The 130,869-nt window shown below is 36.5% G+C and overlaps 3 protein-coding genes and 1 long non-coding RNA gene across 4 annotated transcripts; 1 reads left to right on the forward strand and 3 right to left on the reverse strand.

Moving 5' to 3' along the window:
- The first annotated feature begins 29,383 nt into the window (after positions 1-29,383).
- ctr9 (CTR9 homolog, Paf1/RNA polymerase II complex component) lies at positions 29,384-50,031 on the forward strand. Its single transcript, XM_073836838.1, has 23 exons — positions 29,384-29,525; positions 30,136-30,234; positions 30,313-30,552; positions 31,765-31,882; positions 33,936-34,025; positions 34,550-34,806; positions 34,884-34,991; positions 35,532-35,768; positions 35,858-35,947; positions 36,034-36,162; positions 36,241-36,424; positions 36,508-36,596; positions 39,292-39,477; positions 40,539-40,626; positions 40,745-40,893; positions 40,979-41,095; positions 44,216-44,361; positions 44,450-44,521; positions 46,234-46,516; positions 46,609-46,763; positions 48,749-48,845; positions 48,933-49,045; positions 49,305-50,031. The coding sequence occupies exons 1-23, from the start codon at positions 29,481-29,483 to the stop codon at positions 49,708-49,710; spliced, it is 3,498 nt and encodes a 1,165-aa protein (XP_073692939.1). The 5' UTR covers positions 29,384-29,480; the 3' UTR covers positions 49,711-50,031.
- A 5,153-nt stretch (positions 50,032-55,184) lies between these two features.
- On the reverse strand, positions 55,185-71,713 carry LOC141331804 (eukaryotic translation initiation factor 4 gamma 2-like). The gene is made up of 18 exons (XM_073836839.1): positions 71,595-71,713; positions 71,384-71,486; positions 68,825-68,956; positions 68,666-68,732; positions 68,418-68,569; positions 68,215-68,325; positions 67,956-68,138; positions 66,793-66,931; positions 66,555-66,691; positions 66,363-66,470; positions 66,100-66,228; positions 65,910-66,014; positions 64,350-64,565; positions 64,008-64,266; positions 62,274-62,478; positions 61,982-62,190; positions 55,815-55,936; positions 55,185-55,735 (listed from the first exon to the last, which is right to left on the reverse strand). The coding sequence occupies exons 5-18, from the start codon at positions 68,499-68,501 to the stop codon at positions 55,670-55,672; spliced, it is 2,073 nt and encodes a 690-aa protein (XP_073692940.1). The 5' UTR covers positions 68,502-68,569; positions 68,666-68,732; positions 68,825-68,956; positions 71,384-71,486; positions 71,595-71,713; the 3' UTR covers positions 55,185-55,669.
- A 1,800-nt stretch (positions 71,714-73,513) lies between these two features.
- On the reverse strand, positions 73,514-74,910 carry LOC141331805 (uncharacterized). The gene is made up of 3 exons (XR_012355275.1): positions 74,764-74,910; positions 73,814-73,924; positions 73,514-73,579 (listed from the first exon to the last, which is right to left on the reverse strand). It is a non-coding gene; the product is annotated as an uncharacterized lncRNA (long non-coding RNA).
- A 19,360-nt stretch (positions 74,911-94,270) lies between these two features.
- LOC141330914 (paraneoplastic antigen Ma1 homolog) lies at positions 94,271-95,680 on the reverse strand. The gene has a single exon (XM_073835715.1). The coding sequence runs from the start codon at positions 95,678-95,680 to the stop codon at positions 94,271-94,273; it is 1,410 nt and encodes a 469-aa protein (XP_073691816.1).
- Between the last annotated feature and the right edge of the window lie 35,189 nt (positions 95,681-130,869).

Here is a 130,869-nt window from a genome sequence, read left to right on the forward strand (position 1 = left end):
CAACATTTGTAAGCTCTTTCAGTAGCTGCGCTCCGCTAAAAGCCTCAAAGGCTTCAGGGGTAAGCAGAGAGAACACAGATGTGGGTCTTTAGGAAGTTTTATTTGTCCACAGGCATCCTCCTATCCTTTTCTCCTCTTCTTATCGATAGGAAAGCAGTGAAGTCTTAAATCGCTTCTCTTGTTGAAGCTATCTTTTGTTAATTTACACAAATACACAACTTGGAAAAAATACAGATACGATTCCACGTTTTGTGGCATTTGGTTCTAATTTTCAGTCAAAGGGCAGCAAGAGAAGTGATGCAAGTCTTAACAGCTTTCCTTTTAGTGGAGCACAGCTACTGAAAGAGCTTTCTGTCAGGATTTGAGCCTCCGTCGTCCTGTCATCACAAACTCTTGCACTACACATCATGGACTTCATCCCCCACAAGCCACTGCACCAATCACTGCTCACACCTGCTCCTCGTGACCCACTGCACTGATTGCTGCACGCATCTGTTTCTCATCACACTGACTGTTCATAAACCACTCACACACACAGCTTCTTCGCGAAGTCTTGTATTGCCCCGACTGCATTTCTGTGCGTTTCTTTCCGTGTTTGTTTTCCCGTGTTTTGATTCCTGGACTCCTTCCCGTGTTTGATTCTCGCTGCCTGCCCCGACCATTCTGCCTGTGTTTGACTACGATTTCTGCCTGCCCCTTTGTGTTTGTTTGCCTGTACAATTAAATGCTGCATATGGATCCGCTCGTCTCAGACCATCCTTGTGACACTTACAAACAACATAAATATGCCGACTCCTGTCATGTAGTATCCGTAACGTTACCTATAGGTTTCTGAAGAGCGTTTTTGAAGCCTATAGTGTGCGGGAGTTGGCCGTTGCCATCTTGGATTCGCATCACCACGCGTCACTCCTGGATAATCAAAAATGGCCAAAAAGGGCGGGACGTGGGTGCAGCTGGTTGCCGCCCACCTAGCACGACAGTGGCGACAGCAGCGGCAATCAACCTGTCACTCAAGTGGCCACGCCCCTAATTATGCAGAACTTAAAGGCTTAATATAACTCAAACGAATGAGTTATAAAAAAAAAAATCACCCCCCTCACAGTTGACATGAAGGGCAAAATTAGCTATTTAGACCAAAATCACTTTTTGTACCAGGCTGTAAATTTTTTTTTTTTTGCTGTAAAATTGGGCATTTTAACATGGGGACAGTCTCTAGCGGCCAGTCGATGAATTGCAGTTTAAGTCACTTCCATGTTGGTTTCAATAGAGAGCGGGAGGTTGCCGCTTGATTAAGACTCTTTGTGGGAAAAATCGATGGTACAGATTGATGTAATTAAAATAATGGTGCCCTCCAAAGTCCAAAATATGTATATAATGATGTGGATTTTTTAAACAATGTTAATCTTCCATGAGTTTTTTTACTACATATTTCATTAAGAGACATCATTTATGTTATATTAAACCACACAAGTCTGAATACCCAGAGTTTCCTTTAAAGTGTTAGGGGTGGGGCCATGCTCAGAGTGGCTTCAGTGCATCATTGAGACATGATTTCAGACCCATCCAAAAAATCCTCAACACAAAAATGGTAAAAACTATTCAACGGTCCAACTCCACAATTGAGTACTACATAGTTCAGTCTTTGTAATGTGTTTTCAGAAATACATTTATAATGTGTTTACAAATAATGTGTTGATTTTGTTTGCAAAATCAAAACAGGCCCATTTAATATTCTGGTTACTATATATAGCTTGGATATTTCCTACAATGTCTTAGCACACCTATTCTTAACAAGCTGCATGATTTCAGGTAGAATTTGTCCATTTCAGAAATGTGAAAAAGAGTTATATGCAAAGTTTAACAAACAACCCCTTAGCCCAAGTATTAGCAATAGAACAGTTTGTTTTAGCAATGACACAAAAAGATGCTATGGAATATTTCAACATATTACAGATTCATCATAAAACACCAAGGTCAAAATTAAAATTACAATAATGAAAAAATATATATATATATGTGACCTTGGACCACAAAACCAGTCTTAAGTCGCTGGGGTATATTTGTAGCAATAGCCAAAAATACATTGTTTGGGTCAAAATTATTGATTTTTCTTTTATGCCAAAAATCATTAGGAAATTAAGTAAAGATCATGTTCCATGAAGATTTTTTGTAAAATTCATACTATAAATATATCAAAATGTAATTTTTGATTAGTAATATGCATTGTTAAGAACTTAATTTGGAGAACTTTAAAGGTGATTTTCTCAGTATTTTGATTTTTTTGCACCCTTAGATTCCAGATTTTCAAATAGATGTATCTATTTGTCCTATCCTAACAAACAATACATTGTTATGTTATGTTTACATTGTAAAATATACATACATATACATATATATATATATATACATATATATATATATATATATATATATATATATATATATATATATATATATATATATAATTATTAGAATTCATATAAAGATCTTTTTACCTTGCTGCTGTGGTCCTCTGCTCGCGTGCACAGAAGTGAGCCACCTGTTTGAAAGCAGCAAGAGAGATCCAGGCTTATTTGCAAGTCACGGGTCTGTCATGCAAATGCACAAGTGTTAAAATGCACATTAAACAGTCGGCCATCTAACAGCATGACGCACCAAAAGGAGGCGTAGCGCTTGATTGACAGCAGAGTTTTCAATACTTCTTTCAGACTCTCTCTCTCTCCCTCCCACCCTGCCTCCATATCTAAGGGCAACAATAACCTGGCAACCATTTACATGAGGAGAGCTTGATCCTCTGGTTGAAAGCACTTGGCAAAGCACAGCCTCATTGTTTCACTTCCTTTCAAAGCATGTATCAATTGGACAGTGGTTATAAAACGTTCAGCGATGCTCTACAAACAGCAATAATCGTTATGCTCAGAATTTAGTAAGGTTTGTATCTTAAAACTACTCAATCCATCAATGCCGTAACTCTCATAATTCTGGGTTAAATGCAGGTCATGGTAAAAGCAAGCCATTCGACATTAATCACTGACATGTTCAGGCGGAGAAAACAAGCGGAAGGATTTATAGCAGCTGTTATTTATTCAGAGTGTTGCGAGGAGAGTGTTTTTGGACGATAAACACCGACTGTCATTCAGCTCACTGCTTGGATCTTCATAATGTACAGCAATGAGATCGAGATGAGCAGCTCAAAATGAGAACCAGACACAAATGATATGCTAACATTTCCTGTTACAGAGACTACAGCCGGTGCACGATGGCTTAAATTGATTTGCAAAGTGTCTAGTAAATGGATAAATGTCAATGTGTAATTATATTTTATCTAAAGTAAACTTGCAAAAAGAAAAACTAAGATCAAAAACTTTGTAATTAGACCACAACAGCTAAACGCTAACCCCAATGCAAATGTCCTCCCAGAAGAACAGGCTTTTCTGTAGGGTGAAATAATCTGGTAAATGCTTTGCATTAATCCTCTCACCCATAAAACTTCTTTAGAAACTCGTTCAGTTCTGTATACGGGTGTCATGCTGCAACATTTGCATGTTAAAAAAACACACAAACAACCTTTGGCATTATCATTATTTAATGTGTTTATTTATACAATGCTTAAGAAAAATCAATAGTCAGTCATTTACTTACCTTCATTTTGTTCCAAACCTGCATTATCTTTTTTCTTGTGTGGAGCTATCTAGAGTCTAGACAAATGTCAAGTCATACATGTTTGGAATTTCATTTCTGGGTAACCTAAGGCTTTACTTTAAATTAGATAAAATTCCTCACAGGAGTTAATCTGAGGTGAATGAGGAAACAAATACAACTGTTTAAAATATTGGGGCAGGAATATGAAAAGAATTGTTATTTTATTCAACTAAGATGCATTAAAATGATCAAAACTGACTGTAGGAGTGATCATACAAAATGCATGTTATTGTTTATTTAGTACTGACCTGAATAAGATATTTCACATAAAAGATGTTAACACATAGTCCACAAGAGAAAATAATAGTTGAATTTATAAAAATGATTTCAAAAGTTTACATCGCCTTGATTCTTAAAACTGTATATTAAAATGAATCATGTGACAAAAAAGACTTGAGTAATGACTGCTGAAAATTCAGCTTTGCAACATTTTAAAATATATTACAATACAATCCAGTTATTTTACATTGTAAATTGTAATAATATTAATAATATCGTAACAAATTTTGAATGGCAGTGTACACTTTAACTGTCAAGTATTTACAATAACTCTTGACTTGAAATGTAGATAATGTCTAATTGTGCTCTTTTGCTGAGAGAGTGTGATTAAACTTTTTTTAAAATGTTATACCTCTACACAATGCACATAATGTTATCTCTATAAAACAGCTACAGTACAGACATCAGTCATAAAATACAAAGCAACTGAGAGACAGGCTGCACAGTCAGTCGTGTTATTGCATGTCTGTTTCACTTCACTTTGGACGACTCATTTGATAAGCAAATGCATGACTTTTTGTCATACATGAAATAAGCAGAGTGAAAAGGTTGCTAAAACCTTTAGTGGCAGGTATACACACATCTGCTGTTGTTTAGTGAGCAAGGAGACAAAGCAATTTACGCTTTTACAAAACAGTCTACACTTATAACGGGATTCAACACGATTAAGACCCTATACTCTATAAACAGCATAAGGCAGCTGCACTTGGGCAAAAGCCACAGAGCTCCCTATAGACACAGCAGGAAGAAGGTTACGCCATGAGAGAACACACAAACACACACATTATAAGGAAACACTCATTCACTGTTACATTAAAAAAGCAGGTAACACTTTACACTTCATATAATGATAAATAAAAGTAATAATACAATTTGCAAACTGTTTAATTTTAGGATTATTTACATACTACAATATTTAATAATAGTTTGATTTAGCTCTTATTACAATTTTATTTGACATTTTATTTACATTTAAGTCATTTTGTTATGTGCTCATCATTTTATTAGTAGTTTTTAGATGTTTTTATTTAACTTTCATTTATATTTATTTCGGTGTTAGTTTTAGTTATTTTAGAACTTTAACAGTTCACCCAAAGATATAATTCTGTCATTTATTCACCAACATAACGAACATACAGTACAGACCAAAAGTTTGGACACACCTTCTCATTCAAATGGATATTTTTCTGTTTATTACAGTTTTCACTCTACATTTGTGCAGTTTTCAGTGGGTTAGTGATATTTTTTAAATATATATAAATGAATAAATAAATATTTTTTGAATGGGTTTTTATACAAAAACTGCTTTTTTATGTAAAATTCACCCACATTTCTAACTTTAATTCATGGGGATAACATGGATAATTTCACATGGTTTAATGTAAGATTTTTGCCCATCTTTTGGAAAATCCAGTTTTAAAAGTAAAAAAAAAAAAAACTACAAATAACTTTTACCAGTAGGTGGCTGCAGAGCTCCACTATTTGCTATTTGCTATTTGACCACCTGAAAGATATTTTCTCACAAGTTTTTTCAGTTGAATTCATATCTACAGTACAGACCAAACGTTTGGACACACCTGAATGAGAAGGTGTATCCAAACTTTTGGTCTGTACTGTAAATGAAAAATGTTGGTAACCAGTGTTTGGGGGTTATGTATTACAAGTAATGCGAGTTATGTAATCAGATTGCTTTTTTCAAGTAACTAGTAAAGTAACGCATTACTTTTTAATTTACAAGGAAATATCTGAGTTTCTTTTTCAAAAAAAGAAATGGCAGTTGAGAGAAATCAGAAAAAATTTAAACAGTGAAATGCAAACTCAGAATATGATGCAAACTTGCAATAATTAAATGTTTAATAGCGCAAATATCTTTTATATATTTTGAATCCCATTTTATTATACCAATGTCTCTGCTGCTTACCTTTGATGCTTCAGCACTTTAGATAAACTAAATTTGAGCTTCATTGTTTTTCTTTTTTATTGCTTTTTTCTTCTCCTGTGTTCTACTCTACAGATGTGAATACACTTTTCCTTTAGCCTGAGGTTTTTGGTGTAAAAGGGCTTTTATATTTGCCAAAAATCGTTTTTTAATACTTTTCACATTAAAAACAAACAAGCCAGCCCTGTCCAGATTTTAAAAGTAATGCAAAAGTAACAAAAGTAATGTAACATATTACTTTCCATAAAAAGTAACTAAGTAATGTAATTAGTTTCATTTTTAGGGAGTAACTTAATATTGTAATGCGTTACTTTTAAAAGTAACTTTCCCCAACACTGTTGGTTACCAAACATTTGATGGCAGCCATTGACTTTCATAGCATTTTTTTTCCAGCCTATGGAAATCATTGGCTACCCTCAAGTTCAAAAATCTTCTTTTGTGCTCAACAAAAGAAAGAAACTCATACAGGTTTGGAACAACTTGTGAGTGATTAAATGACAGAAATGTTATTTTTGCGTTAATTGTCTGTCACACCTCTATGGACTTTTCTCACCCCCGTTGGACTGTGTTATTTGGTTTCTCCCTCTGTTGCCCATATTTGGTTCTTCCTGTTCCTGTCTATTTAAGTTGACTTCAGCTCAGCGTTTGTTGTGCAATCTTAACGTTGGGTTGGATGTGTGTTCACCTGCTTACCTGTCTGAATTACCCTGTTTGGATTACCTTTTGTGGATTTTATTAAAGAACTTGTTTAATTCTCGTCTCTGTGTGTTTCATACACCCGACCTCGACACCGTCCCTTTAAATTTATTTCATTGCAGTTAGGCAAGTTGATCTTCGGTATTGCTATTATGCAACAGACAAACAACAAACAAACTTTGCTCAAAGACAGCTAAAGACCCCAACCTCTGAATGAACGACACTAGTGGATTTAAAAAAAAAAATCATTTGACTAAATTATTCAGTGCCACTCATAACAACATTAAACGCTGCCATCATACAACTGGTTGAGAGTCATCTGAAATATTTTTAGTAACTTTAAAGGGAAACAATACCATATTCAGATGAAGGTGTAGTGATGACGGCCTCATGGGTGACAGGCTCGGGTGTGGAAAAGGCCGTAAAAGCAGCTGAGCTACAATCCACCAGGATGCCAGGAGCCTTGGATTGAGACATACATAATGACTAGAACAATACAAACAACATGTTAGATCAATTATAACATGTGGCATAATTAGGTCACATTTTATATACACACTAGTGGTCAAACGTTCGGAATAAATATGATTGAACAAATCTTTTATGGTCACCAAGGCTGTATACAGTAACAGTAATATTGACTCTTTAAAAGAACTGTTTTCTATTTAAATGTATTATAAAATGCAATTTAGCTGAAATTTCTACAGCTATTACTCACGTTTCAGTGCTGATTCGCACAAAAAGACTTATTATCAATGTTGAAAACCATTTTTGCTCCTTAACATTTTTGTTTAAACCATGATACACTACCATTTAGAAGTTAAAAAATACTTTTATTCAGCAAGGATGCATTAAACTGGTAAAAAGTGACAAAAAAGACATTTATAACATCAGAAAATATCTCAGAGAAATAATGCAAGATAAAATGTATCACAGTTTCTACAAAAATCTTAAGTAGGAAAAACTGTTTTCAACTTTAATAATAATAAGAACCTTTATTTATTAATAACGAAGCACTAATAAAAATGATTGAGCACCAAATCGAATGATTTCTGATGGATCATGTGACACTGTTGCCTGAAGTAAAGATACTAAAAATTCAGCTTTGCCTTAACAGAAATAACTGTACTTTAACTGTACTCTACTGCATTGCTGTATTATTGATTGCATAAATACACCCTCAGCATAATAAACTTTATTTATTTACCTATAGATGATTAAAACAAAAAATCTTAATATTTCTAAACTTACACTACCGGTCAAACCTTTCAAAAGATTTTTATTTTTTTAAAGACTCACCAAGCCTGCATTTGTTTTTATCCAACGTATTTTGAAATATTTATATTGTTTAAAATAACAGTTTTCTATTTGAACATATTTAAATTGTGATTTATTCCTGTTTTTCAAAGCTGAATTTTCAGCATCATTACTCAGTCACATAATCCTTCAGAAATCATTCTAATATTCTGATTTGCTGTTAATAAAACATTTATTATCAAGTTTAAAACAGCCGAGTAGATTTTTTTTCTGGTTTCTTTGATGCATAGAAAGTTCAGAAGAACAGCATTTATATGAAATATAAATTTAATATAATATAAAATTTTGTCACATTGAAAATGTCTTTATCATCCCTTTTGATCAATTTTAAAGCATTCTTACTAAATAAAAGTATTCATTTCTATAATTTCTTTCCAAAAATTAAGATTTTGAATGGTATAGTGTAAAATGTTACAAAAGCTTTTTATTTTAGATAAATGCTGATCTTTGGATCTTTCTATTCATCAAAGAATCCTGAAACAATGTTCTCAACTATTTTAAATACTGATAATAATAATAAAAAAAAATTACATTTTAAAATATATTCAAATATAAAACAGTTACTTTATTTTACTGTTTTTGCTATACTTTGGATCAAATAAATTCCAAAAACAAAAAAAATACTACTGTTAAAATACTTTTGACTGGCAGTAGTGTAAATGCATGTGGTGCCAGTCCATACCTGTGTGTTAGCAGAGATAGTGGCCTCCAGGGCATTGAGTTGACTCTCAGTGGTTTCAGATCTGCTCAGTGCTCTCTCCACCCTCATGCCGATGGCCTCCATCCTCTCCTTCATTCTCCTCTCGCTGCCCATGACCACCTGAGCCGCCTTTAAGGCACGCACCACCATGTCCTCCACTTTCCTCAGGGACTTCAGCAGGTCTTCTGCAGCCAAACGCTCTGCTGATGAATCAGTGACCACAGCCACATCCCTAAATTGAATCTGAGTATTGTCACAGGTGCTTGTTCCCTGGTCTTTGAGAAGCACCCTCATGCCAGACTTAGTCTCTTCCAACTGGGTTGTAATGTGATTGACTTCTAAGCTTTGGATCTGTTTCTGAATGTCCATCATCACAGTTTCTTGTGGAACTTGGGGAGCCTGGTTTTTCTTGCCTTCCTTAGTCTGGCCTCTCCACCAGGTGATGGCGGCCGCAATGTGGGCTTCCTTGGACTTTTGCTGTCCCATTGCTGCCAGTGGAGATTCAAGAAGCTCCAGCTCTTTCAGACTGGAAAGCAGATGGGTAACATGCATCATGCAATGGAGAGAAAAGGTAAAAAGACAGCACAAGATATCAGAAAAGATTCCTTACAGGGTGAACAGCTGATGCCTAGAACTTCCATGTTGTTGTTGTTTTTGCAGATGGAGTCTCTGTAACTTCTCACTTGCACTGTTGCCAACTTTGTCCTGAATAGCAGATATTTAGCAGATAATACGAAAAAACAAAACAAAAACAAAGCACTACAGGTTTGGAATGACGTGAGGGTAAAATTAATGTTCAAAATCTAATTCATAAGGGTACATTTATTGAAATTGAGATAATTAATAATTGAGACATTTTTAGGATATGACAATATTTGGCCGAGATACAATTATTTTAAAATCTGGAATCTGAGGGTGCAAAAATATCAAGATATTGTGAAAAACAGCTTGAAAGTTTGTCCTAATGAAGTTTTGAGCAATGCATATTACTAACCAAAAATCAAAAAAAAAAGTTTTGATATATTTACAGTAAGAAATTTACAAAATATTTCCCTGGAACATGATCTTTACCTAATATCCTAATGACTTTTGGCAGTTAAAAAACGATATAATAATAATATTTTTTAAATAATTTTAACTCATACAATGTATTTTTGGCTATTGCTTCAAATATACCTGTGCTACTTAGAACTGGTTTTGTGGGCCGGGGTCACATTTTAATTTTTATACACACATGCTTGTATATATTTAAGAAAAATATGTTGTTTATATATTACATTTATTTACATGGGTCAAAGACGACATCGAAAGAAATTTACAAAAGTGATTATCCATAGAACGCACATTAAATGTAAGTAAAGTGTTCACTTTTAAGGTTTTGAATAAGTTTTTGGAGAATAAAATGCCAAAATTTGGTTGAAATAATGTAACATTGTCATTCAGTGCAACACAACATTTATGTAAAAATTCAAACAACATGCTTATTCTGACTTGTGCATATTAATTTTTTTTTTTATAAATGAACAAGGGAGCTTTTTAACTTAAATTGACTTTTGTTGTAAATATGCCGGTCAAGACTGTTACACTGAATGATATTTTTGTATGTGTCTGTAAATTAGGGAAAAAATGTATGATATTTATTTTTTGCTCAGAAAACAAAACAAAACAAAAATGCACAAAAATTAGACAGAAAACTTTATTTTTTTTATTTTTTTTTAAAGCAGTATTACACTTTTACGTCTTTGACACATATATACTAAATTACATGAACATAAATATGTAATCTAAATTATGCTTCTAAATAATATATAATAGTGTATATGTGTGTATTTATATATACACATAATGTACACAGTACACTCACATATCTAAAAAAAAAACTTTATTCTGGATGTGATTAACCCTGATTAATCATTTGATAGCATTAGTTGAATTGGTTATTTTTTAAAGTTTAGTTAAAGTTTTAATAATTTAGTTTTAGTTGTGTTTTGTCATTTTATTATACTTTTTAATATGTCTATATAGTTTTTGTTCATTTTATTTCAGTTTTAGTTATTTTATTACATCAAGTTAACATAAACAATGCCAATCTTCCCTAGAAACTGGCTGAAATAAGTTTATTTATTTTATATCATTTAACATTTATTGTTATTTAAAGTAATGAAAATGGTGTTTATGGTCTTAGTTTAGGTTAACTTTAATAACCCTGTCTAACTAATTTAACAAACTTGATGAAAAGTAATAAATAAATAAATAACAAGACAACAACAAAACCATAATAAAATTGATAATAATAATAACTCAGTACCTCCAGGATTTTGTGTTGATAGATATGCACTTTTAAATACTTAAATGAATGAGATCACTGATAATACTATAAAAAGAAAATGTAAAAATATTACAATTAATAAATTGTAAAAACACATTTACGTGTATAAATGTGAAGTGACACTGATTAGATATTGTACTAATACTGTAAAGTCACTAACACTAATTACATCATGATTATTAATGTTTTTTTTACTGTAAACCAACACAAAAATTGCTGCAAATATAGCTGCAATTTTAAGGAGCAGTCATTTTGCATCCCCAAAATGAGAGAAAGTTGTACAAACTTCTGACAGAACTGAGCATTACTATTATTATTACTATTATTAATGCACATATGTGACTCTGGAACACAAAACTAGTCTTAAGAAGCACGGGTGTATTTGTAGCAATAGTCAAAAATAGACTGTATGGGCTAAAATGATTTTTCTTTCATGCCAAAAATCAATACAATATTAAACAAAGATCACATTTCCTTAATATATTTTGTACATTTCCTACCATAAATATATCAAAACTTAATTTTTAATTAGTAATATGCATTGCAAAGAACTTCATTTGGACAACTTTAAAGGCAATTTTTTTTAACATCTAGATTTTTTTGTAGTTATATCTGTCAAATATTATCCTATCCTAGCAAACCAAACCATACCAAACCATCAATGGAAAGCTAATTTATACTCAATTAAAAAAGAAAAACCCTTATGACTGGAATTGTGGACCAAGGTCACTGTAAAATAACTTTCATTTCACTGTAATTGTTTTAGTAACTTTAGACAAAGCCCCCAGTATATCATGTGGATGTTGTCTGAATGTTTCTCACAGTTTCTGAGAGTTGTGCGTGGAGTAAATGGGATATCTCCACAGGCTTGGTCTTCTGGAGGTTTTGATCGTCTTCTCTCTGAGGGACGCTGGGTAAGATCTGGCTGAGTGAACCACTAATCAACTCCATAGCCACATTCTGGGACAGAAAGAAAAGTAGAGGAGAACATATAATGTACAGCCACTAAGTTTCTCTTCTACATGTACAATTTTATGTCCCTGAAGTATGATCTTTAATTCAAAGTGCGACTGCGTTTAAAAACCAACACGAGCAATTATGTTTGATCGTTCAGTATTTCTGACTATGTAATGAGATTAACGGCGATTATGAGAATATGTTTTCAAACAAGAGTTCAATACATAATTAGGCAAGTAACTTACATTGTAAAGACATATTGCCGGTTTCTTCTTATTTTGGGGCCGCCATTAAGAATTAGGCAAAACAGAATCAATACGATACTGATGATTCGGTTCAGAAGGAATCGGTTGTTTTGAACCGAATGATTCAATGATTCACTTAAAAAGACAATTACTTGACGCCACCTACTGGCCTAAACAAAAACAAGTTTTGAAGTTTTGGGTAATATGTTGATAGTAGCCAAGTTGATTCATTAGCCTTTTTGTTAAAGTTTTTTGATATGGGGTTCCATTTGTGCCGAAAAGAGTCGACTGACGTGTGCTTTGTCCTATTAACATTTACTATAACCATCATTCCGCTAATAAACATCTTCTAAATAAATATAACTAGAAATTGAATGCGCTTTGTCAGCAGGCATTTCATAATCTAATCATTAATCTTTTTTTCAAAAACGTAATTGTGATATAACATATCAGAAATGCAATAAAAACGATGTTTTGTTTGTTATATTTCAATAGTTCAGAATATTACTCAGTAAATTAACATTATCCGTCTTCAGTCATTGCCTAACGTTAACGTTACTTGTTCAGGTAAATCAGTAAGTTATATGTTGACGTGCATGTTGTTCGTTGACTTTCGTCTTAATCTGTCGTCGTGCTTTCCTTTTCTCTGTTGTCCTAACTGTCATCCTGTTCTGTCTGGCATCCTATTCTGTCCCTGTTCTGTCATCTTGTTCTGTCGTCCTATTCTGTCCCTGTTCTGTCGTCCTGTTCTGTCGTCCTAATGTTGTGTTGTTCTGTCATTTTTAAGTGCGGTAAAGTTAGTTTTACATTTGATATTCGCTGCATATTCGACTAAGATGCATTAGGGATCATCTGCAAATTTAACTCACAGTACAAAACGAAGTCTAATATTTTATTCAAATTAATGTTTACAGGACTATCGTAAATGCCTAGTGGGTAACTTGACTAAATAAATGTTGTCAATTGGAACTATTGTGTAAAGCCAGATATTGGGAAAATATATTAAGTCAGTTTGCTCACCGTTTGCTCGTTTTGTACTGTGAGGTAAATTTGCAGATGATCCCTAAACCATCCTAGTCGAATATGTAGCAAATATCAAATCTAAAACTAATGCTGCATCCCAATTCGCCTACTTATACTACGCCCTAAAAGTATGTACTCTTTTTGTGAAGAAAAAGTACATACTTTTGAGTATGTAGCAGAATAGTAGGCGAGCTTTGGGACATACTACTTCGTCATAACTGCTTCTTTAACGGACGCTCTGTTGCTTACCTGAATCCTGTCACTGTTTAAACTGCCCTGTCAATCATCACAGTTAACATTATCTACATTTCGTTTAATTTAATTTCCTGAGAGGCACGTTCTTTCAGGAGTCTTTCATGCCGAGAACTCTGCTCGTGTTTGCATAATTATGCATTTAAACGTTAATGACCAAACCTATCATTAAAAAAGTTCATAATGTTGTTGCACATGAAATATAACGAGGATAACATTTAAAATATATTTTTTTTATCAGGTTACACACTGATTATTTATCACTCAAACCCCTTTCTCTACCTGTCCGTTGTTCGCACATATCCTCCATTTTTGTAGTTTTTTTAACACTTTTTATGCGTGTTTGTAGTTCTAATCGAATCCTCCTTCACCGCGCAATGTGTTGTGGGCAATATTAGCCGTTAGAGTATGCATTGATCCGCACTTCGAATTCTGAAGTGAAGTAGTAGACCATCCGGGAATCTTTGGAATACTTTTTTGAACATACTACGATTTGGGACATACTAATTCTATTTTCGAATACTATTTAGGACGGATAGTATGCGAATTGGGACGCAGCATAACTTTACTGCACTTAAAGATGACAGAACAACAAGACATTATGACGACAGAATAAGATGACATAACAAGATGACAGAACAGGATGACAGAATAAGACGACAGAACAGAACGACAGAACAAAATGACAGTTAGGACAACAGTAAAAACAACAGAGACAAGGAAAGCAGGACGACAGATTAAGACGAAGTCAACATACAACATGCACGTCAACATATACTGATTTTATGTTTTATTTTTAATCCTTAAATCTCTAGATTATTGGCAACATACATGGATTAACACCCCTGAAATGTAATGTATAATTTATATATATATATATATATATATATATATATATATATATATATATATGTGTGTGTGTGTGTGTGTGTGTGTGTGTGTTTTGACATTATTCTCACTTTCATTTTTTATTATTTTATTATGTATTATTGTATTGTTGTATTAACAATGGAAAGGTTTATGTTTGTTATTTGAAAGGTTTAATAAAGTAGTGGGGGAAAACCTACTGTACACATGTAACTTGCTGAAAAAGAGATAAACAGACTTGAAGACTGGAACTTATTGTTGTAGTGTTAACTTAAAGCAATTGTATGTGAGCTTTTTAGTTTTTACCTTGGAATATCAGTTTCAAAATCCCTGACGGTACACTGATTTCTTCTCACATTGAGAGCAATATTAACTGTTTGAGTGTTCATTGATGTCGGAATTTAACAGGGATTTTGGGGGGGAAATGTCACAAAAAATGAACAAATGTAAATGTAAAAGGTAAAATAAGCTTGATCTAGAGCCTAATAATCAACGAAAATGATTTTGTGGTTATATTGCAGCTTCACCCTCATATGTGACCCTGGACCACAAAAACAGTTTTAAGTAGCATGGATATATTTGTACTATAGCCAGTAATACATTGTATGGGTCAAAATTATAAATTTTTCTTTAATGCTAAAAAATATTAGGATAAAGATCATGTTTCATGAAGATATTTAGTACATTTCCTACAATAAATATATCAAAACTTAATTTTTAATTAGTAATATGCATTGCTAAGAACTTCATTTGGACAACTTTAAAGGCGATTTTCTCTATATTTAGATTTTTTGCACCCTTAGATTCCAGATTTTCAAATAGTTGTATCTTGGCCATTTATACAGCATATTTATTCAGCATTCAGTTGATCTCAAGTTAAAAAAAAATGGACCCTTATGGCTGGTTTTGTGGTCCAGGGTCACATATGAGTTCCTGTTTTATTTTTAAACACAAATCCCATGTCAGATGCAGCTTATTTAATGGCAAACATGCAAACAAGTTCAGCTTGTCAATTCAATAATGTTATCCAAGTTATTTTTTATCTACAAAAACAATATGAACTTTTATAAAATAAGCATTTGGCCATTAACTTTTAAATAATTCATGCATCAGAGAGGTTATCTACTGTTTAAGCATACACTCATTTAAAAAAAGGTGCTTTATGGTGCCATTGAAGAACCTTTTATGTCTAAATGGTTCCATAAAGAACCTTTAACATCTGAAGAACCTTTCTGTTTCACAAAAGGTTGTTTGTGGCAAATAAGGTTCTTCAGATTATAAAAAAAGGTAAGCAAGAAATGGCAAGACCTTTGACTGAATGGTTCTTTGTGGAACCAAAAAAGGCTCTTCTATGGCATTGCTTAAAGAACCTTTTGAAGCACCTTTATTTTTAAGAGTGTATGGCCAAGCAGTATATGTGAAATGGACTGTTACCGGTTGAGCTTCCTGAATCTCATGGTGCAAAGATTGATGGTTTGTCACACCTGTCCTCTGTAGACCACGAGAACTGATGTGGTGTTTATTTAACCTGCCAAAAAATGATTAAGAAATTAATTTAAGCAAAAAAGAGCACGCAGCTAAGCCTAAGCCATGAAATAAAACTTATGTATGGTGATTTAGTTACTTTATTATCTCACAATTAAATAAATATTCAAAGTTCTATAATCTTGATGATTATCACAGAAAAACTACTTTCCATGGTGTTTTGGTCTATCTAAAAAGCAATTTTGATTGCATATGCAATAATTTAGAGGATACAGTGGTGTGAAAAAGTGTTGACCCCCTTCCTGATTTTAATTTTTTTTTGCATGTTTGTCACGCTTTAATGTTTCAGATCATCAAACAAATTTAAATATTAATCAAAGATAACACAAGTAAACACCACATGCAGTTTTTGAATGAAGTTTTTTTTATTATAAAGGGAAGACAAAATCCAAACCCACATGGCCCTGTGTGAAAAAGTGTTTGCCCCCTAAACTTAATAACTGGTTGGGCCACCCTTAGCAGCAACAACTGCAATCAAGCGTTTGCGATAACTTGCAATGAGTCTGTTACAGCGCTGTGCAGGAATTTTGGCCCACTCATCTTGGCAGAATTGTTGTAATTCAGCCACATTGGAGGGTTTTCTAGCATGAACCGCCTTTTTAAGATCATCCCACAGCATCTCAATAGGATTTAGGTCAGGACTTTGACTAGGCCACTCCAAAGTCTTCATTTTGTTTTTCTTCAGCCATTCAGAGGTGGATTTGCTGGTGTGTTTTGGATCATTGTCCTGCTGCAGAACCCAAGTTCGCTTCAGCTTGAGGTTACGAACAGATGGCCGGACATTGTCCTTCAGGATTTTTTGGTAGACAGCAGAATTCATGGTTGCATTTATCGCAGCAAGTCTTCCAGGTCCAGAAGCAGCAAAACAGCCCCAGACCATCACACTACCACCACCATATTTTACTGTTGGTATGATGTTCTTTTTCTGAAATTCTGTTACTTTTACGCTATATGCAATGGGACACACACCTTCCAAAAAGTTAAACTTTTGTCTCATCAGTCTACAGAGTATTTTCCCAAAAGTCTTGGGGATCATCAAGATGTTTTCTGGCAAAACTGAGACGAGCCTTTATGTTCTTTTTGCTCAGCAGCGGTTTTCGTCTTGGAACTCTGCCATGCAGGCCATTTTTGCCCAGTCTCTTTCTTATGGTGGAGTCATGAACACTGTCCTCAACTGAGGCAAGAGAGGCCTGCAGTTCTTTAGATGTTGTTGTGGGGTCTTTTTTGACCACTTGGATGAGTCGTCGCTGCGCTCTTGGGGTAATTTTGGTCGGCCGGACACTCCTGGGAAGGTTCACCACTGTTCCATGTTTTCGCCATTTGTGGATAATGGCTCTCACTGTGATTCGCTGGAGTCCCAAAGCTTTAGAAATGGCTTTATAACCTTTTCCAGACTGATAGATCTCAGTTACTTTCCTTCTTATTTGTTCCTGAATTTCCTTGGATCTCAACATGATGTGTAGCTTTTGAGTATCTTTTAGTCTACTTCACTTTGTCAGGCAGGTCCTATTTAAGCGATTTCTTGATTGCGAACAGGTGTGGCAGGAATCAGGCCTGTCTGTGGCTAAAGAAACCGAACTCAGGTGTGATAAAACACAGTTATGTTTTAATAGAGGGGGACACTTTTTCACACAAGGCCATGAGGGATTGGATTTTTTTTCCTTGATAAAAAAAACATAATTTAAAAACTGCATGTTGTGTTTACTTGTGTTATCTTTGATTACTATTTGAATTTGTTTGATGATCTGAAACATTAAAGTGTGACAAACATGCAAAAAAAAATAAAAAAATAATTAAGGGGGGCAACACTTTTTCGACACTTTTTTGTTGCTTTTCACAACTATGAAAGACCAGACTGACAGAGAAGTGCATCGGTGGTGTTTACCTGAAGAGTGCTTGCTGTGAGTGCTCTTGTAGCCTCATCAATTCTGACTGCAGGCCCTTCAGATGCATTAGCAGACAACAGAACACTATTACTGAACAGTCAAACTACTTTCACACGGTCACAAGCATATTCTCAACAAAGGAATACCTCGATAATTTTGTGACTTTCAAAATGAGTGTCCTTAAGCTTTTCCAGCAGGATGTTTTTCTACAGTATGTGGAATAAAAGTGCCACAAAGAAAGTCAAATATGCACTCAAAACAGTAAAAAAGAATCATCAAAAAGTTTAATATCACCTTTGTAAGGTCCCTGTCTTTCACAGCCAGGACCATATGAGATTCTTCTAATTCTCCCTGTGAACATCATCAGAGAGTATTAATACACTGTAGCTCACTCTGTGACTAGTAAATGCACACTTAAGCATTTTCTCACCCTTAATTCAGAGTGTTCTCTCCTCAGTTTGTTCATTCGATCTTCAGCAAGATTCCTCTCAAGGGTTAATTTTTCATTCTGTGGAAGATATTGGGATTCAACACATAACAGAACTATTTCGAAATAGTAGTGTATAATTTATGAAAGTCAGTACCTTTTCTTCAGTTATTTTGATTAGGGCTTTCAAGCGTTCACTTTCCTTTAACTAAACGACAAATTGTGCAAGAATAGTCATTTGTCAAACCAGTTTTATAAGTATTAATAACTATATGAGCATGAATGATTCATACTAATGAACAGTTGCTGGCCTGTGCTCTTGCGGCTCTGTCCTGGCTCTCTCTCAGCGCACATCTGGTTTCATCAAGTTCTTCTGAAAGGGACCGGGCTCTTACTACATACAGCTGTGCGCTGGTGACATTTGCAAGGAAAAAATATAAACATCTTTATTATATTATGATTATTTATTATAGCTATTATAATGAATATACATTGTTCCAAGTTTAAAAATATTTTATTAGGTACAAATAGTGAGTAAACCTTACAAATGGTGAGCAAAATTCACCCACAAAACATCACAATAATCCACAAGTAATCCACACCACTCTAGTCCATCAATTAACATCTTGTGAAGGGATAAGTTGCATCTATGTAAGACACAAATCAATCATTAAAGCATTTTAACTTTAAACTGTCACTTCTGGCCAAAATACGAGTCATAATCTATAATAATGCTTCCTCCAGTGAAAGGGTGCATCCCCTATTGCCCTCTCACATCAGAATGTTTAGAACCTCTTGTGGGCTGTTTTTGCTTTGTAAATGGTATTTGATCTGCACATATTTCTCTACTGATTCAGACAAGACAAAAAAATCACTGCAGAAAGCAATATTATGGATAGAGGACTCCAATTATGGATAGAGAATTTTAACCAAAAACAATGGTTTGAAATTCAGTTATCTTAATTGTTTTTTTTAAAAACAAACATTCAGGTTTTCACTTCACAAGACGTCAACTGATAGACTGAAGAGGTGTGGTTTACTTGTGGATTATTGTGATGTTTTTATCAGCTGTTTGGACTCTCATTCTGACGGCACCCATTCACTACACAGGATCCATTGATGAGTGAGTGATGTAATGCTACATTTTTCCAAATCTAAAGAAGAAAAAAACTCATCTACGCAATATTAATATAAGGGTAATTCCTAGGATTCGGCAATATTTCAGTCCCTCAGAGTTTCTAAAGTGGTGGTTTACCAAAATTAATTGTTCAAAGCTTTTTTTTCATCAGGATGAACCTCGTAGGGCCGCTGCCTAAGTCTGCCCGGGGGCATGAGCACATCCTGGTTATTGTCGACTATGCCACCCGGTATCCAGAAGCAGTCCCCCTCAGGAAGACTACTGCCAAGGGTATCGCCCAGGAGCTGTTCCTGCTGTCCAGCCGAGTCGGCATCCAAGCGGAGATCTTGACCGATCAGGGTACTCCCTTCATGTCCCGGCTAATGACTGACCTCTGCAGGCTGTTGCGGATGAAGCATTTGTGGACAACCATGTACCATCCGCAGACGGACCGCCTGGTCAAGCGAAGACAAGCGCGACTGGGACCTCATGTTGCCCTACATCCTCTTCGGCATCCGGGAAGTTCCACAAGCCTCAACTGGCTTCACCCCCTTCGAGCTGCTTTTCAACTGCAGCCCATCGCTCCGTTGTGGAACACGTGAGGCAGATGAGGGAGAAGAACGACCGCGTCATGCCGTTAGTCCAGAAACACCTGGTAAAAGTGCAGCAGGCCCAGCAATGCCACTACAACCGAGCAGCCCAACCATGGGAGTTCCAGCCCGGAGACCGAGTCATGGTCCTAGTCCCCAACGTCGCTTGCAAGTTCCTGGCCACCTGGCAAAGCCCCTATAAAGTGTTGGTTGACCAGTTACTTACCGTCTGTGACAGCCGGGACAAAAAAGGGTGGACCAGCTGTACCACATTAATCTCCTAAAGAAGTCGATAGGGACTAGAAACCAGCTCGCGGCTCTAGCCATCTCTGACCCCATGGTTGTTGACGTCAACCCACACCTGTCGGCTGCCCAGAAGGGAGAACTGCAGCACCTGATCGGTCAGTTCTCTGATGTGCTCTCACCCTGGCCTGTGCAGACCTCCGTGATCCAGCATGACATCCGGACACCACCAGGAGTCATCCGGCAGCGGCCCTACGGCGTCCCTGAGGCTCGTCGGCAGGCTATTGAGGAGGAAGTTCAACAGATGCTAAAGTTAGGGGTGATCGAACCATCACACAGCCCATGGTCCAGCTCGATCGTGATGGTCCCAAAACCAGATGGCACCCTCCGCTTCTGCAACGACTTCCGCCGCCTCAACGAAGTGTCGGAGTTCGACGGCTACCCCATGCCTCGGGTGGACGAGTTGCTGGACCGTTTAGGAAGGGCCCGGTATATCTTGACACTGGACCTCATCAAAGGATATTGGCAGGTACCCCTCTCTGAAACTGCTATCAGAACTCCAAAGGCCTGGGCTCACTGCCAACCCTCGCAAATGCCACCTTGCGCTCCACGAGGTTTTCAGGTGGGACAAGGTCTCATCTGCCCCTAGAACAAAAAGGTGGAGGCCGTAAGGACCACACTGAGACCAGAGACGAAGACCCAGGTATGAGCCTTTTTAGGGTTGGCGGGACACTATCGCTGCTTCCCTAACTTTTCCTCTTTAGCCGCCCCCTGACAGATCTGACCAGGAAGGGGCAGCCGGAAAAGATATTGTGGACACCAGCAGCAGAGGAAGCCTTCCGCCGGGTGAAAACGGCCCTCACCTCGGAGCTCATACTCCGAGCCCAGGAATTCGGCTGCCCCTTATTGCTGCAGATGGATGCCTCCGATATGGGACTGGGAGCTGTACTGTCCCAGATCCAGGGAGGTCTGGAGCATCCGGTTCTGTACATCAGCAGGAAGCTGATCCCAGCCGAGAGTAACTACGCCGCAGTGGAGAAGGAGGCACTGGCCATCAAGTGGGCAGTCCTGGAGCTGCGGTATTACCTCCTCGGCTGTTAGTTCACCCTGGTGACCGACCATGCGCCCCTTCAGTGGATTTCCCCCGCGCTAAGAACACCAACACCAGGGTGACTCGATGGTTCCTCGCGCTCCAGGACTTCAACTTCATTGTGATGGCCTCTCTCGGATCTGGGCAGCTTTTGCAGGTATGTCGAGGTCACTCCCCACCCACGTCCTCATCATGGGCTGATCGGCTGCAGCTCATATGCCACGTGCACGCCGTCAGTATGGAGATTGCTCTCCATGAGATTGCACACTAACGTTCTCTCTCTTCCTCTACAGACAGCAGCTGAGGTCCGATCAGCCCTCCCTCACAGCACTCGGCACGGATTCACAGCCACACAGAAGGAAGAGCATGCCATTCTGGAGCACCTTACTTTTTGACTGTTTGTTTCACTTTTATTTAATAAAATCCACACTCCTCGGGTATCAACTGAGCTCTCCTTCCTTGTCGTGTGGTTCTTCACCCTGTGACTATATGTAGTTCAAAAAAAATGTATATTCCAAGTTTAAATGTTACAGAATCCTAGGAATGACCCATAATTAATTCAGTAGAGAACATTCCAGTGATATCTGTCACCTCATATTTAATGCATACACACACACACACACACACACACACACACACATTCATAAATACATACATACATACATATAGTGAATACCTGGCCAGTTTGGTGTGCAGCTCTGACACCTCCAGACTGAGCTGCAGGATGGTGTCCTCACATTGAGAAACGCTCCACAGTAGGCTGCTGTTCTGCTCACTCAACCTGTGCTGGGTATGTTTGAGCTCAGCCACTAAACCTGACAAATCTCCAGACTCACTGAAACCACACACAATCATCAGAGACTACTGCTGATATCACAGATGCTCTTAAAGACCAGATAAAATCAAAACAAGAGTGGCTTGTACACTCTTAAAAATAAAGGTGCTTAAAAGGTTCTTTACAGCGAAGCCATAGAAGAACCATTTTTGGTTCCACAAAGAACAGTTCAGTCAATGGTTCTTTAAAGAACCATCTCTTTCTTACCTTTTTATAATGTTTTGCCACAAAGAAGCTTTTGTGAAACAGAAAGGTTCTTCAGATGTTAAAGGTCCTTTATGGAACCATTTAGACAAAAAAGGTTCTTCTATGGCATTGTGAAGCCCCTTTATTTTTAAGAGTGTAGTCCATCTATAAATATGCCAACACAAGCAAGAAAACCACACTTGTCAAGCCATTTCTGGCGTCTTTATAATAATAAAAAGACAATGAAAATCACTTAACTAACCAATGGCATTCAGCTCCATCTGTAAATGTGGTCTCATTTAAAGGAAGATGATATTCAGTGCCTATTAGAACAATGTGAGACTGGTTTAAAAGGAAAGTTTAAAATGTCACAGTTACAAAGAAATTAATACATAGAGACATTCATAATCATTCAAAGATTTCAATTTCAAATAAATGCTGTGCTTTTGAACTTTGTATTCACAAAGGAACCCTGAAACAAAAGCATGACCGTTCCCACGAAAGAAGAACAACTGTTTTCAACAGCTATCAAAAATATTTATTGAGCACAAAATTATATTAGAATTATTTCTGAAGCATCATGTGACACTGAAGACTGGAGTAATGATGCTGAAAATTCAGTTTTTTGACACAGAAATAAATTACATTTTAAAATATATTGATATAGAATACAGTTATTTTAAATTCTATTAATATTTCACAATATTACTAGTTCTACTGTATTTTTGATCAAATAATTGCTGCTTTGGTAAGCATAAGAGATGTCTCTCAAAAAAACATAAAAAAAACTTCTTGACTCAAATCTTCTAAATGATATACTTCCACTATAATTCACTTACCAATTATAGACAGTTTTCTTAAGGTTGATCCTGTTTCCTGGTTTTTATCCTCAGGAGCTCTGTGCACAAATCAATGTTTAGCACACTTTATAATAATGTCTCTTCTTAAAATTAGACACATCACGTGTAAAGCCACAACCCTGACAGTTTTTGACAGTATTTCTCACCCATCATTGCAGCACTGGGCGATCCACTCTCTCATGGTGGCATGAAATGTTTCTCTACTAACAGGTGGGTCCTGGTTCTCTGGGTCCAACATATGTTGTAAATTGGTCAGCTTGTCCTGGCCAGAGCTTTGGAGTGTCATGGACTGAAGATACTGAACCACTGTAGAGGCCTGAACCTCTCCTGTAGGTAACAAAGAGAGATATTGTTCACCTGAGTCAGTAAAAAATAAAGATTCTTCAGTGTTCTTAAGTGTCACATGATCTTTTAGAAATCATACTAATATGCTGATCTGTTTGGTGCTTAATATTTTTGTGGAACATGATTTTTATCTGGATTGACGAATGGAAATGGACACACACACACACACACACACACACACACACACACACACACACTGTCATTCAAAAGTTTGGGATCAGTAAGATTTTTTTTTTTAAGAAAGTATTTTCTGCTCATCAAGGCTGTGTTTATTTGATTAAAAATACAGAAAAAAACTGTAATATTGTGAAATATTATTTCAATTTATACTAGTGTTTTTTTATACTTTAAAATAGAATAAAATTTATTCCTGTGATGCAGAGATGTCTTCAGTGTCACATGATCCTTCGGAAATCACTCTAATATGCTGATTTGGTTGGTGATTAATATTTTTGTGGAACATGATTTTTATCTGGATTGACGAATGGAAAGTTAATTTATGCGTACACACACACACTGTCATTCAAAAGTTTGGAATCAGTAAGATTTTTAATGTTTTTTTAAAAAAAAGTATTTTCTGCTCATCAAGGAAACGTTTATTTAATTAAAAATTTAGAAAAAACAATAATATTGTGAAAAATTATTGCAATTTAAACTAGTGGTTTTTTATTTTAATTTACTTTAAAATAGAATTTATTCCTGTGATGCAAAGCTGAATTTTTAGCATCATTACTCCAGTCTTCAGTGTCACAATCATTCTAATTTGCTGATTTGGTTTCTGCTTAATATTTTTGTGGAACGTGATTTTTATCTGGATTGATGAATGGAAAGTTAATTTATGTGTACACACACACACACACACACACACACACACACACACACATACACTGTCCTTCAAAAGTTTGGACTCAGTAAGATTTTTAATGTTTAAAAAAAAAAGTATTTTCTGCTCATCAAGGCTGTGTTTATTTGATTAAAAATCCAGAAAAAACAGTAATATTGTGAAATATTATTGCAATTTAAAATAGTGTTTTTCTGTTTTAATATACTTTAAAATGTATTCATGTGATGCAAAGCAGAATTTTCAGCACCATTACTCCAATCTTCAGTGTCACATGATCCTTCAGAAATCACTCTAATATGCTGATTTGGTTGGTGCTCAATATTTTTGTGGAACATAATTTTTATCTGGATTGACGAAAGGAAAGTTCATTTATGCGTACACAAACTGTCCTTCAAGACACACACACACACACACACACACACACACACACACACACACACACACACACACACACACACACACACACACACACACACACACACATGTTGGGTTTACATGTTTTATGGGGACATTCCATAGGCGTAATGGTTTTTATACTGTACAAACCATACTTTCTATCGCCCTAAACCTACCCTACACCTAAACCTAGCCCTCACAGGAGATTGTGCACACTTTTACTTCATCAAAAAAACTCATTGTGAATGATTTATAAGCCTGTTTCCTCATGGGGACCTGAGAAATGTCCCCACAAGGTCAAAATCTACTGGTATTCCTATCCTTGTGGGGACATTTGGTCCCCACAACGTGATGAATACCAGGTACACACACACACACACACACACACACACACACACACACACACACACACACACACACACACACACACACACACACACACACACACACACACACACACACACACACACACACACACACACACACACACACACACACACACACACACACACACACATACACACACACACACACACACACACACACACACACACACACACACACACACACTGTTGTTCAAAAATTTGGGATCAGTAAGATTTTTAATGTTTTTTAAAAAAGACTTTTCTGCTCATCAAGGCTGTTTATTATTTGATTAAAAATACAGAAAAAACAGTAATATTGTGAAATATTATTGCAATTTAAAATAGTCGTTCTCTATTTTAATATTCTTCAAAATATAATTTATTTCTGTAATGCAAAGCTCATTTTTTAGCACCGTTACTCCAATCTTCAGTGTCACATGATCCTTCAGAAATCACTCTAATATGCTGATGTGGTTGGTGCTTAATATTTTTGTGGAATATAATTTTTATCTGGATTGACGAATGGAAAGTTCATTTATGCGTACACAAACTGTCCTTCAAGACACACACACACACACACACACACACACACACATGTTGGGTTTACATGTTTTATGGGGACATTCCATAGGCGTAATGGTTTTTATACTGTACAAACCGTACTTTCTATCACCCTACATCTACCCTACACCTAAACCTAGCCCTCACAGGAGATTGTGCACACTTTTACTTCCTCAAAAAAACTCATTGTGCATGATTTATAAGCCTGTTTCCTCATGGGGACCTGAGAAATGTCCCCACAAGGTCAAAATCTACTGGTATTCCTATCCTTGTGGGGACATTTGGTCCCCACAACGTGATGAATACCAGGTACACAGACACACACACACACACACACACACACACACACACACACACACATACACACACACACACACACACACACACACACACACACACACACACACACACACACACACACACACACACACACACACACACACACACATACTGTTGTTCAAAAGTTTGGGATCAGTAAGATTTTTAATGTTTTTTAAAAAAGACTTTTCTGCTCATCAAGGCTGTTTATTATTTGATTAAAAATACAGAAAAAAACAGTAATATTGTGAAATATTATTGCAATTTAAAATAGTCGTTCTCTATTTTAATATTCTTCAAAATATAATTTATTTCTGTAATGCAAAGCTCATTTTTTAGCATCATTACTCCAGTCTTCAGTGTCACACGATCCTTCAGAAATCAATCTAATATGCTGATTTATTATCAATGTTGGAAACAGTTGTGCTGCTTAATATTGTTTTTGGAAGCTGTGATACTTTTCTCAGGATTTTTCAATGAATAAGCTGTTAAAAATTTGAATTTCTGAATAAATTATAATAAAGTCTTTTGTAACAATATACACTATGGTTCAAAGTTTGGGGTCAGTAAATGTTTTCTTTCTTTCTTTGTTTTGAAAGAAATTAATACTTTTATTCAGCAAGTGTTAAATTGATAAAAAAGGGATAGTAAAGACTTCTATTTTGAATAAATGCTGTTCTTTTTAGCTTTTTATTCATCAACGAATCCTGAACAAAGTATCAGGATATATGCATCCTTGCATGATTTATTGCTAAGTAAAGGTAGCAAAATAACAGTAGTTTCTTTAAATTTGGATCCCAAACTTGACAGTGTGTAAGATGTGCAAGTCTGCATCCATAGTAGTGTTTAAAAAGAAAACCATACCTTTGCTAGAAGTGTCACATGCTTCAAATGTTATGTTCAGGAGTTCTTCCTCTGAAAAGCCATTGGTGTCAGCACAGTCACACTGAGTCCTGTTTTCTGATGTAAAATCTAAAGCAATGTAAAAACACAGGCACTGTAAGATGACTATAATTACAGCTAAAAATATACATGATAGTATTAAAAAACTAAAAAAGCATCAAATCACCTTCACTGCTCTCGAGCAGATGGCAGGGCTCCACTGAGTATGTTCCAGAGTCAGTGGAAAGGCTTGGGACGCTGCATCCACTACAGCCACGATTCTGTGATACAAGCCTGAAAGAGGGAAGATGGGGCCCAACTTCTTCCTCTAAAGAAGCCTGATGTCCAGTCAGCCTCTCTGAGGCCATAGCCACTGACAACCAGAGAAAGAAAACTCAGGAAACTGTGCATCTTAATCTCAATTTACATTTACTTACATTTTCCAGAACTACTGAAGGTTACCTAAAAAGATTTTATGACAACAAATGACACATTTGAAATAGAATGATGATTATGCATATATATGTAAAATTGCATACCTTTTTAGATGAATATAATCCTTTTAGAACAAGACTGGCATTTTAAAACAGCATGGATGGTCTGTGCACAATCATGCATGTAGTTCATTCTTAGTCATAGTTACACTGTTGTGTATGTGCAACATCCTTGTTGCGTGTAGATCTCAAGGCTTCTAACAACAGCTGATCTTTAGAGAGCCTATGCCTCTTTTCATCATAGACGCACACTGGCACACATCAAAACCAGATGACATGGCTACCTCCCCCCAAACGCCCTCCATTCACTGCCTGTGTGCTTCTAGCAGGACAGAACAATGCTGTAATGGACCATTTTAATTAACATTCGGCAGTTTTCCATATCAAATAACTCTAGGCCAGCACTCATCACTATTAGGACCACCCATTAATTGCTCTTGTCTATTTCACCAAACATATTTTATTCATTAAGAAAATTATTATTATTATAATTATTAAAGATATTGTATTATAATTTTAGCAGTATATAATTATACTATTTTGATTGTTCATTTATTATTAATATTGATAATAAAAAAATGAATAGTGTATCTATTTGATATTATAAATAAATAAAATATATTTTACTAACAACATTATTTATCTTTAAAATATTATATTAGAATTTTACATACATTAAATTATTAGCATATATCAATGTTTTATTATTATTATTATTATTAGTTTATACAACTGTATTCATTTAATATTGTACTATTATTATATAATTGTATTTGTTATTAATTATCATCACAACAACATCATTGATAATATAAATATGTATTTTTTAATTATAAGTAATATAATATTATAAATAATATATCATTATATTAGATTATTACACTACTTTTATTTCGCTGTATATTTAATTATGATTATTAATCTATTTTTACAATATGATTATAGTAGTAATGTACATTTACTACATTATAGTAGTAACAGTTTACGTTTGTTCTTTTTATTGTTATTATTATTTATTAATTTTAACATATAATATTATATCATAAATTTATATGTAAATATGTTTTTGTCGTATCATATATGTCATTGTTTAGTTGTTACTGTTATTGTTAATTTATTGTGCTATACTAGAGCTATACACTAACAGTCAAAAGTACATTTTCTTTATGTTTTTAAAGTGTCCAAGCCTTTATTTGATCCAAAGTACAGCAAAAACAGTAAAATATAGAAATATTTTATTTTCTATTTCTAAGTTTTCTATTTGAATATATTTAAAAATGTAATTTTCTCATTTGTTGCTTAAAAACATTTATTTTGATTATTATGTTGAAAAACAGCAGAGTATAATTTTTTCAGGCTTCTTCAATGAATAGAAGTTCCGAAGAACAGCATTTATCTGAAATAGAAATCTTTTATAACATTATATATGTCTTTATCATCAATTTAAAGCATCCCTGCTAAATAAAAGTATTAATTTTTAGCTTAAAAAAATTATACTGACTCCAAGCTTTTGAATGGTAGAGTGTATAATATTACAAAAGCTTTTTATTTCAGATAAATGCTGATCTTTGGATCTTTCTATTCATCAAAGAATCCTGAATGTACTCAACTGTTTTAAATATTGATAATAACAACAATAATAAAAATGTTTCTTGAAAAGCAAATCAGCTTATTAGAAGGATTTCTGAAGGATCATGTGACACTGAAGACTGGTTGGATCATTGGATCAATGATGCTAAAAATGTAGCTTTGATCACAGGAATAAATTACATTTTAAAATATATTTAAATAGCAAGCAGTAATTTTAAATAGTAAAATATTACAGCTTTTGTTGTATCTTGGATCAACTTTTATTAATATTTGTATTTTAAATTATTTGTCACGCCACATGGTAATTTAGTAATGACATTAGGTCATGAAAATATTAAAACAACAATAAGTTACCAGTTTTATTATTATTATTATTATTATTTAAAGAAAAGTCCATAGACGCGTGTATAATGCGTCACGAATTTTCGAGGACTTTTAATTTGAAGCGCTTGACCGCTAACCCGGAAGTGTAGTGTATTTTGTTGTTCAGGTTCAGTCGGTGAGTGTGTGGGGCTGCTGTTGCTGCCGCTGATCACCACTGGATACGAACAAGTACAAACCAAAAACTGCGATATTGGGGTTTTGGCTTGAGTCGCAACCATGTCTCGGGGATCCATTGAAATCCCTCTGCGGGACACAGATGAGGTTTGGACTTGTTTTATCTCAATGCGGTACTGAATAGAATTTGATTACAGCTCTGTGAATAGCTATCATCTGCTAACATGCTATCATTCACGCGCTTTTGATAAGTTGACATAAAATTAATAAACTAACAACAACAAATGACAGAAATTCCCTCGTGAGTCTTTTATAAACTACACATAAAATACACAGCGGAAAAGTAACGTGTTTCACATGACGGAAAATACTTCATCCAAGCATCTTTTAAGCCCTTTCTATTGAAGTTCGTGCCTATGTTATAATTATTTGTGAAATGCCATTTATTGAAAACCAAGCAAATTGTAAAAACAAGAATATAGCTAAACATGTCAGAAGTATATAGAAGAAAACAATTACAGAAAGTGTTGTGCGTATTAAACAGTAGTATAGTTCGTATTACGTAAGTTTACTTTTAGACATTGTTTCCAAATATTTAATGCAAAATTTTCAAAAATATAATTCATTTGACTTAATGAATATATGACAACGCTCTGTACTGTGTACCTTTTGATATTCCCATAACTTAAAGTGTCAGGGGCGTCATATTTTTGTGTTCTTGTCCTTGTTATTCATTAATTTGTTGTTTCTTCCTCAGGTTATTGAGCTTGACTTTGACCAGCTTCCAGAAGGAGATGAAGTCATCAGTATCCTCAAACAGGAACACACACAGCTGCACATATGGATTGCACTTGCTGTAAGTGACAAGCTTGTTTACCGTGACATTATTAGGATTTCTGGTGCACACAAATCTCATGACTATATTTCTTTTCAGTTGGAGTACTACAAACAGGGCAAGACAGAAGATTTTGTCAAGTTGCTGGAGGCGGCGCGCATTGATGGAAACCTCGATTACAGAGACCACGAGAAGGACCAGATGACCTGTTTGGACACACTAGCAGCTTATTATGTCCAGCAGGCGAGAAAAGAGAAGAACAAGGATACAAAGAAGGACCTCATCAACCAGTCCACTCTTCTGTACACCATGGCAGACAAGATCATCATGTATGATCAGGTAAATAAGGGTTACAGTATTTATCCACCTTTTTCTTCAACATGGAAGTAAGCCTATGGGTGAGACTTCTGGTTCATTATCCACTATACATGTGCATCTCATTAAAAAGGAAAAGTTTATTTATTTCAGTAATTCAACTCAAATTGTGAAACTTGTGTGTTAAATAAATTCAATGCACACAGACTGAAGTAGTTTAAGTCTATGGTTCTTCTAATTGTGATGATTTGGCTCACATTTAACAAAAACCCACCAATCTCAACAAATTGGAATATGGTGACATGCCAATCAGCAAATCAACTCAAAACACCTGCAACGGTTTCCTGAGCCTTCAAAATGGTCTCAGTTTGGTTCATTAAGTTACACAATCATGGGGAAGACTGCTGATCTGACAGTTGTCCAGAAGACAATCATTGACACCCTTCACAAGGAGGGTAAGCCACAAACATTTGTTGCCAAAGAAGCTGGCTGTTCACAGAGTGCTGCATCCAAGCATGTTAACAGAAAGTTGAGTGGAAGGAAAAAGTGTGAAAGAAAAAGATGCAAAACCAACTGAGAGAACTGCCTTGTTGAGCAAAATCGATTCAAGAATTTGGGTGACTGAGGCTGGAGTCAAGGTGTCAAGAGCTACTACAAACAGACGTGCCATGGCAGTAATTAAAGCAAAAGGAGCCCCTACCAAGTATTGAGTACATATACAGTAAATTAACATACTTTCCAGAAGGCCAACAATTCACCAAAAATGTTTTTTTATTGGTCTTACGAAGTATTCTAATTTGTTGAGAGTGAATTGGTGGGTTTTTGTTAAATGTGAGCCAAATCATCACAATTAAAAGAACCAAAGATCAACTACTTCAGTCTGTGTGCATTGAATTTATTTAATACACAAGTTTCACAATTTGAGTTGAATTACTGAAATAAATGAACTTTTCCACGACATTCTAATTTATTGAGATGCACCTGTACTACTGTTTGTACTACAAACCAGCGTGTTCACAATTTATAAGATATTACATTTACAGATTTGCAATATTAAGCAGCAAAACAAGCTGTTTTGTAAAGCTAAAAATAGCTGGACGTGGATGAGACCAAACCCATAAAATTTACCAATGGCCGTGCCCATTCTTACGGGAAGAAAACGTTACATAGTGGTTTCTGTTATGATTGTATTTTTCTTTTAGGTCTTTAGCCTTATGATATTTCTCGTTTTCACAGAACCATCTGCTGGGAAGAGCTTGCTTTTGTCTCCTGGAAGGAGATAAAATGGATCAGGCGGATGCTCAGTTTCAGTTTGTGCTTAACCAGTCAACAAACAACATCCCTGCACTCCTGGGTGAATATGTCACACGATCATTATATGCTTTAAAATGCAGTTTTTAAGTCAACTTAAAAATACATATTTGTCAGTTGGGTACGACAGCTTACTTTCACTTTGAATGAAGTAGATTTTTCTGTGCCCAATGGCAGATATTTGTTCTTGTTTTAATCAGAAACTCCCTTTATTGTGATCATTTTCTCATAAAACAAGACTTCTTATTTTATGTCATTGCTTCTCAAGTAAATGTATCTTGAATCTATATACATTTGCACTAGAAAATGAGAAAAGTCATCACATTTTGCAGTTTGATCAGAGGATACTGTAAAAGTTATAACATAAGTTGTAACATAATCTAGTGGTTGGCAGCAGAGGCATGCAAACCTTTAGTGTTTATATTTTGCAAAATAAATTAAAAATTGGAAGTTGTTGCAAACTTTGAAGTGTTGCTAATACAAGAATTGTACATTTATAGCTTAATGAGGTATTTTGTTCCAGGTTGTTCAGGTTTTCTCAAAAAGGGTTATTACAACGTCTTAAAGGGATAGTTCACCCAAAAATTAAAAAAATTCTGTCATTAACTACTCACCCTCATGTCATTCCAAACCCATAGGATATTTTTCAAATTAAGATATTTATGATAAAATCCGAGAGTGCAATAAATGTGTGTGATGCTGCTGACGTAGAAGCGTCGTAGTATGCCTGATAATGGTGGGGGACTCTCCCGGGAGAAAAGCAATTGTTGATTAAAGTCGTTTTTCTTTGGGCACAAAAAGTATTTTTGCAACTTCATAAAATAACGGTTGAATCACTAATGTTACATGGACTACCTTTTTTACTGCCTTACTACTTTTCTGGACCTTGACCGTGGTAGTACCCTTACTGTCTATGGTATCGAAGATGAACAAAGGTATTATGGGTTTGGAATGACATGAGGGTGAGTGAACTGTCCCTTTAAAGGTGCCATAGAATGGAAAACTGAATTTACCTTGGCATAGTTAAATAATAACAGTTCAGTACATGGACATGACATACCATGAGTCTCAAACACCATCGTTTCCTCCTTATATAAATCTAGTATTTGCAAAAGACCACCGAAAAATAGGTCAATTCCAACATAACACCGACCGTTACGAAACCGGGATCGTTAATAGTTACGCCTCCAACATTTGCATCGCCCAATCATCAGTAATGTCAGCACATCAGTTAAACAAGGCAAGCCTCTGAAGGGACACGGTTAGCTTAATGCTAGCGCTAGCCTGTTACATTGCAATACATAGGATTTCACTTACCACATAAACAGAGAGATGACTGCGCTGATGATGGTGAATGATGGAGAAATAACTGCCTGATGATGGCGATTGATTTACAGATCTTGAGAATCACTGACGAGCAGCTCAACTTGTGTGGTAAGAAGCACTCCCTCTGAATTATTACGTTAGACAGAGCTATCACAGTAATCAGACTAAAATGTCGGCGATTCAAAACGGCAGATTCAACAAACCGCATATTAAAAGCGGCTAGAGCTCCTAATTAAATATATATTTTTTATCTATGTGCAAGCTATTAAGATAAGAAGCTCTGTGAAACAGCCAATCAGAGCAGAGCTCATTAATATTCATGAAGCTTCCAAATAAGGGAAAAACAGAGCATTTCATTCTAGGGGCAAATCCTAGGGTTGTAAATGGACCTGTAAAACCGTTTCTGGAGATTTTTTTTGCCCTTTCCTATGCCATATACCTTCTATGTAGATATCAGAGAACAATTTAAAATATTCTCTCAATGCATTCTATGGCACCTTTAAATTGACCTGTACAGTGTTCCTTGGAATCCTTAAAAAAATGAAGTCTAAAAATGAATCAAAATTAATTAAATTTAAGGCCATTAAGGTTTTAAATGTTATAATAAAAGTCTTAATTATCATTTAAAGACATCTTAAATGGCGCCTTAAATTTTGAGACGGAAAAACTCCAATTGTGATATGAGTTTTTTGCACATTTATGGTAAGTGTTTGCTATTTATAGATCCTGTCTTCTTATGAATAATTATTTATGTTTATGTCCTTCAATAGGTAAGGCATGCATCTCCTTCAACAAAAAGGATTACAGAGGAGCTCTAGCCTACTACAAAAAAGCTCTTCGTACAAACCCTGGATGTCCAGGTGAGTCTGACACATTGCTCTTCCCTAAACCCTGACCACTTCCTAGGTAGCCATAGTAGACCAGTGTAGTCTAATAAATTTAACTCAAATCTTAACCAAATATACATCAGTTGAAAGATTTTAAAAATTCAATAATATATGTTGTAAAATATATTTAGGACCTTATGAAATCAGTTTGTTTTAAATTGTGTTTTCCATTTGAATTCTTCTGTATTCAATTTTAAATTCTCTGAAGATGAAGTTAGTTTGTGTTCATGTCCTTATATAGTAAGATGGCAGACGCAGAAAAAAAACAAGTATATTTGAGAACATTGCAATTTGATTAACTGTACAGTCCTACTTTTGATATATTTTGTGAAGTTCTGCATTATGCTGTAAATTCCATTTTTATGACTGAATTGTGTGATTCAGTCTGCAATTTCTGCATCATGAAATCATAGGCCCTTGTGTTTCAAACTGCTTGTTATTCGGTTAAACTTGACTGGTCAAGACTCACACTTTCTGTATAAATTGTCTTATTGCAGCTGAGGTGAGACTAGGCATGGGCCATTGCTTTGTCAAGCTAAACAAACTGGAGAAAGCTCGCTTGGCATTTGGCAGAGCTCTTGAGCTCAACTCCAAATGTGTGGGAGCTTTGGTGGGTTTGGCAGTGCTTGAGCTCAACAACAAAGAGGCTGACTCCATCAAGAACGGTGTGCAGCTGCTTTCCAGAGCCTACACCATTGACCCCAGTAACCCTATGGTGCTCAATCACCTCGCCAACCATTTCTTCTTCAAAAAGGTAAAGCTAGATCTCTCTTGTGATCTACAGTTTTGAAGTGGAGATCTTGTACTTTAAATGTGCTTTGTGTTTTTCAGGACTACAGCAAAGTGCAGCATCTGGCTCTTCATGCTTTTCACAACACAGAAGTGGAGGCTATGCAAGCAGAGAGCTGCTATCAGTTAGCTCGTTCCTTTCACGTCCAGGTAAGAAATAGTGATCAATCAGCATGATATTTCAAGTAATTATGTCAGTAACGTAGATAATTTGCCTGGGATAATAGCAAAATGTTCATAATTTTAGTATTTATTCATATTTCAACTTGATTTATTTTTGATTGGCTTTTTTTAAAATTATTTTAGGTTTTATTTTAAGTTTAAATAATTTTAGTACATCTTATTTATTTTTAATTTTATTAATTAAATTAAGTGTAATTTTTTTTGGGGGGGGGGAAATGTTTAATTTTTACATTTTAATTTAGTTTCAGTAATTGTTTCAGCAACATTGCACATTTTCATTAAAGCTTTGGGGTTTTATCTAAGTTTATATTTAACTATTTATTTACTATTTTTATTGGTTTTAGTGAACAATCACAACACTTACCTCAAAAGGGTGATTAAGAGATCTATATATATAATTTTTTTTTATTTTTTTTTTTTTATATAGTTGTATTTATAAGTTGTATTTTTGTAATATTTACCGGAATTCACCAATGCTGATAAACTTGCTCACGCCTTTGCTTTCAGGAGGACTATGACCAGGCCTTCCAGTACTACTATCAGGCCACTCAGTTTGCATCGTCTACTTTTGTACTGCCCTTCTTTGGCCTGGGCCAGATGTATGTATATCGTAGAGACAAAGAGAATGCTGCGCAGTGCTTTGAAAAGGTTCTGAAGGCTTATCCCAACAATTATGAAACCATGAAAATCCTTGGGTCACTTTACGCCACTTCAGATGACCAGGAGAAGAGAGACATTGCTAAAGTATGACACTATTATATATTAACTACATTTTTAAACACAAATTTATTTTTCTCAGAGATTGTAAGGCTGCTATTTCTTTTGACTCATAGGAACACCTGAAAAAAGTCACAGTACAATATTCAGATGACGTGGAAGCCTGGATTGAGCTTGCCCAAATTCTGGAGCAAACAGACATTCAGGTACTAGTGCTGTTTCTAAATATGCTTGTGTTTGGACTCATACGACATGTATCTCTCTAACAGTGAATCACCAATCTTTCCTGCAGGGTGCTCTTTCTGCATATGGCACTGCCACACGTATCCTCCAGGAGAAGGTCCAAGCTGATGTTCCTCCCGAGATCCTCAATAATTTGGGAGCTTTACATTTCAGATTGGGAAACCTTGGCGAGGCCAAGGTAAAGAGGGATTTTGAGCTCTTATTAAACAAATGTTGTTTCTCTGCTCACCAAAAACACGTCTCAATTTCTTTGTAGAAATACTTCCTGGCTTCTTTGGAGAGGGCAAAAGCTGAGGGCGAGCATGATGAGCACTACTACAACGCCATCTCCGTCACAACCTCCTACAACCTGGCCAGACTCTATGAAGCCATGTGCGAGTTTCACGAGGCTGAGAAACTCTACAAGAACATCTTGAGAGAGCATCCCAACTATGTGGACTGTATGCATCATCACAGTATTCATTTTTAGAGGCTTTTTTTTAGGAAATGGTCTGTTAATTTGGTTTATTTGAATCTGTAACAGGTTATTTGCGTCTTGGAGCGATGGCACGTGACAAGGGAAATTTCTATGAAGCTTCTGACTGGTTTAAAGAAGCTCTTCAGATCAATCAGGTAGGTAGTTCTAATGCAAAGGATGGTCACACTAAATGTTGATTTAATTTAGTTAATAGAAGTTAATTGATAAAGAAATTCTATTTTTGACAACACCCTCATTTTACAGCAATTTTACACAAGTGCCTAAAACATTCAACAGCACTGTAGCTTTGCAGGTTTCTTGAAGCGTCTTGGAGACATTGCCACAGTTCTTCTGGATTTAGTCTGTCTCAGTTTGTTCTGTTTCTTCATGTCATTCCAGACAGACTGGATAATGATGAGATCAGATCTCTGTATGAAGCACTGCTGTTGTCAGACTCTGTCAGACAAAAATCTTACTGGATTATTACAATTAATGACAAAATTAATTTTTGGAAATATAAACAGATTTTTCCTACTGACACTACAGCAAAAGATAGAAATAACTGACTTAAAACCATTTTCTAGCTGGTAAAAATACTAGTGTTCTAGTAATTTTGGCCACCACTGTATATTCTCATTCTTTTAGATCTGTATTAATCCAATTAGTGAAAAGGTTTGAAAAAAAAAGACAAAGAAATTGCAAGACTAAAAACTAAAGCTTTACTGGGGAACGGCAAAAGTTTTGGTCACAACATGATCACATTCAGTGCCTAATTGCAATACCAGGTGAGAGAGTCACCTTAAAACAAATAAAGATCATATGTTTGCGCATTTCACATGATGATCTAATAATAATCAGATGAATTAATTAATGCTGCCGTGTTTCCTTGGAATTCTGTATTGTTGAAGTTTGTTGAAATGAATAAACTAGTGTAGTATTCTCAGTTGATTAAATTTATTTTCATTCACTAGCAATTAAGTTTAATTTTGCTTAAAGTTTAATTATAATTACTTATTAAGGGGTCCTTAAAAAGTCTTAAATGGTACAAGGAAGTCTAAATTATGATTTCAAGATGTCTTAAATTTGGGGACAGAAAGACAAGAATTGCGATATAGCTTATTGTAATGATTAAACTTTAAAATCAGCCTAAAAATGGTTTAAAGGCTGAAATGTGAAGTTTATTATTTTATAAATCTTTTTTTTTTTTTTTTTGTAAACCTGTATCTGAACTGTAAATCAAGCTTTTTCATGCTTTTAGTTTAATCTTTTTGCTGTTTTTGTCATTTTTAGTCATTTTTATTTATGTATGACTGTTACCCTGGACCACAAAACCAGTCTTAAGTAGCATGGCTATATTTGTCGCAGTAGCCAAAAATACACTGTGTGGGTCAGAATTATAGATTTTTCTTTTATGCCAAAAATCATTCGGATATTAATTAAAGATCATGTTCCATGAAGATATTTTGTAAATTTCCTATCATAAATATATCAAAACTTAATTTTTGATTAGTTATATGCATTGCTAAGAACTTCATTTGGATAATTTTTAAAGGCCATTTTCTCAATATTTAGATTTTTTTTTGCACCAGGTTTCTTTAAGTAGTTGTATGTCGGCCAAATATTGTCCTAATCCAACAAACCATACATCATGGAAAGCTTACTTAGCTTTCATGTGATGTATAAATCTCCATTTTGAAAAATTGACACTTATGTCTTGCTTTGTGGTTCAGGGTCACATATAAGGTGCGTTCCGATCGACAGGGTCCCTACTCAGTGTTCACTGCTCCCTACTCCCTTAGCACGGTATATCCGTTGAAGTGGACTTCGCTGACAATAATCGCTCATTTGGAATGCCCTGGAACGTCATCAAAGCAAATCAACGGCAGGGTCACGCAGATTATGATTTAACATAAAGAAATATTGTAATTTATTTTACTTTCAAATTTAAATACATATAAACGTATGTATCTAAAAAAAATATATTCCAAATGTATATGTTTAGACCGTTAACAGATTAACAGATTGTAGTGGTCTTATCTCACGCACTTTTTTCCCCCACACACAGCCTATATTTAACTATCCTGTGGTAACATTAAATAAAACAAGACAGAGCTTCACCTCGCCAGTTTTACTTTCATTCATAAAATACAATACGCAAATGTAACATGAATCGCCATAACCATTCATAAACACGCTAATTTGCATAATAATAACAGCATTTATTGCTACCGCTCCATTGCAGAGCCTTTAAAAAACTCCAACGGCTCTGCTCCATCATTACTTCTAACTGGTGACGCGGTGCGCAATGACAGTTGGGTGATTTTCCCCGTCCACTTCCTGTGAAGTGAAGTACCGATGTTCCCTTATTCCCTATGCCGTGCCCTTCGATCGCAGTGCCCTTCGAACTGAACATGTTCGCTCCCTTCGGTTTGGAATCTCACTTAAGATGGCGGAATACCCTGTGAAGTCCACTTCGCAGTCCACTTACGGTCGAATGGAACGCACCTATAGCTTTTAATCAATTTCAGTTTTATCTGGCAGTTGTTTTTGTAAATCAAGTTGAACTAAAATGAGAAATGTTGCCAGCTGAAGTAAAAAAGGTTTTTCTATTTTATCTCAAGTAAAACATTTTTAAATGGTTTAAGTTTCAGTTTTAGTTAACTATAATAATCTTGCATTTGCACTTTTTCCCCCACCCTATATTTATGGGCCTTTTTGCAACCTTTGACCTATTTTGATTGTTTTGGCTAATGCATCGAGACTTCCTATATTTTTTTTTTTTTTTTTTTTTTTAGGTTTTTGGTTTTATTATTATTATTTTGATCTTTATTAATAAATTGTGTTTTACAGGACCACCCTGATGCCTGGTCTCTGATTGGTAACCTTCACTTGGCAAAACAAGAGTGGGGTCCCGGGCAGAAGAAGTTTGAACGCATCCTTAAGCAGCCGTCCACTCAGAACGACACCTACTCTATGTTGGCACTGGGCAACGTGTGGCTACAGACACTTCATCAGCCCACTAGAGACAGAGAAAAGGTGCCTTACATGATTCAGTTGACAAACCATCATGTGTTATTAGAATTAGTTGTATGTTTACTTTATTTGCATATATATATATATATATATATATATATTAGGGGTGGGCATAGATTATTTTTTTTAATCTAGATTAATCTAGATTAAAATGGCTAATTTGAATTCTGCTGAAGGCATTCAGAATATGTGTGCTACCCAAATAATAACTTAGAGTCTTTGAGAATGGATCATAAAGCTCATAAAGCTGTTCTATGATAATTTGTTGATGAAAATAAATTATGTTCAATTAGATGTACTTGTGTTTACTAACTAACTAACAATGAAATAATTTTTTCTCCCTATTAGATTGTGTTTTTTTTAACGTCAACACCTACCCAGCCCATTACATGTTACACCGTACTTTTATTTTGACAGGTTGCCGTGAAGTTTCTGTGTCATACAGTATGATATGATGCTAGTTTTCTCAAATGAAACGGTAAAAGTGACACTCACAGCAGTTTGGGAGATTGAGTTTATCTGTTCATGTGAGATGCAAATGCCAAAAATTAGCGGGAGCGTCACGTGTGTTTCAGTATGCGTGTAGTAAAAGCTCGTCTCCGCAATGCATACATACAGCTAGGCAAACGGAACATATCGGATTCATATTAAAACGGTCTTTTTGCATTTCAGTTTTCACATACACTAGTCCATATCGCGATTTGAATTAAGTGACTGACCAACATTTGATTTATGAATCCAAAAAACGACGAATTTACGTGGCATTTCGCTATAGTAGATTCGGTTTTTATGAATGGAGGACGACGCAATCCCGTCTGTGTTTTGGCGGAGGAGACTTAAACGCGCGACCATATTCTACAGTCTTCGGTATACATCCGCGTTAAACTATCAAGGTGAAAGTCATCATAGCTTGCGTAGTTTAGACCCAGCTCCCAACCCAAATTTGAGAATAGATTAACGGCGATATTTTTTTTATCGCGCGATAAGAGTTTCACGTTAACGCAGCACGTTAACGCTGATAACGGCCCACCACTAATATATATATATTTTTTTTTTTTTTGCAGGAAAAGCGTCACCAGGATCGAGCTTTGGCAATCTACAAACAAGTTCTGAGGAATGATTCCAAAAATCTATATGCTGCTAATGGCATAGGTGCTTTATCTATTTAATTAGTCTTGCAAATCTCGACCTGTGCCTAGCAGTGTAAACCAACATACTGGAGATTTAACAGTCTTTTTCATCATAAGCATCTTTTTTCTGTGTGACATAGGTGCTGTGTTGGCACATAAGGGTTATTTCCGAGAGGCACGGGATGTTTTTGCCCAGGTCCGAGAGGCAACAGCAGAGATCAGTGATGTCTGGTTGAATCTCGCACACATCTATGTGGAGCAGAAGCAGTACATCAGTGCTGTGCAGATGGTGAGAGAATAAACTGAAGGGAAGTCCACTGAAGAGGAGGGTTTTGTTCTGGATCTGTACTCAAGTTCTGTTTTTCTCTCTTCAGTATGAAAACTGCTTGAAGAAATTCTACAAATACCAGAACACGGAGGTGCTGCTGTATCTGGCCCGAGCGCTCTTCAAATGTGGCAAGCTGCAGGAGTGCAAACAGACTCTTCTGAGGGTGGGCAAATCTTTATGCAACTTGGTATTTTTTTTTCTTTACTGTAGGGTTTCCCAGACTTATGGAAGCACGTTTCCGCCACTGAATAAAAAATTAGGTTATTACAACTTTTTATCTCACAATTGACTTTTTTTCCCTCAGAATTGCATGAGACAAACTTGCAATTCTTACTTTTTTCTTAGAATTGTGAGTAATAAAGTCTAATTCTGAGGGGGAAAAAACAGACATGTTCTTAGACTTCCACGCAATTGCGTGTTATAAAGTCAGAATTATGAGTTTATATCATGCAATTTTGAGAAAAAGTCAGAATTGTGAGTTTGTCTTGCAGTTCTGACTTTATAAATCTCAATTGCGAGTTTGTTTCATGCAATTGTGAGAAAAAAGTTGAAAATTGAATTTGTATCTCTCAGTTCTGACTTTATAACTTGCAATTGCGATTTTACATCATGCAATTCTGAGGGGAAAAGTCAGAATTGTTAGTTTGTATCTCACAATTCTGACTTTATTTCTCAATATTACAAGATTTGTTTTCTAGCAATTCTGACTTTATAACCCACAATTGCGAGTTTATATCATGCAATTCTAAGAAAAAAGTCAGAATTGAGTTTGTATCTCACATTTCTGACTTTATTTTTTAATATTGCTAGTTCTTCTTGCAATTCTGACTTTATAACCCACAATTGCAAGTTTATATCATGCAGAATTGCAAGTTTATCTCACAATTCTGACTTTATTTCTTAATATTGCTAGTTTTTCTTGCAGTTCTGACTTTATAACCCATAATTGCGAGTTTGTATCATGCAATTCTTAGAAATTCAGAGAAAAAAGTCTGAATTGAATTCTCAGAATTGCAAGTTTGTCTTGCAATTCTAACTTTGTAACTCACAATTTTGAGTTTATATCATGAAATTATGAGAAAAGAATTCAGAATTGAGTTTGTATCTTGTAATTCTGACTTTATTTTTCAATATTGATAGCTTTTCTTGCGATTCTGACTTTATAACCCACAATTGCAAGTTTATATCATGCAGAATTGCAAGTTTATCTCACAATTCTGACTTTATTTCTTAATATTCCTAGTTTTTCTTGCAATTCTGACTTTATAACCCACAATTGCAAGTTTATATCATGCAGAATTGCAAGTTTATCTCACAATTCTGACTTTATTTCTTAATATTGCTAGTTTTTCTTGCAATTCTGACTTTATAACCCACAATTGCAAGTTTATATCATGCAGAATTGCAAGTTTATCTCACAATTCTGACTTTATTTCTTAATATTGCTAGTTTTTCTTGCAATTCTGACTTTATAACCCACAATTGCGAGTTTATATCATGCAATTCTAAGAAAAAAGTCAGAATTGAGTTTGTATCTCACATTTCTGACTTTATTTTTTAATATTGCTAGTTCTTCTTGCAATTCTGACTTTATAACCCACAATTGCAAGTTTATATCATGCAGAATTGCAAGTTTATCTCACAATTCTGACTTTATTTCTTAATATTGCTAGTTTTTCTTGCAATTCTGACTTTATAACCCATAATTGCGAGTTTGTATTATGCAATTCTTAGAAATTCAGAGAAAAAAAGTCTGAATTGAATTCTCAGAATTGCAAGTTTGTCTTGCAATTCTAAATTTTTATATCATGAAATTATGAGAAAAGAATTCAGAATTGAGTTTGTATCTTGTAATTCTGACTTTATTTTTCAATATTGATAGCTTTTCTTGCAATTCTGTCTTTATAACCCACCGAGTGAGTATTATGCAGTTCAAAAAAATTGTCTGAATTGAATTTGTATCTCTCAGTTCTGACTTTATAACTTGCAATTGTGAGTTTATATCATGCAATTCTTAGAAAAAAAGATTTGTTAGTTTATATCTCACAATTTGGACTTATTTCTCAGAATTGCAAGTTTGTCTTGCAATTCTAATTTTGTAACTCACAACTGCAAGTTTATATCATGGAATTCTGGGATAAAAGTCAGAATTGAGTTTGTATTTCGCAATTCTGACTTGATTTCTCAATATTGCCAGATTATCTTTAAGTTCTGACTTTATAACTCTCAATTGCAAGTTTATATCATGCAATTCTAAGAAAAAAAAAAATCAGAATTTCAAGTTTATATCTTACAATTCTGACTTTATAACTCGCAGATGTGAGAAAAAAAGTCGGAATTGTGAGATAAAAAGTCGCAATTACCTTTTTTATTTTTTATTCTGTGGTGGAAACGGCCTTCCATACAAACTGGGTTTTGTACGTTTATGGAAAAACTAGTAATTAAATCAAAATAACAACAATCAAAAAACACATTATATATAAATATTTCGTCATGTGACTATTACAATAGAGACACTATAATAGTTTTTATTAATATTATGAGGTAGTATTTCTTTTCTTTTCTGTTTACTTAAATGTTTGCTAAGGTGTAAGTAATTTTGTTTTATTTTTATTAGTTTTTTTTAAAATATGTATATAGTTTTTATACATTTGTATGTCAATTTTAGTACCATTTTAGTATCAAGCTTAGTGAAAACGAGATTTTGTTTGACATTTTATTTCAGTTTTAGTTAACTATAATAACTGCAGAGAACCAATTTATTAAATAAATAATTAATAAATTAATTAATAAATAAACAATTTATTTAATTTAACACAATACTTTAGTTATCTTGTAAAGTGGAATGTATAATACTGGAATATACAAATATTTTATGCTGTTTTTCATCAAATAAAAAAAAAAATAACATGAAGAATGCCCATATATTTATTTTTATGCAATATATATATATATATTGGTAACACTTTACAAAAAAAGTCCCAGTAGTTAATGCTTGTTAATGCATTAACAATGAGCAATACATTTATTATAGTATTTATGTTTAACTTGATGTTAATGAATAAAAATATAGCTGCTTATTGTTAGGTTCAGTAAGTAATATTGATACAACTTTAGATTTTAATACTGTATTAGTAAATATTGAATTTAACATTTAAGAATAATAAATGCTTCAGAAGTGTTTTTCATTGTTAGTTTATGTAACCAATGCAGTTAACAAATGGAGCCTTATTTTGAAAAGTTACTAAATATTGATTATTGCAATCGGTTTTTTGATTTTTAGGCTCGGCACGTAGCTCCCAGTGACACAGTGCTGCTGTTTAATGTGGCGCTGGTGCTGCAGAGGTTGGCCACGCTGGTGCTAAAGGATGAGAAGAGTAATCTGAAGGCTGTATTGAGTGCAGTGAAAGAGCTGGAGTTGGCTCACAGGTACGTGAACTCCATGACCTCCAGCCTATGACGCACCCCAGCCTGAAGCTTTCATATGCCTTTCATAACTTTGTTATTGTTGTCACAGGTACTTCAGCTATCTCAGTAAGGCTGGAGACAAAATGAGATTCGACCTAGCGCTGGCCGCAAGCGAAGCCAGGTAGGTTTGTTTTTCCAGATATGGGATATTTGTTCTGAAATTGAAGTTTCCTCTTACAGCATGTCCCAGTCAGATGTGATCTGACAGCTCCCATGAAAATGCAATCGAAATGCAGCCAATCGAAAAATATTTGATGCTTAATATACAGTTATCTGTATTTTATTTATATATAATGTTTCATTTTTAAATGGTCTGATGCTTTTTTTAGTAATATTTAAATTATCTAATATTTTATGAATTTAATATATTTACATTTTTTTAATGATCTAATAATTGTTCAATAAAATACAAAATGTTTTTTTCTTTATATTTAATATTTTATGAATTTAATAATTGTTTAATATATATATTAAAATAATTTTAAAATGATCTAATAATTGTTCAATAAAATACAAAATGTTTTTTTTTTCTTATTTTATAAAAAAAAATTTAATTTATTTTTATATATTTTATAAATGTTATAAATTACACATATCTTTAATTTGTATATATAGCTAAACTAAAAATCTATGTATACACATTGCTGCTCAAAAGTTTGGAATCAGTAAGATTTTTAATTTTTTTTTTTTAAAGAAGTTTCTTATGCTCATCAAGTATTCATTTGTTCAAATATACAGAAAAATTGTAAGATTGTGAAATATTATGATGGAAAACAGTGTTTATCTATATTAATATACATTAAAATTTAATTTATATCTGTAATTAAAGTTGAATTTTCAGAATCGTTACTCCAGTCTTCAGTGTCACATGATACTTTAAAAATCATTCTAATATAGTTTAATATAATTTATTATCTAATATAATTTATTATCAGTGCTGCTTAATTTTTTTTTTAGAACCTGTGATATTTTTTTTTAAGATTATTTGATCAATAAAAGGTTAAAAAGAACAGCATTTCTTTAAAATAGAAAGGTTTTCTAAAAATATACACTACAGTTCAGAAGTTTGTGGTCAGTAAATTTTTATTCTTTCTTTTTTTTTTTTTTTTTTTTTTTGGAAAGAAATTAATACTTTTATTCACCAAGGATGTTAAATTAATAAAAAGTGATAGCATAGATTTACATTGTTAGAAAATATTTATATTTTGAATATATGCTGTTTTTTTTTTTTTTTTTTTTTTACTTTTTATTCATCAAAGAATCTGGAAAAAAGTTAAATATTTGGATGCACAGCTGTTTCCAACATTGATAATTCTAATAATAAATCCATATATTAGAATGATTTCAGAAGGATCATGTGACACTTAAGACTGGAGTAACAGCTGTTGAAAATTCAACTTTGCATCACAGGAATAAATTATTTTTTAAAATATATTGAAATAAAAAAGATTATTTTAAATTGTAATAACATTTTGCAATATTACTGTTTTTTTTTTGTATTTTTAATTAAATAAATGCAGCCTTGATGAGCTTAAGACACTTCTTTAAAAAAAAAATTACAAGTCTTACTGATCTGTCAGTGTGTGTTTTATATATAATATACATAATATGATCAATTTTATTTATAACGTATATTGTTCTATAAATAATGTTTAATTTTTAAACATATTTTTTTAATTGTACTTATTCAATAAAATGCTAAATATAGATTTATTTTCTTTGTGTAAGCTACACACACATTTATTTAGTTATTTCTTTTTTGAAAGGCTATTAAATGACATAAAAAGGAATATAAATAATGACTTTGATCATTTTGAAATGTTTCTCCTTCAGGCAGTGCTCTGATTTGCTAAGCCAGGCTCAATACCATGTGGCTCGAGCTCGTAAGCAAGATGAGGAGGAGAAGGAGCACCGTGCCAAACAGGAGCAAGAGAGAGACCAACTGCGGCAGCAGATGATGAAAGAACAGGAGGAGAGGAAGAGCAAAGTGGCCGAGGAGCAGAAGAAGCTGCTTGAGCAGAGAGCCCAATATGTGGAGAAGACCAAGAACCTGCTCAACTTCTCAGAGGCAATGAAAGTATCAGCAAAGGACAAGAAGAAATCAAGCAGTGGACGGGTCAGTCCAAACACTTCAACACTCTTTTTCACACCCCAAACTTTTAATAACAGATTGTGTGTAATAAAATGTTCATGTAATTGTTTACTCAGCGCAAGAAAGGAGGAGACTTTGATGACTTTGTCAATGACGACTCTGATGAGGATCTGCCACTCAGAAAGAAGAAGAAGAAGAAATCTGGGAGTGGCAGTGAAGTTGAGGAAGAAGGGGAGGATGGAGAGAAGAAACCCCGTAAAAAGAGGAGGAGGTAAACAATAATGACAGTATATCCGCTCAATACATGAATGAGGTCATGTGGTCGAACACTGTGTTATTTTTTTATTATTTATATGTGACCCTGGACCACAAAACCAGTCATAAGGTTAAATTTGACAAAACTGAGATTTATACATCATATGAAAGCTCATAAGCTCATAAATAAGCTTTCTATTGATGTATGGTTTATTAGGATAGGACAATATTTGACTGAGATACATCTATTTGAAATCAGAAATCTGAGGATGCAAAAAAATCAAAAAGACTGAGAAAATCACCTTTAAAGTTGTCCAAATTAGGTTCTTAACAATGCATATTACAAATCAAAAATTACATTTTGATATGTTTACAGTAGGAATTTTACAAAAAATCTTCATGGAACATGAACTTTACTTAATTTCTTAATAATTTTTGGCATAAAAGAAAAATCTAAAATTTTGACCCATGCAATGTATTTTTGGCTATTGCTACAAATATACCCCAGCGACTTAAGACTGGTTTTGTGGTCCAGGGTCACATATGCTATTATAGTTTTTAGTAATACTACAACTAATAATTAATATTTTGGTATATGACTATTTAGGTTTAATTACTTATTATTATTATTATTATTAATATATTATAATATATTAATAATAACAATAATATATATATTTTTTTACTGTTTTTTAACCTAAATGAAAATTAGAAATGTTTTTTCTCATCTGATATTTATATTTAATTTCAGCTTTCAATTATTTTTATTATTGTTATTTTTGCGAACATCTTTTATTGATAGAAGGATGATGCAATTACATGTAAAATAAAAAAAAAACTAAGATAAAATTATAATATTATTATGTGAAATTTGTATTTTTGCTTATTTGTTTTTATTTGTTTATAATAAAATAATTCTAAATTATATTCATTTATTTATAAATAAGATATATTTATATATTATATATAATATATATTTTTTAACTAAATGAAAATGAGAAATGTTGCTTTGAAAACTAACTGAAAAAAAGCTTTTTCTCATCTAATATTTCTATTTTATTTTAGCTTTCAATTAAAAATATTGTAATAAGTGCAAAATATGAGCTAGTGTGAAACTTGTATTTTTGCTTTTTTTCCTTTTTGTTTTTATTTGCATCTAATGAGCTAATTATAAATTATTTATTTCATTAAAAATAAAATGTACGTACATTTTATATTTTTTGCAGTTAGTAATTTTTCAACAAAATGAAAATGACAAATGTTGCCTTGAAAACCAACTAAAAGTTTTTTTCTCATATAATATTTATATTTTATTTTAGCTTTCAATTAAAAATATTGTAATATTTTTCTATTTCTATTTTTGAGTTTCGAACATCTTTAGTTCAGAGAGCGGATGCAATTACATATAAATATATTAGATAAATGATTAATATAAATTATATTATTATATATTGCATTATATAATATGTTATAATTATGTAATTATTTTAAATTATTATTTATATTATAATACTTTTACAATGGAGTATTTTTGCTTATTTCTTTCCTTTTTTTTTTTGGCATCTAATGAAATAATGAATTTATATACATTTAATTATCATTAAAGTACATGTAAATTTTTATATATATATATATATAATTAATAAATGATTAAATTATAATATTATATATTGATATTATATAATATGTAATTATATAATTGTTTTAAATTATTATTTACATTATAATCATATTTTTTCCAGTACAGCATGGGCTCAATTGTTCTGTTAAAAGGTGCAAAATGTGAGCTAGTGTGGAACTTTTATTTTTGCTTATTTTTTCCTTTTTTTTTTGCATCTAATTAATTATGAATTATACAAATAGTAAAATAGTAAAAGTAAAATATATGTACATTATATATTCTAAATTATATAATATATATTTTTCTAAACACCTTATTGTAGTTCAAAACTGGTTTATTCTGTCCGTTTGAGTTTCTGTCTGTTTCCTTTGTTTCCTCAGACCAGCTAAAAGAGAAGATGAAGGTTCAGATGATGAGGAAGGAGGCTCAAGGCCTAAAAAGCAGCGCAAGCCCAGAGAACGCAAGAGGATCGAGAAGGTACAGATGCTCTGAGCACTTAACATGAAAGTTTTACCTGTAAGCACCTGTAGTTTTACCTCAAATTGCATTTCTCTTCTTTTTAAGGCCAAGCCAGAGCGCATGCCGCCGTCTCTTAAAGGGAAGATCAAGTCCAAGGCAATCATTTCATCCTCTGATTCCTCCTCCGACGAGGATGGCCTGAAAATAGCAGAAGACAGGTGAGAGACATCACTCGAGTTTCAAATTTCTGTCAGTTTGTAAATGCATTGGTGAACAATTCATTCATGGTTCTTTTTAAAAAGAAACAAACAATGACCTCACAGTCTTAAATTAAAATATAGCCCCATCCTATGTTGTTTTCTTTTACCATAATCCGTTACACTCGGATATACGCCACAATACGGAAAACAACATCTGCTCCTACTTCTGTTTCATTAAGAACTTATTTATTCCTAAAATTGCCTGTTTCATGCCCAGAAACCCCAAGGACAGCGGCTCTGGTTCAGACGACGACAACGAAAATGAAGGGCACAGGAAACGTATTGTTTCTGACAGCGATTCCAACGAGGAGCGTAACAGGTCGGGCAGTGAGGCCGGCAGCCCCCAGCGCTCTGGAAACTCAGATGAGGATGAGTCTGGCAGCGAACGCCCGGTGAAAAGACGAAGACCACAACAACAGTCCGACTCTGAGCAGTCAGACAACGAGAGCAAAAAGAGCCGCTCTGAAGGGTCTGACGATGAATCTCAGCGCGGATCTCCAGCCGCCGCTTCAGACCGAGGCTCAGAGAACGAAGGCTCTCCGCAGAGGTCCGATAACGAATCTGAGCCAGAGGCGTCCAACAATGAAGCCTCCAACAGAGGATCTGATGATGACAGTGACTAAATTTACTGACCGTTCGGTCTGTTGAGGAAAAAAGAAAAGCCTTTGTTCTTGTAATGTTCACATGATAGTAGATAGTTGTCTTTCTGGATGTTTCTCAGATTTTACACAATGTTTTTTTGTTTTATTTTTCAGAAATGAGAACGGTGTTTTCTGTTCAGTCTTTTGAGTAAGAAATGTTCAAAATCTCTTTAGAAGATGCTTTTTGTTGAGCATTACAGCAAATATTCTGTGCTCTGTAGTCTAAAGGGACAATCACATGCTGTGATTCAGAGATGGTGTACAATATGAAATACCTTTGAATAAAACGTATTTTGAAACTTTTGTAGTTTTTACTTAGTGGATGTGTTTTGAATATATACAGTCAAGCCCGAAATTATTCATACCCCTGGCAAATTCTGACTTAAAGTTACTTTTATTCAACGAGCAAGTTTTTTTTCGCTGGAAATGACACATGCTTCTCCCAAAAGATAATAAGACGATGTACAAAAGGCATCATTGTGGAAAAAATATTTCTCAGCTTTTATTTACATTTAAACAAAAAGTGTCATGTCCAAAATTATTCATACCCTTCTCAATAATCAATAGAAAAGCCTTTATTGGCTATTACAGCAATCAAACGCTTCCTATAATTGCTGACCAGCTTTTTGCATGTCTCCACTGGTATTTTCGCTCATTCATCTTTAGCGATGAGCTCCAGCTCTTTCAGGTTGGAGGGCCTCCTTGCCATCACCCTAATCTTTAGCTCCCTCCACAGATTCTCAATTGGATTTAAGTCAGGACTCTGGCTGGGCCACTGCAAAACGTTAATGTTACCATTTCTTCACCACTTTTGCTGTGTGTTTTCGTTGTCGAGCTGAAATGTCCACTGGTGCCCAAGGCCAAGTTTCTCTGCAGACTGCCTGATGTTGCTGTTGAGAATTTTGATGTATTGCTCCTTTTTCATGGTGCCGTTTACTGTGATTAGATTCCTTGGTCCACTGGCTGAAAAACACCCCCAAAACATTAGGTTCCCACCACCATGTTTGACAGTGGGGATGGTGTTCTTACGGTTGAAGGCTTCTCCTTTTTTACGCCAAAAGAAGGCTACATCGTTGTGGCTAAACAAATCAATTTTTGTTTCATCTGACCATAAGACAAGACCACAGAAAATTGTTCTCTCCTTATCCTGACTGACTGATTTGTCACTAGTTTTGTTTTGTTAGTGTCCTTCTCACAACTTGTTCCATGAGGTAGTATTTGCAACCCATTCAGGCTGCACAAGTAGTCCAGCTTCTCTAGGTTGGCACATTCATATGTGCTGTCACAAGGAGGTTTGTTGTGTCTCCCAGGACAGTTTCAAGAGCATAGGGAAGATACAAGGAGAGCTGGACAGGAACATAGATGGGCAACAACCCAGCAGCAGGACTAGAGGAACAACTGGCATGCATATTTCTGACCAAACTGTCAGAAACCGACACCATGAAGGTGGGACAGCTCGATTGGCACTCGCCAGAGAACACCAGAATTGGCTCGTCCGCCATTGGTGATATGTTCTCGTCACAAATGAAAACCGTTCACGCTGAGCTCATGTGACAGACGCAAAAGAGTCTGGAGATGCTGTGGGAAATAATATGCTACCTGCAACATCATCCTGCATGACTGTTTTGGCAGTGGGTCAGTGATGGTCTGGGTAGGAATATCCTTGGAGGGTTGCACAGACCTCCACGTGCTAGTCAGCTGAGTACTGGGTCTAAATCAGTGGTTCTCAACTCCAGTCCTTGAGGCCCACTGCTCTGCACATTTTGTATGTTTCTGAGTCTGACACACTCAGTTCAGTTCATGAATCTTTCTTCTAATGAGCCTGATGATCAAAATCAGGTGCCTTAAATGAGGAAGACATACAAAATGTGCAGAGCAGTGGGCCCCGAGGACTGGAGTTGAGAAACACTGGTCTAAATCCTCAGGTTCCAATGACAGTTCTCAGCCAGAGTATGTGGACAATCTCTGGATGACGAAGGCATTGATGTCATTGACTGGCCTTCACATTCCCCAGGCCTGAATCCAATTGAGAAACTCTGGGACGTTATGTATCGGTGCATTGAAGCTGCCAAGTAGCACCACAGACTGTCCAGGAGCTAACTGATACAGGTCTGGCAGGAGATCCCACAGGACATCATATTCCATTTCATCCGGAGCATGCCTAGATGTTGTTGGGAGTGTTCAAGCAGCCTGTAATTTAATTTCTTTGCTTTGGTTTTTGGTGTGATTTTAAAATCCAGCCAAGTTGATGATTGCGCAGTTTGTCAAGATCAAAATTATTGTCAAGTTTTCAGTTTTTCATTCATCGAGATCCAATGTATATTATAATGCTGTGCATTCAGAGAAGCTGCATACCTCATTTATAACGAGTGGTTATTTAAGTTATTGTTGGATTTTAATAGCGAACCAGTTTGGCTCTTCTCCTCTGACATCAATAAGGCATTTTCGGCCGCAGAACCGCCACCACTCAATTTTCTCTTTCGGATCATTGTCTGTAAACCCTAGAGATGACTGCATGTGAAAATCCCAGTAGATCAGCAGTTTCTGAAATACTCAGATCAGCCCATCTGGCACCAACAACACGTCACATTCAAAGTCTTAAATTACCTTTCCATTCTGACGCTCGGTTTGAACTTTAGCAGATCATCCTGACCACATCAACATGTCCAGATGCATGTTGCAAGTCGCTGCCAAGTGACTGGCTGATTAGATATTTACGTTAAAGAGCAGTTGAACAACAGTGCCTTGCGAAAGTATTCATACTCCACTTTTTCACGTTGTGCTATGTTGCTGTCTCATGTTAAACTGCTTTAAATTACTTTTTTTCACACACCAATCTACACTCCATACCGTAATGATAACGTAAAAAAAGAATTGTCACGTCTTCATAATATACTAAAAATAAAACAACTGAAATAAGTACATTGCATAAGTATTCATACCCTTAACTCAGTACTTAGCTGAAGCACCTTTACATTCTCAAGTCTTTTTGGGTATGATGTGACAAGCTTTGCACATCTGCATTTGGCAATTATCTGCCATTCTTCTCCTCACCTCTTCACCTCTCATGCTCTGTCAAGTTGGATGGGGGTAGATGCACATTTTCAGGTTTCTAAAAAAATTTGATTGGGTTCAAGCCTAGGCTCTGGCTGGGCCACTCATGGACATTCACAGAGTTGTCTATAAGCCACTCCTGTCCTGGTGAAACTTCTGCCCATTCTGAGGTTCTGAATGCTCTGGACTGGGTTTCCATTAAGGCTATCTCAATATTTTGATGCACTGAGCTTTTTTTCTACTCTGACGAGCCCCACAGCATGATGGGATGCTATTGATGATGAAGATGATGAACAGTGCTTGGTTTCCTTCAAACATGATGCTTGGAATTGAGTTTAATCAGAGCAGAGAATCTTGTTTCTCAGTCTGAGAGTCCTTCAGGTACCTTTTTGCAAATTCCAAGTGTTTTCACGTGTCTTCACTGAAGAGAGAATTGAGTTTGGTCACACCACCGTAAAGCCCAGATCAGTGGAGTGTTGCAGTGATGTTTGTCCTCCTGTAAGTTTCTCCTATGGCCACATATGATCATGGAGCTCAACTAGAGTGACCATCAGGTTCTTGGTCACCAGTCTAACCAAGGCCCTTCTCCATCAATTGCTTAGTTTGGCCAGGAGGCCAGCTTTAAGAAGAGTCTTAATTGTTTCCAAAAGTTTCCTGTTATGGATAATGGAGGCTACATGCTTCTGTGAATTTTTTTATGAACTCTTTCCCAGATCTGTGCACTGAGACAGTCCTGTTTCTGAACTCTACAGGCAGTTCTTTTGACATTTTGGTTTTTGCTCTGACATGCATTTTCATCCGTTACACCTTTTATTGAGATACGTGCCTTTCCAAATCATACCCATTCAACTAAATTTGCCACAGGTTTACTTCTCTCAAAGTCATCTACAAGCAACATGAATGCTCCTGAGCTAAATTTCAAGGGTCTCAGATAAGGGTATGAATACTTATGCAATGGAATTATTTTTTTTATTTGTAATAAATGTGCGAAGATGTTAAAAACCTGTTTTTTTGCTTTGCCATTATGGCGTTTGGAGTGCAGATTGATGTGGAAAAAAAGTAAAGCAGTTTAACAAGGCAACATAAAGGGGTATGAATACTTTTGCAAGGCACTGTAAAGTGGCCAGTGTTTACTTAGAAATACATTTATTAGGTGTACCTAATAAACAAAAACCAGTAGTGTAGATCCAGTTACTTCCTCTGCAAATGTGACTTTTGTCATACTTTATTAGAAAATGTTTCCAACATGGCATCATAATACAATAACAGCCTACCTATGGAAAGCATTGCACAATATGAATGATACATAAGAACTACAGAAACACAAGATAAAAATGAACATTTTTAAAAATTACATTACGAGGCATTATTTACGGGGCATCTCGTATACCGTTACAGTATATCCTGACTTAAAACCAAGCATTCTTATATTTCCGATTCTAAGCAGTTTTTGTTCATTCCTGAATAGTAAGAAACACAAATCACTGCATAAGTATACATTACTGATGTCATCATTCAGTGCCAACCACAACTCAGAAAGTACACAAGTAGTGACAAATTCAAATAATATTCAACATTTAAAAAAATAAAAAAAGAGCTCAGGAATGTGTTCCAAAACACAACTTGAGCAAAAAAGAAGAACTGAACATTGTGGCCTGCACTTGTAATCAATAGTGTTATCAGTCACAAATGTGATTCAGGTTGGAATTTCTGTTCAGAAGTAAAATAAAACCCAGCATTGTTCATTTGTACATCATGGAGGATGGACAAATGTTCTTAGTTCCACATATTCCACACATAAAATAAGGCCAAATAAATGCTGGTGTTTAACTTTATTGAAAGCAACAGTGGTACACCGAACATTCGGAGCTCTTACACCTTACAGTAACACTTTAAATGGCAAAACCACACGAGCAGGTCATCATTTGTTGTCCTACCTAATGATAAAGCTTTGATTTTTTTCCCCTCATGATTAAATAAATATGTATAATATCCATCATGGGAAAACATTGTTACGTTGTAAAACAGTGATTTGTATATTGAACATCCATACCAAATTTCTCATCTCATTTCATCTTTATTTTACCAATTAAAAAGCATTAAAAAAAAAAATTACACATTTCTGTTTGGATCAAATTGTTGCATCGAAACAGGCTGTGTTTGGTAATCCCTGAACATGCTGTAAAGAAAACAAAAAGAAAAATTCAAGTATCATCTTGACAAGTAGTGGAGGGGACGCATACGGGTTGGGAAAAGAAAGAAAAGGCCGCATAATTTCATCTCTCCCACATGGCTTTGTTCATTATTATAAGAAATAGAAGGGGGAAAAAAAAAAAAATGACATTTTACAATCATAACAACTGGAAAGTAAACCATTTATCCTGTTCAACAGACTCAAGCACCTCGCAGATCTGGAGAGTTTTCATTAGACTCCTTCGCGCGCACACTACTGTGAGGTATGAACGACGCATCGACGAAACGTTATGGTAACCAATGATTACTGAGGATTCTTTGTAACAAACGAAAGTGAATATTGCAGCAACTCAAAATATGACACTGAGCAAAAGTGCATTTCTATAGTTTTGTGCTGAAATGAACAGCAGCAGAAAAGGCTCTTGCAAATACATGTTCTTAAAAGCAAAATATATATAAAAAGGATGCAGTTTCAAGCTGCTAATACCATTTATCTGTGGCGGGTGTCTTAACAGATACTAGTCATCACATGCTTTAAACAATGAGGCCAAAGAGAAGCGTGAAGTAATAATACGTTGGCTTGACACGGCAGCACGGAATGAAGTGCGGCGGTTAATACAGGTGAAAAGGAGAGATGGCGAAACGAAACGGGAGAGATGACGGAGGAGAGTACATCAAGGCTTTGGCTGGTTCTTTAGTCAGCTTCCTCCTCAGACTCTTCCTCTTCCGCTGTCTCCAGCCAGGTGAGCCACTGGTTCACCTAAACAAATGAAGAGTTAAGTAAATCGGTGTGTTCCAAAGAAACGGTGTGTCAGTGTTTACTGCAATAGTATAATTACCTGGAACAACGCTTTTCCTTTGCCTGGAAATTCTTGCGTAATATCTTCTTTCCATGCTAGGAAGGCCTCTTCTTCAATTATCTCCATATCATAGAAGTTGACAAAGTAGCGCAACAACATTCCTGGAGAGATAAGAGACCATTAAAACACAGGAAAACAAGCATTTTCTCTAATTACGCCAATCACAATCTTGGTAAACTCACTCCCAAAGAATTATGATATCTCATATTTTTCTATGATATAGACGTTTTTCCTGAACACGGAAGTCAGTCCGACTCTTAACTGAAAGAATGCTTTGCATTTCCGGTCTGCATCGTTTCTAGTCAAATTAGGGTATATTCCGAGATGTTTTTAAAAAGCACATGGCTCCATAGCGCCATCACTTGGCAATGTCGCAATGACCGTCATTTGTCAGTGCCTCACTTTAATGAGTGTGTAGATGACACGAAGCAGCGGACGTTAGCTACATTAAAAACAGATAGAGCCTATTTGAATGGGTTCCTATGGAAACCGGAACAGAAAAGCATTCAATCTGACGTTAGAATTCGTAATGGCGGCGCTCATCGTTTACTCAGGAAAAAGGTCTATATATATAAATATTTTATAAAACAAGTCATTCAAGTCTGGAGTAATGATAAATGCATAATTATTCAATAAAATAAAACCATCAAACTGCTATTGCTGTAATAAAACTAAAACAATAGTAGTATTAACAATAATAAAGATTATGAATCAATTAAAACTCTCAAGTAATAGTGATTTCAATGGGGAGGGGTTAGTATTATATTATTAGCATTATAGTACTATATCATTACTAGTATTATTTTATTACAATTCAAGTAAATAAAGATAAACAAAATTCCAGGTACAACTTTAGAGATCTTGCTTATCAAACAATGTCCTCTTGTCCAAATTCTAAAGATAAATGCATAAATGTACTTAAGCGCAAAATCCTGATCTTAAAGGGATAGTTCACCCAAAAATGAAAATTTGATGTTTATCTGCTTACCCCCAATGCATCCAAGATGTAGGTGACTTAGTTTCCTCAGAAGAATACAAACGAAGATTTTTTACGAAAACCGGTGCTGTCTGCCAGCCTTATCATGGGTGTGGATGGGCACCAGACCTTTAAAAGTAAACAAAAACATGCACAGACAAATCCAAATTACACCCTGCGACTCGTGACGATACATTGATGTCTTAAGACACGAAACGATCGGTTTTTGAGAGAAACTGAACAGTATTTATATCATTTTTTACCTTTGTTACAACGCCACGTCAATCTCTCCTGAGTAAGCGTTCGGCATCAGTCACGTCACATGAGCACGCGCTCTGTGGTAGAATACGCAAACGCCGGAAGCGATCTGTCGCATGTATACGACACTCATTGTTTACACAGAGCACAGAGATTGTGGGTATAGCGGCTATTCAAAATGGTAAATACTTGCGCGTATCCTGATTGTTTAAACCGATTTAAAGCTAAAAGATTACATTAGTTTGCGCAAACTCATCCGGGACTTTTCACTGATTTCCCCTTACGGCGTTTGCGTATTCTACGCTAGAGCGCGTGCTCATGTGACGTGACTAATGCCAAACTCGTGCACATTACAGATGGACGTGGCTGTGTATCAAAGGTAAAAAATGATATAAATACTGTTCAGTTTCTCTCAAAAACCGATCGTTTCGTGTCTTAAGACATCAATGTATCGTCACGAGTCGCAGGGTGTAATTTGGATTTGTCTGTGCATGTTTTTGTTTACTTTTAAAGGTCTGGTGCCCATCCACACCCATGATAAGGCTGGCAGACAGCACCGGTTTTCATTAAAAATCTTCGTTTGTATTCTTCTGAGGAAACTAAGTCACCTACATCTTGGATGCATTGGGGGTAAGCAGATAAACATCAAATTTTCATTTTTGGGTGAACTATCCCTTTAAACAAATGATTAGCCATACGCACCCCGAAGTCCTGAACTAAATCGAAAAAGCAACTGTAGTTGCAAGTTCTGTCATTACCAAGAGTTCAACTGAACTAACGACCATAGTTGGCTAACAATGCTTTTTGGAAACACTCTCCTGAATATTGATTCACAGGTCAGGACTCATGAGGACCCGTTTGCAAATCATTTGACTTGCTTTAGAACTTTGCGTATTGCAAATTATTTGATTTGGATCAGGACTTCGAATCGCGTATCGCAAATGAACCATTCAATTTGAAAGTGATTGACAAACCCATTTGACCTAAATCAAGGTGATTCGCAATACGCGCTCTGAAGATGTGATCTGAATCAAATGATTTGTGATACGCGATCCAAATGGAGTTCTGAATCATTTGGCTCCAAAATCCCGAACCGAATCAAATGATTCATTATACACTCTCTTAAGTCCCGATCTGAATAATGAATTACAAACCATCACTTCAGATCACTCGGAGGGCAGCTCACGAATCATTAAATATGGAACTTTGAGTATCGCGACTCATTTGACTTGATTCCCGTTGGAACCAGTTCCGATCCAAATCAAATGTTACGCAATACACAATTTGAAATCCCAACCCAAGTCAAATGATCCATGAACCCGTCTCAAAGTCCCGATCTAAAACAAATGATTTGCGATACGCGATCCAACTGGAGCGCTGTCATCATACGTGCATTTTCACTAGGGGTGTGACGAGATCTCGTGGCACGAGATATTAGGTGCGTTCGACTTCATGCGGCGCTGCGCAGACCGATCGGCGGCTGACTTGAAGTAGTGCATGCCGGTTAGAAATTTTACCCGACTTGAACCGGCGCCGACGCCACGTGACGTTCACGTGTGGCATCAAAGTAACGCGAGAGCGTTTCGAGAACAGCCGGCTTGCTCGGCCAGCGCAGCATTTCAGAAGGGACTGCGCCAGGCTGTGATGACGTCACAGCTTCTCATGATTGGACACATTCACCACATGACGATGATCACGCGTGTTTCGTGCATAACAAATCAATTCGCATGCCATTTTGTAAGTAGTTTACGATCTTTTGACTGCAGTACATTTTTTTCCCTTAAATTCTTTATATTGGATTTGTGCATAAGTTTATTATTGTACTTTTTTCATACAGACCACTTATAGTATTCAGCTGCATATTTAATAGTGGTGCAACAGATCACAAAACTCACGGTTCGGATCACATCACGGATTTTGAGTCACGGATCGGATCATTTTTCGGATCAGCAATAAACAAACAAAAAAGTTTGTTTTTTAATAATTTCTGAATGCTAACTAAGTACTTCTAATCCACAGCAAAAACTACTAGCTGAAATAATAAAGTCAGTAACAAAACAAGAAGAATTACACAAATGACAAGTGTAGATGATTACAACAAAGTTACTAATAAAATCAATAACACTAGTATTCAGGTGCAGAAATGTAATAATTAATTGTAAAATAACTAGTGTTTCTCACTGCAGGTATTTATCGGATGCTGTCTCTTTAAGCCCTAATGCACGTAATCTAATACTGGCACGCATCCTTCTCAGTCGTTTATGTCTTCAGTGAACTGAAACAGCTGTGTTTACCAGAATACAAAAACGGGTATTTAAACATAACTTTGTATGTATGTTAAGAGAAGTTTTGAAGAGGAATCAATCTGTGAATCACGCAGTCTGAATCGCGCGTCTATCTCTGTCTCTCTCTCTCTCTCTGTGCGCGTGCTCGCTTCAGATATATGCAGCGGCAGTAAAAAAAATCCATCATAACAGCGTCCGCCTTCTCTTTTGCTGCAGCGGTTTGAAATGGTAAATTGTCAAGACAAAACATGTGCAAATTATAAACTTTTACTCTATGATGGTTAAACTTAACAGTTAATCCGCGAACCACATGCGTTCCGAACCGTGGAGTCCGGTCCGTACGGATCACGGATCATCTACGATCCGTTGCACCCCTAATATTTAAGTAATATTTTTTTATGGAATAACTAAAATGTCACAGACATTTAATGTAATGTGGTCAACATTCATTGATGCTGAAATCTGTAGTTGCTGCTTTACTTGCATATGCTGCATTTCTTCCAACAAAAGATATTTCTATAGCTTCCAGTTCATCTGCAATAGGCAAACGCCACGTGATCTGACATGTTTGAGGAAGCAACGAGATCCCCAATTTGTCGGCTCCGTTTTCAGCTCCTCCCCGACTGCTTTCGGCTAATCTCGCCGATCGGTCTGCGCAGCGCAGCATGAGCTCGAACACACCTTTTGAGAGATCCGATGTGTCCCACGAGATCTGACTGGTCTTGCGAGAACGTGACATATACGTGATATAATGGCAAAACATTTTGCACCGTTTACATTAGAGCTACATGACTAATCGTTAAAATATCACAATCTCTATTCAAACACCCACGTGATCTTAACGCTGAATCGTTGACATTCAGGAATGTCTATTACAACTGTTTCACGCGCTCCATTGACGCTTACAATGTTAAAGTAACTGAAGACATTCAAATCTGCATTCTTACTGCTGCTGTTTCAGAAAGCAACAGTCTTTTTAACCACATAATCAATATTTCTTTGTTACAGACATTTAAATAGCATAAATACTGGGATAAAAGCTAGCAAGTATGTCATTGAATTATCCATTCAAGAGATTCCAATAGTGAAACAAGTCTTTACTAATTGACACACTGACACGTAATTTTGTTTAGATTTCTAATCCTTTTTTTCCCTTCAGAATCGTGATCTCCAATTTATAAAAGACAATTGCTTTTCAATTTATCCAGAATCAAGCAGCATTAGTTTATTACTGGATATAATTAATTAAAATAGAAGTTTAATTTCATAAAGTACATTTTTGCATTTTGTGTTTTTTTGTTGAATAAAATACTATTTCCCCTACTGTTGTTCCCCTATACATTTCATCATTGAGGATTTCTTTAAAAAGGTTAAAAAAAAAAAAAAATCTCGTCTCGTGAACCCAATCTCGTGTTTCGTCACACCCTTAATTTTCACCATACATGATCTGAACTCCTGAACTGAATCAAATCATATGCAAACCCACACCGAAGTCCCGTTCCGAAACAACCGAGTCGCGATATATGCTCTGAAGGCCCGATCTGAATAATGATTCACGAACCATCATTTTAGATCTGGACTCGTCATTCAATTCACAAAATGATTTACAAACTCGTTACGATCTAAATCAAATGAATCACGATACATGCTCTAAAGTCCTCATCAGAATCAAATGATTTAGCAATACGCGATCCAATTGGAGTGCTTTGAAACACGGAATGATTTTGGTCTGAAATCCTGATCTTAAAATGATTTTGCCATATGCACGTTAAAGTCCCGATTTGAATCAAATGATTTGCGATCTACGCTCTGAAGTCCTGATCTGAACTGATGGTTTGTGAATCCTTCAGATCAGCACTTCAAGTCACGTAATCGCAAATCATTTGAATTTAATCATTAAATTCGCAAAATGACTCACACCCATTTCAAATCAAAATCAAAGATTTGCGAAGTCCTGATCTAAATCAAATGATTCACAATATGCAATCTGAAGCTCCGACCTAAGTCAAATGATTCAGGGACTCACTCCGAAACAAAGGATTTACGATATGCAATCCAGTTGGAGCGCGTCAAAACATTTCAAATCATTTTGCGATGCAATATTTTAACTGATTCAGACTTTCGAAAAGCTCTGCTTCACCCATCGGTGTTTTTTAAAGTCATTACAAGCAATATTCAAAAATTAATTGCTCTTGATTTTATACGTTTTTTTTTTGCTCAATCTCGTCAATGATCAAAGTCACAAGTCTGAATCAATCTGAGCGTTTACAGCGTAACTGACTCAATTCGATTCCGTTCATCTATCCCTCTTTTTGCATCTTCAGCCATGTTTACAAGACATTGTTAGTACTACTACTACTACTGGCTTAGCTCGCTAGTTAAGACATTAACTGAAAAAGGTGTTTTTTTTTTAATTGAATTTGTGAAAAGATGTGCTTATTGAAAAAAAAAAAAAAAATTTTTTTACATTTCAGAGACGCATTCTCTCAATAATTCAAGCACCTCTTCAAGAATATTTCATTTTCAAAGGTTTTTCAGGCCTAGATTTTAAAGTCAAACTCAAGTTCTCCAAGCACTGTATTATAATTATAATAATGTATTACAATCAGATTATTTTTTAGCCGTACCTTTGGGAAAAGCATGGGCATTGCAGTGGACTTGCAGCGCATAGAGCGCACTGACTTGCAGGTCCACGTGATCATGCAGGAATTTTTGCATCACCGGTTTGAAGGCAAGTAGCAGCTGCTTCTCCTGGTCGAGCTGCTCTTTCGTAGGTGCAGATAATTGGTCTTCTCCTTCAGTGGAATACATCTCGTGGAAAATGTACTGCAAAAAGCTAGAAGAATTTTGTGGGAGGTTAGTCAAGTGTCCACAGAATGAAACTTCAAGCCCTATACAAGAAAGGCAAGTCCATCATACCTGGTCATCAGAATGTTTACGAAACCCTTATCAGTGTGCAGTTTTGGAGAAATGTTGTCCTTGATCCACTTGTAGATGGTTTGTGGGGCAGGATCTGCTTTAATTTGTTTCAGCAGCTCCTTCTCCAGCTTCATGAGAGGGAATAAGAAGCTCAGGCCCTTCCCCTCCAGAATCTCCAACATGCGATCTTTGTTTTGATCTATTTCTGTGGGCAGAGACAAGAATATATGAACACCACTCCATACACGATACCAAAAACTGAAAGTTCATATTCATGTTCCATTATCTTATTTTTCAGTGCGGAAGTAAGCGGTTTTCTGGTAATGTGTAAGACTTCTGGTTCAGAAGATGCCATAGGGAAATAAGGAGAATAGCGAAATGCATTAAACGGTAAAACTGTATGCACTACAAACCATTAAGACAATAACATTAAAAAAAATATGGTAAGACACACCAGTTTGCAAAATCAAGCAGCAAAATGAGCCAATTTGTACAGCTAAAAATAGCTGGAAGTGGATGACACCGGAAGCCAGCCACACTAAATTTACAAATTCCACACTCACTCACAAATTCTTGCACAAATTGCACACACTTACAGGAAAAATAAGGGTGATTAAGTGACTGGATTTCTTGGTATTATTTAACAAATCTAGCAACAGAATTATGAATTTATAAATTTTGGCAACTGAAAATTAGACAAAACAGACATTCACCAATCTCTTGTTTTGACCATGTCAATGTCTAGTTCATGCACTCAGCTTGGATAAACAACAGCTGGGTGGATACTGGGGTTGGTTTGACCATCAATTTTTAATCGATCTTCATTTTGATGAAGGGAGATCTTTAGTCTATGCTGTTTTTAGCTGAAAACTCAACTTCACTGTGTTATATACTCTAGTCTCAGCTTTCAATTTGTCAATTTTACTAAATTATTATTCCACCACTCAAAAAAAAAAAAAAAAAAAATAAAAAAAAATAAAAAAAAAGTCATTATACTTATAAACTTACCTTGCAATCAATTCGTTTTTCACAGAACTGAGATACAAACTCACAATTCTAAGAACTTAGTCTTTTTCCCCCCTTCAAAAATATTGCGTTACTCCCTAAAAAAAAAAAACTAATTACGTCACGTAGTTACTTTTATGGAAAGTAATGTGTTATATAAATTTGAGCAGGGCTTGCTTGTTTGTTTTTAATATTAAAAAAACAACTTTGATTTGTAGACAATTTAAAAGCCCTTTCACACCACAGGAAAAGGAAGTTCAATACTCTTTAGAAAAGACACAAATTAAGCACAAATGTTAGTTAATCCAAAGTAACTTACTTAGAATGCTTGAATTAGATCAACAAAAGGACAGCAGCAAAGTCATTGGTTTAAAAAAAATGTGATTAAATACAAAAGAAAACAAAAAGTAACTTCAATATTTTCTTGTAAATGAAAAGTAACGAGTTACTTTACTAGTTACATGAAAAAAGTAATCCGATTATGTAAATTCACATTACTTGTAATGTGTTACCCCAACACTGAATAAAATTATAAATGTTATTTTGACTTTCAATGGCGGAAACAGACATCCATACATTTATAACTCAAAGTCAAAAACTATAGCGTCAACCCTGTTGCCATTCCAAAGGCATAACTACATACTAATGTTAAGTTGGTTACTTGTGTGCCTTTTCAATTTTTGAGAAGTTTTAAGTATGACCATACAGGAAGGAAACAGAAGCACATACCTGGCAGCATCTTCTGCATGTTGACCTTGCTCTGCTGGAACAGGTCGGTCAACCACTCCCGATCTTTCATTTTGGCCATCTGCTGCAAGCAGAGGAGGAAAAGTGGAAAGTGGGTGCCGTTCTCCAGTGGGTGAGCCAACTCTGCCATGCTCACGAGTTCAGCAATGATCGCCCGGGCAGCAAACTGAGCCAGGTAAGACTTCACCAAGGGAACATCCAACTCGATCTTGGAACACTGGTCCAGAACATTGAGGAAAGCCTGCAAAAAACATGCAAATTGAGGAAACGATGAGTTCCGGTTTTAGTCAAAAGGTTGTGAGGGTGAATTTTACTAGTACAAACCTGCATAAAGTTCTCCCCCGAGACCAGTCCCTCCATGCGGAGGATGTTGATCAGAGTGCTGACATGCTCTCGGTCATCATCTGGGCTCTCCAGTGAGCACACGATCATCTTACTCAACATCTCAGGCAGGAAGTGTTTGGGAGCCTTCATCTCTCGAACTCCGTTCACTGCATCGTTCATGTTCTTGCTGCTCAAGTAAGTGGTCACAACATTTTCCTGCAAATAAATTTAACAAACTGCTCACTCAAAGGTTTCTTTTAGGGATGCTCATATTGACCGTTTAACCGTTAACCGACAGTAAGAATTTTAACCGATTATTACTATCAGTTAAACGGTTTAAAAGGGTTTTTTTCTATTCCTTTTTTTTTTTTTTTTTTACGTTTGCTGCATGGTGAAAGAAATAATGCTATTTGTAAGTTATCTGTTTACTCAAGCGCGCGTGTCGACACATGCAGTGTGGCTGTACAGACATATTTCGCTTCACCTTTACTTAGTAAACTGATGTAGTATATGCAACTCAATGGCAAGAGGCGATATTGGATTATTAGAGAGAGAATCCGTGAGTGAATGTATTCAAATTCTGAATTAATTATAGTCTAGAAAGTGCGCAACAGGTGCTCCCATTACAATCACTGGATAGCTATCACTCATCCTAGAGTAATTCATCGCAATCTCATAAAGTTATTAAAAAGTAATAAAATAACCTTTACACTGCACAATTAATCTCTTATTTATGTAATGCCAACACTTTCTTTGTTTTAATAAGAGAGTTCGCGAAAGTGTAGAAATCAGTAAAACTGAAACCGGCACTTTGGTTGGTGAGTGGATTGCAACATAGCCTCCTCTGATTGGCCACTGATCATCAAATCAACATACATGTCTGTGATTGGCTATTGCTGAACGCTGTAAAACACGCGCTTCTCCACACGCATATGACAGTGGATGGAAGTCCCGAACCGCAAATTGAAAGGGTTTTTGTGATGGTGTTTTTTTCGCGGATCTAAGAGTTAACAGGCAGCGGTCCTGCCTATCCGTACAGCATGTGGACATGTTAAAAACTAGGCACACTGAGGTATTGGCTGGCCTGCTATATATTTTTATGTCCGACGAGAAGAATATGACCGGTACAGTTCTTCAAAGCGCATAAAAGGATTCAGTGTGTTTTAGTTTGTCATCTTAATTAGGTAGTAATTTAATTTATACATATTTAGTGTAGGCCTATTTATATTATTATTATTTTTTTCCATTCAGATTTTCTCTGTTCTCAGAACCGCTGCTGATGCGTGATAATTTGAGTATATGTCAATACAGTTTTTGTTGTTGCTCTGTATGCTGCTGTTTGCACGTTAAAATAAAACATTTGCTTGTATTTTTAATGTATCATCACAGATACTCGTGCATTCTATTTTTATTTTAAACTAATTTATTATTCAAATTTTATCAGTTAACGGTTAATGTTCGGATAACGAGCAGCGGTTGTCGGTCAGGGAAATTAACCGAAATGAGCATCCCTAGTTTCTTTGGACCATTTTCACAGTAAGATGTTTGAGTGGTACGTACAGTCATCTTAAGAAGTTCCTCCCTAGCAGGAGGCGGCTTCTTAATCGTCTTCTGTGGCTTCTCCTGAATTGGAGGTGGGTTGGTTTTCAGGCCAAGTTGCGGTGGCTACAAACAACAGGAAGCCTTAAAATGGACCTTAATTAAATATGGCATTTTGTTCCCATGCATGAAATGAAACAGTAGTCATTACCTGTCCCAGCGGTGGTGTGGATGTGCGTGGAGGTTGAGCACTAGGAGGAATCATGGTAGGTATCTGTGGCTGCAACTTTGGCATTTGGTTTTTATTCAGAATGAATGACTGAGCAGGTCTCAAGCTGATCTGAAACACGAAGAAAAAAATCGATTTCGATTAGGTGCTTTTTCAAGTCACAGTTTAATTTTGCACAATTTAAAGGGTAATGGAAACGCAGCTACTGACAGATGTTTAGCATCTGACATTAAAATCTATTATACCTCATCAGCATTCAGCTGTCCTTTCTTAATGAAACGCGGCGGCATATCCTTGGACTGAGCTTGCTGCTGAGATGAATGAGTCTGGTTCTGGAAAAGCAGATTCTGCCCCTTTGATCAGAACAAAAACACTTGTAAGTTGCATGAATATTTTGATGTCTTGAAGCACTACTTCTTTGGTAGATGAGCATTTACCTGGTTAGATTTTATGAAAGGCTGCGGCGCAGGGGTTATGTGCCCACCATGCCCGTTGAAAAGAGGGTTTGCGCGACGACCCATGGTGGGGGAATACCTGTCCTGAATGACCCCAGGGCCAGTACCAATCCCACTGCCTACAAACCAGACAACAGAGTTATTAAGCTGGCAGTGAACCACAGAGCAAATCCAGTCATGCACCACCTGTCCCAGAAATGTCAACGCACTTCAGACATACCTGGCATCTGCCCAAACATATCCGCTAATCCCCCAAGAGTTTCTCGATCAGGTTTCATTCTCGTCGGCAAGAAAGGACTTTCTTGAAAGAAATCAGTTCTTATTCCTTGAGTCATCGGTGGAATAAAAACACCCAAATCCTGTGAGGAACAAAGAGTACAAAAAAAGTTAAGCCAACAGATTTCCATTTATCTGCAAGGGTCTACAAGCCTTTTCAGGGCACAGACCATTTGCTTTATACTTATAAGTGTAGTTTAAAAAAAAAAAAAAAAAAAAAAAAAAAAAAAAAAAAAAAAGAATTTCTCATCTGATAATTTCTTTAAATTAGCAGTTAAATTTAGGAAAAAAATCAGTTCAGTTCTGATTTGAACAACTTCAGCTCAAATACCAGTTCATTATTGTTGAAAGAAAAAAAATAAATAATGTAAAACATTTTATATATTATACAAAATAAATGTTTTTTCTTGTTTTTTTATTTTTATTTTCTAAATTAATGTCATAAAAAAAAAATGATAGGATAGATACACACAATATATGGACAATTTAGACAAACAAAAACATTTGTTTTATATAATACAATTATATATAATATTTAAAAAATATATAATAAATTATATATTTTTTTAAGACATTAATACACATTACAGTAAAATTACATTTTTTTATCAAAATTACAATTTATTAAAAGTTTTATGTAATTAAATAGGAAAACTCAAGTGGAAAGAGATCTGAAATGGTCACTTATAAAAAGTAAAATCTAAGTATAAACACCCAAATTTTTATGTTTCTCCCAAATCATTTAGCCCTAATTTTACACTAACAAAACGTATTACATTATTTTTTTTAATAAAGATGCACTCTCCAGCAAAAATCCCCCAATAACTTTAAAATGAATCTGTCCATCCATACAAATCAAAATTTCTGTATTTTATTTGTTCCATATTGTAATGTCAGAGAAATGCAAAATCAGTTTCTCAGAAAACTGTTCCCTTGAGACACCCAAATAAAAAGTCCTCCCCCATTTCGGTGTCAAAACAGCATATTTCATAAAAAGGCAACGAGTTTGCAGCTACAACATTATTTCATTCAAATACTTTTACTGTTTATACTGCAAATCCTGCAAAAACTCTAAAAAGGTCAAACATTTAACTGGCAGGGTCTCACCTTTACAGCATCCTGGCGGATCTGGTTGATAGTCTTAGGTCCATTATCAATAAAAGCTTTCCGAGGCACCCAGTTGTTCTCTCGCAACTCTACGGTATCCTGAAGTAGGAAACGAATCCTAGCAGGCAAGTCCTTGTTGTTCATTAAGGATTTCATACGGCCGAAGTACTGATCCATTAAAGACTGCGAGACAAAAGGGTGTTAGGAAATACCACTGTCTTAATGCACCCAAAGTCTTGCTAGTCTTAAAGCAGCTTACCTTGGCTTTCTCATGATCTAGTCTTGGCCCCACAGTTCTCATTATCTGACAGAGGCACTCCAAATCCTCCCCCATATCCTTAAGTTGGACTCTTTTCTTCTTTTCCAGAAGCTTCAATTAGGAAAGTTCAAACGCAACAACGTTAGGTTGGAGATGAAGCAGTTACCATGAATATTTCAATGGAGGATTGATGAATAACTCACTGTTTTGATGCATTTATGAAGGATAGACTCGTGAATGAGATCAAGTTTGCCAAGTTCTCCAATGAATTTGATGTTGCCCAGCATTTTGATCTTGGCAATGGCACGCTGCTCCTCTTCCTCAGCGGTAAGAGGGCTGTCATTTTTATCATAGACTGTTAGAAAAAAAAGAAAAGCAGAATTATTAGTAAAATATCAGGCAGTTTAGTACAGTTGCTGTAATAATGTTAACACTTCCACAATCTACTTACTGTCAACATTTCTGGTGCGGTTTTCAAATTCATCCTGAAGTTTGGATATCAGAAGTCTCCTGAATGTCTGTAGGAGCGTGATGAAATGGTGGAATAAATATACCAACATTGTATGCTGTGCTGTTAAGCTTCTTGCAAATGAATAAAAAGAATTCTTACAGTGCTCTGCTTCTGTGATGATTGGATCTCTGTTGATGGGCCGTCAAAGTTTGGAGCATCCTCTGCCAGACGCAGACATAGCTGAGCATATAGCGAGCTATACTTCGGCTCTTCAAGGGCTTTGTCCACAATCTAGTTGAAGTGAACAAGATGGTGGTTTAACATCATTAAGAACAAATGCAGTAAAGACCCACCACTGTCCTTAAGGGTTAATGTTAGTTATATAGGCCATACTACAGAATTGGTGCAAACTGCTGTCCCACAACCAAAAAAACATTTAAAAAGCACAAGAAATCATATCTTAGATGTTTACCAAGATCCTTCTATTATCTATTGAAACTCACAATAATTTAAAATATCAGCAAGCTTAACATAAAATAATTTATTGGGTACTTTCAATTGGGCGCCGTCCCGAACCCTAACCCCTAAATTTCAATTGAAAATTTTTGTATGTATATATGTATATGTATATGTATATACACACACACACACACACACACTTTTTTTAATATCTTGATAAAACTTCTTTATTTTTGTTTTTATTTTACATTTTCATTGTATATCATGATACTAAAGTAAAAAATAAATACAAATAATTATTGTAATTTTACAGTAAAATGACATAACACAATTCCAATTAATGTAATTAAATTCTATAAATCCTCAAGTGGAAAGAAATTTCTGAAATGGTTGCTGAAAAAGGGTTCTTATAAAAAGTAAAACCCCAAGTACAAACACCCAAATTTTAAGTTTCTGCCAAATCATTTAGCCCTAAATTTTGTATTACATTTTTAAAGTTGATTTTAGACTAATATTTACATTTTTAGACTAACACTTAGGGACAGTCTGAGTATTAATGTTAGTTATACAGGCCAGAATTGGTGCAAACTTCTGTCTCACAACCAAAAAAACATTTAAAAAGCACAAGAACTCAAATCTTAGATGTTTACTAAGATCCTTCTATTATCCATTGAAACCCACAATTACTTAAAATATCAGTAAGCTTAATATATAAAATCATTTATTGGTACTCTCAATTTGGAGATGGCCGTCCCAAACCCTAACCCCTAAATTTCAATATAAAACCATTTAAAATTTTTGCATTTTACTATTATTATTATTTTTAAAAAATATTTTGATTTTTTTTTTTTTTACTTTTATTGTATATCATGAAATTACGTAAAAAAAAAAAAAAAACTTTTTCATGTCACTACCGAAAATGCATGTTTTAGCCCATTGGCTGAGACTGATTTTAACTAAACCCCTAAATTTATTATCAAGGTGCGAGTAGATGGATCCAATCATTGAGGTAATTTTTTTGTTTTTTAAATCTGTGTGTAACTAAGGAACATCACTACCTACACTACAATTAAGCACACTTTTTTATAAGAGTTATTTCATAACATTTAGTTATGCATACAACTGTTTAGAACTGCGCTAGTTAACCATGTGCTGATTAGCATCTTTGAGGTAGGCTCAAAAGTACCTAAAATTGTCTCTACTGAAACCGTAACATAATTGGTTTTTTGGTTGTTATCCCATGAAGCTGTCACAACCACAAAATGTCAGTTTCAGTAGTGACAAAAGGGAACACATTACCCTTTGTTTGGGGGAAATAAACTATTTTAGTACAGTTACGCAAATGTGTAGTATTTTAGTACATTTTATGAGTTTAGTTTGTGACTTATAATGGTGTAATATGACTTAGTCGCTACCAAGACATAACGGTCACTACCAAAAATGTGCCGTCACTATCAAAACATTGGATGTTTTGTCAAAAATAAAGTACATAGTGCTTTATCAACCAAGATGTTATGATATTGTTTGGTCCAATGCATTTTCAAACTATTGAATCCTTAAATTGAAATCAGTATGATCAACTGTGCACCTTTTACCAAGAAAGATTGGATTCAAAATAGAACTTATTTCATAAATCACACTTAAAATATTGTACGCGTTATTGATTTACCTTTAAAAACTTTTAAATAAAATAGCAAAAAATATATTTACAATGTAGATCTTAATAGGTCAATATAGCCTCTCTTATTAAATTATATATAACAGCGTTTCGGTAGTGACAAATTTGGGGAGAAGAAAAATATTCCAAAACTTTACAAAAATACAATATGATTGCACAATTACTAAAGATTATACAATTTGAATACATAAATTTGTGGAAAGACATTTGTAAAGATGTTTCAATATCTGACTAAGAAACAATTTGGTAGAAAGGCCCATATATACATATTTTCCCCTTTTTATTTCCGGTACAAAGATCACATAAAATATCAGGTGTATGCATACGACAGTCCAAAAATGTTTTGCCAAACAACTCTATTAAGGTGAGCAAATCCACAAAAGCTCTGGCTCCTATGCTCCACTTTATATGACTCATCATTATTGTTGCATGTTCTAATTAGTATTTTCATGTGATGATTTCTTGCACAATAAAACCAGTCCGTGAATAGCTCACGGTAGAACGAAAGTTGGCATTGAAAAGTTTCAGCAGTACTGGTACTGTGACAACTCTTGCCTACATATGATGAACAAAATCCTCACCAGCAAGATGATTCCTTTGAGGACGAGCTTTGAATCTACGCCCACATTCAGGAGCTCAAGGCATAGCTTGTCAAACTTTTCAGGGGTCAGTTTATTAAGTATGCTATTAAAAAAAAAATAAAAACATACAAAACGGTCAGTTTTTCCATTAACATTCACGTACACAGACTATATCATTCTTAAAAATGAAGATCAAGGCAAACTCTCTCACCCTCTCACTTTCCTGAAGATTGCATCGTGTCGTTCTTTTTCATTGGAGGAGTTGACATCTCGTCTAGTGCTTCGTGAAGGAACCCATCTCTGAACGCTAGGCCCTGGGGTTTTCCCCAGGAACTTGCTATAAAACAATAAATGCACAATAAATGTCATTTGTTTTGTCAAGGCTTTGGTGACTTACTAACATCCGTGAGAAAACGTCAGCATTAAAATATTTTGTTGTGCCAATTAAAAAAGGATTCTGCCACCACCCTTCGATGACTAAGAGAAACTTAAAAGACTTCACTAGGATTTCCTCACATTAGGTCAACAACTCAGATTCAGGTCAAGCTACTAATAATGTCAACATTTAAAACTAATGTGACCTAATTTTAAGTAGTAGCATCTGAGGTTACATTTAAACACTAAAGTCGGCATGAAACTAAAGTTAAAATCGTTTCTTTTCAACTGTAACCTACAGCCAAACCAAAAATTATTCAGACAGCAGATATATTTTTTGGACATTTTTTACTAGTGGGTGCAGGACACTATAGTTCTTTTATGTGAGCAATCTTTTTACACCACAGACTAAACAAAATAAGCATTGCTTGGTAATTGGTCAACAAAGCATTGATAGTTATCACCATTTTCACCATTTCAACTAAAGCAAATAAACTGGGATAATGTGAGAAATGTTGAAGGTGGGTGAACAAATTTTGGTTTGACTGTACATCAAAGTAATGAGGCTTGAATAGAAAAATATGGGCTGGACTAGATTGTCCATTGGGAAATTGGCTCGTTGGCGATTGCTATTGCTGCAATTTCTTGAGTGACAGGTTGGTAGGGTAGTTACTGGAAGGGAAGTTACGCAATTTGTTATGCACACTTCAGAGAACAGATGTTATTCTGATTAAAGATTTGAGGTGACATGAATTATATTTAAAAAAAATAAAGCATGAACACATTACACTAAAGAATTACATAAAAGGAGTTGTCAGTTTAGATTTCATACTGACTACACCTAACTTTAATTTTATTTATACTTCAGACAAAAATAATAACTACATTAAAACATCCTTTTGGTGTGATGTGTGTTTTTTTTTTTTTAGCTGGTTGCTATTTGGAGTCAACAATTTTTTCCCCCACTCACACAATCAACAAAAACTCAGTAAATAATGCAACAATGATGTAATGGTCACTAATGTAGAGGGCAGCTATACATTTAAATGAGTCGAGTGGTCAATAAATGCAAGCTCATACATAAGTAACCAAGTTAATTGATTCAGACAGGATCAAAAGTGTCATCCAAATGAATGATTTGTTTGTCAATTTACAGTAGATGAAAACAATTGCTAACCTACAACAAACCCCAGATTTATACCACCAAAAAAAAAAAAAAAAAAAGTCAGCTTGTGGGAGGCAAAAGAGACTGTCCCCTCTCTGAAAATGTAACCCCAGGCCTCGCATTTAGAAAGCGTTACATTACTTTAATTAACACAGTTTTAGTCTTAAATTTGTGACCCTGGACCACAAAAGTAAGTCTTAAGTAGCACAGGTATATTTGTAGCAACAGCCAAAAATACATTTTATGGGTCAAAATGATCAATTTTTCTTTTACGCCAAAAGTCATTAGTCTATTAAGTAAATATAATGTTCCTACTGCAAATATCTAAACTTAATTTCTGATACCTAATATGCATTGCAATGAAATACATTTAGACAACTGTAAAGGCATATTTCTCAACATTTTGATTTTTTTGCATCCTCAGATTCTCAGCCAAATATAGTTTTGTGGTCCAGGGTCACCTTTTATAATAACTTGTTTTCTGTACTCTCTTTTTTAACACTGCCTCCACCTTTTCCTCAGAAACCCCCCCTGTAATACACAACTAAAATAGCGATTCAGTGGTCTATTATTCAATTCTCCAAGCGTACCTGTTGCCGACAGACTTGGGATAGTGCTGAGGTGCACCCCTACCTCCTCCTCCGCCCGAAGAAGCACTACAAAAGTGAAAATTCCTATTTTGAGTTTTATTTAAATAACCCCGAGTCCTTTCCCAGTTTATATACCCCACATCCCAGGAAGCCATGTATGAAACATAAGTTCTATCTGACCATCAGCTTCATTAAAACGCCACCACTGTGTATCTTCCTAACTAAACCTTAGCTAAATTAATGATCTTCTGAAAAGGCACAAGGTGCATAAAAACAGTGTATAATAAGTGAATTATGTACCTGAAACGAGAAGCACCCCCCTCTGCAATCACACTCTCCACTTTGGCGGCTTGACAATGAAAGATCCTCAAAAAGAATGAGAGTGAAAGGGTGGGGGTGTAGAAACACGGCCTAAAAAGAGAGAAAATCACTTCATTTATATAACCACACACTCACAAAATAAATAAAAATGACAAGCTTTTGAGTTTAACCGAAACGTATAGAAGTGATTAAATAGCTCCGAAAAATGACAATGCGGATAAATGTAAAGAACTGAACTGCCATCAAATCTGAACAAAGCACAAGGCCTCTGCCATGAGCTCAGATTTCACAAAAGAGCCTTGATTTATTGAACAACGCATTGGAGCTGCATTATAATTTTTTATTAAAAGGTTCACTGTCAGTTCATAAAGATTACATACGGACTGTATAAATGAATGTACGTTTTATAATTATGATGGACAATTATTAAATCACACACTCAGTTGTTGTCATACAGCTCTTCTCGTGTATTAGCATTAAAGCTAATTATCGCATACGAGAGAAGAGCCACGATCGGGTCATTTAACGGTTGAAGTCAACTCAGCAAACAAGTGGACACTAAAACCAGGGATCAAGCTTAATAGCGGATCACTTGGTATTATAATATATGCCGTTTTATAGTCAAACGTGCGGTTTACCGGCAGGGTGGTGCGACTGAACAGCTGATCTAATAACCGGACGCCATTTTCTCATAAAGGAATATAAAGCTAGTCAGCACAGCCGCACAATCAACATATAAACACAGCAGCTCACACACAACCGTAAACCTGTGTGTTTAACCCTGTAACGGCGGTCAGTTCACCGGGATAACGGGATGTATCTGTTCTAGGTCTAGCGAACGTAGAAAGCAAGAACATGCGAGCAATCGGAGCCATTTTACAGCAGCAGCAGCCCAGTGGCTAATGTAAGTCAGATTAGAATAAGCTTACCTTTTCTAAAAGAACTTCAGCTTTGATGGTGTTGGGTTACCAAAGAAGGAAAGAAAAAAGATGAGGAAATTAAACTAATTTTATTTAAACGTTAATAATAGTATGGATAAAGAACAGTGCGCCTTGAGGTAACACTGGCCGCACCGGTATGAGGAGGAGAACTGTGTGATCTGACGTCACGGACAGCCGCAACTTTATTCACTGGACGCGTCAAACCTGCTGGGTGGTACGTCACCATCAAGTTTCGCTGCACCTACACTGGACAAAAAAATGGGATGCCAAAGGAGTGGAGAGGATTTTGATTCGCTTCAGCGACTCGAGTCTTTCGAGCCAGTTCATCAAAAAGATTCAATCAGTGGTCCTCCTTTTTCCGCAGTTTATCGTTTCGCCAGTAGGTGGCGACAAGTCTTTGTGAGTAGTAAGTCATTGAATCATTTACTGCCATGAAGTAGGCATCTTGTGAATTAGCAAATTTTACTATACCAATATTTTTTAATTGGCTGTTAAATTTTTAAATGGGAATATTACACGACACGCCTAATCGACTGCTACAAATACTGACCAAACAAAATACTGATTTTTGACTTTTTACTATACCCATATTTAAAATTGGCATCAAATTACCGAAACTAATCATATTATCCTATTATACACAATGCATATTAACAAATTTACTAAGATACAAAAAAGTTTTAAGAACCAAAAGCATTTTTTTTGACAGGAAAGCTATAATTTTTCATTCATTTTGTCAACTGGGACTTGTAACAAGATCATTTTTATCATCGTAAAATATAAACAATAAATTATGAATTTTAATAATGTCCTTACATCTAGGTGGCGACTCGTTTTTTTTTTTTTTTTTGAGCCATTGAATCATTTACGATTCGTTAAACATCAAATTACTGAAACTAATCATATTATCCTATTATACACAATACATATTAACAAATTTACTAAACGTTTTAGGAACCAAAAGCATTTTTTTTGGATAACTATAATTTTTCATTCATTTTGTCAACTGGAACTTGTAACAAGATAATTTTCATCATCGTAAAGTATAAACAATAAATTATGAATTTTAATAATGTCCTTACATGTAGGTGGCGACTCATTTTTTTCAAGCCATTGAATCATTTACGATTCGTTAAACATCAAATTAACGAAACTAATCATATTATCCTATTATACACAATACATATTAACAAATTTACTAAACGTTTTAGGAACCAAAAGCATTTTTTTTGGATAACTATAATTTTTCATTCATTTTGTCAACTGGAACTTGTAACAAGATAATTTTCATCATCGTAAAGTATAAACAATAAATTATGAATTTTAATAATGTCCTTACATGTAGGTGGCGACTCATTTTTTTCAAGCCATTGAATCATTTACGATTCGTTAAACATCAAATTAACGAAACTAATCATATTATCCTATTATACACAATACATATTAACAAATTTACTAATATACAAAAAAGTTTTAAGAACCAAAAGCATTTTTTTTTTGACAGGAAAGCTATAATTTTTCATTCATTTTGTCAACTGGGACTTGTAACAAGATCATTTTTATCATCGTAAAATATAAACAATAAATTATGAATTTTAATAATGTCCTTACATCTAGGTGGCGACTCGTTTTTTTTTTTTTTTGAGCCATTGAATCATTTACGATTCGTTAAACATCAAATTACTGAAACTAATCATATTATCCTATTATACACAATACATATTAACAAATTTACTAAACGTTTTAGGAACCAAAAGCATTTTTTTTGGATAACTATAATTTTTCATTCATTTTGTCAACTGGAACTTGTAACAAGATAATTTTCATCATCGTAAAGTATAAACAATAAATTATGAATTTTAATAATGTCCTTACATGTAGGTGGCGACTCATTTTTTTCAAGCCATTGAATCATTTACGATTCGTTAAACATCAAATTAACGAAACTAATCATATTATCCTATTATACACAATACATATTAACAAATTTACTAAACGTTTTAGGAACCAAAAGCATTTTTTTTGGATAACTATAATTTTTCATTCATTTTGTCAACTGGAACTTGTAACAAGATAATTTTCATCATCGTAAAGTATAAACAATAAATTATGAATTTTAATAATGTCCTTACATGTAGGTGGCGACTCATTTTTTTCAAGCCATTGAATCATTTACGATTCGTTAAACATCAAATTAACGAAACTAATCATATTATCCTATTATACACAATACATATTAACAAATTTACTAATATACAAAAAAGTTTTAAGAACCAAAAGCATTTTTTTTTTGACAGGAAAGCTATAATTTTTCATTCATTTTGTCAACTGGGACTTGTAACAAGATCATTTTTATCATCGTAAAATATAAACAATAAATTATGAATTTTAATAATGTCCTTACATCTAGGTGGCGACTTGTTTTTTTCAAGCCATTGAATCATTTACGATTCGTTAAACATCAAATTACCAAAACTAATCATATTATCCTATTATACACAATACATATTAACAAATTTACTAAGATACAAAAAAGTTTTAAGAACCAAAAGCATTTTTTTTTTGACAGGAAAGCTATAATTTTTCATTCATTTTGTCAACTGGGACTTGTAACAAAATAATTTTTATCGTCACAAAATATAAACAATAAATTATGAATTTTAATAATGTCCTTACATCTAGGTGGCGACTCGTTTTTTTTCGCGCCATTGAATCATTTACGATTCGTTAAACATCAAATTACCAAAACTAATCATATTATCCTATTATACACAATACATATTAACAAATTTACTAAAAGTTTTAGGAACCAAAAGCATTTTTTTTGGACAGCAAAACTATAATTTTTCATTCATTTTGTCAACTGGAACTTGTAACAAGATAATTTTTATCATCGTAAAGTATAAACAATAAATTATGCATTTTAATAATGTCCTTACATCTAGGTGGCGACTCGTTTTTTTCAAGCCATTGAATCATTTACGATTCGTTAAACATCAAATTACCAAAACTAATCATATTATCCTATTATACACAATACATATTAACAAATTTACTAAGATACAAAAAAGTTTTAAGAACCAAAAGCATTTTTTTTTTGACAGGAAAGCTATAATTTTTCATTCATTTTGTCAACTGGGACTTGTAACAAAATAATTTTTATCGTCACAAAATATAAACAATAAATTATGAATTTTAATAATGTCCTTACATCTAGGTGGCGACTCGTTTTTTTTCGCGCCATTGAATCATTTACGATTCGTTAAACATCAAATTACCAAAACTAATCATATTATCCTATTATACACAATACATATTAACAAATTTACTAAAAGTTTTAGGAACCAAAAGCATTTTTTTTGGACAGCAAAACTATAATTTTTCATTCATTTTGTCAACTGGAACTTGTAACAAGATAATTTTTATCATCGTAAAGTATAAACAATAAATTATGAATTTTAATAATGTCCTTACATGTAGGTGGCGACTCATTTTTTTCGCGCCATTGAATCATTTACGATTCGTTAAACATCAAATTACCAAAACTAATCATATTATCCTATTATACACAATACATATTAACAAATTTACTAAAAGTTTTAGGAACCAAAAGCATTTTTTTTGGACAGCAAAACTATAATTTTTCATTCATTTTGTCAACTGGAACTTGTAACAAGATAATTTTTATCATCGTAAAGTATAAACAATAAATTATGAATTTTAATAATGTCCTTACATCTAGGTGGCGACTCGTTTTTTTCAAGCCATTGAATCATTTACGATTCGTTAAACATCAAATTAATGAAACTAATCATATTATCCTATTATACACAATACATATGAACAAATTTACTAAGATACAAAAAAGTTTTAAGAACCAAAAGCATTTTTTTTGACAGGAAAGCTATAATTTTTCATTCATTTTGTCAACTGGGACTTGTAACAAAATAATTTTTATCGTCACAAAATATAAACAATAAATTATGAATTTTAATATTGTCCTTACATCTAGGTGGCGACTCGTTTTTTTCAAGCCATTGAATCATTTACGATTCGTTAAACATCAAATTAACGAAACTAATCATATTATCCTATTATACACAATACATATGAACAAATTTACTAAGATACAAAAAAGATTTAAGAACCAAAAGCATTTTTTTTGACAGCAAAGCTATAATTTTTCATTCATTTTGTCAACTGGGACTTGTAGCAAAATATTTTTTATCGTCGTAAAATGTAAACAATAAATTATGAATTTAATAATGTCCTTACATCTAGGTGGCGACTCGTTTTTTTTTTTTTTTGAGCCATTGAATCATTTACGATTCGTTAAACATCAAATTACCAAAACTAATCATATTATTATACACAATACATATTAACAAATTTACTAAGATACAAAAAAGTTTTAAGAACCAAAAGCATTTTTTTTTTTGACAGGAAAGCTATAATTTTTCATTCATTTTGTCAACTGGGAGTTGTAACAAGATCATTTTTATCATCGTAAAATATAATCAATAAATTATGAATTTAATAATGTCCTTACATCTAGGTGGCGACTCGTTTTTTTTTTTTTTTTTTTGAGCCATTGAATCATTTACGATTCGTTAAACATTAAATTACCAAAACTAATCATTTTATCCTATTATACACAATACATATTAACAAATTTACTAAGATACAAAAAAGATTTAAGAACCAAAAGCATTTTTTTGACAGCAAAGCAATAATTTTTCATTCATTTTGTCAGGGACTTGTAGCAAAATATTTTTTATCGTCGTAAAATGTAAACAATAAATTATGAATTTTAATTATGTCCTTACATTATTTTATTGTGTATGGTCATTAGTATTTATTTTATTGTATTTATTCATTTATTTCTACTTTAGCATTTGCAATAAAACCATGGTAACTACAAAATTAAGCATGGTTTTACTGCAGTAACCATGGTTTAACTATGTTTTTGTAGTAAAATCACAGTAACTATAAAATTAACCATGGTTTTACAGTATTGACAGTGAAATCATTGTAAATAATTATAGTTTCACTATGTTTTTGTAGTAAAATCACGGTAACTACAAAATTAACCATGGTTTTGTCATAGTAATGACAAAATAAACCACACATCTAGCTTAACTGTGTTTTCTAGTAAAACCATAAAACACAAAATGAAATATGATTGTACAATATGTGTATTGCATGATTTTGTAAAGAAAAATAAATAAAGAAATGAAAGGAAATAATAATAAATAAAAGAATGGCTTTTATTGTCACTGTATAGTGACTCGAGTCTTCCAAGCCAGTTAATCAAAAAGATTCATTGATATTTATTCAGTGGGTCTCCTTTTCTGCAGTTTATCGTTTCGCCAGTAGGTGAAGTCTTTTTGAGTACCGGTAGTTGAACCATTTACTTCGTTATTGTAGGCATGAAATGAAATCTCCATAGGCTATCTATTTTTTAAATGTATGTTATCAGGGCCGTTTCTAGCCATTTTGACGGCTCGAGGTCCAGCAATGAACCCTCCTCTCCAGCTGAGGTCCGGACAATTATATATAAATAAAAACAATTTATGGTTTTTGCCAGACCAGGGTAGGCTATCTGCAGGATATTTAAGCTTAAATTCTAGACTTTTAAAGACCTTTGTAAGACCTGCACACAAAAAATAAATGAATGAATAAATAAAATGACTGTAAAAAGCATGATTTACAATTTAGATGCAGGTTTCACAAAACAAAAAGATTTATGAAATGATAAACTTCACATTTCAGCCTTCATGAGTCAAAAGTACCAATTCTTAATTAATGAATTTAAACAATTATAAATCAAGTATTATATTAATTAAATAACATATACATATATTTTACTGCCTTAATTGTTTACATTTTTTATAACACATTATTATCTTCGATCCATCGTTCATGAACTGATGGATTAATTTTCACATTGGTTTTTTGACAACAGCAGATGTAACTTCTGACTGAAAATGGCAGCAATGGCTAACACAAAATAGTACGTTTCTTCTATTCCCCCCCCCCCCCCCCCCACTGTGTTCGGGCCACAAGAGAAATATTAGGGGAGTAAATTTATCAGCATATGAAGTAGATTCGTCTGTCGTTGTCTCTCTTTTTTTTTTTTTTTTTATTAAACAATTATGTACATATTAGTACAAATATATACATCTCACAACAGAATAGAAAAAAAGGGTATACAGAGAGAGAAAGAGAAAAAAAAAATACAAAATTGCATAATATGGATATTCAGTCAATCAAATTAAAACGACATAGTGCATCATAGGTTTTCTCAGCTTTTCTGTTTCTAATATTTTTTAAAGTATTGCCATACTGTTTAATTTCTTTAAAAAACTGTTCACAATTTGGCTTAGCTTTAGCCCATTTCTTAACATGAATATGATATTTTCCAAGTAAAATAATTAATTGTGTAAGAAAGGAAATTGTACTTTTAGAATCAATAGTATCTTGTACAAAACAAAAAACATAACAACACCACAAAATTCACAAGAGTTTTCCAGATCCAGTTTAAATCGTTCAAGTAATTCTTTAACAGGATAAATTCTGTGTAATATCTTAAAAGATACCTCTTTTACTTTATTATTTATAAAAAATTTATTTGTTGTTAACCACACTTTCTTCCATTCAATATTTTCAAATTTAGATGACCAAAAGAATATTGAACATGGCAGATATTTTGTCTTTAACACATTTCTAATATATCTATTACTGCATTTATCTTTAACAATATTAATATCACCAATAAATATATCACAAGTAAGTGGTTGTTGGTCAGTATTAATTGAAAGTACAGAGTTACGTAATAATGAAACCACTTTACTTGGAATTGCATCAAAAATAATAGCGTAGTCTTTTGGTTTCACAGGAATTTTAAATTTTGTAAGGAATTCGGTGTATGTCAAAAGTAAACCATGTTCATTAAGCAACTGACTAACAGTAAATATTCCATTGTCATACCATAACTGATTAAAAATTGTTTTTTTTTTATACAAGATATGTTCCACAGAAAATATCGATGTGGTGTGAAATTGTGTTTATAGATTAATTGCCAAGCCAGCAATGCCTGCTTATGAAAACTTGCCAATTTAATTGGGATTTTATCAATAGAAAAATTACATTTTAAAAGAAAGTTAATACCACCTAAAGAATTAAATATAAAATTGGGAAATAAATGCCACATAGTTTCTTTATTTTTAATGTACTCAATAATCCATTTTATCTTAAAAACTTCATTGAGATCTGTAAAATTTAACACTTCAAGGCCCCCAAATTTTTTACAATTATTTAAAATATCTTTTCGTAAATAATGAGGTTTCTTTTTCCAAATGAAATCTTAAAGAATCTTATCCAAGTCCTTAACAATATTCTTTGGAATTTCCATTGACATTGAAACATATACAGACCTCGAAATCCCTTCTGCCTTTGACAGTAAAATTCGACCAAATAAGGACAAGTCCCTCATTAACCACATACTATATCTGTTTTTAATCTTCTCAACAATAGGCTTAAAATTTAATGCATTTCTTTGGCCCAAATCTTTACATACTATTATACCAAGATATGTGATGGTATCTGTCTGTCGTTGTCTCTGTGAGAATGTGTGCCTTTAATGCAGCGTCAGATGCTGAAAGCGCTGTCAGTTTTTAATTTCGTAAAAATATCCAGGCTGACCTTCATGGTTTAAAACATAAATATTTATAAAAAGTACAGTAGGCCTATATAGAAAAAACATATCTTTACAACATTGCGACTTAACCCCATTGTAATGCCATTGCCATCTATCTATCTATCTATCTATCTATCTATCTATCTATCTATCTATCTATCTATCTATCTATCTATCTATCTATCTATCTATCTATCTATCTATCTATCTATCTATCTATCTATCTATCTATCTATCTATCTATCTATCTATCTATCTATCTAGGTGGCGACTAGTTTTTCGACCCTGCTGAAAAAGGGTTGAAAAACTGCTGGTCTGACCAATGACTCGAGATATTGAATCATTTACGATTCGTTACAAATTAAATTACCGAAACTAATCCTATTATCCTATTATGTACATGTTAACAAATTTACTAAGATACAAAAAGGTTTAAGCATTCTTTTTTTCACAAATGGCAGCAAAGCTATCATTTTTCATCCATTTTGTAAACTGGGAATGACTTGTAACAATAGAATTTTTATCATCATAAAATATAAACAATAAATTATGAATATTAATAATGTCCTTATATTATTTTAATTGTGTATGATCATTAGTATTTATTTTATTATATTTATTTATTTATGCTTCTATTCAAATGACACACATAGAGGCAGAGCAGCTGGGGTTTAACACAAAACGAACCATGGTTTTACCATAGTATTGAACCATTGTAACTACAATTTTAAGCGTGGTTTTACTACAGTATTTACAGTGAAACCACAGTAATGACAAAATAAACCACACATCTACAGCTTAACTGTGTTTTCTAGTAAAACCATAAAACCCAAAATTAAATATGATTGTACTATAATATATGTGTGTTGACACTTTTATACCCTGGAAGAAAAAAAAATAAGCATAAATAAATAAATGAAATAAAATAATAATAAATAAAAATAAAAGAATGGCTTTTATTGTCACTGTATAGCCTATACAGTCAACTAGTTTTTATAAGCTCACATGCACATGTCCATAAAGTCCATAAGACCATAGTCATTTTAGGTTTTAGAAAGGTGCTCAGGCACCCTTGAGAAAAATCTGGCTGCTTGTGCAGTACACACAAAACATACTGACAACGTCCCAGTAGTCACACTTGTGGTTCTGTCTTTTGACCACTTGTCAACTTACAATACACAATATATTCCCAGTATTTGGCCCAAGTGTTCAAGTGAGTGTAAAGACCACAAGTGTTCAAGGACCAAATGTACCAAAAAGTTGTTACGCAGTTGTTCTCACACTGATATCTTAACTACTGTATTACATGCGGGTGAAAGTACATTCCGATTCAACCTTGACCAAACTTTTTTTTTTTTTTTTTTTAATAACTTTTAAATTTTACTTTTATGATGCATTTCCTGTATTTGGCCAAAGTGTTCAACTGAAGGCCACAAGTGTGTTAAGAACTTTTGATTATGTTTTGATTCTTAATACTTTGCAATTTAAAATAAACTTTTGTTTCTATTTAGTCATTGTGGTGCTTCTAATTAGCTGATGAAAAGAATTTGAAAAAATATATTTTTTTATGGGTTTTCTACTACGCAATTCAGTAAGAGACATCATTTACATTATATTAAGACATACAAGTCTTGCTACCCAGGGTTCCCTTTAAGGTCACCAAGCTTTGTCATTTTTCAGACCTAGGGAAAATCTTCTGCATATGCTCCCAAGTGGCCAAGACCAAATAAGTGGGTATTGGGACAGGCCCATATACTTTGGCCTTTACAATGGCACTTTTGCAGAGCTCTAACTCCGCAGTGGACTTTAATTTTTTCATATGATTATATGATTTTGCCATTTACAGAACCTACACTTCCTTTAACATTAGATGTAGTATCTGAATTACTTTCTTAGGTTGGCTTCAGGTAAATTAGGCCAATTTTGCCACTGAGACTACAGTCAAAAAGTGGCCCTATTTACCTGATTTCACCATGTTCCTGGATCAAAAAAGACTGGAGATTCAGACAGCCTCCATATAGCAAATATGCTCAGTGCAACATCTAATCTTGAAATCTCCTCCATGATGTTATCTGCTATAATGATTTTGAAGCAAATTCAGAAATATTTTACCCCTCTTCTGCTTTATTTAAACACTTAGTGCAAATAGCCGCTGCCAAAAAAAAAACCTTCAGTGAACAGTTTTTAAAAGAACCATTTTTTGTCATAAAGTGAACATTTTGATAATCCTAAGAACCTTTTCCACTATAAAGAAAGTTTGAAAACTTTTAATATTAACCCAGTTAGCACATGTACGTCTGCAAGATGTCTTTTAAAGATCTCTTGATCTGGAAAGCATCTGCTGTGTACAAACGTCTGGCAGATGCCTGTAAGATGTCAGTTTTACATTAATTCTAATTCATAAACATCTTAAAGACATCTAATAGATGTCTATTTGACATCTGATAGTAAAAATGCATTAGACGTATTGCAGATGATATTGCAGCCCTAGCAAAGAGGGGTTTTGGATGAATCCCTTTTAATTTGTGAAAATTTTGCACTGATAAAGGGACAACACAAACTACAGAAACATATTTTATGACATAAACAGTTTATACATAGAAAAAAACTTAAATTTTCAATTCATCAAAATATCCACCATTAGCAGCTATTACAGCTCTGCATAATCTGGGCATCCAAGCTGTCAATTTATTCAAACATTGACTTGATATATTACTCCAAGCCTCCTGAAGGATTGCCCAAAGATGATTCACACTATGCTGATTTCGTCCAAAACCACACTTTACCAGGGGTGTTTCCAAACTTTTGGAGGGCAGTGTAGACGTCTCTGAGATGTAAGCGTGCTATAGGAAAGGCTTCTTTATGAAACCATCAATGCCAATATAGGACCATTATTTTTAAGAGTGTAGGAGGATCTAGACAGCAAATCCAGAAGCTCAAGGGAAATTATTTGAATCAGAGATTGCCCATGGCTTATTTCCTCGCTGATGTGCCTTGCACAATATCCTTACATTTAAGTTTTAAGATTAAGACTTCAATTTTCTCCCTTTGATGAGAGCTATTCTATTGCAACACGATAGCCTCCTTAGAAAGTATAATGGTCGTCTTGTTAAATAAGGTTTTTGCACTGCAGTTACTGCTTCCACAAAACATGTATTCAGTTTACACTGATGTGCCCTTGAATTGATACAGCTACACTGCTTTCTAATGAACTTGTCACAGAAACTGTTATTACAAAGACAGATATTTCATTAAAGCTAATGCCAGTGTCTTGTTAGATTACAATAATGCTCCTCTGGAGTGAGAACGATAGTGTCCAACTACCTGTTTTGAGGTTTATCGTCCACCTTATGCTGATGAGATTCAGCAAAACATGTGTAATGTGTTGCTTGGATGCCTCTGATCTGCTTTAAGTGCTGTAATGAGGTGCTCAGGGAAAAGTTTGCTTTCAGACGTTCAACTTTTACTTTGACAGTGTTAATGAAAATCGGACATCAAATGCCACACTGCTTAATCAGTTTTTCAAACTGCTCTGATAACAGCAACTTAGTTAACTAAGAACTTGTTAAATGTTTAAGTATAGCTAAGTATTGTCTGTTTATATAACGTGCTGAACTGAGGTACTATCACCATTAACCAGCAGATGGGGTCAGTGACTAATGTTTTTCTTTTCTTATTTATCTGCTTCTTTCTTGAATGAATTCAAGTCATTCTTATTGAATAAAATATTCCATCATCCACTTCTGTGAAGACAATCTAAGTAGCCTACATTGTTTATTCGAATGTAATTTTATGAATAGCCCACTGCAACTCTTTGAATGAATCTAATTTTGTATTTCTGTTGTGGTCTTTCACTGGAAGATGATTGATGGATAGCAAGTACTCAGTAAGATGGGCCATCTATCTTCTCTGTAATGCTGTCAACATGCTTACAAAGTGACCCTCTTTTAATTCAAGTCTGAAAAACACATTACAAGCTCATAAATACAATTAGAGACAAGGGTTTATTGGTTTTGTGTCACAGTAGAGGACAAAAGAGCTCAGATTCAATGAAACGAGTTTAAGTGGAGAAACTATGGACACAATTAGGCATTAAATCTGTTTTTATTTTCCCATGCAAACATAATAAATTGCACTCACAGCTGCTTACATGAATTATACTCACTTCAAATGCTTGCTATTATGAATAATTTATCTTTGGCTGTATGGGTGAGAGCCTAAATCCTATGCTTTGTCACATATGATTAATTTCCTTGCAAATTAAACAGAGCTCTATGCCAGCGGACGCACAGGCCTGTAGTATACAGTATAGATGGCGATCGGCTAGGAACTAAATGTTGCACAGTCACGATGAATACCCTTGTGAAAAAGAAGTGTGCTTAATTAAATGTGAACTTTCAAATCTTAAAAGTATATTTAAAAAAATTGTACTTGCAGGTAATATAAATTCTAAAGTGCCTGAAAACATTACAGTCAATTTGCACTTATATTATTAAGTTATGTATATTATTTTTCTAATAAGTACTCCTGATAAATGTAGGCCCTACTTTCTTCACAAGGGTATACAGTATATATTCAAACTGAGTGAGTGCATTAAAGTCTAATTGATTTTTTTGAACATTTTTGAGTGTTATGCAAAGATTTCACATTGTATTGATGTGAGATAAACACACCGGATGATTATCCGCATATGCACTCTAAACAAGCTCATCTCCAGTAATCTGTGTGTCTTATTGAGTGTACAAGGCTTTTTAAATCACAGATACTAAGGAATTAATCACATTTTGGACCAACAATATTTCACAGCTCCTAGTTGCCTGAACAAGCAAGTTCGTATTGAATAATGTTGCTGATTTGCGAGCTCCCAGCATGCATTGCAGCATGTCTAATTTATGCAGTCAGTGTTATAGGCTTATTCTTTTGCTGTTTGCTGCATTTATTATTGTGCAGTTGTTGTTGTCATCACTATTATATATTTGCTGTGTGGCATATGATGTTTTTCTTTTGAGAGCTCATCTTTTGCTTATTGATTGAGGTTTCTATTTGAAGTGTTGAAGTGTTGTGTATTTATATAAATCTATTGAATATAATGTTGCTTGTAAGATTCTGCACTTCAGATAATTGCACAGTTCTCATATACTGTATACATCCTTTATGCAAGTGTGAAATTATGACAAACTAGCATTTCTTTCATTTCTAAATGATAATTTGCTGAATAAGAAACCTGTGGTTGACTTGACAAGAGTTTATTGATTGAGTGAGACATGTTGCATTTAGTGAACAACTAAATTCAATTTGGCAAGACTTGATACTGACTTGAGTCCGAGTCTGGTCTTGTGCCACAACACTGGTTTCAACTGTTATACTAAAGAGAGTTGAGAAACTGGCAACAAGAACTTGAAGTGGAAAATTAAAGTGAGTCATGAAAAATTAATGCACAGAGCCAGCGTGATACATAATTGTTGGGAAGTGGTGCCAAGTTGCACAAAATGCAAAAATACATGTGAGTATCATTTGCATTTGTTTCATCAATCAGTATAAGGGCACTAATTTTACCTCTGAGACATTAGTTTGTGCCACCAGACGGCAAAACTGCATGGGCCGTGAAGCAGTGCTGGATCAATACCGGGTACAGACTACATGTAACCCTTTTCTTAACCCTAGGGGTTAATTTACTTATTTCTCTAACAAGAGTCCTGGATTCCCGGCAATTAGATAGTGAATTAGGCCGGTAGAGTGTTTCTTTTCTTTCTTTATTTACAACAAATGAAATGTAAGGGATTTTTTCCTCTTGTACAAATTTTACTCAATCCCTTTACTACAGATAAATTAAATAATTAAATTTCTTGCTAATCACAAGAATTCTGGAACTTAGTAAATTAATTAATTTGCCAGACTCAAGGAAATATAACAATACAAATGTTAAAGAGAAAAGTAACAAAGATGGATTTATTTTTCTTTACATGAATGTATTAAGTAGTACCAGTAAATCAAGAAACCAATAACAACGTTCTCTTTAAGGAAAGCAGACAAACAACTCTCCCTGATGTTATTCGAATTGCTTCTTTTAAATAAAATATATAAATCTCTTTTGTAGTCTCAGAACGATTCTTGTTCTTTCCCAATTATTACGCTCTCCTCTTCAACCTTAGCTATATTTCTATTTTGGAACACTGTAACTCAATGTAGAACTCGATTCCACTAAAACACTTTGTTTCTTATAGAACCCCATAATAATAAAAAAACAATATCTCTTTCAAGATTCGTTATACACTTGAGAAAACACCGCAGTTCAAACCACACACATTGTCTTTCAGTACTGTATGCACGTTACATATCTTACGATCCGTTAAATGTACGTCAGTCAAACAGTTCAAATGTATGCGAGTCAGTCAAACAGTTCAAATGTACGATCGATCGTATCGTTGGGGCCCAGGACGTTGGTGCACATTAATCAGATGATCAATTTAAAGTAATCCAAGACGAAAATGAAGTCACTTACGTTCATCCAGTTGACAGTGAAACAACATTACGTTCCTTACACCACGAATACTCAGCGTCCCCTAACGATCCATCTTGAACTTGATATGAAATCAGACGATCCACGTCCAGTGATGAAACACACGATCTGTCCAGTTCTGCACGCAATTCCGAAGTCCTCCACAAAGATGGCTGATAAGTCTTCAAACACAGTTACTGTTCGTGACTGCAATCGTCTCTATAGCCGCTAGGCTATTATCACACACAGCATAACTAATTGACTCACAGGAGCACGGAAAACAAAGATGAGTTGCACGTAAGAAAATAACATAAACAAGCGTCGTCACTCTATGCTTTGGGCCGTATATTACAATGAATATAGTAGTCTCCAAATGGATGATGATACACTTTTCTCAATAGAGACAGCCGATCTCACTGGCAGCACACTCTTTTTCCATGTGCGATACTTCTTCCTCATTACGTGACTCACGTTATGACGCAACCTCAAGCTCAACAGTCACTGGCTTGTAATTATACACCTGTATTAAACATGCTTTTCATTGGATATAAGCAAATCACATAATTGTTGCATCAACTTTCAAAATAAAGAAAAAATACAATAATAGAAAATACATTATAATACTTTGTATTATTTCTGACACAGAGCATATTAAACACAGGTATAATTTAGGAGTCCCTACACACTCCCCCCACCAAAAATCCAGTATGTCCCCATGCTGGTTACTAAATGACTACGCACTGATTAAATGGTAACCATCTGGTTATAAGGCAGAAGTACAGGTTGGTTGTTACATATTTTACACAAGGCATTTGGATTACACCACCAAGCATGTGAACTCTTGTAACCCCCAGCAACTCTCACTTTAGTTGCTGCTACATTAACACCACAGTGTCGAGAGGATACAGACTGTATGTATGGCACACCCAGCTTATCATAGGTAAATCTGGTATTAGGCCTCCTCTCCCTACTTGATCTACGTACTTCAGGAGGTACAATCTCTGGCTGAGTTTCAGTATCAGTAGGAGTAGTAGTCTGTAAGGTACTCTCGTGAGCTTCAGTCATGATACCATCAACTACAGTATTTCTATCTTCAGCTTCAAGCTGACCATCAGAAATTTCACTCCTACATGGAATTACTGGTATTTCTGAAACACTGTGAGCGTCACCAGACTCTGAGCCTTCTATAGCTTGTACAGCAGTTTCACTTGGTATCTCCTCTGTCACTCGAGAAGGAATGTTTGCCACATCCTCAGCATAAAACCCAAACTCAGATTCTGAATCTGAAGAACTACATTCTTGTGGGAAGGCATCAACTACAAGAGGTGAGTTTTCTGACTGAGTAGTTTTACGCTTCTCTTTCGTTCTCCTACGCCTCAAAGCTCTAGGTGAGGGAGTAGGACTAAGATCTACCTGAGGACTTAACCTGACTTCCTGTCCTAAAGGCAAGAGATGATTTCGATGCATGACTTTAGCTGGTCCATTACCATCAGCAGGCTTCAAACGATACACTGGAATACCAGACAATTGACTCTCCACTACATAGGGATTTGCACTCCACCTATCTGCAAGCTTTTGTTTTCCTTTGAGGCCAAGGTTTCGAATCAGAACTCTATCACCAACATTCAGACTATGGTAGCGGACCTTCTGATCATACCTTGCTTTATTACTCTGATTCATCTTCTCAGAGGTAGCCTGAGCTAGCTGATAAGCTGCCTGTAATTCCTGCTTCATCTTGGACACATACTTCGAGTACGACACAGATGATGTATTATCAGCAGAGACACCAAAACAAATATCGACAGGCAATCTAGCCTCTCTGCCGAACATCAAAAAATAAGGTGAGAAACCAGTAGCCTCGTTGGAAGTACAGTTATATGCATGTACTAGATGCGCTATGTGCTGACTCCATTTACTTTTCTGACTAGGCTCAAGGGTGCCCAGCATATTCAACAAGGTCCTGTTAAATCTTTCAGGCTGGGGATCTCCTTGCGGATGATAAGGTGAGGTTCTAGACTTCTTCACTCCTAGCATAGTCAGCATGTCAGACACTAACTGGCTCTCAAAGTCCCTGCCTTGGTCTGAGTGTATTCGAGTAGGAAGACCATAATGTATGAAATATTTTTCCCACAAAGTCTTTGCCACTGTAGAAGCTTTTTGGTCCCTTGTGGGAAAAGCTTGAGCGTAACGGGTGTAATGGTCAGTAACCACCAATACATTACACACATTACGAGAATCGGCTTCGATGGAAAGAAAATCAATACACACAAGGTCCATGGGTCCTGAACTCTGCATGTGAGACAATGGAGCAGCCCTATGAGGCAATGTTTTCCTTTTGATACAGCGCTCACATGTCTTACAGTAAGCCTCGACATCACGCTTCATGTGTGGCCAGTAAAATCGGTCACGAACTAGGCCATAGGACTTTTCGAAACCTAGATGTCCAATCTCGTCATGCAAAGACTTTAACACCGTGCTGTGGAATTGTTTTGGCAGTACAAGCTGTCGTTTCACCCTGTGATCACTCTGCCGAACAGTTCTGTAAAGCAATCCATTATCTACTGACAATCTTCCCCACTCTCGTTTCAGAATCTTCATCTTTGGGTGACTGCTCTGGATGTTACTGAAAGGTTTCTGATCACAAACAGCCTTCCACACTTCTCCGAGGAACGAATCATTTCTCTGAGCCGTTTGCAGCTCACTTGGACTAAGCACGGGTAAATGCTCTGCAGCCACTTCAGTAGTATGAGAGAAAGCTTTAGGAACAGCAGACATATGTGCCCCAGCCTGTTGCACCACACATGAGTAAGAGACATTCCCTGCTCTCCCCTCTGCAGACAAAGTGCGACAAAGAGCCCTTACGCCCGCAGCTGGAATTTCCTGCCACTCATCATCAGCACTTGGGTGAGAATGTGGACGCCTAGATAATGCATCTGCATCGACATTTGTTCGGCCAGGTCTGTATTTCAAACTAAAAGTATAAGTCGTCAAAGCAGACAGCCAACGGTGACCTGTCGCATCAAGTTTCGCTGACTTCATTATATAGGTTAAAGGATTATTGTCAGTTCTAACCTCAAATGGAACACCATACAAATAGTCGTGCAGTCTATCCACAACAGCCCACTTCAGAGCTAAAAATTCCAGTTTGTGGGCTGGGTAGTTTCTCTCTGAAGGGGAAAGGCTGCGACTGATAAAAGCGACTGGGCGTAATCCTTCCTCATGTTCCTGATACAGAACTCCTCCAAGTCCATCCATGCTCGCATCCACGTGCAAAACATATGACTTTTGTGCATCCGCAAAGGCTAGCACTGGAGCTTGAGTTAGACACTTTTTCAGGGTTTGGAAGGCTGTATCACACTGAGAAGTCCATCGGGATCCAAACGGTTCAGAGGACTTGTAACAGGGTTTGGTGTTACTCACAGGTGAATTTTTGTTTCTCTTCTTCGCAGTACTGGCAGAAGATGGATACCCCTGCAGCAGTTCATTGAGAGGTCGACACAACTTTGAAAAATCCTTTACAAAACGCCTATAATAGCCACAAAACCCTAGAAAAGATCTGAGCTCTGTCACCGTCTGGGGCTGAGGCCAGGATACAACAGCCTCGATCTTGGAAGGATCAGTGGATATTCCATCCTGTGACACAATGTGCCCTACGTAGTTCACAGAACTCCTGCCAAATTGGCACTTGTCAAGGGAGATCTTTAGGCCCTCCTCTCTCAGCCTGTCGAGTACTTTCAAGAGGCGCTCTTCGTGCTCGTCAATGGTTTGTCCAAAGATGATTAGATCATCCAAGTATACTAGCACTTCCAAAAAGTTCATATCCCCGACAGTCCGTTCCATGACTCTTTGGAAAGTGGCGGGTGCTCCACAGATGCCCTGGGGCATACGCTCAAATTCATAGAACCCCACCGGGCAGATGAATGCAGTCTTCTCCTTGTCGGCGTCACTCATGGGTATTTGATAGTATCCGCTCCTCAAGTCGAGAACACTGAACCATCTACTTCCGGAAAGACTATGGAGGGCATCCTCAATGCGGGGCACAGTATACTGGTCTGGTGTAGTCCTTTGGTTGAGCGTCCGATAGTCCACACACATTCTAACCTTCCCGGACTTTTTGCGAACCACGACAATGGGCGAAGCGTAGGGGCTGCGGGACTCTGATATAATGCCACTACTCTGCAATTCTCTGAGGTGCAGTCGCACGTCTTCCAAGTCAGCAGGGGCAAGACGGCGGGATCTTTCTCTGAAAGGGCGTGAATCATGCAACCTTATCTCATGAGTGGTGCTTTTTGAACATCCCACATCCCACTCGTGTAGAGAAAACACTTCCTTTCTCTGCATCATTTTCTCACACAAGCTCTGTTTTGCTTCCTCTGGCATTGGAGAATCTCCAAAATCAAAAGATGCAAGTGTCAAAGTATTTTGTTCAGGTGGATGTTTAGCAGGAAGTTGTGGCACTAAGGATACTGGAAAAACATGGGCAAGAGGAGTTCCTCGCTTCACCCATACTTCTTTTGTAGACATGTTCCTGGCGGTCACTGTGACTCGCTGACTGGACACAACGGATGCTGAATGAAGTTCAGGCCTCACCTCTAGATCATCAGAGTGTGTATCACCAACTGCTGCTCTGTCTACTAACACTAGAGATTCAGTCATCTGACCAGGAAACTTAAGCAGACCAGGAAGCTGCAAAACTTGATTTGGTTTCAGAACAACAGGGTTATGCTTCACGAACCAAACTGTTCCATGCTTGTCTGGGTCATCCTGTGAAACATCCGTCTGTTGAATAGACTCGTAGGCTTCTCTGATTACGGGATGTATGGTTAGCACATTCAAAAATTTCTCACCAGCTTGTTGACGGCAAGACTCAAGCAGCTTCTTCACTAAGCTAGTGTTTGTCCCGAGCAAAATGGCTATTCCTTCCCGTTTCACAGGGTCTGGGCATACAATGGCAAGCGTGTCAATCACTTGATGCACTCCAGCTACACTTTCCGTGAACTCAAGTCTGAGGGGCAGGTATCCATCATAAGGGTATTTATGTGAGCTTAAACCCCAAATCTCAAGGTTTTCCACAGGCTGAAGGTCTAAGTGTTTCAGATAAGTGTCATAAAAACTGCGGTATAATAAAGTAACCTGCGAACCGCTGTCAAGAAGAGCTTTAGCGTAGATACCTTCTATCTGGACTGGCACTTCAGAGACAGGTCCTACTAACCCCTCAGGAAGTTTTGGCTTACCAGCATCAAGCATGAATGAACCACAAGTGGAACGTGTTGTCTCAGGAGCCCCGTGCCGTTCCTTCACTGAGCTCCTGCCCAGTTTCCCTGCAAGCGATGCATCTTTATCAGCTTCTGATTAACTTTCCTGAGGTCCTCTGGTGCTTTGCATTCCCACTTCTTATGTCCATCTTCACCACATTTGTAGCAAAAGATCCCGGGCACTGGTGGCTGGGTGGATTTAGCTTTTTGGGGGTTGTCTCGGTTCACACTCCCAGGGTTTTTACTGGATGGTTTCTGAGGAGCAAAATCAGAAGCACAAGTCACAGTAGCCACGTTCAACAGTTGACTCACCTGGGTAGATAGCTCTTTAACCTCCTTCTTTAGGTTTTGTAATTCAGACGGCACAGATGCCTGGGGAGAGACGACAGTGGCGACTGAAGCTTTAACATTTTCTCTTGCAGCTACCCAGTGTTCTTCCTCACGTATTTCCTTCATCAACTGTGAAAAAGATGGAGGACTCTGCAAAGTGTGAGTCATTCTGATTCGCAACGCAACCATATCATTGGTAAGTGCTCCCTTAATTAGCTGCTCCATTCTGGCTCCATTTATGCCGGCTGCATTAATCCCACCCTTCAACAAGGCTCTGTGGAGAAGTTTGTCTAGGCGGTACAAGAAAGCTGAAAGTTTCTCTCCATTTTCCTGATAAGTGTGACGAAATCTAGCCATAAGGTCAGGGCCACTCTCCGTAGTTCCATATGCAGTCTCAAGGGCAGCTAAGTACTCATTTGCAGTTGCAGATGGGCTACTCACTTTCAAAAACCTGACAATATCAGCAGCAGGACCCCGCAAACTCTCAACAAGGCGTTGTTTCTTGGCAGCCTCTGTGCATTGCCATTCACTGATCATTTGTGCAGCCTGCTCCATCCAGACTTCATATTCCTCCTCACCTGGAGGAACGGGCTTCAGGCCTGAGAACAACCTCAGTTTTCGGTAACTAGGTCCATCAGTAGATGTTTGATTACATCTGTCTACTAATTTACCTATTGCATTAACTAGATCCACACTGATATCAGATTTAGGAGACTGATCTCCCATTACTATGGCCTTTACTTCATCCATAGACTTACCCTCCTGCTGCAATAAGGCTAACAACTTAATCTGAAAGGGGTCACTGCCAGCAGCTGGGTCATCGGCTGATAGACCACCCACAAAGTGAACATGCCAGGGCCCAGCTTCCCGCTCAATACCTATTTCAGGAGGTAAAGTACTTGGATCAAGGTCAGTACTAGTCTCCACTAAAACAAACAGTTGTTTGCCAGTAACGTCACCACGGCGACCACAAATTTTAGTACGACCAAAGACCTTCACTGTGTTTAATACTTTCTCAATAGTGTCATTACTAGCGTCCAAAGGAACATTGCTTAACACAATGGCACGTGAGGAGCTAATGTTCTCCTCTCTACTCCACTGAACAGTCTGAGAGAGATCCATATTTTGAAACTAAAGGCAGGTTGCTAGAAAAAATAAACAGACAAAATTAAAACTGATTCTGGTTACCTTCTACTGCTAACTGAAAAAGAGAAATAAACTGGTAAAACAGGGAAATAGAAAAACACAGTATCCCAGCGGTGCCTCCAAAAATGTAACCCTTTTCTTAACCCTAGGGGTTAATTTACTTATTTCTCTAACAAGAGTCCTGGATTCCCGGCAATTAGATAGTGAATTAGGCCGGTAGAGTGTTTCTTTTCTTTCTTTATTTACAACAAATGAAATGTAAGGGATTTTTTCCTCTTGTACAAATTTTACTCAATCCCTTTACTACAGATAAATTAAATAATTAAATTTCTTGCTAATCACAAGAATTCTGGAACTTAGTAAATTAATTAATTTGCCAGACTCAAGGAAATATAACAATACAAATGTTAAAGAGAAAAGTAACAAAGATGGATTTATTTTTCTTTACATGAATGTATTAAGTAGTACCAGTAAATCAAGAAACCAATAACAACGTTCTCTTTAAGGAAAGCAGACAAACAACTCTCCCTGATGTTATTCGAATTGCTTCTTTTAAATAAAATATATAAATCTCTTTTGTAGTCTCAGAACGATTCTTGTTCTTTCCCAATTATTACGCTCTCCTCTTCAACCTTAGCTATATTTCTATTTTGGAACACTGTAACTCAATGTAGAACTCGATTCCACTAAAACACTTTGTTTCTTATAGAACCCCATAATAATAAAAAAACAATATCTCTTTCAAGATTCGTTATACACTTGAGAAAACACCGCAGTTCAAACCACACACATTGTCTTTCAGTACTGTATGCACGTTACATATCTTACGATCCGTTAAATGTACGTCAGTCAAACAGTTCAAATGTATGCGAGTCAGTCAAACAGTTCAAATGTACGATCGATCGTATCGTTGGGGCCCAGGACGTTGGTGCACATTAATCAGATGATCAATTTAAAGTAATCCAAGACGAAAATGAAGTCACTTACGTTCATCCAGTTGACAGTGAAACAACATTACGTTCCTTACACCACGAATACTCAGCGTCCCCTAACGATCCATCTTGAACTTGATATGAAATCAGACGATCCACGTCCAGTGATGAAACACACGATCTGTCCAGTTCTGCACGCAATTCCGAAGTCCTCCACAAAGATGGCTGATAAGTCTTCAAACACAGTTACTGTTCGTGACTGCAATCGTCTCTATAGCCGCTAGGCTATTATCACACACAGCATAACTAATTGACTCACAGGAGCACGGAAAACAAAGATGAGTTGCACGTAAGAAAATAACATAAACAAGCGTCGTCACTCTATGCTTTGGGCCGTATATTACAATGAATATAGTAGTCTCCAAATGGATGATGATACACTTTTCTCAATAGAGACAGCCGATCTCACTGGCAGCACACTCTTTTTCCATGTGCGATACTTCTTCCTCATTACGTGACTCACGTTATGACGCAACCTCAAGCTCAACAGTCACTGGCTTGTAATTATACACCTGTATTAAACATGCTTTTCATTGGATATAAGCAAATCACATAATTGTTGCATCAACTTTCAAAATAAAGAAAAAATACAATAATAGAAAATACATTATAATACTTTGTATTATTTCTGACACAGAGCATATTAAACACAGGTATAATTTAGGAGTCCCTACACATGAATAAAACCTATTTTGCAACACAGAGAAACATATCTGAAGGTGTTAGAAGTGTTTTGCATGATTTTTGAAGTTTGACCCTGAAATGTCAGAAAACAGCGTTTCAGTGCAGAACAAACTTGGTTCAAGCAATGCAAGCTGAATCTCGGTCAAACTTTAAAATTGCAGTCTGTGCATGAATAAAACCTATTTTGCAACACAGAGAAACATATCTGAAGGTGTTAGAAGTGTTTTGCATGATTTTTGAAGTTTGACCCTGAAATGTCAGAAAACAGCGTTTCAGCGCAGAACAAAGTTGGTTCAGGCAATGCAAGCTGAATCTCGGTCCAACTTTAAATTTGCAGTCTGTGCATGAATAAAACCTATTTTGCAACACAGAGAAACATATCTGAAGGTGTTAGAAGTGTTTTGCATGATTTTTGAAGTTTGACCCTGAAATGTCAGAAAACAGCGTTTCAGTGCAGAACAAACTTGGTTCAAGCAATGCAAGCTGAATCTCGGTCAAACTTTAAATTTGCAGTCTGTGCATGAATAAAACCTATTTTGCAACACAGAGAAACATATCTGAAGGTGTTAGAAGTGTTTTGCATGATTTTTGAAGTTTGACCCTGAAATGTCAGAAAACAGCGTTTCAGCGCAGAACAAAGTTGGTTCAGGCAATGCAAGCTGAATCTCGGTCCAACTTTAAATTTGCAGTCTGTGCATGAATAAAACCTATTTTGCAACACAGAGAAACATATCTGAAGGTATTAGAAGTGTTTTGCATGATTTTTGAAGTTTGACCCTGTAATGTCAGAAAACAGCGTTTCAGTGCAGAACAAACTTCGTTCAAGTAATGCAAGCTGAATCTCGGTCAAACTTTAAAATTGCAGTCTGTGCATAAATAAAACCTATTTTGCAACACAGAGAAACATATCTGAAGGTGTTAGAAGTGTTTTGCATGATTTTTGAAGTTTGACCCTGAAATGTCAGAAAACAGCGTTTCAGCGCAGAACAAAGTTGGTTCAGGCAATGCAAGCTGAATCTCGGTCCAACTTTAAATTTGCAGTCTGTGCATGAATAAAACCTATTTTGCAACACAGAGAAACATATCTGAAGGTATTAGAAGTGTTTTGCATGATTTTTGAAGTTTGACCCTGTAATGTCAGAAAACAGCGTTTCAGTGCAGAACAAACTTCGTTCAAGTAATGCAAGCTGAATCTCGGTCAAACTTTAAAATTGCAGTCTGTGCATAAATAAAACCTATTTTGCAACACAGAGAAACATATCTGAAGGTGTTAGAAGTGTTTTGCATGATTTTTGAAGTTTGACCCTGAAATGTCAGAAAACAGCGTTTCAGCGCAGAACAAAGTTGGTTCAGGCAATGCAAGCTGAATCTATGTCCAACTTTAAATTTGCAGTCTGTGCATGAATAAAACCTATTTTGCAACACAGAGAAACATATCTGAAGGTGTTAGAAGTGTTTTGCATCATTTTTGAAGTTTGACCCTGTAATGTCAGAAAACAGCGTTTCAGCGCAGAACAAAGTTGGTTCAGGCAATGCAAGCTGAATCTCGGTCCAACTTTAAATTTGCAGTCTGTGCATGAATAAAACCTATTTTGCAACACAGAGAAACATATCTGAAGGTGTTAGAAGTGTTTTGCATGATTTTTGAAGTTTGACCCTGAAATGTCAGAAAACAGCGTTTCAGTGCAGAACAAACTTGGTTCAAGCAATGCAAGCTGAATCTCGGTCAAACTTTAAAATTGCAGTCTGTGCATAAATAAAACATATTTTGCAACACAGAGAAACATATCTGAACGTGTTAGAAGTGTTTTGCATGATTTTTGAAGTTTGACCTTGAAATGTCAGAAAACAGCGTTTCAGCGCAGAACAAAGTTGGTTCAGGCAATGCAAGCTGAATCTCGGTCCAACTCTAAATTTGCAGTCTGTGCATGAATAAAACCTATTTTGCAACACAGAGAAACAAATCTGAAGGTATTAGAAGTGTTTTGCATGATTTTTGAAGTTTGACCCTGTAATGTCAGAAAACAGCGTTTCAGTGCAGAACAAACTTCGTTCAAGTAATGCAAGCTGAATCTCGGTCAAACTTTAAAATTGCAGTCTGTGCATAAATAAAACCTATTTTGCAACACAGAGAAACATATCTGAAGGTGTTAGAAGTGTTTTGCATGATTTTTGAAGTTTGACCCTGAAATGTCAGAAAACAGCGTTTCAGCGCAGAACAAAGTTGGTTCAGGCAATGCAAGCTGAATCTATGTCCAACTTTAAATTTGCAGTCTGTGCATGAATAAAACCTATTTTGCAACACAGAGAAACATATCTGAAGGTGTTAGAAGTGTTTTGCATGATTTTTGAAGTTTGACCCTGAAATGTCAGAAAACAGCGTTTCAGCGCAGAACAAAGTTGGTTCAGGCAATGCAAGCTGAATCTCGGTCCAACTTTAAATTTGCAGTCTGTGCATGAATAAAACCTATTTTGCAACACAGAGAAACATATCTGAAGGTATTAGAAGTGTTTTGCATGATTTTTGAAGTTTGACCCTGTAATGTCAGAAAACAGCGTTTCAGTGCAGAACAAACTTCGTTCAAGTAATGCAAGCTGAATCTCGGTCAAACTTTAAAATTGCAGTCTGTGCATAAATAAAACCTATGTTGCAACACAGAGAAACATATCTGAAGGTGTTAGAAGTGTTTTGCATGATTTTTGAAGTTTGACCTTGAAATGTCAGAAAACAGCGTTTCAGCGCAGAACAAAGTTGGTTCAGGCAATGCAAGCTGAACCTATGTCCAACTTTAAATTTGCAGTCTGTGCATGAATAAAACCTATTTTGCAACACAGAGAAACATATCTGAAGGTGTTAGAAGTGTTTTGCATCATTTTTGAAGTTTGACCCTGTAATGTCAGAAAACAGCGTTTCAGCGCAGAACAAAGTTGGTTCAGGCAATGCAAGCTGAATCTCGGTCCAACTTTAAATTTGCAGTCTGTGCATGAATAAAACCTATTTTGCAACACAGAGAAACATATCTGAAGGTGTTAGAAGTGTTTTGCATTATTTTTGAAGTTTGACCCTGAAATGTCAGAAAACAGCGTTTCAGTGCAGAACAAACTTGGTTCAAGCAATGCAAGCTGAATCTCGGTCAAACTTTAAAATTGCAGTCTGTGCATAAATAAAACATATTTTGCAACACAGAGAAACATATCTGAAGGTGTTAGAAGTGTTTTGCATGATTTTTGAAGTTTGACCCTGAAATGTCAGAAAACAGCGTTTCAGCGCAGAACAAAGTTGGTTCAGGCAATGCAAGCTGAATCTCGGTCCAACTTTAAATTTGCAGTCTGTGCATGAATAAAACCTATTTTGCAACACAGAGAAACATATCTGAAGGTATTAGAAGTGTTTTGCATGATTTTTGAAGTTTGACCCTGTAATGTCAGAAAACAGCGTTTCAGCGCAGAACAAAGTTGGTTCAGGCAATGCAAGCTGAATCTCGGTCCAACTTTAAATTTGCAGTCTGTGCATGAATAAAACCTATTTTGCAACACAGAGAAACATATCTGAAGGTATTAGAAGTGTTTTGCATGATTTTTGAAGTTTGACCCTGTAATGTCAGAAAACAGCGTTTCAGTGCAGAACAAACTTCGTTCAAGTAATGCAAGCTGAATCTCGGTCAAACTTTAAAATTGCAGTCTGTGCATAAATAAAACCTATGTTGCAACACAGAGAAACATATCTGAAGGTGTTAGAAGTGTTTTGCATGATTTTTGAAGTTTGACCTTGAAATGTGAGAAAACAGCGTTTCAGCGCAGAACAAAGTTGGTTCAGGCAATGCAAGCTGAACCTATGTCCAACTTTAAATTTGCAGTCTGTGCATGAATAAAACCTATTTTGCAACACAGAGAAACATATCTGAAGGTGTTAGAAGTGTTTTGCATCATTTTTGAAGTTTGACCCTGTAATGTCAGAAAACAGCGTTTCAGCGCAGAACAAAGTTGGTTCAGGCAATGCAAGCTGAATCTCGGTCCAACTTTAAATTTGCAGTCTGTGCATGAATAAAACCTATTTTGCAACACAGAGAAACATATCTGAAGGTGTTAGAAGTGTTTTGCATGATTTTTGAAGTTTGACCCTGAAATGTCAGAAAACAGCGTTTCAGTGCAGAACAAACTTGGTTCAAGCAATGCAAGCTGAATCTCGGTCAAACTTTAAAATTGCAGTCTGTGCATAAATAAAACATATTTTGCAACACAGAGAAACATATCTGAAGGTGTTAGAAGTGTTTTGCATGATTTTTGAAGTTTGACCCTGAAATGTCAGAAAACAGCGTTTCAGCGCAGAACAAAGTTGGTTCAGGCAATGCAAGCTGAATCTCGGTCCAACTTTAAATTTGCAGTCTGTGCATGAATAAAACCTATTTTGCAACACAGAGAAACATATCTGAAGGTATTAGAAGTGTTTTGCATGATTTTTGAAGTTTGACCCTGTAATGTCAGAAAACAGCGTTTCAGTGCAGAACAAACTTCGTTCAAGTAATGCAAGCTGAATCTCGGTCAAACTTTAAAATTGCAGTCTGTGCATAAATAAAACCTATTTTGCAACACAGAGAAACATATCTGAAGGTGTTAGAAGTGTTTTGCATGATTTTTGAAGTTTGACCCTGAAATGTCAGAAAACAGCGTTTCAGCGCAGAACAAAGTTGGTTCAGGCAATGCAAGCTGAATCTATGTCCAACTTTAAATTTGCAGTCTGTGCATGAATAAAACCTATTTTGCAACACAGAGAAACATATCTGAAGGTGTTAGAAGTGTTTTGCATCATTTTTGAAGTTTGACCCTGTAATGTCAGAAAACAGCGTTTCAGCGCAGAACAAAGTTGGTTCAGGCAATGCAAGCTGAATCTCGGTCCAACTTTAAATTTGCAGTCTGTGCATGAATAAAACCTATTTTGCAACACAGAGAAACATATCTGAAGGTGTTAGAAGTGTTTTGCATGATTTTTGAAGTTTGACCCTGAAATGTCAGAAAACAGCGTTTCAGTGCAGAACAAACTTGGTTCAAGCAATGCAAGCTGAATCTCGGTCAAACTTTAAAATTGCAGTCTGTGCATAAATAAAACCTATTTTGCAACACAGAGAAACATATCTGAAGGTGTTAGAAGTGTTTTGCATCATTTTTGAAGTTTGACCCTGTAATGTCAGAAAACAGCGTTTCAGCGCAGAACAAAGTTGGTTCAGGCAATGCAAGCTGAATCTCGGTCCAACTTTAAATTTGCAGTCTGTGCATGAATAAAACCTATTTTGCAACACAGAGAAACATATCTGAAGGTGTTAGAAGTGTTTTGCATGATTTTTGAAGTTTGACCCTGAAATGTCAGAAAACAGCGTTTCAGCGCAGAACAAAGTTGGTTCAGGCAATGCAAGCTGAATCTATGTCCAACTTTAAATTTGCAGTCTGTGCATGAATAAAACCTATTTTGCAACACAGAGAAACATATCTGAAGGTGTTAGAAGTGTTTTGCATCATTTTTGAAGTTTGACCCTGTAATGTCAGAAAACAGCGTTTCAGCGCAGAACAAAGTTGGTTCAGGCAATGCAAGCTGAATCTCGGTCCAACTTTAAATTTGCAGTCTGTGCATGAATAAAACCTATTTTGCAACACAGAGAAACATATCTGAAGGTGTTAGAAGTGTTTTGCATGATTTTTGAAGTTTGACCCTGAAATGTCAGAAAACAGCGTTTCAGTGCAGAACAAACTTGGTTCAAGCAATGCAAGCTGAATCTCGGTCAAACTTTAAAATTGCAGTCTGTGCATAAATAAAACCTATTTTGCAACACAGAGAAACATATCTGAAGGTGTTAGAAGTGTTTTGCATCATTTTTGAAGTTTGACCCTGTAATGTCAGAAAACAGCGTTTCAGCGCAGAACAAAGTTGGTTCAGGCAATGCAAGCTGAATCTCGGTCCAACTTTAAATTTGCAGTCTGTGCATGAATAAAACCTATTTTGCAACACAGAGAAACATATCTGAAGGTGTTAGAAGTGTTTTGCATGATTTTTGAAGTTTGACCCTGAAATGTCAGAAAACAGCGTTTCAGCGCAGAACAAAGTTGGTTCAGGCAATGCAAGCTGAATCTCGGTCCAACTTTAAATTTGCAGTCTGTGCATGAATAAAACCTATTTTGCAACACAGAGAAACATATCTGAAGGTGTTAGAAGTGTTTTGCATGATTTTTGAAGTTTGACCCTGAAATGTCAGAAAACAGCGTTTCAGTGCAGAACAAACTTGGTTCAAGCAATGCAAGCTGAATCTCGGTCAAACTTTAAATTTGCAGTCTGTGCATGAATAAAACCTATTTTGCAACACAGAGAAACATATCTGAAGGTGTTAGAAGTGTTTTGCATGATTTTTGAAGTTTGAACCTGAAATGTCAGAAAACAGCGTTTCAGCGCAGAACAAAGTTGGTTCAGGCAATGCAAGCTGAATCTCGGTCCAACTTTAAATTTGCAGTCTGTGCATGAATAAAACCTATTTTGCAACACAGAGAAACATATCTGAAGGTATTAGAAGTGTTTTGCATGATTTTTGAAGTTTGACCCTGTAATGTCAGAAAACAGCGTTTCAGTGCAGAACAAACTTGGTTCAAGCAATGCAAGCTGAATCTCGGTCAAACTTTAAAATTGCAGTCTGTGCATAAATAAAACCTATTTTGCAACACAGAGAAACATATCTGAAGGTGTTAGAAGTGTTTTGCATGATTTTTGAAGTTTGACCCTGAAATGTCAGAAAACAGCGTTTCAGCGCAGAACAAAGTTGGTTCAGGCAATGCAAGCTGAATCTATGTCCAACTTTAAATTTGCAGTCTGTGCATGAATAAAACCTATTTTGCAACACAGAGAAACATATCTGAAGGTGTTAGAAGTGTTTTGCATGATTTTTGAAGTTTGACCCTGTAATGTCAGAAAACAGCGTTTCAGCGCAGAACAAAGTTGGTTCAGGCAATGCAAGCTGAATCTCGGTCCAACTTTAAATTTGCAGTCTGTGCATGAATAAAACCTATTTTGCAACACAGAGAAACATATCTGAAGGTGTTAGAAGTGTTTTGCATGATTTTTGAAGTTTGACCCTGTAATGTCAGAAAACAGCGTTTCAGCGCAGAACAAAGTTGGTTCAGGCAATGCAAGCTGAATCTCGGTCCAACTTTAAATTTGCAGTCTGTGCATGAATAAAACCTATTTTGCAACACAGAGAAACATATCTGAAGGTGTTAGAAGTGTTTTGCATGATTTTTGAAGTTTGACCCTGTAATGTCAGAAAACAGCGTTTCAGCGCAGAACAAAGTTGGTTCAGGCAATGCAAGCTGAATCTCGGTCCAACTTTAAATTTGCAGTCTGTGCATGAATAAAACCTATTTTGCAACACAGAGAAACATATCTGAAGGTGTTAGAAGTGTTTTGCATGATTTTTGAAGTTTGACCCTGAAATGTCAGAAAACAGCGTTTCAGTGCAGAACAAACTTGGTTCAAGCAATGCAAGCTGAATCTCGGTCAAACTTTAAAATTGCAGTCTGTGCATAAATAAAACCTATTTTGCAACACAGAGAAACATATCTGAAGGTGTTAGAAGTGTTTTGCATCATTTTTGAAGTTTGACCCTGTAATGTCAGAAAACAGCGTTTCAGCGCAGAACAAAGTTGGTTCAGGCAATGCAAGCTGAATCTCGGTCCAACTTTAAATTTGCAGTCTGTGCATGAATAAAACCTATTTTGCAACACAGAGAAACATATCTGAAGGTGTTAGAAGTGTTTTGCATGATTTTTGAAGTTTGACCCTGAAATGTCAGAAAACAGCGTTTCAGCGCAGAACAAAGTTGGTTCAGGCAATGCAAGCTGAATCTCGGTCCAACTTTAAATTTGCAGTCTGTGCATGAATAAAACCTATTTTGCAACACAGAGAAACATATCTGAAGGTGTTAGAAGTGTTTTGCATGATTTTTGAAGTTTGACCCTGAAATGTCAGAAAACAGCGTTTCAGTGCAGAACAAACTTGGTTCAAGCAATGCAAGCTGAATCTCGGTCAAACTTTAAATTTGCAGTCTGTGCATGAATAAAACCTATTTTGCAACACAGAGAAACATATCTGAAGGTGTTAGAAGTGTTTTGCATGATTTTTGAAGTTTGACCCTGAAATGTCAGAAAACAGCGTTTCAGCGCAGAACAAAGTTGGTTCAGGCAATGCAAGCTGAATCTCGGTCCAACTTTAAATTTGCAGTCTGTGCATGAATAAAACCTATTTTGCAACACAGAGAAACATATCTGAAGGTATTAGAAGTGTTTTGCATGATTTTTGAAGTTTGACCCTGTAATGTCAGAAAACAGCGTTTCAGTGCAGAACAAACTTCGTTCAAGTAATGCAAGCTGAATCTCGGTCAAACTTTAAATTTGCAGTCTGTGCATGAATAAAACCTATTTTGCAACACAGAGAAACATATCTGAAGGTGTTAGAAGTGTTTTGCATGATTTTTGAAGTTTGACCCTGAAATGTCAGAAAACAGCGTTTCAGCGCAGAACAAAGTTGGTTCAGGCAATGCAAGCTGAATCTATGTCCAACTTTAAATTTGCAGTCTGTGCATGAATAAAACCTATTTTGCAACACAGAGAAACATATCTGAAGGTGTTAGAAGTGTTTTGCATCATTTTTGAAGTTTGACCCTGTAATGTCAGAAAACAAATCTCGGGTTACTTGAATGTAACCTTGTTCCCTGAGAAAGCGGAACGAGATGCTGCGCTGCTAAGCGCTTTGGGAACGTCTTTAGAAGTGACCAGCTGTGAATATTGTGTGTAAAACGTCAATACAATTGACTAGACGGCAGTATAGCCTCGGTTGGTGACGTCACCGGAGCGCACGCGCACGAGGCTATAAATAGATGAGCCACAGGTGCATCGTCAGGATATTTTGTCTGAAGAGCAGTCCTGGGACATCTTCAGCACGGCAAAGTAGCGCAGCATCTCGTTCCGCTTTCTCAGGGAACAAGGTTACATTCAAGTAACCCGAGATTTGTTCCCTTTTGAAAGCTACAGTCGATGCTGCGCTGCTAAGCGCTTTGGGAACGAGAATACCCACGCCGCCGTGCTTGATTATGTCTGGACTCCTACGGTTGTGCAGGTGTGTTTCACAAGAACGCAAGAAGGCCTAGACATTAGCTTGTGATGTCGACTCAAGGACATGAGAGCCCGGAGTGGCATGAACATCCAAGCTATAAAATCTTATGAATGTGTGCGGAGAGGACCAGCCTGCCGCATCACAAACTTGTTGTAGGGGAGCGCCCCTTGCCAGAGCATTGGACGAGGCGACCCCCCTGGTGGAGTGAGCCCTTAGGCCTATAGGCGAAGCTTGACCGCGCGCCTCATAGGCAAGAGCTATAGCATCCCTGACCCAATGAGAGATAGTCTGCTTGGTGGCAGCCGCGCCTCTGTTATGGGGGCCATAACAGACGAAGAGTTGCTCCGACTTACGCCACTGGCTAGTGCGGTGGATGTAAGCCTGCAGAGCACGGACTGGACACAGTCTATGAGAATTCTCCTGCTCCAGCGTTGTGAACGGTGGAGGACAGAAGGCTTCCAAAATGACCGGATGCACAGCCGAGAATGGCACCTTAGGCAGATAATCAGGATGTGGATGCAGAATAACCTTCACCATTCCTGGGGCAAGTCTAAGCAGGATGGCGCGATAGACAGAGCCTGCATATCCCCAATTCTTTTCAAGGAAGTTATTGCCATTAGAAAAACCATTTTTAGAGTCAGAAGTTTGTCAGACGCTGATTCTAAAGGTTCAAACGGGGCTTCGACCAGACCCTCAAGGACTAAAGCTAAGTCCCACGAAGGGATCTTGGTTTTCACTGGAGGCCTCAGTCTCCTGGCTCCACGAAGGAAGCGGGAGAGCAGAGGGTGCCTACCAAGTGGCGCCCCATCAATCAGGGCGTGGCAAGCCGAAAGAGCGGCCACATATACCCTAAGAGTAGCGGGGCAGGTGCCTGACGATAATTTCTCTTGCATGAAGTCCAGCACTGAAGCAATCTGGCAGTTAACTGGATCTACATTGTGTGCAGCACACCAAGTTTCAAAGATGCCCCATTTAAAGGCATAATTCCTCCTAGTGGAGGGAGCCCTAGCACTTAAGATGGTCTCAATAACGGCAGGTGAAAGCCCAGTGTCCCTCAGTTGGTACCCCTCAGGGGCCAAACATGAAGTTTCCACAGGTCGGGCCTGGGGTGGAATATCGTTCCCCCCGCCTGCGATAGAAGGTCCCTCCTCTGCGGAATCGCCCAAGGCGAGCCGTCGAGGAGAGATATTATCTCCGAGAACCATACTCTGTTCGGCCAACGCGGCGCTATCAGTAAGAGGCAAGACCCTTGCTGGCGAACTCTGGCTAGAACCCCCGGGAGCAGAGAGACTGGAGGAAACGCATGCAGGCGCATATTGGGCCATGAGTGCGCCATCGCATCCAGACCCAACGGAGCTGGGTGACTCAGAGAGAAGTAGAGGGGACATTGCGCTGTCTGAAAAGAGGCGAAGAGGTCCACTTCCGCTCGATAAAATCTGGTCCATATCAGATTCACTACTTCCGGGTGGAGTTTCCACTCGCCCGTCGGTAATGTCTGTCTGGACAGCAAGTCTGCTCCCACATTCAAGTGCCCTGGAATGTAAACTGCCTTGAGTGACAGGAACTTTCCTTGGGCCCAGAAAAAAGTCTGTCTCGCTATCCTGTTCAGGTTGCGAGAACATAGACCTCCCTGGTGATTATGTAAGAGACTGCCGCTGTGTTGTCCACCCGCACTAGGACATAACAGCCCCTTAATTGAAGGAGAAAATATTTCAGAGCCAGAAATATAGCCATCAACTCGAGGCAGCTGATGTGCCAAACAAGCTGACGGCCCTCCCATGCCCCTTAAGCTGGACGACCATTTAAGGTCGCTACCCAGCCCATCAGGGAGGCATCCGTCGTTAGCAGTTCGCGACGACATGGAGCCTCTAGAGTGGGACCCAAGGTGAGGAACCGGGGTCTGAACCACGGAGATAGTGTACGAAGCCATTGCGGCGCGCCACTTTTATTTGCCTTAAAGGATTGGCTCTTGGATAAAATCCTCCGGCTTTTAACCACAACTGAAACTGTCTCATGTGCAACAGCCCCAAAGGAATCACCGTGGATGCTGATGCCATGAAACCTAACATTGTTGGTACTGACGAACAGTGCATTCTTGGTCTGGCCTGCCTTTGGTCATGGTCTGCCGAATGGTCTCGATTCGAGCGGGAGACTGCTGCGCCCACATCGTAATCGAATCCCAAACGATTCCGAAATAAGTCATTCTCAAGGCAGGAGAAAGAACACTTTCCTTGGTGTTGAGTCTCAACCCTAGAGAAACCAGATGAGCTAACACGATGTCTCGTGATGGATCTCCATCTCTCGCGATTGTGCTCAGAATTGACCAATTGTTTATGTAGTCCAAAATGCGAATGCCCAGGGGTCGTGATGGAGCCCTGTGCTGCATCCATGCATTTTGTGTATGTGCGGGTGACAAGGCTAGGCCGAATGGAAGAACCCGAAATTGGTACGCTTCGCCCCCGAAAGCGAACCTCAGGTATTTCCTTTATTGTGGCAATATTTCTATGCGAAATTATGCGTTCTTCAGATCGATCGTGACGAACCGATTATGATGTTGAATCTGCGTCACGACCGTCTTGACAGTTTACATCTTGAACTTGAGCGCTTTAACTGAACGGTTTAAGCCTCGAAGATCTAAGATTGGACGCAGCCCCCCATTCTTTTTGGGAACCAGGAAGTATCTGCTTTAATAGCCCGACTCTCTTACTGAAAGAGGAACATGCTCTATGGCCTCTTTGCTCAGAAGATTTTGTAGCTGTTGTGACAGTACGTGCATCAGTTCCGGTTTCACGGAAGTGTAAACCACGCCGTTGAAACGCAGAAGATGACTGATAAATTGGATTTTATATCCTATCTGTACTGTGCTTAAACCCCACAAAGAGATGCCTGGCAGAAGCTTTACACGCTGCCAGACTCTGAGAGTGGTATTAATTTAGTTTTAATTTTAATACTTCCTTTTGAGGGCATGTTAGATGTTCAGCGTCCAGAATGACAGCTGGAAACGACAGAACATCTAACATTTCGCTGGAAACCGCTGCCCCCCGAGGCACGAGAAGTGGCGGGGATGGAGAGGTTTTATGAGGGCATCGGGAAGTGGCGAAGATGTTAAACACGCCACATCCCGCGGGGAACTACCCTCACCGTAGATACCAGACCATCAGGACTTTCTATTTTTGTTAATAATAGTCCTGAGGTCTTGCTTGGGAGGTTGCTGGGCGCAGCGAGCCTGTTCCCAGTCTCTACGAGGGGGAGCACGCTAAGCCACGCTCTGCTTTTTAACCTCCCTAGATGTTGAAGGACTGGGGCGGGACTGTGTTAGACGGCCCCTCCCCTTGAGTGCGGCGAGGAAGAAATGCACAAATACTTCATCTTGTCTCTTTACCTCCTTATATATGTCAACAATGGTATTAACCAGGTTTTCAAATAAACCGGAGGGAGAAACGGGGGAATCTAACAGGAAAAAACAGTTTTCCTTCTTTAATTCCTGTCAGATTCAGCCACAGCAGCCTCTCCGCGCTGATCAAAGCACTCAAAGAGCGGCAGCTGGCGCGAGCCGTTTGCTTGATTGCACGGAGAGACACACTCAAATCCTTCAATAAATCAGCCTGGTACGCCTGTAACACTGCAATAGTGTGCAACGCAGCACCAGCCTGATCTGCAGCTTGATAAACTTTACCCACTAAGCTGATGTTGTGCTACATGGTTTAGTGGGGAGGGTAGGTTTCTTTATAGACGATGTAAATTCGGGCGAGAGATAGCTCGCGAGCGTCCCTTTCACCCGATATCTCCATATATCCCCGCGACTTCACACCCACGATAGTCGAAAAAGTCGACGTCGAAGGCACAAAGACGCGAGAAGTACATGAGAAGTATAATCCACAAATCTACTGTGTTTGGGGATCTCTTATTCGCGTGGCCAGTCAAGCTGCAACCTGTCCACGGCGCGAGTAACCACCTCTAACAATTCCTCGACAGATCTCTTTCCGCGAGAGGAATGCTCAGAGGCTGGCTGCTCGTGCTATGACGAGCCAAGAGATATGTTATCCCCCTCGAGAACCGAAGAAGCACCGGAGCGCGCTTCGAGATCACGAGAGTGGATATTAGGATCTGGTGACGTGGCAAGCGAAAGGGACTGACCCGTCTCTTGCTCGTCATTTAGATCCAAACAAACAAAACAGTAATCGTGTGTATCCAGCTCCGAAATGGGACGGGAGCATGGAGGAACACAACGCTTACTGGTTTGTAGACTCATTTTTACTCTTTTTTTTCTCTTTAAACTCTTTGATTTAACTTGAGAGAGAAAAGATAGAAAAGAGTGAAATTTTCTGTACACTGCCTAGCAAAAACTAACTCCTAACAAAGATCAAAAGATGAGTTAGAGAGAGAGTTCTTTGACGCACACATGCACAGAGTGATCTGAAAACAAAAGACCTGACGATGCACCTGTGGCTCATCTATTTATAGCCTCGTGCGCGTGCGCTCCGGTGACGTCACCAACCGAGGCTATACTGCCGTCTAGTCAATTGTATTGACGTTTTACACACAATATTCACAGCTGGTCACTTCTAAAGACGTTCCCAAAGCGCTTAGCAGCGCAGCATCGACTGTAGCTTTCAAAAGGGAACAGCATTTCAGTGCAGAACAAACTTGGTTCAGGCAATGCAAGCTGAATCTCGGTCTTACTTTAAAATTGCAGTCTGTGCATGAATAAAACCTATTTTGCAACACAGAGAAACATATCTGAAGGTGTTAGAAGTGTTTTGCATGATTTTTGAAGTTTGACCCTGAAATGTCAGAAAACAGCGTTTCAGCGCAGAACAAAGTTGGTTCAGGCAATGCAAGCTGAATCTCGGTCCAACTTTAAATTTGCAGTATGTGCATGAATAAAACCTATTTTGCAACACAGAGAAACATATCTGAAGGTGTTAGAAGTGTTTTGCATGATTTTTGAAGTTTGACCCTGAAATGTCAGAAAACAGCGTTTCAGCGCAGAACAAAGTTGGTTCAGGCAATGCAAGCTGAATCTCGGTCCAACTTTAAATTTGCAGTCTGTGCATGAATAAAACCTATTTTGCAACACAGAGAAACATATCTGAAGGTGTTAGAAGTGTTTTGCATGATTTTTGAAGTTTGACCCTGAAATGTCAGAAAACAGCGTTTCAGCGCAGAACAAAGTTTGTTCAGGCAATGCAAGCTGAATCTCGGTCCAATTTTAAATTTGCAGTCTGTGCATGAATAAAACCTATTTTGCAACACAGAGAAACATATCTGAAGGTGTTAGAAGTGTTTTGCATCATTTTTGAAGTTTGACCCTGAAATGTCAGAAAACAGCGTTTCAGCGCAGAACAAAGTTGGTTCAGGCAATGCAAGCTGAATCTCGGTCCAACTTTAAATTTGCAGTCTGTGCATGAATAAAACCTATTTTGCAACACAGAGAAACATATCTGAAGGTGTTAGAAGTGTTTTGCATGATTTTTGAAGTTTGACCCTGAAATGTCAGAAAACAGCGTTTCAGCGCAGAACAAAGTTGGTTCAGGCAATGCAAGCTGAATCTCGGTCCAACTTTAAATTTGCAGTCTGTGCATGAATAAAACCTATTTTGCAACACAGAGAAACATATCTGAAGGTGTTAGAAGTGTTTTGCATCATTTTTGAAGTTTGACCCTGAAATGTCAGAAAACAGCGTTTCAGCGCAGAACAAAGTTGGTTCAGGCAATGCAAGCTGAATCTCGGTGCAACTTTAAATTTGCAGTCTGTGCATGAATAAAACCTATTTTGCAACACAGAGAAACATATCTGAAGGTGTTAGAAGTGTTTTGCATGATTTTTGAAGTTTGACCCTGAAATGTCAGAAAACAGCGTTTCAGCGCAGAACAAAGTTGGTTCAGGCAATGCAAGCTGAATCTCGGTCCAACTTTAAATTTGCAGTCTGTGCATGAATAAAACCTATTTTGCAACACAGAGAAACATATCTGAAGGTGTTAGAAGTGTTTTGCATGATTTTTGAAGTTTGACCCTGAAATGTCAGAAAACAGCGTTTCAGCGCAGAACAAAGTTGGTTCAGGCAATGCAAGCTGAATCTCGGTCCAACTTTAAATTTGCAGTCTGTGCATGAATAAAACCTATTTTGCAACACAGCGAAACATATCTGAAGGTGTTAGAAGTGTTTTGCATGATTTTTGAAGTTTGACCCTGAAATGTCAGAAAACAGCGTTTCAGTGCAGAACAAACTTGGTTCAGGCAATGCAAGCTGAATCTCGGTCAAACTTTAAAATTGCAGTCTGTGCATGAATAAAACCTATTTTGCAACACAGAGAAACATATCTGAAGGTGTTAGAAGTGTTTTGCATGATTTTTGAAGTTTGACCCTGAAATGTCAGAAAACAGCGTTTCAGCGCAGAACAAAGTTGGTTCAGGCAATGCAAGCTGAATCTCGGTCCAACTTTAAATTTGCAGTCTGTGCATGAATAAAACCTATTTTGCAACACAGAGAAACATATCTGAAGGTGTTAGAAGTGTTTTGCATCATTTTTGAAGTTTGACCCTGAAATGTCAGAAAACAGCATTTCAGCGCAGAACAAAGTTGGTTCAGGCAATGCAAGCTGAATCTCGGTCCAACTTTAAATTTGCAGTCTGTGCATGAATAAAACCTATTTTGCAACACAGAGAAACATATCTGAAGGTGTTAGAAGTGTTTTGCATGATTTTTGAAGTTTGACCCTGAAATGTCAGAAAACAGCGTTTCAGCGCAGAACAAAGTTGGTTCAGGCAATGCAAGCTGAATCTCGGTCCAACTTTAAATTTGCAGTCTGTGCATGAATAAAACCTATTTTGCAACACAGAGAAACATATCTGAAGGTGTTAGAAGTGTTTTGCATGATTTTTGAAGTTTGACCCTGAAATGTCAGAAAACAGCGTTTCAGCGCAGAACAAAGTTGGTTCAGGCAATGCAAGCTGAATCTCGGTCCAACTTTAAATTTGCAGTCTGTGCATGAATAAAACCTATTTTGCAACACAGAGAAACATATCTGAAGGTGTTAGAAGTGTTTTGCATGATTTTTGAAGTTTGACCCTGAAATGTCAGAAAACAGCGTTTCAGTGCAGAACAAACTTGGTTCAGGCAATGCAAGCTGAATCTCGGTCTTACTTTAAAATTGCAGTCTGTGCATGAATAAAACCTATTTTGCAACACAGAGAAACATATCTGAAGGTGTTAGAAGTGTTTTGCATGATTTTTGAAGTTTGACCCTGAAATGTCAGAAAACAGCGTTTCAGTGCAGAACAAACTTGGTTCAGGCAATGCAAGCTGAATCTCGGTCCAACTTTAAATTTGCAGTATGTGCATGAATAAAACCTATTTTGCAACACAGAGAAACATATCTGAAGGTGTTAGAAGTGTTTTGCATGATTTTTGAAGTTTGACCCTGAAATGTCAGAAAACAGCGTTTCAGCGCAGAACAAAGTTGGTTCAGGCAATGCAAGCTGAATCTCGGTCCAACTTTAAATTTGCAGTCTGTGCATGAATAAAACCTATTTTGCAACACAGAGAAACATATCTGAAGGTGTTAGAAGTGTTTTGCATGATTTTTGAAGTTTGACCCTGAAATGTCAGAAATCAGCGTTTCAGCGCAGAACAAAGTTGGTTCAGGCAATGCAAGCTGAATCTCGGTCCAACTTTAAATTTGCAGTCTGTGCATGAATAAAACCTATTTTGCAACACAGAGAAACATATCTGAAGGTGTTAGAAGTGTTTTGCATGATTTTTGAAGTTTGACCCTGAAATGTCAGAAAACAGCGTTTCAGCGCAGAACAAAGTTGGTTCAGGCAATGCAAGCTGAATCTCGGTCCAACTTTAAATTTGCAGTCTGTGCATGAATAAAACCTATTTTGCAACACAGAGAAACATATCTGAAGGTGTTAGAAGTGTTTTGCATCATTTTTGAAGTTTGACCCTGAAATGTCAGAAAACAGCGTTTCAGCGCAGAAAAAAGTTGGTTCAGGCAATGCAAGCTGAATCTCGGTCCAACTTTAAATTTGCAGTCTGTGCATGAATAAAACCTATTTTGCAACACAGAGAAACATATCTGAAGGTGTTAGAAGTGTTTTGCATGATTTTTGAAGTTTGACCCTGAAATGTCAGAAAACAGCGTTTCAGCGCAGAACAAAGTTGGTTCAGGCAATGCAAGCTGAATCTCGGTCCAACTTTAAATTTGCAGTCTGTGCATGAATAAAACCTATTTTGCAACACAGAGAAACATATCTGAAGGTGTTAGAAGTGTTTTGCATGATTTTTGAAGTTTGACCCTGAAATGTCAGAAAACAGCGTTTCAGCGCAGAACAAAGTTGGTTCAGGCAATGCAAGCTGAATCTCGGTGCAACTTTAAATTTGCAGTCTGTGCATGAATAAAACCTATTTTGCAACACAGAGAAACATATCTGAAGGTGTTAGAAGTGTTTTGCATGATTTTTGAAGTTTGACCCTGAAATGTCAGAAAACAGCGTTTCAGCGCAGAACAAAGTTGGTTCAGGCAATGCAAGCTGAATCTCGGTCCAACTTTAAATTTGCAGTCTGTGCATGAATAAAACCTATTTTGCAACACAGAGAAACATATCTGAAGGTGTTAGAAGTGTTTTGCATGATTTTTGAAGTTTGACCCTGAAATGTCAGAAAACAGCGTTTCAGCGCAGAACAAAGTTGGTTCAGGCAATGCAAGCTGAATCTCGGTCCAACTTTAAATTTGCAGTCTGTGCATGAATAAAACCTATTTTGCAACACAGAGAAACATATCTGAAGGTGTTAGAAGTGTTTTGCATGATTTTTGAAGTTTGACCCTGAAATGTCAGAAAACAGCGTTTCAGTGCAGAACAAACTTGGTTCAGGCAATGCAAGCTGAATCTCGGTCAAACTTTAAAATTGCAGTCTGTGCATGAATAAAACCTATTTTGCAACACAGAGAAACATATCTGAAGGTGTTAGAAGTGTTTTGCATGATTTTTGAAGTTTGACCCTGAAATGTCAGAAAACAGCGTTTCAGCGCAGAACAAAGTTGGTTCAGGCAATGCAAGCTGAATCTCGGTCCAACTTTAAATTTGCAGTATGTGCATGAATAAAACCTATTTTGCAACACAGAGAAACATATCTGAAGGTGTTAGAAGTGTTTTGCATGATTTTTGAAGTTTGATCCTGAAATGTCAGAAAACAGCGTTTCAGCGCAGAACAAAGTTGGTTCAGGCAATGCAAGCTGAATCTCGGTCCAACTTTAAATTTGCAGTCTGTGCATGAATAAAACCTATTTTGCAACACAGAGAAACATATCTGAAGGTGTTAGAAGTGTTTTGCATGATTTTTGAAGTTTGACCCTGAAATGTCAGAAATCAGCGTTTCAGCGCAGAACAAAGTTGGTTCAGGCAATGCAAGCTGAATCTCGGTCCAACTTTAAATTTGCAGTCTGTGCATGAATAAAACCTATTTTGCAACACAGAGAAACATATCTGAAGGTGTTAGAAGTGTTTTGCATGATTTTTGAAGTTTGACCCTGAAATGTCAGAAAACAGCGTTTCAGCGCAGAACAAAGTTGGTTCAGGCAATGCAAGCTGAATCTCGGTCCAACTTTAAATTTGCAGTCTGTGCATGAATAAAACCTATTTTGCAACACAGAGAAACATATCTGAAGGTGTTAGAAGTGTTTTGCATGATTTTTGAAGTTTGACCCTGAAATGTCAGAAAACAGCGTTTCAGCGCAGAACAAAGTTGGTTCAGGCAATGCAAGCTGAATCTCGGTCCAACTTTAAATTTGCAGTCTGTGCATGAATAAAACCTATTTTGCAACACAGAGAAACATATCTGAAGGTGTTAGAAGTGTTTTGCATGATTTTTGAAGTTTGACCCTGAAATGTCAGAAAACAGCGTTTCAGCGCAGAACAAACTTGGTTCAGGCAATGCAAGCTGAATCTCGGTCCAACTTTAAATTTGCAGTCTGTGCATGAATGAAACCTATTTTGCAACACAGAGAAACATATCTGAAGGTGTTAGAAGTGTTTTGCATGATTTTTGAAGTTTGACCCTGAAATGTCAGAAAACAGCGTTTCAGCGCAGAACAAAGTTGGTTCAGGCAATGCAAGCTGAATCTCGGTCCAACTTTAAATTTGCAGTCTGTGCATGAATAAAACCTATTTTGCAACACAGAGAAACATATCTGAAGGTGTTAGAAGTGTTTTGCATGATTTTTGAAGTTTGACCCTGAAATGTCAGAAAACAGCGTTTCAGCGCAGAACAAAGTTGGTTCAGGCAATGCAAGCTGAATCTCGGTCCAACTTTAAATTTGCAGTCTGTGCATGAATAAAACCTATTTTGCAACACAGAGAAACATATCTGAAGGTGTTAGAAGTGTTTTGCATGATTTTTGAAGTTTGACCCTGAAATGTCAGAAAACAGCGTTTCAGTGCAGAACAAACTTGGTTCAGGCAATGCAAGCTGAATCTCGGTCTTACTTTAAAATTGCAGTCTGTGCATGAATAAAACCTATTTTGCAACACAGAGAAACATATCTGAAGGTGTTAGAAGTGTTTTGCATGATTTTTGAAGTTTGACCCTGAAATGTCAGAAAACAGCGTTTCAGCGCAGAACAAAGTTGGTTCAGGCAATGCAAGCTGAATCTCGGTCCAACTTTAAATTTGCAGTATGTGCATGAATAAAACCTATTTTGCAACACAGAGAAACATATCTGAAGGTGTTAGAAGTGTTTTGCATGATTTTTGAAGTTTGACCCTGAAATGTCAGAAAACAGCGTTTCAGCGCAGAACAAAGTTGGTTCAGGCAATGCAAGCTGAATCTCGGTCCAACTTTAAATTTGCAGTCTGTGCATGAATAAAACCTATTTTGCAACACAGAGAAACATATCTGAAGGTGTTAGAAGTGTTTTGCATGATTTTTGAAGTTTGACCCTGAAATGTCAGAAAACAGCGTTTCAGCGCAGAACAAAGTTGGTTCAGGCAATGCAAGCTGAATCTCGGTCCAACTTTAAATTTGCAGTCTGTGCATGAATAAAACCTATTTTGCAACACAGAGAAACATATCTGAAGGTGTTAGAAGTGTTTTGCATGATTTTTGAAGTTTGACCCTGAAATGTCAGAAAACAGCGTTTCAGTGCAGAACAAACTTGGTTCAGGCAATGCAAGCTGAATCTCGGTCTTACTTTAAAATTGCAGTCTGTGCATGAATAAAACCTATTTTGCAACACAGAGAAACATATCTGAAGGTGTTAGAAGTGTTTTGCATGATTTTTGAAGTTTGACCCTGAAATGTCAGAAAACAGCGTTTCAGTGCAGAACAAACTTGGTTCAGGCAATGCAAGCTGAATCTCGGTCCAACTTTAAATTTGCAGTATGTGCATGAATAAAACCTATTTTGCAACACAGAGAAACATATCTGAAGGTGTTAGAAGTGTTTTGCATGATTTTTGAAGTTTGACCCTGAAATGTCAGAAAACAGCGTTTCAGCGCAGAACAAAGTTGGTTCAGGCAATGCAAGCTGAATCTCGGTCCAACTTTAAATTTGCAGTCTGTGCATGAATAAAACCTATTTTGCAACACAGAGAAACATATCTGAAGGTGTTAGAAGTGTTTTGCATGATTTTTGAAGTTTGACCCTGAAATGTCAGAAATCAGCGTTTCAGCGCAGAACAAAGTTGGTTCAGGCAATGCAAGCTGAATCTCGGTCCAACTTTAAATTTGCAGTCTGTGCATGAATAAAACCTATTTTGCAACACAGAGAAACATATCTGAAGGTGTTAGAAGTGTTTTGCATGATTTTTGAAGTTTGACCCTGAAATGTCAGAAAACAGCGTTTCAGCGCAGAACAAAGTTGGTTCAGGCAATGCAAGCTGAATCTCGGTCCAACTTTAAATTTGCAGTCTGTGCATGAATAAAACCTATTTTGCAACACAGAGAAACATATCTGAAGGTGTTAGAAGTGTTTTGCATCATTTTTGAAGTTTGACCCTGAAATGTCAGAAAACAGCGTTTCAGCGCAGAAAAAAGTTGGTTCAGGCAATGCAAGCTGAATCTCGGTCCAACTTTAAATTTGCAGTCTGTGCATGAATAAAACCTATTTTGCAACACAGAGAAACATATCTGAAGGTGTTAGAAGTGTTTTGCATGATTTTTGAAGTTTGACCCTGAAATGTCAGAAAACAGCGTTTCAGCGCAGAACAAAGTTGGTTCAGGCAATGCAAGCTGAATCTCGGTCCAACTTTAAATTTGCAGTCTGTGCATGAATAAAACCTATTTTGCAACACAGAGAAACATATCTGAAGGTGTTAGAAGTGTTTTGCATGATTTTTGAAGTTTGACCCTGAAATGTCAGAAAACAGCGTTTCAGCGCAGAACAAAGTTGGTTCAGGCAATGCAAGCTGAATCTCGGTGCAACTTTAAATTTGCAGTCTGTGCATGAATAAAACCTATTTTGCAACACAGAGAAACATATCTGAAGGTGTTAGAAGTGTTTTGCATGATTTTTGAAGTTTGACCCTGAAATGTCAGAAAACAGCGTTTCAGCGCAGAACAAAGTTGGTTCAGGCAATGCAAGCTGAATCTCGGTCCAACTTTAAATTTGCAGTCTGTGCATGAATAAAACCTATTTTGCAACACAGAGAAACATATCTGAAGGTGTTAGAAGTGTTTTGCATGATTTTTGAAGTTTGACCCTGAAATGTCAGAAAACAGCGTTTCAGCGCAGAACAAAGTTGGTTCAGGCAATGCAAGCTGAATCTCGGTCCAACTTTAAATTTGCAGTCTGTGCATGAATAAAACCTATTTTGCAACACAGAGAAACATATCTGAAGGTGTTAGAAGTGTTTTGCATGATTTTTGAAGTTTGACCCTGAAATGTCAGAAAACAGCGTTTCAGTGCAGAACAAACTTGGTTCAGGCAATGCAAGCTGAATCTCGGTCAAACTTTAAAATTGCAGTCTGTGCATGAATAAAACCTATTTTGCAACACAGAGAAACATATCTGAAGGTGTTAGAAGTGTTTTGCATGATTTTTGAAGTTTGACCCTGAAATGTCAGAAAACAGCGTTTCAGCGCAGAACAAAGTTGGTTCAGGCAATGCAAGCTGAATCTCGGTCCAACTTTAAATTTGCAGTATGTGCATGAATAAAACCTATTTTGCAACACAGAGAAACATATCTGAAGGTGTTAGAAGTGTTTTGCATGATTTTTGAAGTTTGATCCTGAAATGTCAGAAAACAGCGTTTCAGCGCAGAACAAAGTTGGTTCAGGCAATGCAAGCTGAATCTCGGTCCAACTTTAAATTTGCAGTCTGTGCATGAATAAAACCTATTTTGCAACACAGAGAAACATATCTGAAGGTGTTAGAAGTGTTTTGCATGATTTTTGAAGTTTGACCCTGAAATGTCAGAAATCAGCGTTTCAGCGCAGAACAAAGTTGGTTCAGGCAATGCAAGCTGAATCTCGGTCCAACTTTAAATTTGCAGTCTGTGCATGAATAAAACCTATTTTGCAACACAGAGAAACATATCTGAAGGTGTTAGAAGTGTTTTGCATGATTTTTGAAGTTTGACCCTGAAATGTCAGAAAACAGCGTTTCAGCGCAGAACAAAGTTGGTTCAGGCAATGCAAGCTGAATCTCGGTCCAACTTTAAATTTGCAGTCTGTGCATGAATAAAACCTATTTTGCAACACAGAGAAACATATCTGAAGGTGTTAGAAGTGTTTTGCATGATTTTTGAAGTTTGACCCTGAAATGTCAGAAAACAGCGTTTCAGCGCAGAACAAAGTTGGTTCAGGCAATGCAAGCTGAATCTCGGTCCAACTTTAAATTTGCAGTCTGTGCATGAATAAAACCTATTTTGCAACACAGAGAAACATATCTGAAGGTGTTAGAAGTGTTTTGCATGATTTTTGAAGTTTGACCCTGAAATGTCAGAAAACAGCGTTTCAGCGCAGAACAAACTTGGTTCAGGCAATGCAAGCTGAATCTCGGTCCAACTTTAAATTTGCAGTCTGTGCATGAATAAAACCTATTTTGCAACACAGAGAAACATATCTGAAGGTGTTAGAAGTGTTTTGCATGATTTTTGAAGTTTGACCCTGAAATGTCAGAAAACAGCGTTTCAGCGCAGAACAAAGTTGGTTCAGGCAATGCAAGCTGAATCTCGGTCCAACTTTAAATTTGCAGTCTGTGCATGAATAAAACCTATTTTGCAACACAGAGAAACATATCTGAAGGTGTTAGAAGTGTTTTGCATGATTTTTGAAGTTTGACCCTGAAATGTCAGAAAACAGCGTTTCAGCGCAGAACAAAGTTGGTTCAGGCAATGCAAGCTGAATCTCGGTCCAACTTTAAATTTGCAGTCTGTGCATGAATAAAACCTATTTTGCAACACAGAGAAACATATCTGAAGGTGTTAGAAGTGTTTTGCATGATTTTTGAAGTTTGACCCTGAAATGTCAGAAAACAGCGTTTCAGTGCAGAACAAACTTGGTTCAGGCAATGCAAGCTGAATCTCGGTCTTACTTTAAAATTGCAGTCTGTGCATGAATAAAACCTATTTTGCAACACAGAGAAACATATCTGAAGGTGTTAGAAGTGTTTTGCATGATTTTTGAAGTTTGACCCTGAAATGTCAGAAAACAGCGTTTCAGCGCAGAACAAAGTTGGTTCAGGCAATGCAAGCTGAATCTCGGTCCAACTTTAAATTTGCAGTATGTGCATGAATAAAACCTATTTTGCAACACAGAGAAACATATCTGAAGGTGTTAGAAGTGTTTTGCATGATTTTTGAAGTTTGACCCTGAAATGTCAGAAAACAGCGTTTCAGCGCAGAACAAAGTTGGTTCAGGCAATGCAAGCTGAATCTCGGTCCAACTTTAAATTTGCAGTCTGTGCATGAATAAAACCTATTTTGCAACACAGAGAAACATATCTGAAGGTGTTAGAAGTGTTTTGCATCATTTTTGAAGTTTGACCCTGAAATGTCAGAAATCAGCATTTCAGCGCAGAACAAAGTTGGTTCAGGCAATGCAAGCTGAATCTCGGTCCAACTTTAAATTTGCAGTCTGTGCATGAATAAAACCTATTTTGCAACACAGAGAAACATATCTGAAGGTGTTAGAAGTGTTTTGCATGATTTTTGAAGTTTGACCCTGAAATGTCAGAAAACAGCGTTTCAGCGCAGAACAAAGTTGGTTCAGGCAATGCAAGCTGAATCTCGGTCCAACTTTAAATTTGCAGTCTGTGCATGAATAAAACCTATTTTGCAACACAGAGAAACATATCTGAAGGTGTTAGAAGTGTTTTGCATCATTTTTGAAGTTTGACCCTGAAATGTCAGAAAACAGCGTTTCAGCGCAGAACAAAGTTGGTTCAGGCAATGCAAGCTGAGTCTCGGTCCAACTTTAAATTTGCAGTCTGTGCATGAATAAAACCTATTTTGCAACACAGAGAAACATATCTGAAGGTGTTAGAAGTGTTTTGTATGATTTTTGAAGTTTGACCCTGAAATGTCAGAAAACAGCGTTTCAGCGCAGAACAAAGTTGGTTCAGGCAATGCAAGCTGAATCTCGGTCCAACTTTAAATTTGCAGTCTGTGCATGAATAAAACCTATTTTGCAACACAGAGAAACATATCTGAAGGTGTTAGAAGTGTTTTGCATGATTTTTGAAGTTTGACCCTGAAATGTCAGAAAACAGCGTTTCAGTGCAGAACAAACTTGGTTAAGGCAATGCAAGCTGAATCTCGGTCAAACTTTAAAATTGCAGTCTGTGCATGAATAAAACCTATTTTGCAACACAGAGAAACATATCTGAAGGTGTTAGAAGTGTTTTGCATGATTTTTGAAGTTTGACCCTGAAATGTCAGAAAACAGCGTTTCAGCGCAGAACAAAGTTGGTTCAGGCAATGCAAGCTGAATCTCGGTCCAACTTTAAATTTGCAGTCTGTGCATGAATAAAACCTATTTTGCAACACAGAGAAACATATCTGAAGGTGTTAGAAGTGTTTTGCATGATTTTTGAAGTTTGACCCTGAAATGTCAGAAAACAGCGTTTCAGCGCAGAACAAAGTTGGTTCAGGCAATGCAAGCTGAATCTCGGTCCAACTTTAAATTTGCAGTCTGTGCATGAATAAAACCTATTTTGCAACACAGAGAAACATATCTGAAGGTGTTAGAAGTGTTTTGCATGATTTTTGAAGTTTGACCCTGAAATGTCAGAAAACAGCGTTTCAGCGCAGAACAAAGTTGGTTCAGGCAATGCAAGCTGAATCTCGGTCCAACTTTAAATTTGCAGTCTGTGCATGAATAAAACCTATTTTGCAACACAGAGAAACATATCTGAAGGTGTTAGAAGTGTTTTGCATGATTTTTGAAGTTTGACCCTGAAATGTCAGAAAACAGCGTTTCAGCGCAGAACAAAGTTGGTTCAGGCAATGCAAGCTGAATCTCGGTCCAACTTTAAATTTGCAGTCTGTGCATGAATAAAACCTATTTTGCAACACAGAGAAACATATCTGAAGGTGTTAGAAGTGTTTTGCATGATTTTTGAAGTTTGACCCTGAAATGTCAGAAAACAGCGTTTCAGCGCAGAACAAAGTTGGTTCAGGCAATGCAAGCTGAATCTCGGTGCAACTTTAAATTTGCAGTCTGTGCATGAATAAAACCTATTTTGCAACACAGAGAAACATATCTGAAGGTGTTAGAAGTGTTTTGCATGATTTTTGAAGTTTGACCCTGAAATGTCAGAAAACAGCGTTTCAGCGCAGAACAAAGTTGGTTCAGGCAATGCAAGCTGAATCTCGGTCCAACTTTAAATTTGCAGTCTGTGCATGAATAAAACCTATTTTGCAACACAGAGAAACATATCTGAAGGTGTTAGAAGTGTTTTGCATGATTTTTGAAGTTTGACCCTGAAATGTCAGAAAACAGCGTTTCAGCGCAGAACAAAGTTGGTTCAGGCAATGCAAGCTGAATCTCGGTCCAACTTTAAATTTGCAGTCTGTGCATGAATAAAACCTATTTTGCAACACAGAGAAACATATCTGAAGGTGTTAGAAGTGTTTTGCATGATTTTTGAAGTTTGACCCTGAAATGTCAGAAATCAGCGTTTCAGCGCAGAACAAAGTTGGTTCAGGCAATGCAAGCTGAATCTCGGTCCAACTTTAAATTTGCAGTCTGTGCATGAATAAAACCTATTTTGCAACACAGAGAAACATATCTGAAGGTGTTAGAAGTGTTTTGCATGATTTTTGAAGTTTGACCCTGAAATGTCAGAAAACAGCGTTTCAGCGCAGAACAAAGTTGGTTCAGGCAATGCAAGCTGAATCTCGGTCCAACTTTAAATTTGCAGTCTGTGCATGAATAAAACCTATTTTGCAACACAGAGAAACATATCTGAAGGTGTTAGAAGTGTTTTGCATGATTTTTGAAGTTTGACCCTGAAATGTCAGAAAACAGCGTTTCAGCGCAGAACAAACTTGGTTCAGGTAATGCAAGCTGAATCTCGGTCCAACTTTAAATTTGCAGTCTGTGCATGAATAAAACCTATTTTGCAACACAGAGAAACATATCTGAAGGTGTTAGAAGTGTTTTGCATGATTTTTGAAGTTTGACCCTGAAATGTCAGAAAACAGCGTTTCAGTGCAGAACAAACTTGGTTCAGGCAATGCAAGCTGAATCTCAGTCAAACTTTAAAATTGCAGTCTGTGCATGAATAAAACCTATTTTGCAACACAGAGAAACATATCTGAAGGTGTTAGAAGTGTTTTGCATGATTTTTGAAGTTTGACCCTGAAATGTCAGAAAACAGCGTTTCAGCGCAGAACAAAGTTGGTTCAGGCAATGCAAGCTGAATCTCGGTCCAACTTTAAATTTGCAGTATGTGCATGAATAAAACCTATTTTGCAACACAGAGAAACATATCTGAAGGTGTTAGAAGTGTTTTGCATGATTTTTGAAGTTTGACCCTGAAATGTCAGAAAACAGCGTTTCAGCGCAGAACAAAGTTGGTTCAGGCAATGCAAGCTGAATCTCGGTCCAACTTTAAATTTGCAGTCTGTGCATGAATAAAACCTATTTTGCAACACAGAGAAACATATCTGAAGGTGTTAGAAGTGTTTTGCATGATTTTTGAAGTTTGACCCTGAAATGTCAGAAATCAGCGTTTCAGCGCAGAACAAAGTTGGTTCAGGCAATGCAAGCTGAATCTCGGTCCAACTTTAAATTTGCAGTATGTGCATGAATAAAACCTATTTTGCAACACAGAGAAACATATCTGAAGGTGTTAGAAGTGTTTTGCATGATTTTTGAAGTTTGACCCTGAAATGTCAGAAAACAGCGTTTCAGCGCAGAACAAAGTTGGTTCAGGCAATGCAAGCTGAATCTCGGTCCAACTTTAAATTTGCAGTCTGTGCATGAATAAAACCTATTTTGCAACACAGAGAAACATATCTGAAGGTGTTAGAAGTGTTTTGCATGATTTTTGAAGTTTGACCCTGAAATTTCAGAAAACAGCGTTTCAGCGCAGAACAAAGTTGGTTCAGGCAATGCAAGCTGAATCTCGGTCCAACTTTAAATTTGCAGTCTGTGCATGAATAAAACCTATTTTGCAACACAGAGAAACATATCTGAAGGTGTTAGAAGTGTTTTGCATGATTTTTGAAGTTTGACCCTGAAATGTCAGAAAACAGCGTTTCAGCGCAGAACAAAGTTGGTTCAGGCAATGCAAGCTGAATCTCGGTCCAACTTTAAATTTGCAGTCTGTGCATGAATAAAACCTATTTTGCAACACAGAGAAACATATCTGAAGGTGTTAGAAGTGTTTTGCATGATTTTTGAAGTTTGACCCTGAAATGTCAGAAAACAGCGTTTCAGCGCAGAACAAAGTTGGTTCAGGCAATGCAAGCTGAATCTCGGTCCAACTTTAAATTTGCAGTCTGTGCATGAATAAAACCTATTTTGCAACACAGAGAAACATATCTGAAGGTGTTAGAAGTGTTTTGCATGATTTTTGAAGTTTGACCCTGAAATGTCAGAAAACAGCGTTTCAGCGCAGAACAAACTTGGTTCAAGCAATGCAAGCTGAATCTCGGTCCAACTTTAAAATTGCAGTCTGTGCATAAATAAAACCTATTTTGCAACACAGAGAAACATATCTGAAGGTGTTAGAAGTGTTTTGCATGATTTTTGAAGTTTGACCCTGAAATGTCAGAAAACAGCGTTTCAGTGCAGAACAAAGTTGGTTCAGGCAATGCAAGCTGAATCTCGGTCCAACTTTAAATTTGCAGTCTGTGCATGAATAAAACCTATTTTGCAACACAGAGAAACATATCTGAAGGTGTTAGAAGTGTTTTGCATGATTTTTGAAGTTTGACCCTGAAATGTCAGAAAACAGCGTTTCAGCGCAGAACAAAGTTGGTTCAGGCAATGCAAGCTGAATCTCGGTCCAACTTTAAATTTGCAGTCTGTGCATGAATAAAACCTATTTTGCAACACAGAGAAACATATCTGAAGGTGTTAGAAGTGTTTTGCATCATTTTTGAAGTTTGACCCTGAAATGTCAGAAAACAGCGTTTCAGCGCAGAACAAAGTTGGTTCAGGCAATGCAAGCTGAATCTCGGTCCAACTTTAAATTTGCAGTCTGTGCATGAATAAAACCTATTTTGCAACACAGAGAAACATATCTGAAGGTGTTAGAAGTGTTTTGCATGATTTTTGAAGTTTGACCCTGAAATGTCAGAAAACAGCGTTTCAGCGCAGATCAAAGTTGGTTCAGGCAATGCAAGCTGAATCTCGGTCCAACTTTAAATTTGCAGTCTGTGCATGAATAAAACCTATTTTGCAACACAGAGAAACATATCTGAAGGTGTTAGAAGTGTTTTGCATGATTTTTGAAGTTTGACCCTGAAATGTCAGAAAACAGCGTTTCAGCGCAGAACAAAGTTGGTTCAGGCAATGCAAGCTGAATCTCGGTCCAACTTTAAATTTGCAGTCTGTGCATGAATAAAACCTATTTTGCAACACAGAGAAACATATCTGAAGGTGTTAGAAGTGTTTTGCATGATTTTTGAAGTTTGACCCTGAAATGTCAGAAAACAGCGTTTCAGCGCAGAACAAAGTTGGTTCAGGCAATGCAAGCTGAATCTCGGTCCAACTTTAAATTTGCAGTCTGTGCATGAATAAAACCTATTTTGCAACACAGAGAAACATATCTGAAGGTGTTAGAAGTGTTTTGCATGATTTTTGAAGTTTGACCCTGAAATGTCAGAAAACAGCGTTTCAGCGCAGAACAAAGTTGGTTCAGGCAATGCAAGCTGAATCTCGGTCCAACTTTAAATTTGCAGTCTGTGCATGAATAAAACCTATTTTGCAACACAGAGAAACATATCTGAAGGTGTTAGAAGTGTTTTGCATGATTTTTGAAGTTTGACCCTGAAATGTCAGAAAACAGCGTTTCAGCGCAGAACAAAGTTGGTTCAGGCAATGCAAGCTGAATCTCGGTCCAACTTTAAATTTGCAGTCTGTGCATGAATAAAACCTATTTTGCAACACAGAGAAACATATCTGAAGGTGTTAGAAGTGTTTTGCATGCATTTTGAAGTTTGACCCTGAAATGTCAGAAAACAGCGTTTCAGCGCAGAACAAAGTTGGTTCAGGCAATGCAAGCTGAATCTCGGTCCAACTTTAAATTTGCAGTCTGTGCATGAATAAAACCTATTTTGCAACACAGAGAAACATATCTGAAGGTGTTAGAAGTGTTTTGCATGATTTTTGAAGTTTGACCCTGAAATGTCAGAAAACAGCGTTTCAGCGCAGAACAAAGTTGGTTCAGGCAATGCAAGCTGAATCTCGGTCCAACTTTAAATTTGCAGTCTGTGCATGAATAAAACCTATTTTGCAACACAGAGAAACATATCTGAAGGTGTTAGAAGTGTTTTGCATGATTTTTGAAGTTTGACCCTGAAATGTCAGAAAACAGCGTTTCAGCGCAGAACAAAGTTGGTTCAGGCAATGCAAGCTGAATCTCGGTGCAACTTTAAATTTGCAGTCTGTGCATGAATAAAACCTATTTTGCAACACAGAGAAACATATCTGAAGGTGTTAGAAGTGTTTTGCATGATTTTTGAAGTTTGACCCTGAAATGTCAGAAAACAGCGTTTCAGCGCAGAAACAAAGTTGGTTCAGGCAATGCAAGCTGAATCTCGGTCCAACTTTAAATTTGCAGTCTGTGCATGAATAAAACCTATTTTGCAACACAGAGAAACATATCTGAAGGTGTTAGAAGTGTTTTGCATGATTTTTGAAGTTTGACCCTGAAATGTCAGAAAACAGCGTTTCAGCGCAGAACAAAGTTGGTTCAGGCAATGCAAGCTGAATCTCGGTCCAACTTTAAATTTGCAGTCTGTGCATGAATAAAACCTATTTGCAACACAGAGAAACATATCTGAAGGTGTTAGAAGTGTTTTGCATGATTTTTGAAGTTTGACCCTGAAATGTCAGAAATCAGCGTTTCAGCGCAGAACAAAGTTGGTTCAGGCAATGCAAGCTGAATCTCGGTCCAACTTTAAATTTGCAGTCTGTGCATGAATAAAACCTATTTTGCAACACAGAGAAACATATCTGAAGGTGTTAGAAGTGTTTTGCATGATTTTTGAAGTTTGACCCTGAAATGTCAGAAAACAGCGTTTCAGCGCAGAACAAAGTTGGTTCAGGCAATGCAAGCTGAATCTCGGTCCAACTTTAAATTTTGCAGTCTGTGCATGAATAAAACCTATTTTGCAACACAGAGAAACATATCTGAAGGTGTTAGAAGTGTTTTGCATGATTTTTGAAGTTTGACCCTGAAATGTCAGAAAACAGCGTTTCAATGCAGAACAAACTTGGTTCAGGTAATGCAAGCTGAATCTCGGTCCAACTTTAAATTTGCAGTCTGTGCATGAATAAAACCTATTTTGCAACACAGAGAAACATATCTGAAGGTGTTAGAAGTGTTTTGCATGATTTTTGAAGTTTGACCCTGAAATGTCAGAAAACAGCGTTTCAGTGCAGAACAAACTTGGTTCAGGCAATGCAAGCTGAATCTCAGTCAAACTTTAAAATTGCAGTCTGTGCATGAATAAAACCTATTTTGCAACACAGAGAAACATATCTGAAGGTGTTAGAAGTGTTTTGCATGATTTTTGAAGTTTGACCCTGAAATGTCAGAAAACAGCGTTTCAGCGCAGAACAAAGTTGGTTCAGGCAATGCAAGCTGAATCTCGGTCCAACTTTAAATTTGCAGTATGTGCATGAATAAAACCTATTTTGCAACACAGAGAAACATATCTGAAGGTGTTAGAAGTGTTTTGCATGATTTTTGAAGTTTGACCCTGAAATGTCAGAAAACAGCGTTTCAGCGCAGAACAAAGTTGGTTCAGGCAATGCAAGCTGAATCTCGGTCCAACTTTAAATTTGCAGTCTGTGCATGAATAAAACCTATTTTGCAACACAGAGAAACATATCTGAAGGTGTTAGAAGTGTTTTGCATGATTTTTGAAGTTTGACCCTGAAATGTCAGAAATCAGCGTTTCAGCGCAGAACAAAGTTGGTTCAGGCAATGCAAGCTGAATCTCGGTCCAACTTTAAATTTGCAGTATGTGCATGAATAAAACCTATTTTGCAACACAGAGAAACATATCTGAAGGTGTTAGAAGTGTTTTGCATGATTTTTGAAGTTTGACCCTGAAATGTCAGAAAACAGCGTTTCAGCGCAGAACAAAGTTGGTTCAGGCAATGCAAGCTGAATCTCGGTCCAACTTTAAATTTGCAGTCTGTGCATGAATAAAACCTATTTTGCAACACAGAGAAACATATCTGAAGGTGTTAGAAGTGTTTTGCATGATTTTTGAAGTTTGACCCTGAAATTTCAGAAAACAGCGTTTCAGCGCAGAACAAAGTTGGTTCAGGCAATGCAAGCTGAATCTCGGTCCAACTTTAAATTTGCAGTCTGTGCATGAATAAAACCTATTTTGCAACACAGAGAAACATATCTGAAGGTGTTAGAAGTGTTTTGCATGATTTTTGAAGTTTGACCCTGAAATGTCAGAAAACAGCGTTTCAGCGCAGAACAAAGTTGGTTCAGGCAATGCAAGCTGAATCTCGGTCCAACTTTAAATTTGCAGTCTGTGCATGAATAAAACCTATTTTGCAACACAGAGAAACATATCTGAAGGTGTTAGAAGTGTTTTGCATGATTTTTGAAGTTTGACCCTGAAATGTCAGAAAACAGCGTTTCAGCGCAGAACAAAGTTGGTTCAGGCAATGCAAGCTGAATCTCGGTCCAACTTTAAATTTGCAGTCTGTGCATGAATAAAACCTATTTTGCAACACAGAGAACATATCTGAAGGTGTTAGAAGTGTTTTGCATGATTTTTGAAGTTTGACCCTGAAATGTCAGAAAACAGCGTTTCAGCGCAGAACAAACTTGGTTCAAGCAATGCAAGCTGAATCTCGGTCCAACTTTAAAATTGCAGTCTGTGCATAAATAAAACCTATTTTGCAACACAGAGAAACATATCTGAAGGTGTTAGAAGTGTTTTGCATGATTTTGAAGTTTGACCCTGAAATGTCAGAAAACAGCGTTTCAGCGCAGAACAAAGTTGGTTCCAGGCAATGCAAGCTGAATCTCGGTCCAACTTTAAATTTGCAGTCTGTGCATGAATAAAACCTATTTTGCAACACAGAGAACATATCTGAAGGTGTTAGAAGTGTTTTGCATATTTTGAAGTTTGACCCTGAAATGTCAGAAAACAGCGTTTCAGCGCAGAACAAACTTGGTTCAGGCAATGCAAGCTGAATCTCGGTCCAACTTTAAATTTGCAGTCTGTGCATGAATAAAACCTATTTTGCAACACAGAGAAACATATCTGAAGGTGTTAGAAGTGTTTTGCATCATTTTTGAAGTTTGACCCTGAAATGTCAGAAAACAGCGTTTCAGCGCAGAACAAACTTGGTTCAGGCAATGCAAGCTGAATCTCGGTCCAACTTTAAATTTGCAGTCTGTGCATGAATAAAACCTATTTGCAACACAGAGAAACATATCTGAAGGTGTTAGAAGTGTTTTGCATCATTTTGAAGTTTGACCCTGAAATGTCAGAAAACAGCGTTTCAGCGCAGAACAAAGTTGGTTCAGGCAATGCAAGCTGAATCTCGGTCAACTTTAAATTGCAGTCTGTGCATGAATAAAACCTATTTTGCAACACAGAGAAACATATCTGAAGGTGTTAGAAGTGTTTTGCATGATTTTTGAAGTTTGACCCTGAAATGTCAGAAAACAGCGTTTCAGC

The sequence above is a fragment of the Garra rufa genome, chromosome 3 (assembly GCF_049309525.1).
Source record: "Garra rufa chromosome 3, GarRuf1.0, whole genome shotgun sequence".
NCBI classification, from domain to species: domain Eukaryota; kingdom Metazoa; phylum Chordata; class Actinopteri; order Cypriniformes; family Cyprinidae; genus Garra; species Garra rufa.

What these genes read in the sequence shown, in the direction of transcription:
- ctr9 (XM_073836838.1), top strand. Translation starts at nt 29,481, where the DNA reads ATGTCTCGGGGATCCATTGAAATCCCTCTGCGGGACACAGATGAG. An exon ending in AGAAGAGAGACATTGCTAAA is followed by an intron (nt 35,769 to 35,857) that starts GTATGACACTAT and finishes TTTGACTCATAG; the next exon opens with GAACACCTGAAAAAAGTCAC. An exon ending in AAGCTCTTCAGATCAATCAG is followed by an intron (nt 36,597 to 39,291) that starts GTAGGTAGTTCT and finishes TGTGTTTTACAG; the next exon opens with GACCACCCTGATGCCTGGTC.
- LOC141331804 (XM_073836839.1), bottom strand. Translation starts at nt 68,501, where the DNA reads ATGCTGGGCAACATCAAATTCATTGGAGAACTTGGCAAACTTGATCTC. An exon ending in TAGATCATGAGAAAGCCAAG is followed by an intron (nt 68,139 to 68,214) that starts GTAAGCTGCTTT and finishes TTTGTCTCGCAG; the next exon opens with TCTTTAATGGATCAGTACTT. An exon ending in AGGAACTTCTTAAGATGACT is followed by an intron (nt 64,566 to 65,909) that starts GTACGTACCACT and finishes ATTTATTTGCAG; the next exon opens with GAAAATGTTGTGACCACTTA.
- LOC141330914 (XM_073835715.1), bottom strand. Translation starts at nt 95,680, where the DNA reads ATGGATCTCTCTCAGACTGTTCAGTGGAGTAGAGAGGAGAACATTAGC.